Raw genomic sequence first — 117,395 nt, 5'->3', positions numbered from 1 at the left:
AGTGACAGAGCGCTAGAAGAGTACCGCCAGAGATTCCAGACTCGTAACTTGCCAAACCGTAGATACTTTTTAATTCTCTACAGAAAATTTAGAAGTAACGAAAACGTGTTTAAAAGAACTAGAAGAAGGAACCAATTTTAAGTAAGCGAGGATGTTGAAATTTCCATTTTGGCATATTTTGAAGCTTATATGGAAAACTCAACTAGAGATTTAGCAAGAGCTTACGGTGTGAGCTTAGTAACAATTTGGCGGGTCTTAAAGAAACACAAATTTGTGCCATATAAGTATCGACCAGTACAAACATTGTTGCCTGGCGATAACAAAAGAAGACTTGCTTTTTGCAACTGGTTACGTAATGCATATGAAGCTAATGATAATATTTTAAACCGTATAATTTGGAGCGACGAAGCTAATTTTTCAAACAAAGGTATGTTTAACCGTAAAAATGTACACTATTGGTCCCAAGAAAATCTTTTCCTTACTGATCCCAGAAATCCTCAAAATCAATTTAGTATAAACGTTTGGTGCGGCTTAATAGGAAGCCAAGTAATAGGACCTGTGTTTTATGATGGCACTTTGACTGGAAGGAGATATGTTGATCTCATATTATCTGGAGCGCTGGAAGATTATTTGGATAATGTTAACTTGGAGAGACGGCAACAAATCTATTTTCAACAGGATGGAGCACCTCCCCATCAACTAAATGATGTAAGAATATTACTTAATAGACTGTTTGACAATAAATGGATTGCGACACATGGCCCGATTCGTTGGCCACCTAGGTCACCAGACCTAACCCCCCTAGATTTTTATTTTTGGGGTTACATAAAAAGTGAAGTGTATAAAAAAAAATACAGAACGGTTGATGAACTTCAAACACATATTAGGCAAATAATTGGATCAATAGATAGAAGATCAATCTTAAAAGCTACAAGACGTGTGCTTAAGTGTGCTCAGAAATGTATTGAACAAGATAGCGATGTTTTTGCTCATTTATTGTAAATTAGTTGTTTTACTTAATGTTATTTATTTCAAAGCCAACTTGCCTAAATTTGACAAAATTATTAATATCGCTATAACTTTGTTATTTTTAGATTTAGGCTATTAGTGTAAATAAACTTTTTTATTAAGAAAATTATTATCTTTTAATTTATGTAAAAATATACAGGTGATTCCATTTAACAAAAGTACATTTTTCACATTTTCTCGAAAACGCGATGTTCAATTTTTTTTCTGTTTTCACCATTTTAATCAACAGAAAAAATCCTACTAGTTTGCTAATTTAACCGACCCTGTATCTTAAATATTAACAAAGATACCAATAGTGCCGACTTAATCGGAGGCACCCTGTATTTAAGCTGACACACTATAGTTTATAATCCAAATATCCTCGGAGGCATATGACTTCATCAAAATCATCCAGTTTCTCCAGCATATTATCCTAAATTGCACTTTTTCAAGTTTATTAGTCAAAAGTAGTAAATATAAACACTATTACCACACCTATGCAAGTCAAATGGAACTTTGTTTGCCACAATTTTTAATGAAAAACATGCTTCCACAAGATCAAAAACTTGCCCTTTCCCAAGTGATGGTACGTTTTTTTTGCCGTCAAATTCCTCTTCACTTCGCAATAAGTATAATGCAGGTATTTAAAGTTCTAAGAAGAAGATTCACAGGATAGGAGGCCAAGTAGTAAATTACACAAAGTTAGTTATAGTGTTTCTTAATCTGTATCAGGAAGTATCATCCCAGGTCCTTTGTAGTTATATTTTAAAGCTTCAAATATACTGAATAACTCACAACTCACAAATTAATAACTTTTGGCAAACTATCGATAAATATAAACTAATTATTGTAAGCACGACTCGAATGTAAACAAAATAATATACCTATACCTAACCCTATTTTGTGTTAGATGACAACACTACAGCTATTTCGATTAAAAATTGGCTGACGTGTAAAAGACCCATCCGATCATACTCGAACGTTTAAAATATTTCGCGGGTATTGTGTCGAATGTCCATTATGTCGAATGACGATTGTGTCGAATGCACCCGCCTCGAATCAGTCATATCGAGTAATCGTGTCGAATCGTGATTTTAGAATCCCAGCCCTGATAAAAGCCGAGAAGATGGGTCGTCGAGAGTAGTTTTTCGGCCAAATTATGGACGCGGATGTGAGCGCGCCCCACGACAAATAGAGGAAGATGGATGAGCTGTACCTTGCGCGAGACAGAGAGCGGTATACGTAGGATGCCAGGAGCACTTTGGTTGTTGATTTGAATATCGCATTATCTCCTATAGTACGGGCGCTTGTGTTATACGTTTAAACGCGGGTTGAAAAAAAATATAATTAATAATTACTGCACACGAGTTTGAAATTTAAAATAAGTAATCTTTAATGAAATTATTGGGGGGGCGCGCGCCCTTGCGCCCCTATTAGCAAGCTAAAGTTATAAGCATTTTAAGGATTAAATCTGATTTTAAACTTCTAAAATAAAGTTAAGAGAAAAACTTAATTACTTATAGAAGAAAAAAAAAATTACTTATAAAGGAAAGGGGTGTAGTTTTAATTTTTTTGCAGCATAAAAGATAAATGCTTGTAAAATAATAGATAATCAAAAAAATCACAGTAATTGTTAGAAATTTTGTTACGCCTTCAAACTTAATGTATAAATGAAAGATAACAAAATACATGATATGTTTCAGAGATGAGAGACACGTTTTTTGAAGGGGTGTAAGCCACCCTTAAATAACTTAAATAATCGTAATAATTAGTAATAATTTTGTTACACCTTCAAACTTGCTGCATAAATAAAAGATAATAAAAATTAAAATACACGATATATCTCAGAGACACACGTTTTTTTAGGGTGGTCAACACACCAAGTTTGAAGGTGTAACAAAATTATTACCAATTACTACGTTTTTTTAAGTTATTTGGGGGTGGCTTACACCCCTTCATCCCCTGAAAAAACGTGTGTCTCTGAGATATATCGTGTATACTATTATCTTTTATTTATACACCAAGTTTAAAGGTGTAACAGCATTTTTAACAATTACTGTTATTTTTTTAAAATTATTTATTACTTTACAAACATTTATCTTATAGGCTGCAAAATCAAATCAAATCTACACCCCTTTTGTCTATAAGTAATTATAGTTTTTCTCTTAACTATATTTTAGAAGTTTAAAATCAGATTTAATCCTTTAATATCGAAAAGAATATATTGCGTGCAGAACTTATCTGGTCGACTGTAAAAATTTTATTTTCGTTTCTGATTCTATTGCTAACTTCCATGACGTGTGAAAATTAATTAAAAAGTCAAATGTTAAAGAGATGAAAAAGACTCTTCCCAAAGGCTTTGGATAAAACTTTTGAAAAGCTTTATAAAAGATAACAAATATCTAAACCGATTTTAAATTGATGCAAACCTCTACAAACGAAAGTTTTTTACTTGTTAGACGTAAAAAAAATTAATGGCTATAACTCCCAAAATTTCCTAAGGATTTGGACAAATCGATTTGGTTTTTTGTAATAAACAAAAAATAATTAAACCCATTTCAGATAGTTGCAAATCTCTGCAAATGAAAGTTTTTTGATAAAAAAATATTGAATTATTAGATGTCCAAAAAAAGTTAATGGCTATAACTTTTAAAACTGCCAAAGAATTTAAATAAAAAAGAATTTTGTAATTAATAATGAATATCTAAAGCGATTTCAGATAGTTACAAACAAAAGTTTTTCTGTAAAAAATTATTGAATTGTTAGATGGTAAAAGATATACACGGCTATATCATCCAAAACTTTCAAAGGAGTTGGATAAAACTTTTTTATACAATTAATATTAAATATCTAAACTGATTTCGGATGGTTGCAAATCTCTAAAGGCGAAAGTTTTTTCGCAAAAAAATTATATTGATTTAGTTAGTAGAATCAGACGTACAAATAATTATTAATTAATATAAGTTACTATTGACGTTTTACTATATTGGAATAAAACTAGGTCAATCAAAAAATTTGAAAGCCATTATCTATCTGATAGAGTTTGAAAATTATTTACTAAATATTCGAATGGTTTCATCCCGGTATAGAATCCCACCACGTATTTTTCTATTGTTGAATTTTTTTAAACAATAGAAATAAACAAAGTAAATTACTATAATTTACATTTTTATAATTAAGCCATTAGAATAGGTGCCACTTTTTAACGTGACATTTTAAAGAAAATAGGTCTCTTGATTCTAATTTTTTTTCCACTTTTCCTGCTGCCATATGCCTAATTTTGCGAATTTAGAGGAGACCTAATTCCCCTGTCAAGTAGTTTTGCCTTCGCTTCCCCGCATCTGCACCACTGACTACAATGTTTTAATGAATTAAATATTCAAATTTTAATAAACTTTGATTGTTCTTTATTCATGGGATTTTTTAGGAATAAATAAGCAATATCGGTAAATATTATTTACGAAAAAAATATGAAATAAAAATGCGCCATGTCGCCATTTTCAAGTTTTGCAAAATGAGCCAGGAACCAAAAGTAGTATTTATGTTGCTAATGATGTGTGCCAAATTTCAAATTTTTATATCAACGCATTCAGATGATAAAAAAAGGAGGGGGGGACAATTAAGAGCCGCACTGTATGAATTTTATTAAATATATATTATGGTCATATAAATAGCACTCTTAATATATGCTTTAAAAATAATTTCTTTTATATTTAGGTTATATTTAGTTCAATTTTATTAAACTAAAACTAAACTCTCACGAGATGTGTACAATTAAGATCCGCACTGCATGAATTTTATTAAATGGTCATATAAATAGCACCCTTGTGAATATATGCTTTAAAAATAATTTCCTTTTATATTTAGGTTATATTTAGTTAGTTTAATTTTATTAAACTAAAACTAAAATGATATTTCTACATAATAAAAAAATATTTAAATAATAAAAAAAAATGCTGATCAACTAAATAACACATTTCAATTAAAAGTATAATCAATAAAAAATAATTAATAGTTTGTAGGAAAACCTTTAGTTTTTTTAAACAGCCATTAGTCTGGTTGGCAATAACATCACCAATTTTTCGCAATAAATTGCTGGAATTTTAAACCATGCTTCCCTTAATCCATTCCAAAGTTGATCCAGATTTTATGGGTTTAAACAAATTATAGCTAATTTTCTATATCTTAAAAGAGAATTAATTAATATAATTTCTCCTAATAAATTTAATCTAAAAAAAATTCGAAATTATCCTGAATCGGTCGCTATTTAGTCACGCAAAAGAACTCACCTCTGTAGACCAGCATGGATTTTTTAGCGGGCGATCTTGTGTTACTAACTTATCCTGTCTGTCTAGCCACATCTGTGAATCATTGATGTTAATACTCAAGTCGATGTTATTTATACCGACTTCCAAAAAGCCTTTGATCGGATAGATCACTATATTTTGCTGCATAAATTAATTCAGTATGGTTTTTCAGGGAGATTATTTAATTTATTTTATTCCTACTTGATTGGTAGATCTCAATATGTTGAATATGAGGTCTTTAAATCGAAACTTTTTAACGTAACGTCGGGTGTGCCACAGGGCTCGAACCTGGGTCCGCTTCTGTTTAGTTTTTTTTATAAATGACTTGATTGAGTCACTCACTTGTCATAGGCTGGCTTTTGCCGATGATTTGAAGCTATATTTAAATGTATATAGGATTGTGCTTTTCTTCAGAACTGTCTAAATACATTGGAGGTATGGTGCGCTGTTAACAGGTTAGGCTTGAATGCGGCTAAATGTAGTGTGGTCAGTTACTCTAGATCAAAAACACCCTTAAATATTAATTACTTTATTAATGATACTATTTTGAGTAGATTAGAGCAAATTACTGATCTTGGTATCACCTTTGACTCTGAATTTACATTCGTTCCACACTTCAACAACATAGTCAAGTCAGCCCTGAGAAGGCTTGGGTTCATAATTAGAAGTTCTCAGAGTTTTAATTGGTGGTTTTGGAATCTACATTAAGACTGCTTTTCTGTTGCTTTGTGAGATCAAAACTGGAGTTTGGCTGCATTATATGGAACCCGCTCTATCAGAATCATGTTGGTCTCCTTGAATCTGTTCAGCGTAGATTTGCTAAGTTTTTGGCCTTCAGGCAGGATGGCATATATCCGGCAAGAGGGTTTGATCATCGGCAACTATTGGAATGCTTCAATCTACATCCATTACATCTCAGAAGAATGATCTTCTCTGTAAAATTCCTGCATGGGTTACTGAATGGATTCATTAATAGTCCTATACTTCTTTCTGGTGTACGTTTCATGGTGCCTAGGCTTAATGCTAGACATCCCCTAACATTCTTTCTGCCAAGGCCTCATACTAACATCCTGTTGAAATCGCCACTATATACAATATGCGCTACATTTAATCGGATCTGTCACATGTGCGATATAAATTTCTCTCCGGTTCATGTGATTGTCGATATCTTGGTGGATCATTACTCTTGGGATTAAGACCCATGTGTTTAAGTTATAGTTAGTAGGTATATTGCAGTTAATTTATTTTAATTTAATTTTGTTGAATATGTGATTATCTTGTTAAACTTTTATAATTGGGTTTTTATATCATATTAATAGTTATTTGTTCTAATTTTGTGGATAACTTTTGAGATTGTGACTTTACTTTTTTTCTTTTCTTTTCATTCTTTTAGGTTTGTTTGTGTGTGTTCTTTTTAACTATATTTTTCATTGTTTTGTAACTGTTTCCTGTTATTGGGCAAGTTGCCTATTGGAAATAAAGGCTTATTATTATAAAGGCTTATTATTATTAATGAAGGGGGAGCAGCCATATTTGAAGATCCTTATTTTGGTTTTTTACATGTTCCCACTGATTCTCAGAGTGTTTAGGGTCATTAACCTGCGTAAATTTCCATGTAACCGGCATAAGCTCCTCAGCATAGCGTTCCATTACATTTTGCAGGATGCCTTTGTAAACATTGGTTCATTATACCACGACATAGCACCCCAGACTATGACTGATCCTCCAGCGTGCTTAAAGCCGCGTCCAGATCTGTACCACGTCGCGAACCAATTTGGACGTCAAAACGAACGCCGTCGCGAACTTAAAAAGAGTTGCAGCTCGGCGCTCGTCGCGATCCAGGGCGAGTCGGTTTTCTGAAAAAACATCAAAGGATTGGTACGCGACGACTCCAAGCAAGTCTGGACGGGAAACGAACGACGAGACGAGATCGTACGACACGATTTGTTTCTTTATTTTAGTTTTATTTTGGCTATCGGCAGGTGTCATGGAGTGGACTGACGAACTTATGTCTCTTTTAATTGCGTTCTATAGGCATCATGAATGTTTATGGAATCCGAAACATGCATTCTATTACAACAAAAATAAAAAATTTGATTCTTGGACTCAAATATCCTCTAAGTTAAATACAACGGTGGATGAAATTAAAAAGAAGATAACTAATTTGCTTTCCTCATTTCGAAGGGAGAGGGCAAAAATAAAAAAAGTGTAGGAACCGGAAAAGGTATGTTTTAATATAATAACTTTAATTTTGCAATATAATTTGGGTATGTTTTATTTTCATATAGGGACAGATGAAATTTATGAAAGCAACTGGCTTCATTTCAAGAGCATGGAGTTTCTTTTAGACAAACATACCCCTAGAGAAACATTAAGTACGGTAAGTAATCTTTATTACAAGCTTTTGTTTAACTTGCAATGTATGTATGTAAATATATATGTAAGTATGTATGTTCGGGTGGAATCTTGTAATCGATTTTAAAGTAACTTTCCGTTGAGCTGTCGAGTTCAAATTTGGTACACTTATGCAACTTCGACAATACAATTAGAGATTTTAAATTTTAAAAAGTGAAAAATTCGAAATGGCGGATCTAAGATAGCGGATTTTGCCCAGTGATAACTGAAAAGTAGAAAAGAAATAAAAATAAAAAAAACTTTTTTTAAAAACAAGCCTAAAAAGAGTAAAATAAATGAAAAGGTAATAAACTTTTTCCTTAAAACTTTTACTAACAACTAAATAACGTCATTACACAATTTATATGATATAAAAGCTTCTCGAGAGTATAAGAATAATACGAGTACTTAAAGCTCTCGACAAGCTTTTATATCATATAAATTGTGTAATGACGTTATTTAGTTGTTAGTAAAAGTTTTAAGGAAAAAGTTTATTACCTTTTAATTTATTTTACTCTTTTTAAGACATTCAAATAAAAGCTTGTTTTTAAAAAAAGTTTTTTTATTTCTATTTATTCGTTTAAATGTTACATAAATAAAATATGGCAAGTCGAGAATACACCGAAAAAATAGCAGAAACAAAATTTACTGTTTTATTATAAATATTATGTAGAATATCATACATACAGGGCACAGTATTTTGTACAATGGACAAAATTCAAAATTTACAGTACAGATTTTTTAAGTTTTATAGCGTTACGTTTAGGGAAATTCCTATAAAGGATGATAAAAGTATTTTTTATTTTTTTAATTTATATTCCACAAGAAAAAAATACGAAAAACAAAACACAGTGCTTCGTTGCCAAATTTAATTTTTTTTTTAATATATACAATAGTTTCCCAAAAAACAAGGTAATACCTTTTCAAATTAACACCCTGTATAACTATTTTTTACGAATAATCGTTTTGCCACTCAAGCGGATCATTGGTTTGAAAATATTCTGCCAATTCTTCCCGAATTTCTTGAGCATTTTTGCATGATCTACGAGGTACATTTCTCAACGGAAGCAATGAAGTCATTGTTTCATCTTTCTGAATTATTCGTCTCCAACTTCCTTCAACAAGACGGCCTTCTACTTCTGTATCGAATGAACCAGGAGGTGTATATACAATACGAGAATTACAACTTCTTCTCAAAAAATTATGCAAATGAACTGCTGTCATTACAATCAACTCAGCCTTTTCTGGTTCTAATAGTAGAGGCTTTCGTAACACTCTGAAAACTGACGAAGCAATACCAAAGACATTTTCCACTATTCGACGGGCCCTACAGTGGCGATAATTATTATAAACTCTTTTTGCAGACCCTTTATTATGTAAGCCTGAAAAAGGTTTCATAACATTGTCATCCAATGCGAAAGCTTCGTCTCCAAGAAAAAAATAAGGTATACATTTCTCTCTTCCATTTAAAGGTTTAAGTGGTGGAAGACTCAAATCGTTTTGCTCCAATTTCTTATAAAGCTGGGTGTTTTTAAAAACTCCGCCATCGGATATTCTGCCTTGGCAACCAATATTTACGTATAAAAAGTTATAATTCGCGTCCACCACGGCGAAAAGAACAATACTAAAAGTACTTTTATAGTTGAAGTACTCGCTTCCGCTATTTATAAGTGCTTGTAGAATGACATGTTTACTGTCTAATGTCCCGATGCAATGCGGAAAGTTCCATATTGATTCATACTCTTCACTCACAGTTAGCCATTCCTGTTGTGATTTCGGGATCTGCAAAAAAAAAACGTACATGTATACAGGGTGTCCCAATATCAACTGCACAATCGTTTTCTCAAGAAGTAGGCTTCAGAAAATTTTAAAAATTTTACAACGTTAATAAAGGGTTGAAGCCTGTAATTCAAATATATTTTCAGTAATGCAGTGTTGCCACTTCTGGCAAGTTCTTTGTTATTTTTAATAGAACACCCTATATTTTATTACATGTTTGGATTCTGCACAAAATTCCAGGAACTTTGATGTATCACAGTCTATACTTTATATATCTCAAAAAATAGATAATTGAAAGTTAAGATAGGAAAGTGAATTTAGTTTTTTTCTATTTTTAAAAAAGTTAGCTCTAGAGCCTCTAAAAGTTATTAAAAGTGAATTTTCAACCCTCTGTATCTTAAAACCTGTTAAGTAATAGTATAGAATGTGATACATCAAAGTTCTTAAAATTGTGTGTAGAATCCAAAAATAAATGTAGGATGTTCCATTGAAAATAACAAAGACGTTGCCTATTCTTAATTGAAGTGGCAACACTGCATTATTGAAAATATTTTTATATTATAGAGTTTTACCCTTTATTAACGTTGACAAATTTTTAAAATTTTCTGAAGCGCACATTTTGAGAAAGCGGTTGTGAAGTTGATCGTGGGACACCCTGTATACAAAAAAAGGCATTATTTTTTTTTGAGAAAAAACCAAACCACGGTTTAAATTAAATTTAATAGGCTACTTATAATGACAAAAAAGACAAGTGTTGTGAAAAATATACTACACATAACTTTTTATTTTTAGCTGACGGATGGAGAAGACTCACAATCCGAGCATTTTGATTACAATTCGACTCAGGAATCTCAGGATGGTCAGGAGCAGGTTGCATCACCCCGTGCAACTTCAACTAGTGCAACTGCAGGTCCGTCATTTGCCCCGACTCCCAAAAAGAGCAGGAAAAATAATGATTCGCAAAAAAAAATAGACACGGCATTCGAAATTCTTAAATCCTCTGCGGCTCAGAAACAAAAAGAAGACACAGAATCGGATCTTTTTGGAAAATTGCTAGCTAAAAAATTGGAGTCATATTCGAACGTAACAAAACTCGCTGTACCTACATATGAAGACCTTGTAAATGCAGTGATACGCAACTGATTTGTAGATTTGTTTAAAAATAAATAAATACAAAATATACTAACAAAATATGCTAGGAGTTAAAATTTTACCTGAATATTTCCCTTCAGTTCTTCAACTAGAGCTTTGCATACTTCTGGAACTATTTCGCTAATGGACTGCTTAGAGATTCTGAACAAATATTGTAAACTTGTGTACGAATCTCCTGTTGCCAGGAAACGTAGAGTTACAGCAAGTCTTTCTTGAACCGAAATTGCTTTTCGAAACTTGGTATCTTGCTTTCCTATTTTGGGCCCAATCGCATTCACAAAATACTCAAAATGTGTTGTTGACATTCGCGTAAAATTTTTGTATTGACCACTAATTTTTTGTATCTTTAAATCCGCAAGCAAATTATTCGCACCATATTTCAGTCTATTTCTATAAATTTCTGTTTGCCACCATCGCCTTTGTTTCCGTTTCGGTTTTTTACTTATAAGGTGACTCGTAAGGTGAACTTCAATAATAATGTTTGGTCGTCTTTTTTTTCGATAACTGTTGACTTTAGGTATAGGACATGATGCATGAAATATACGTAGAATTCCACGCGAAATTCAAAAATTAAATAAAAAAAAGGTGCTTTCATTTGAAAAAATTAAGTTGATGGTCGTAATTTATTTTTGAGCAACTCTGTATATACAAACTTCACGTACAAAAATGCGCAACTTGAAATAAAAATCGACGGGTCCGACCGTTTTTTTTTCCAACACACCCCTGAATTTTAAATGAATTTAGGCATAACTTTTGGGATGCACTGTATGTAAGAAATACCAGAAAATATTTGCTGCATTTTTTTACTTATAAAGAGATAAAAAGATTTAAATATTTTGTTACAATGATATATAATATACAAGGTATGCTTTTTATATGACCATGACTGTACATACAATTTGTCGGTATTATTCCTTTAAATTCGAATTATTAAAAGACAATCGTATCTCTTGCAGCTCAAATTAACTCGGAGGTAAACGATCGTTTCCTGTATCGGCGGCCGACCGAATCCGGTCCAGAATTAAGTTGCGGCAGGTTCCCGTCCAGCGTCGCCACATTCCAGACGTGCAGGAGCAGCCGGGATAAATCAAAAAATGTGGATCGCGATGATGCGAAGGAGTCGGGATCCGCTCCCCGAATCGATACAAGGAGCTGCGCCTCTTCTCCTCTCTCACTTTGACTTGCATCATCGTTTAACTGTGCGAGAGTGAGTGTGTGTTTGTGTGTGCAAAATCCGCGCACAACGGTCCATGGGCGGCTGTTCCCGAAAAAGTGTAATTTGCCAATTCGGTGACGGTCCAAATCAGAAAGTATTTGCTGTTTTGAAATACTGAAAAAACGTTTCGCGATTTGGTTTGTGGCGATTTCTTTTTTTTTTTGCGCGTGAGTGATACTTATTTTTGTGAGATTGTTTTGGCACAAAACCGACCTTTTTTCTTCAAAATAATGCTACGCTATTATCATCTGTTGTGAATTTATAAGAATAATATAAAACAGGTATATGATCTTCTTTTCCTATATTAGTTCAAAAAAACTGCTGATAATATATTTTAAACGTTTTGCTCATCATATTTTGAAGGTGTGATGCTAAAAGGGCAAAGGACGACAATATAGAGGGCCAACCCACAATACTTTCAAATTTCATTATTAATGAATTATTGTTTTAACATTTGTTTTTCAATTTAGCTATAATAAGCATTAAAATGTTTTTTCGATGTTCCTTACAAAAACTCTAATAACTTATATATCTCTATATGCAGGGTGTCTGCGAAAGGTTGGGAAAACTCAAAACTTGGCATATTATTTAATTATTATTATTATTATACGGGATTAATCCCATTAAAAAAAGATAAATATAAGATAATAGTTCATTTAAAACTTAACCACAATAATGAATTATTAACCTCTAACAGAATTATATTAACCATTTCATTTTCGTTAACACTGATTTAGCTCTGATAACTTAACTATAACCCATAAATGAATATAAAAAAAAACAATGACTAAAAGTTAATATCACAAATATTAAAAACTCAAATATCTTCCATAATCAAGAAAAAAAAATTAAAGAAAAGATTCAAAATAGTTCCCTAATTTGACGCCTAAACTGAGATAAAGTAATGCCCATAATGTGCACTTCACCTGAGTTTAATAATCTTAAAGTCCTCTCAATTGGAGAGTAAGATGCATACATAATTAGTGCCATGAAAAGGCAGGGAAAAAAACGATCATGTCTAAGGTTTCTAGTTGGCATATGAAAGAAAATGATCCTTAGAAGTTCAAAACAATTTATATGACCATTTAACATTTTGAATTTAAAAATGAGATCTGAATGTAAACATCTTTGTTTCACAAATTTTAGATTTAGCATCTCCAAAGCATAGTCATTCATATACTGTGAACGGCAAAAATATGGAACGAATTCAATAAAAAATGAATAAGGGCGTGTTCGAAAAAACGCTTTTTTTTCAACAAAAGTTTTGTATACGTATACGGGCGTCTCCTACATCACAGGTGTCTGGGAATGGAACACCCTGTATGTGATTACATTTTTGGATTCTACACAAAATTATAAACATTTTGATGTTTCACATGGAATACTTTTATTTAACTGTTTCCAAGATACGCGGTTTTAAAAATTGTAGTTTTTATGAATTTAAAAGCCTCAAAAACTTATTCTACTAAATATACAGGGTGTTCCGAAAGTAATAAGGCATAGAACAACAGTAGATTCCTTACGTCAAAATAATGTGATTGAGGTCAACTTGCCTTATCCTAACTTTAATAGTTACTGAAATACAGGGTGTCAAACTATTAGATTTATCGTTTTTTTCTCATAAGTCCTGAACCAATTGACATACTGACATGAAATTTAAAACATACGAGTCTTTTAAAAAGAAAAATAAAATTTCGTATACAGTTTTCGTTTTTGCGGTAGAGGGCGTTAGTTTTTACTTTTTTAGATCCCCTAACAATTTTCAGCTCCGTATGTGGGTTTAAAAAGTATCAAAATAAGTTCCTTTTTTAATTTTACATAAAAAATGTATATTTTATTAAAGTCGCTAGGAGCAACCATTTCCGACATAATCAGCATTTTTCAAAAAAATTTTTAAGATAATATTTATTTACTACTTTATTTAAATCGTATCTTTAGCAGTTAGCGTTGGAGACAAGTGTTATTTATGTCAAACTTTTTGAATGTCATAAAAAACTTTTAAAATGAGTAAAAAAGTTTTTCTTTTAAGTTTAATCATTTTAAGTAATGCCTAGGCATAATTTGTTTACCAATTTGGAGATGCGTGATTTTGTGTTTACCCGCAAGTAAATTTTAATGGACGGCATGCAAGATGCAGGTATCAGGAAATATTTACAGATAGACAGCAACCAAACCATAAATTATTCCAAAGAATTTATAGCCGACTAGGAGAAATTGGATCATTTCGGCCAAAAATGCCGGTTTTGCCGCCTAAAAAATATTTCCCAAGAACAGGAAGAAGAAATTTTAGTCCGCGTAGCAGAAAATCCCGGGTTAAGTACTTCGCGAATGAATTGAGTAGAAACAATAAAAACAGAAGATTTATTATTACTAAGGTGATATTTACCATCTTTTTGTTGACAAGGATTCATTATTTTAACAATTGTTAAACTTTAATTTAGACGTAATTATAACTATAACTGCTCTATATGACCACCACCATTATCAATACAGTTTATATAATCCTGCTCAATTTTGTGTATTGTATTCCTTATAAATTGTCTATGATTTTGATTGATATCATCTATCGCGGTAATAATATTTCTGCGGAGCTCCTCGACATTTTCAGTTCTCTGTTCGTAAACTTTATTTTGAAGGTAACCTCACAGAAATGAATCAAGAGGTGTCAGGTCTGGACTGTTTGGTGGCCAACGAATTGGCCCAGTTCGTCCAATCCACAGGTTATATCTTTCATTTAAAAATTTCAAAACAGGTAACACATTATGCGGTGGGGCACCATCTTGATGCCAAACTATTTGATCGTATTGCCTTATGGGTAGATCTTCAAGTTTAGCTTCAATTTGAAAAGTAAGCATCTCTAGGTATCTCTCTCCCGTCAAGTTGCCGTTATAAAAAATAGGTCCTATGACCTGGTCATTTAAAATTCCACACCATACATGTAGAGATTGCCGCCCTTGAAACTTAATTTCCCTTGTTATTCGGGGGTTTCGGCGAACATTTTTTCGATTGTAAATGCCCGCGGTTGTAAAGGTGCACTCAACATTTTTTTTAAAAAAGTTATTATCTTCTTCTTTTAGCACTAGCATCTCTTGACAAAATTCGACCCGTTTATTTCTTTGCTCTACACTTAAAAGTTGGAACAGGTAAAATTCGATAAGCAAAATATTTATACTTTTTTAAAGTTGAATAAATTTTTTTGGCCGATTGATCAAAGTAAATTCTGGCATCATCTATGGAATGATTTGGGTGTTCTAAAAAGAAATTCAACATTTTTGATGGGCAATTTGAGGGAGACAAAGGCCCGAACATGATAGCGTAGATCTAAATGTATTCAAAAATTAGTAAAAACTTACCTACCTTCGAAATATAGCAAAATATGTAATTCTTCTTCTGGATCGACAAGAACTGTCCGACCTTTTCTTCCTAGAGTTTTCCTGATGCAAAATGCTCGTTTTATATTTTTAAACGTATTTTTTGCCGGATTAGCACCTAAAGGAAAGATTCGACGATATTCCTCTCTGGCTGCATTTGCGTTATTATTATTTTTATAAAATATACGGACGATGTCACATTTTTCTTCATCACTGTACGGCATTTTTTAATATTTATGGGTCAATAAATAAGAAATGACAATGTCATCTGAATGATTTGTTTTTTAATAAATGTTAAACAATAACAATGCAGCGCCTACCAAGATCTTCAATATATTATTTTTTTAAAGTTTGGAGCCCGATATTTTCGAAACGGTTTAATAAAACATAGTTAAACTATATATATATTTGAAATTAGAAAATTCGGCTCTTTTTAACTATGAAGTCATATACAGGGTGTTCCATAAGAAAAAACTGATCATCTGTCAAAATTTGACGTTTCTAAACAAAAAAAAAAAATGTTGACATCGGATTCAAAAATTTTAAGTAAAACCCCAAAAGTTTTGTATAAAATTTTTTTTTTTACTTTTCGCATTATCCCTGTAGGAGGGGGGTCAATATATGGAGAAAGACCCTGTACAAGAATCAACGTGGTTTGCTGAAAAAAATAGAAAGTTAAGAGAAAGAGGTCAAAGTTACATGGGACGAAACAAAAAAAATGGAAAATTATAGGTTCATTTTCACAATCCAAAAAAACCTCGTACAATAAAGGAAAGGTGCAAATGTAAACTAAACCCTAAAGAAATGTTAAAATGCTCTGCAGTAAATGAAGGTCAAAGGCAACTTATTTTTAACAACTTTTGGAAAATGACTTGGGCGGAAAAAAAAGTTTAGTAAACACTCTTGTCTTTTCTATGCCACCTAAAAGACACAGAAACCGACAAAAAGAAAATGAAAGTAAAAGGGGACAAACCCTTCAATATTTTTTAAGAGTAGGAGAAGAAAACCTTAGAGTTTGTAGGACAATGTTCATTACCACTTTAGGAATAGGTTGCTGAACGATACTCCATTGGAAACAGTCTTTTCATTCCCGTTCGCCTAATGTTCAAAGAGAAACGTCAATGGAAGGTAAAAGAAGCTATTCGAATTGCGTCGTGAATGTTTACTGCAATTTTTAAAATCATTGCCAGTCATGGAGTCTCATTACTGCAGATCAACATCAGAAAAAAAAATTATTTTATTTTTTTTACATCAATAATTGGTGCGAATCAAAAAATGTGGAGCCGATTTCTATAGCAACATTTTCCAAGGCTTTTGAAGAAAAAATTATGCCATTTTTCACCCGAAAGAAGATCATTGCGACAAATGGGTTAGTTACAAGGTTGGCGACATCTCGGAAGATGAATACAAGAGTCACAAAAGAAAAATGCGGCAAGGGAGAAAAAGGAAAAGGATAAAAATACACAAAAATATTATGTATTTACGGTGGATTTGCAAGCTGTGCTAATGTGTCCCGTATCTAAAGTGTCTACTTTATATTATAAAACAAAACTTCAAGTGCACAATCTTTGTTTTTATAATTTAATGAATTCAGATGCTTATTGCTTTCTATGGAATGAATCTGAAGGTGAACTTAATGCTGAAGAATTTGCAAGCATATGGTTTTTTAGAAAAAAAAATATTGCCAAATATTACACCTCCAGAAGATCCTAATGAAAAAGTTATCCTTATTATATATTCTGATGGATGTAGATACCAAAATCGCAACTGCACTATGTCGAATGTTTTACTTAACATTGCTATTGCCCATAACATTATAATAGAGCAGAAATATCTTGAACCTGGACATACGCAGATGGAAGTTGATTCTGGTCATGCTAAAATTAAGCAAAAGCTTAAAGATAGAGTAATTAATATACCTGCTGATTATATTTTTGTTTGCCAACAGACAAGAAAAATTCCTGCGCCGTATAATGTAAACTATCTTACTTACGACTTTTTTAAAAGTTTTAATTGTGTGCAATATTATAAGAAAATCAGACCTGGTAATGTTAAAGAAGACCTGAAAGTTACTGATATTCGTGCTCTGAGATACATGCCGGAAGGAGATATTTTCTATAAAATTCATTTTTCGGACTCGTGGGAAATTCTTCCACAAAGGAAAAGCCGAATATCTAGAACATATTTATGGGAAGATTCAAGTCTACTTTACTTGGAGAGAATTAAAATAGCTTCCCGAAAATATGAAGATCTACAGGCTATAAAAAAAACTTTGCCCCGGGACTACCACACATTTTATGATGACTTGCCCCATAAAACAAAGTGATTTAGGATAAAATTATGTTAAGAATATAATATTATTTTTCACTTATTTTTTACTTTGTTAATTCAAATAATTTTAGTATTTTTTTGTAATAAAATATTAAACGATTACTTGTATTTTGGTTTTATTTAATATTAAGGTATTAATTATTATTATGGGGATAACCTGCCAAGTCCAGCCAAAATTTGAGTTCACAAAATGCAAACCTGCCTATTTTTATTTATTGACTTAAAACAGTTTGTTATACACAGTTTTATATTGTTTCTATTATATTATCATTTATTTAATAAAAACCAATAAAACAAGGCAAACATACAATAATTTAGATAAGATATAGTTGATTTAGGCAGTTTTTTGACTCTCCTGTAAAATAGGTAAAATGTGACTTGGCATCAGGTTTACACTTTAGGGCGACGATATGTGGAATACTGAAAAGCCCCATTCAATTGTCAGTTGTCATAGGGCATTTTGAACAGTTGTTATAGTAACGTTATTTGTATGTTTCTTTGTTTATTATTGTTTTTGATATATTTGTTTGATAATAAAACTTAAAAAAATAAATAAATATTTACTTTGGCTATTTTTTTTTATTTAGTGACTATTGTAATTTTACATAAATATCAATAATCTTGGGTATTAATTTGGAAATTAAATTATTTTATTTAGGATTGCATTGCTAAAAATCTAGTAAATTTAAGTCATTCACATATTATGAAAACCTAAAAGTGCGATTATTTCGAAAATGGTTGCTCCTAGCGACTTTATTAAGTTATAAATTTTTTATGTAATATTAAAAAAATAAATTATTTTTTTACTTTTCAAAGCAATATACGGAGCTGCAAAAAAGTTAGGGGATTTAAAAAAGTAAAAACTAATGCAACGAGCGTCCTCTACCGAAAACACGAAAACTGTATACGAAATTTTATTTTTCTTTTTAAAAGACTCGTATGTTCTAAATTTCATGTCAGTATGTCACTTGGTTCAGGACCTATGAGTAAAAAAGCGATAAATCAAATAATACTTTGATACCCTGTATTTCATTTACTATTAAAGTTAGGATGAGGCAAGTTGACCTCAATCACATTATTTTGACGCAAGGAATCTACTATTGTTCTATGTCTCATTACTTTCGGGACACTGTAGAAAAACTGTAGAAAAAAACGGATTTCACTTTTCTATTCCTACTTTTTAATTCCTTTTTTCTGACAACATGTATATTTTTTTAAAACATCAAAACGTTGCCGAATTTTCCTGGCAAGAATACACAATTTCCCCAATTGATATGCACATATTTGAAAAGCCCAGAGTTTTCTGATTAGGCGGTACCTTTAATTGAGAGCTTCCGGATAAATTTCATTAAAATTTAACGAAACTATAACACCCTTCCAAAAAAAAAAACATATCGAGGTCCCTGCTGTTGGCGGCCATATTGGATTATTTCCCATTGTGGTGACGTTTAACGACAAAAATGGACTTGTTGATTGAGAAAAACGCATTTTTTCCTTGTAATAGGGTGTCTCCTTTTTCATAGGGACAGTATTGCTATCTCGTATACTATAAAAGATACGAGGGCGGTTAAATTAGAAAAAAGTTGCGGCATTTTATTCTGATTAAAAAAGTGTATTTAGATTTTTTATGCGACGTTTCATTTTTTAGATATCATCATTAACTGTTTTTTTTAAATACGGACCTGGATTTTTTATTTTATCTTTAAAAAGAATTTTTATTTTTCTTTTCAACAATGTATAACTTAAATATCTGTCTCGACGCTTCGGTATAAAAATAGGAGTTTTCAAGCTTTTTTCTTTAATACGGACCTGATTAGTATTTACAAAATTAAAATACGGCAGATTTGGGTTGAGTTGGGTTAGCTGCTTATATTATTCACTAACATCAATTGCGGCTGATATTTTTTTATGTGGTTAGGAAAAAAATTACGATATGTGATTTGTTCGATATTAATATTCAATAACGAAAATCTATTTTCAAAGCTGCATGGAGAGCCACCTTTAATGAAAATGGAACCGTGCTTGCCGAATTGTTCAAACTTTATAACAATGTCAGATTTATTACGGCTGTGACTTATTTAGGTAGGCCATGAAAACAAAAATATGTCGTAGCTACGACAACAATTATTATTATTAATTGCCCCAAAATTATTAAAATATTACTTTCATATTTTAACGTTTTGCCGTAAGTTAGTTTCTTAAATTAGTTTAAAAGCTTTGGTTGTTTCCTTAGCAATTTCCTAGTTCAATATTAACAAAATAAATACAAGTTGTAAAATGGTACGGTATAGTGATAGTGAAAAAAAGGACATGTACGATGTTTTTATAAGATGTTATCGAAAGGTTGATGATGCAGTAAGGGAGTATGCTAGATTATATCCAAACAGAACTGCTCCAGCGCGAAAAACTTTTTATTTGGTTTAAAGAAACCTCACCGAATTTGGATGTGTATCAAAAAAACGTGGAAAATACCGTGCCAAGAATACATACAACGATGTTAATGTTTTAGCTCAAATTCATCTTTATCCGGAGTCTTCATTAAGAATTATAGGTTCTAAATGTGGGATACATCCTTCAGTGGTCGGAAAAATTTTAAAGAAACATAGGTATCATGACTACAAGTTCCAACCGGTTCAGAAACTGCATCCAGGTGATTCAGAACGCAGACTTGTTTTCTGCCGTTGGTATCAAGAGATGTAAAATGCTGACCCGATGTTCTCTACGACCATTTTATGGACCGACGAAACTACATTCACTAATAGTGGCATATTTAACCGAAAAAATAAGCATTTCTATGCGCAAAACAACCCACATTTAGTAGAAGAAACTAAGCCTCAAAATCGATTTAGTCTTAATATGTGGTGCGGAATCATCGGTAATAGGCTAATAGGTCCCAAAATTATTGATGGAAATTTAAATGGTGAAAGGTACGTTAACCTATTGACGGAAGTTATGGATGAAATTCCATTGGAAACATTAAGAAGTATTCGGTGGTTTATGCAGGATGGCTGTGCCACTCACAATTCCGCTGTTGCCCGAGATTTTCTCGACACAAATTTCCCTAATTGCTGGGTAGGAACAAACGGTCCTGTAAGGTGGCCTCCTCGTTCCCCACGCCTTAATCCTCTGGATTACTTCTTATGGGGATTTTTAAAAAATAAAGTCAATAACAGTGGAATAAATCATATGGAGGTGTTAACACATCGGGTCACTGCTGCATTTAGAGATTTAAAGCCCGAATAATTAACCCGCTCAATAGAGAATTTAGAATTAAGGACCGTAAAATGCATTGAACATAATGGGGGTCACTTCGAAAATGTTTTGTAAATAGTGTAAATGTTATTTGTAAAAAACTGCTTAATTTCTTCTCAGAACTAAAAAACTGCTTTATAAGCAAAAAAAACAGCAACTTTTGTTGCCTAATGTATGTAAAGAGAATGTTGTTTCTTTAGTTAAATTGTATTGTTTTGTTGTTTTTTTGGTTAATACACGTTTATCATTTGTTTGTAAAGTAAATAAAATATTTCTTTAAATTTTTAATAAAATTTCTTAAAATTCTATTTTATTTACACATTTATTGTTCCCCTTCTAAATCTAAAGCAAGTACTCGTAAATTAAAAGAACCATACCAAATTTTCGAATTTCTGTTTCTTACCCACAAAAAAAAGGGCACTGTAGTTTTAAAATTTTATGTTTGATATTGAAGATAAACAGGTAAATATGCATTTAAAAGGTATTTTAATTTTGTAAATACTAATCAGGTCCGTATTAACGAAAAAAGCTTGAAAACTGCTATTTTTATACCGAAACGTCGAGACAGACATTTAAGTTATACATTGTTGAAAAGAAAAATAAAAATTCTTTTTAAATATAAAATAAAAAATCCAGGTTCGTATTTAAAAAAGTTGATGATGATATCTAAAAAACGAAACGTCGCATAAAAAATCTAAATACTCTTTTTTAATCAAAATAAAATGCCGCAACTTTTTTCTAATTTAACCCTCATCGTATCTTTTATAGTATAGGAGATAGCAATACTGTCCCTATAAAAAAGGAGACACCCTATATAGCAAAAATTCTAAAATTTTAGTAGTATGTTAAACAAAATTTGAGATCTTACTGACGACGTTTCATTTTCCAATATTGTACAAGGACGCTGCAAATGAATAAAACGTGAAAATTTGGCGTCGGACCTTCATGGGAAAAGTTAATAATTATTGCTCGCCCTGAATAATTCACAAACAATTGATTTATCTGTCATTTGAAAGACAAATAATAAAACTTTATTTTCGTATTTTTTTCCGTAAAATAAGTACCATTTAGCGTAAAATTGCAAAAAACTAAAAATGCGACAACTCGTTCAAAAAAAAAGCTCCAAATATGTTATTTCTCCCATAACATTTTTTTATTCAAATTATAGTTTAGCCTCTGAAGCAGTTTTAATTTTTTTACCTACTTTTATTCGCTTATAAATACTCACCCTGTATACAGATCTAGTCCAAAAAGTATACAGCTCTTAAGCACCTTAAGTAATAACTCTTATGTCCTAAAAATTTATAGTTAAGTTATTTAAAGAATTTAAATATGAGTTCTCGTGAGCGAAAGGAATTAGAACACTTTTTTTACTAATTTTTTACTTTGAGGCAGTACCACTTCCTTCGGTGGTACCAGAAAAAAACTTGTTCCATCGTTCTAAATGTATTGAGAGGTAACGTGCAAAATTTCACCGTTTCGCTACCCATACAGGCAAATATATAAATTTTTAATAAATTTGCCAAAAAACACGAAGAATAGGGTCGAACATACGCTCATATACAGTGCTTTCATTTCAAAACGATCCACCCTTAATAAATTTCTTCTAAAAAAAAAAAAAAAAACACGTCAAATTAGATATACAGGGGGATGTTCAATTATGCATTTAGTGAAGTTCTGTCGATCACCTCCTCACCTCCAGCTGACCTCACTTTAATATGTCAAATGGGAACCCCCATCGTGTGATACATCATAGTAAGAAGCGTAAAATTCTCTATTCAACGGTACCAAAAAAAAATGAAATCGGTAAATGTGTAAGCAAATAGTTAGCGAAAATGTCCAGAAATAATGAATATTTTATCTACGCCAAACTTTGGTATGTCAAATAGCTACCCCATGGTGTGATACATTATTTTAAAGGGCATTCATTATGCTATCAATGGTTGTAAAAAAAAATAAAATTGATTGACCAAGAAGCAATTAAAGTGTAAATCGGTAGGGTAGAAAAACAAATTTAATTAGTTTAACAAATTTCTTTTATTAAATGTTCAAAATGCGCGCCGTTATTAGCAAGACAATAAAAAAGCCTATTTTTAAACTCCTTACGAACATTGGCAAGAGTCTGCTCGCTAATTTCTCTGCATTCTTCAAATATTCTATTTTTTAAATTCTCAATACTCCCAGGTGGGGTTTTATAAACTTTGCTTTTTAAGTAGCCCCAAAGAAAAAAGTCTAGTGGGGTTAGGTCCGGAGACCGCGCAGGCCATTCGATTGCACCACGTCTGCCAATCCACTTTTCTCGAAAATTTTCATCAAGCCACTCTCGAACTACCAAAGTGTAAATTATACCGAAGGGTATATTGCATTTTCTAAAAGGTTTAAATAAATTTCGTCAGTCAAATTTTCTTCCAAAAAAAATAGCCCGATTATTTCATTCCCATAAATTCCTGCCCAAACATTAATTTTTTGGGTATATTGGGTATGGCCTTCCCAAAAAACATGCGGATTTTCATTATCCCAGAATCTACAGTTATGTCTGTTCACCAGGCCATTTAAAAAAAAGGTCGATTCGTCACTGAAGCAAATGTTCTTCAATAAATGGGGATCATTGTCAATTCGCTGGCACATCACTTCACAAAATTGACAAATCTATTTTCATATTTTTTCTTATTGCAAATCGATCCCGTCTCTTCAAATTTTCGTATCAATTCTAATACGTATTTATGGCTCACGTTTTTATCTTGATACCTTTCATTAAATGCTCTCGCGGTTCTGCGAGCACACCGATCGAAGCGAGCACACCGAAGGAAAATTATTTCTATTCTTTCGGCTAGCGTAAACACCATTTTATTAACTCACTGTTTTAACTAAAATTGAAAAATTGCACACGTCAAACTGACAGTTTTAACAATAATAAATCGCCTGCTTTTTAAACACCTTAAAAATGTAAGGTATTGCAGTGTTTTTTTGTACCTATTGGGTAGGTTTGGCAAAAAATATAAGTGAAATAAATACACATACAAAGTTATAAGACTGCAAAGATTTTTGCAAAAAATTTGAAGACACTCTTTTTTCTCGCAAATAACGGTACACATTCTTTACTTAAAAAAATAAATAATTTGCTTGAACTAAATGTACTGTTTGTTACCACACATTTTAACTTCTAAATTGCTTGTATTTTTTTTTGATGACCTATTATAAAAAATGTAAGAATTTTAAAATGATGTAGGTACCACCCTAAAAGTATTCATTTAAAATACCAAAGTTTGGCGTAAATAAAATATTCATTATTTCTAGACATTTTCGCTAACTATTTGCTTAAACATTCACCGATTTCATTTTTTTGGTACTGTTGAATAGAGAATTTTACGCTGCTTACTATGATGTATCACACGATGGGGGTTCTCATTTGACATATTAAAGTGAGGTTAGCTGGAGGTGATTGACAGAACTTCAGTAAATGCATAATTAAACGTCCCCCTGTATATCTAATTTGACGTGTTTTTTTTTTTTTTTTTTTTTTTTAAGACAGTTATTAAGGGTGGATTGTTTTGAAATGAAAGCACTGTATAGTTACTGACGCTCCTATAAATAACAAACCGTTCCTTCTCACATTAGAAAACCTTCCTATACCGACTTTTAGGCCAAAATCTGAAATACTTCTTAAAACATTAAGAAAAAATAGAAAATAAAATTCTACCTTTGACACCCTGTATCTGGCAAACTATCAGTTTTTGAATCAATGTATGTTTGGGTCAATTCACATATTTTGATCTGTAGTATCTGCAGTTTCGAGATTTCCCGACATTCGCAGACACCCTGTATATCTTAATGGTTGATATTAACACTGTTTATTTATAGTATTACAACAATTCTGTTTTTTTTTTTAATAGTTTCATTATTATTTAAAATATCCAAACTACTACATTAACAGTTGTTCATTATTTGGATATTTTAAAATAAATACAACGCGGCAATAACTATTAACGTATTTGTTCACCGTCCAGTCAGTTAAATAAAGAAAATAGATCCGTAGGTGGTATTTATAAAATACCCGACGGAAATTACAGCGTAGGTTTTGCGTCATTTCATGCGCGTCTTCTATATGATTTTTTAAAAAATTTATATTAGAACCAGTTATCATCTATGTCTTTAATAAAAAGAAAGACACATGAAAATAAAAAACTAACTAAACACCCTGAAATCTATCTTTATTTTTTTTCCAGAGATTTTATTTAACGTAAACCATATATCCCCAAGAAAATGTACCAAAGAACTATAAAAGTGATGTGTGTTTAAAATTAGTCCCAAAAAGGAACAGTATACGAAAACACCATCATCTTCATACAATGACCGCTTTCAAGAATAAATTCTCGCCGCTCGTATTCCTACTGCTGTTATTTTTGCTGAATTCCTCTGTGTGCCAAAGAATAAATGATACCGGGACTGCGCAAAATTCAACAGATCTAGGATTTAGTAGCATCCATTTTGTTAAACCTGAGAGCCATTATGACGTAGAGAGTAACGCCAGTACTTACAGGTAAATGTCTTATTTAAATACAGTTATTGTATTTTTATGGTATGTCCCACGTTAGTGGTTTTGCTCGAACAAAACTATGTTTTAATATTTATATTAGATTGAAAAGAAGTCCAAACACGAGCAGGAAAATAGCTGATATTGCCGCTAGACTAAGCAAAGAAAAAGAAACAGAACCTAAAGGACAAAACGTTGTTCATATCGATGAGGCTACTAGAAAACTACGTTTATTGGGAAGAAATCAGTCAAATAGGGAATATAACGTCGATCAGGTAAAACAAAAGTTAAATTAAGTAAGACAGCTATTTGCATCTGTAGTATTAAATGAACTCTATCAGTATTTAGTAAAAAGACTATAATAAACTAAATAAACCTTATATTATATAAAGCATAGATTACTATTATTTATAATTGCTATGTTTTTTAGAGTTTTAATTTTCGATGAAACGCCTATTAATTATTTCCTTATTTTGTTGGACATTACGTCACTATTTTAGTAAATATCAATTTAGAAAATACCATTTCATATGTTCAATTATTGCAAGGAAGTAGAAAATATATTTATTCATGTCTTTAAAGGATATATACCTTTCCTATATTTAAGTCCAATAATTCTTAAATACAATAATTTAAATAATAAACACGCAGCACTAAATGCTAAGTATAATTTTAGAACTTTTAGCCCATTGTGTAAGAACTACTTATTTCTTTGTTCATGGATTCTCCCCTTTCGCCAATTTTAAAAAATATCTATATTTATGGAAAAATTTAAATCTAAAATTGTTAATACATTTGATAAAAAAAACCTTTAATATGGTGGCGATATATTTATGATATTTTTTCAATATATTGCCAGAACGAAATAGAGGTTAACAAATTTTTAAATTACATTAACTCCTAAGAATCTACGGTCAAATTTACTTTCTAGAAGGATGCTGATGGTCAGCTTACTCATATCTCAAGTAAATTTAATTTATTTTCCACGAGATTTTACCAATAAACGATAGCGACCCTATACATAGAATTACATTGTGGAGAAGATTGTGTCTATGCTATTGTAAACTCCGAGAAACCAGCTGATTCTCTATCATTCAGGAATAACACAAGTGACAATATTTCTAGTAGTCGTAAGTGATCGTGTTTTTGTAGTGAAGTGTATAAATAAATGAGTTGACTATTTTCGATTGTATTAATTCACACCTAACGAACGGGAAAAATGCTACAATATAAACCCAGTTAAGTGATTAATGAAGATACAGTCGTGTGTGCGGGTGTTTTCAATAAAAAAATAGCAATCAACAAACAACAATTTCGATTTCCTGATGTTTAGAGAGGTCTAGTATTCCATCCGCCAGTAAGGAATTTCCGCATAACATAACGTTATGGGACACAAAAAAAGACCGGAACCCAATTATTTGCCTTCATTGCGCTAAAAGCATATCAAAAATGTATTACAGCATCGGTTGTAATGGAGGATGTAGGAATGGAGAATCGCAGAGTCATTGCTCCATATGTCTTCAGAAACAATGATGGTCAGAATGTTACTGTCAATGGTGAACCATATTGGGACATGATTAGATATTTTTTCATACTTCAACGACACGTGGTCAACAGGACGGTGCCGCATACGACAAAGTGCGCGCTACAATTGATTTACTCAAAGAAACTTTCGATAAAAAAATAACTTTATGTAATGGTTTAATTAATTGGCCACCAAGATCGTGTGATTTTCCTCCATTGGATTATTTTTTCGGGATTATGTAAAGAGATTTGTAATCGTCGATAAACGAGAGACAATTGAATACCTGGAAATCAACATTCGAAGAATTATTGGCGAAATACGGCCGTAAATGCTGCGAAAAGTATGTGAAAATAGCCAGCCGTCATATTTAAACATGACATAAATCAACATCTATTTTTAAGGCGTGACAATCGAAAATCTGATCCAAGAGTAGGATTTTGGTGACTTCCACTAAAGTGCCAATATCTCGAAAACCATCGATTTTTTACTAAGGTCATTTTATGTTTTTCTGGGTGCTTATGAGTTGCTCCATCAGCCCCTTCAGTATTATCGTTGACTTTTCGGACACCCTGTATATACCAATAAATATTCCATAAAAATGTAGAGATTCATTTTTAACTTTAATTAATTAATCTTCTATTTTCAGGAATTTAATAAGAAAAATGACAGGATTAGAGTGCTCCATTCACGAAATATGCAGGATAGGCAATACTTTACCGATTACAATTGCAATTTTGAGAATGACTGTAAATGGACGTGGCGGAAAGATATTGCCAACGGGTTTTACATTACAACAGGTGGAAATCATCTCACGGAAAACGACACCGGACCGAAAGTTGATGCTAACAAACGACAATTTGGTAACTTATTGCTTTATCCAGAGACATGTTAATTTTTAATTACTGTAAGAATATCAATTGAAAATTAAGTCGTTCAAACACAATACATATTCATTTCATTAGTCACATTTAAAACTATCTCTCCACCTCAAATCTGCCTAAAGAGGTGTATTTTGGTCAATACTTATTAATATCGTTTTTTCAAATATTAGCAACCACATGTTTTTATAAGAAAACTATTTTGGAAACAGAAATTTTATGTCCGAAATAATTTTATCAAACTTGAATATTTATGTGATGACGACAAAGATCTTTATCGAATGTGAAAATTAATTTATATTTCTTTACACGGGATATCTGCATTTACAACGAAACTTTCTGTTAATTGATTGGGACTTGGAAAACATTTCTGTAAAACTATCGTGTGTGTGGAAATGATAATTTTATTTCAATTAAAACTCTATTATAAGGTCGACTAAGGTCGACTGATAATCTCTTTTGCGGACGAAACTTTTGAATAGTAAAATAATTTGAAAAATTAGGAGAGAGCGGGGAGCTTCTGGACATATCTGGCTAAATTGGGTTAAACAACATTTCATTGTGTTTATGAATTGATCTATCAATAAATTACCACACTATTAATGTCCAAATATAAGCATAAATTAATTCATAATAAAAATTATTGTGCCTTATTCAGTACTCATATACATAAGAATGGATAGCTGCACCACAATCGTACGAGTTGTATGACACATGCGTTGAGTCGCATGGGTTTTGGTTTTTAAAAATTCAACTTATATTCAACCTTAAAAGCATGCTTTTGTATATTTTTAAATAGTAATAAAACGCTTTTGATTTGATTATATGGAGCTAAACATATAGGCTCTCCAGAATATTTAAATTTATTGGGAGATCTACCTGCGTTTCTTCTTCACATTGTGTCCTCCATCAACTAATACTACTATCAGGGCTGCTTATTTCCAAAACCTAATATTGTTCAACGCCAGCAAGTTTTCCTCGATTGTGATTGGTCAATTCTAAATATATTTGAGTACAGCGCAAATCCGCTAAATCTAATCCGCAACTGCAACACCAAAGCTACATATACACTCATAACATAACCTTAAATTAAGCTGTTTATTAACGCTTAAAACTGCCGGGAAAAAAAGATGCTGACTCAACTTCCAATACTAAGTGTAATAAACGGATTAAAACCTTTTCGGCATTGACAAAAACACAGTGGGTAGTTAAACAAACTTTACCAAATTTACAAAAAAAGGCTTTTATTTCGAAAGAGGTATGCATATCATCACACCAATTTTAACAAAATTAACCAAGAAGAACAAAGACGGCAGTCTACTAAAACGAAGGGTAAAGAATGTGAGGCTTCCGTGTTTTTACCAAATGTTACACTTTTTTCAAATTTTTACTTGAAAAAAGTATAATAAAGGTAAATTAAATTATCTACTTATATTTTTTTCGGAAAATGTATAAATAAAATAATATAAATATAAATTGTTTCCCTATAAAAAAATGTTTTCTATGTTTCAGAGCTTTAAAAACTTTGGATAATATCAAATTATTTTAAAATGCATATTGACTTTCATTTATCCCATAATATATAATTGTTTTTATTAAGTATTTATTTAACATTTCGATTGAATAAAAAAAATACTAACTTCTAAATTATGTGTTAAGTCTATTAGATTTAGCGGCTTTGCAATGAATATATTTAGGAGTGTAATGGTAAAACTTCTTATACTATTGTTTTTTGTATTAGTTAATTTTGAGACCGTTGTAACCAACTAGATTTATAATTGAACAATCACAATCGAGGAAAACTTGTTGACGTTGTTCAATATTAGGTTTTGGAAATACGTATCCGAGCTGCGAATTGTCTAACAGACTTTTTGCCATAAGCTTTGCAAATTAGAAATGCCCAAAATGCTTAATGTTTATGGACTTTTCATCTATCTCTAGGTCAAACTCAGAGAAAGAATCTTAATAGTTCTTCGCCTCTTGACGAGGACGAATCGAAAACCATTTTTTACTTGCTTTGTCTTCTTTTATATAAATTTTAGGCTTTTTTACCTGCTCATTAATTTGCGCGATCCCGTCTGGTTTAGGTGTTTCTGAAGCAATATTAGTGTTTTTTAAACAGGACCTCTAGCCGAAGTAGATTTCTTTTCGGGTGCTTTCGGATATGGCAAGATTTTATTAGGTAAAACACAAATTGGGTCGTCCATTCCATTTTTCAGGTTCTAGAGCAGATATGACTCTATTAGTGACATAAAAATACAGAAAATCTTGTTTACTAAAAAAAACAGTCAAACTGATAATGAATTAACCAAAAATATATGAATATATCGGGCAAAAAGGTAAAATACAAAAAAGTGTCTGTAGGAGAAATGTAAAAAGTGGACTGTATTTCTTTGTTTAAATTAATAGAGGCATAAAATGTAAAATTTAAACTGGTAGCTAAGATAACCTTAAAATAAATTTAGGCCTACCTTGCTGTCGTTTCTGTTGTTTTTAGTTTAAGATTGTTCTTCCTTCAAAGGGTTATTGGGTTTGGTGCCGGCACTTATAATCTTAGGAATTGGCTCTTGTGTATTTATATTGAGAGCGACTTGTTTGGTCAGTGGTTACTAGTGGTTATTACTGTACTAGGGATGCGTGCGACTCTTCTCGCTCAAAAAATAAGGTTGTCTTATTGTGACGCGATAAGAAAGCCGCGAAGAATGATTTAGAGAAAAACTAAATAAATTGTAGAAATATCGATATAACTCTAACATTAACGATTCAGCAACCCCAACAAAGCAAAGATCATGTTAAATATAGGATATTTTTATGTAAATACTAACAAAACAAATAAAAAATAAATAAAAAAATGAATCTTCTCATTTGACGGAATAATTCCCTCTCAAAAAAAAAACACGGCTGTACCATCACACACTTAGTCGCGCTTACATAATAACTAATCCGATAAATGGCTCAGCCTCAGCCTAAATCCACATTGGTATGTAACTACGGATACGTGAGGCTGTCAAGCCTATCCGTAAAATTACGTATTCTTACTCGAGTTTTTGGTGTTTACAGTTTTGACCTCCCACAATTGCTTTCAAGTATTTCTATGTCTTGACTGTTAAGGGGTTCTGACTGTAAAAATTATGTGGTAACATATATATATATATATATATATCTATATATATATATATATATATATATATATATATATATATATAAACATATATATATATATATATATATATATCTATATATATATATATATATATATATATATATAATGGTAAAACTCAAAAATAACAAATAATGCAACGGACCAAAAAAGTTCGAATTAACCAACTTCTATCCTTATTTTCCTTTACGTAGGGACCATGTGAAACCTTTTGGATCTCTTATTGGCTGATAGCAATCACATGGTCCCTACGGATCCGTAATTATGTATCAATGTGGACTTCACTGGACAAGGCTCAGGGTGGTGGATATTTGAAACAAGTATGAGCAGGGCTGTCATCATGCCAAGGATTGACCAAGGTGGTAGGAATAATTTAAACTAAAAATTACTGAATGGCTTTAACACCATGTGTGGCCTTTTTAAACAGAAAATTTGGATCCGTCCATATCCTCCCGCTGTGGGGACTCTCCTCGGACTCCCCGACTAACCTAGAAGCAAAAAAATGCGTATTAAATTGTATTATTATTCATATTTTTAATCAGATGAGATCCTCGAGATTTTAGTGACCCGTCTGGGGTAAAGTTTCTGGGATTATATCTGGAACCAAAACTGACTTGGGATAGACAGATAATCTATCTGGAAAAGAAGATAGATTTATCTGAGAAGCAGTGTATTTTTGCTTAGAAACCTATATGACTATATATCTCAAAGTATGCTTAATGCTTACTATGGCATGTTTCACTTGGGATTTTAACTTTAGGTGGAACAGCTTCTGTAGCCAAAATATTTGGGTTCAAGCGTAAGGCTGTTAGAATTGTGGGGGGTTTGGGATATTGGGATGCAGGTCTGCATTCATAAAACTCAATATCGAACCTTGCCGTAAGTTTACATCATGGAATACGTTTTTTATAATAAGAGATCACAAAAGTCATTTGTAACTCATAGTGATATTCACAATTATGAACTAGTAGTAGGACTAAGGACGCTCGATAAGTAGGACTAAAAGTCTCTTTTAGCCAATCTCAGAATCACCCAGCCCTACGCCTCAATCCAGATCAGTTAAAATCTTTCCGTTGGAGTGTGGTAGTTCCAAAAAATTTTCTTCCCAATATGTGGTATGAAGTTTCCTCCCTTGTAAAGTAACAGATGCCTATTTCGGCAGTTATGCCCAGTTAGGATTCCCACAGTCTTTAATCCCTTGTCGGCTCTTTGCTAGGAATCGCCTTGCTTTAGAGGTCATGATCTGGTATCCAATTCTTCTCCAATTTTTCATTATTTTTTCCAGGCCAAATAATTATATTCCTGAAAAATGTGTTTTTTATTGAGGTGGAGAGACGGCTCGGGGCTTACGAAGAGGATAACGGAACCATGTCTTGCTAGTTGGCAACCCGTTTATTGCCCTCGACATCCTGGGACCCACCTTAGTCTCATTTCCTTATGTGCTGCCAGTCTTTTCAATAAGTCTCTGCACTCCTGGCGTAGCACTAAGCTGGCTTTAGGTTTTTGGATCGCTTTGAGGGCAGGTTGATTATCAGAGTATATACAAATTCCCTCGTTACCTTCCAATGGTTCCCATTTGTTTGCTACTTAAAGTATAAACACCTCTGCTTGGAAAACTGTGGTGTGTTTCCCTAGAGGAAACTACACTCCGGCCCTTGCTGACTTGGTGCTTTTGTCCATAACTTCTTGATATTTCTAAAATATTGTATTATATGTAAAAAGAGTCAATAGTTTGAAAACCGCTAGAGTAAAATCCTTTAAACTAGGTAAAGCCGTAAAGAGTATCGAAAGACTAAGTATTAAGTATAATAAATAAGTATATAAAACTAAGTATATAAGACTGGTAATCTAAATTAACGTGTCCGAGCGTTTTCTTTTTAAAATCTTTATGAGCCCGTTTTCGTTTAGCCACCCTGTTTTCTTATCATTTTATTAAAGATATATGTATGTATATTAGATTCTTTAGTGCTTTGCAAGCGACACTGGACAATAAAACGATTCACTAGAACGGTACAAAAATCAACAATCTTTCAGAACACACACTTTTCAAACACAAAGTATTGTATATAAAACTTGATTGATTTTGTTTCATTTCAGGCAGTTACCTTATCCTCCGGCTTCCTCCCAAATCTAAAGAATTTCACGTGATTAGTCCCTTATTTGGACCCACAACACCAACATGCAAGCTAACATTTGACGTTTATCAAGAAAACATGGAAAATGGAACAATCCGAGTTATAGGAGATAAAACCATCGATAACGTTCGTGGTCATCCTTTAAATAATCATACCCAATGGGTGGTACAGTCCTTTCGTGGAAATAATAATAAAGAGTAAATTACATTTTTATATCCATAATTTCAACTATTACAAAACTATTTATCTCCTACAGATGGAAAAAAGAAGAAATCCTGTTGGGAAAGATCACGACCAATTTCACTATTCTTGTTGAGGTGGTGGCGGCGGAACAAATGGTACCTGGTGCCACGGTGGCTTTCGATAATCTCCAACTATACGAGTGTTTCACTAAAACTGACGAAACCTGCTCGCAACAACAATACAAATGTAATCGCACTAAAGAATGTGTTAATTCAACAGCCATTTGCGATTTTAATCAAGATTGCCCGCATGGCGATGACGAAGCTTTAAATTGTCGTAAGCATATATCGTAAATTGAAAAAAACCCGTATGTACATCTGTATTTTGGCTTTTGTTTAGATATGATGCCCTATGGTTCAAGATGCACTTTTGAAGAAGACGATTGGTGTGGCTGGGCGAATGCGGACGACAAAAATGTCTTGAAATGGTCCAGACATAATGGATCGACACCAAACAATTTCACAGGACCCCATTATGATCACACATTTTTAAATTCTAGCGGCAATTATTTGTATGTTAATATGCTGAACGAAAAATCTTCCTTTGCCAGTCAAGCGGTCTTGAGGAGCGTTATTTTTAACCCTCCTCCTAAAGTGCATGGCAATTCTTCATCAAGATATTTTAATTCTTGCGCGGTTAGTAAAATCTATTCAATAGCAATATATAAGATTTGTTTATCTCTTTTTTTTTATTCCAGATACGTTTTTATTTGCATAAGACTGGTAAACACAAAAGCGCACTTTTAATACAAGTAAACGAAATAACCCCGACAGAAAATAAAACTACTAAAATTTATTGGAGTTACATGGAGGACCATGGAGATCAATGGATCAGAGAAGTCTATGTTTTACCAAATATTACCAATAGGTATAATTGCATTTATACAATCGTAAAAATTGCAAACTTAACGTGAGCTTATTTCCAGATACTTTATGCATTTCGAAGCTAAGAAGGGCTATCGATATAGCGATATTGCTATAGATGATGTCTCACTTAGCCCCGAATGTTTTGGCATTAATATCCCAGAAGAGGAGCTCCAGGGGTACAATTACTGGAACCCAAAGCTCGATGTTGCAGCGATTAAAGAAACTGTTGATGATTTTAAAAATAAAACTTGTATAATTATTTTGAGCTTTTCTTAACGAATCTATTTATTATAAATATATTTATTTCAGATTATAAAATCAGTACATGTAATAATACAGGAAGATATGGTCCAACCTCTGACAAATGCAGAAAAGCTTATAATGGATCTTCCACTAGTATTAGAGTATTGCATGATGCTGGGCTAAGTGGTGTGCAGAAATGGATCGTGCCTGAAGATAATCATTATACGTAAGCCATAAAAAATATCATTTGAAAAGCGGATAATATTATAAAAAAAGTACTTTACATAGAAAAGACTATTTCTTTTTAGATTTATACTTGCCGGTGCAAGTGGTGGTAAAGGTAGTTCTGGAATGGGTTCGTCTAGGGGCGCAGTGGTCCGAGCTGTGATGGAACTTTCTAGGGGTCAAGAAATATTTTTGATGGTGGGACAGGAGGGAAATAGCGCATGCCTTAAGGTAATACTTCTAAATAACACAATTTTTAAAAGGATTTCAATCTGATTTTCTTGATACATTTCTTGCTAAATTTTCGTTTTTTAGTTTATCGGACAAATCAATAATTGTTCTACTTCAGAAGATGCTAAACAAAAACCACAAACGGTCCTGATACGAGATCTTTTGAACCTGGATATAATTGACAATGGTGGAGGAGGGGGAGGTGGTACCTTCTTATTTTTGGTCAGCATCATTCATATAACATCGCACATCAATTGATTTACATTTACTTGATTTCTTTTATAGAGAAATCGTACAAAAAGTAGCATCCCTATTGCAGTAGCCGCCGGAGGTGGAGGATTAGGTCTTGGCCGGTATTTTGATAATGATAAGTTCCACGGTCAAGGACTGAAAAAGGTGGTGCCAGTATCTGGAAGTTCATTTGGCTTAAAGTACGTAGACACTTTAAATAAACATAAATATACTCACTGACTTAAGAATTGTTACTACCAGAAGGACTCGTAACGTAACAACGACAACGTTTTATATTTATTTTGGTTTATCGTTCTAAAAAAAAGTATCTCTTAGTCTTGGTGAAGAAAGCATTTTCTGAGAGCTGATTAGTACAAATATTTTTAATTATTACTCGTCCGTTTAATTGTGCTAAGCATAACAAAATACCTAGAGTTCCAAAATGTCAAAATTATGATCATGTTAGCGATTTTAACAGTGGTAGAATTATTGCCTAGGGAGCATTTAAGTAATATGTAACGAACTTTTTAAGGATTTTTGATCCCTTTACCCTCTTTGAATATTAACTTATGTGATTAAAATTCGATACTATAGGTGTCTTCTCTTTATTTTGATATAATATATCATGATAACAGATTTTATAATAAAATAGTTAAAACAAAAAATAACTTTCAAAATCTAATCCTTGTTTTTCACTAAAGTATCTATGTTGATCAGGACGATGCGTTGATATTTACAAATACACTTTGCGTGTAGTATTCCTTGTAGTTACTCATAAATGCCCTTTATTACTAATGTGTTAACACAAAGTAAAGGTTATTCCATTTTGTTTTAACCCCCACTTGGGCAGAAATCTTCTAAATTTCTTAAATTGGATGCTGTATTTATTCGATGTTTATCATTTTGGCTTATCGAGAAACTTAAATTCACTGAATTTTCTATAATTTTGTATATTTAGCACTTCCAAGTAATTTATTTAAAGTACAATGATGTTCATTTCCATTGTTTAAGAACTTTGAAAAACTACAAGTTACACGTTGATTTTTGGATATGTAATAGTTTCCGATCTAAAGTTTGATTGTTTCGTTTCAGTGGATACAAATATCTTTACACAAATAATGACCCTATTTATTTTATAAATTTACAGTTTTCGAACAAATTAATAAGGTTCTTAGAGAACTTGCTTAAAGCAACAATATGTAATTTTTGAAATCATATGAATACATAATATTTTAAAATAACTCTTTATTGAAGAATGAAAAATTAAGAAATATAACTCTAGATAGTCATAATCAATTTTCATCATTGTGATAGTCTGTGCATGTCAACCAATGCAATAGTCAACCATCCTGTTCACACCTGTGATCGAGTCAATTACATACAGAAAGTGATATTTCAAAATTACATAAAGCCTATTAGAGAGCCATGATTAGGAGACTAAGAGCGTTGATTGAATATTTGGGTATATTCTCAATCAACGCTATCATTGGTAGAGGCAATATTAAATACTATTCGTTTTCAAATTGTCACCCTGTATAAGTTGTCTTGAAATCGATTTTAATCGCTATTTGGATTTGAAAACACCATATAAACCGCTATTAAAATCTTGACCCATTTTCTGCCGTTTGTCAGTTACTTTTATATGTATTGTTTATAATTTTTGTCCATGTATACTGTAGCGTTTTCTTTTTTTTGGTTGCTTTTATAATGTAATAACTTAATATTACATTATAAACTCGACAAAATATTCTCAATCAACGCTAAGAGCTACAGACGATGAAGTTGTAGTAGTCACAACTGTTTGTTCAATATCGTCTTTTTCAAGCCATTCGGCATCCTCAAGATTTTCTTCATTGTTAACAATGCAAAATAGCTCATTTGGTCGTTAAGCGGCGATACGAATCAAAGAAAATTGTTTGTGCGTCATACGGATGTATTTTTAAGTGCTTTTTTGAGATGAGATATGTGCAATCTGGCAATTAAATAACGGGACCGCGAAATATCGAAAATCTTCTCAATGCATGTACCAAAACACATTTTCGTTACTATGATAGTATTTATGCAGTAGCGGTTTAAAACAAACCTGTTTTTTTCTCACATGCCGAAAACTATGTGTGACAAAGAACCCGAGCAACGTATCAATCTCAAATTTCTTATTAAATAGAAAACGACTTGAGAACGACCGAGTGCTATAAATTGTTGCCAGAGGCCTATAAGTTACCTACTACCCTACATCAATTCTCGTGCGCCCGTTTTTGCAAGAGTTTCTGTGAGGGCCAAGAAAGCATTAAAGATGGCCAGCATCTAGGAAGCTACGTCACTATTTCAACTCCGGAAAACGTGACCAAAACGAACTAAGTTGATCGTACAGATCCTCGAATGAGCATCCGGATGATTGCCGAGGCTGGAAACGCCGATAAAGGAATGGTTAGAATAATTTTACACGAGGAATTATACATCACCAGGTCTGTGCGACGTTAGTGCCGAAAAACTTGACTCGTGACCAAAAGCTCTTGCGTCAACAGGTCGGCTCAGATTCTCTTAAAGGTTTGAAGGTCCCGGACTGATGAAAAACATTTTTACTTGCGACGAAACTTGGATTTTTCAATACTATATTGAAACAAAGCGGCAAACGATGCGAGGATGTGGAAATCAAAATTCAAGACAATTTTCATGATTTTTTTCGATATTAACGGTATCCTTATGATTTAATTGGTTTCAGAGAGTCAGATTTTTAACTAAACTTACTATTTGTTAGTTTTGGCTGGAGTTGTAGAAGAACAACTCATGGATTTCGCACCAGGACATCGCACTTGTTCATATTGCTATCTGTAAAACACCATTGGCGAATAAATTCGCTACAGTGCTCGAACACGCACCGTACCCTCCAGTTTTGGTACCGTGTGACTTTTTTTATTTCCGAAGAAAAAATTTGCTTTGAAAGAATAGGTTTTATAATAAAACCATTTTTCGTAACCAGTCTCGTTATTTAACAGTCAGTCGTTTCTGAACACAAGTACCGTAGAAGTCATAAAGTATCCACAAGAAGTCTTTGAAATCGAATGACATATTGAGCGACAATCTGACTAACAGAATATCGAAAAAAGCATTCTGTTAGTCAGATAATTCAGTCTCATATCTCATGTTTTTCGGGCAACGTTTTTAAATCTTCACAAGTTTGCAACAAAGGACATGGAGTTGGCGGACATCCTTCACGAAGAACTTTTCTGAGTGCATTTCGTGGCCGGCTGCAGCAGGAATCATTCTCACATTTAACAAAAGAGTATATTTACGTCCGTGTCGGGAATTCTGTAAAAACAAACAATATATAATCATAATTATTATGATAGATGATAAAAAATTCGAATACTTTTTTAGAGTATCAAACTCGGTAATTGTTGAAAAATCCTTGTTATTAGATATTATTATGGTACCTTCATGAGATACATTACTTCTATTAAATCTACTGTTGTATAATTTTTTAACAGTTAATAGTCGCTTCGCTCCTATACTTTTGGTCCCTAGGAACTAGTTTAGAACATCTAGTCTTGTCTGCGAACTAAAGAAATTCTTAAAAAAAAGTCTTGCATGGCCTGCCGGCTCACCTGATTTGAAGCACCTTGATTTCTGTGTATGGGGATATCTAAAAGATAAAATGTATTACACTAATCATAATGCAGTGGAAGAAGTTGAAGCAGCCGTTCGACAAGCAATTCAAGAAATTCCACGAAAAATTGTCAAAAATGCTTGTTTGACTATAATTGAGAGGTATAATCGTGTACATTGTGTATTAACAACAATTGGGATCTTTTTGAGAACCTTATTAACTAATTTTATTTTGGTTAATTGTTGATGACAACGATAAATGATATTAGTTTAATATCATTTATCGTTGTAAGTTAGAAATAATTGTTGTTTTAATTTTTATAAATTTAATTTTCATATTAATGAAATGACTTGAAAAGGTCTTTTTACATGCTATTTAATCACGTATAAATCCAATATGGCGTGCAGAAGAACTTAAAAAGTTGACTATGGTTGCAAAAAATCGAAAATGCCTATAAAAATATCGTTAACGTTAATCGATCATTCATAGTAGATAACCCAACACTACTAAGTTTTATTAAAATCGGATTCAAGATAGCGAAGACATTGCAGGTTTTTGTAAAAACCTAATCATTAGATTTAGTCCGATATTTTGAAAACCCCTGTAGATATTATGAATCTTAATATCGCATCTGATTGGACTTGGAACAACACAACTTTTTCCCCATTTAACCGAAACTATATCTCTTACCGTTAACGAAATCCTCATTTATTCTGGGACACCCTGTATATGGTCGCTGACCCTCCTATATAAACAACTTGTAACAAATACTAAGATTCACAAATCTGATTATCGTACCAAACTTAATTTTTGAAAGGAGCATCTTTCTGATCCTGATATTCAGCAGTAAAATTGTAACCGTCTTGTTTCATCTCACTTAAAATCTTTGACAGTGTTTCGCCAATATGTTAAAAATTTTGCTGGTGCGAACTGAAGTCCGACGTCGTCATCTGCAGCACTTCCATGCATCTCGATGTTAACTATAATTTCCTTTCCTAGGTAAATCGGTGCTTGCCCTGCAGTATCTTGAAGCTTTGGAAAAGATGGATCTGCTTCAACATACTTCATTTCTTTATCTTTTCCGATATTCTCTTGAGCGTTCAGCACCGTCAATTTAACTTGTCAAGTTTATTTTCTCTTTTTGTAACTCCGTTGTTAATTTTGGGATTTTTTTCGTGTTCATATGATCATAAAGATCTTGCAGTATATTTTGTAATTCCTACTATAGTAGATCTATCTTTTTACGTGCAAAATCTTGAGCTAGTGTTGGTTGCACTTTTTTAGAATTAATTTCAAATTTCGAAAAAGTTTAACTTGAAAGAACTCGTCCATTATCTCAGATATTTCTTAACATTGGGTGGAATGCATAAAAAGTAGTATGTATATGCTAATGCTTCAAGTATGTACTACATTTCTAAAGTTTATACTACACTAATGAAGCATTTACTACTCTATGTAGCATATACTACTATGTACGCGATACATAGAAGAAGGTGCTATGCTTTGGAAGTATCTACTAGTTATAGTAGTATTTACTACAGTTTAAATGAAGTTGGTGTTTGACAACCAGCAATCAAAGTGTTTTAGTAAAAAATGGCAGTTTTTATGGATGTGCATCGTCAAAAAGTATACAAACAAAGAAGAGAATACAATAATAACGATTTATATCGAAAATTATTTAGGTAATTACCATAAAGATAAGAGATGCAGAAACGTATATACTAAAACAAAGTATGCGTGGAAAGGTTTATACCTTTGCGTTATGGAATACAGGGCTCGACCTCCCCTTGTGACACACCGTCATGTTGAACCTGAACTACCTCACCCCTTTGTGTGTTATGGTAATGCGTGTGTATCGGATATGGATAGAAGAAGGTAGAGGAATATGAAGAAGGCCAACTGGTCAACACTGGTCAACCGAGGCGCACCACAGAGCATCAAGGTAAACCCTATTTGAGCTTTGTGGTACTACGCGTCAGATCACAGACCAATAGTTTGGAGAAGAAGGTAGACCAGTTACTATGCGTACACTTTATCGCCGCATTCGAGCGTTTGGACTTTTTTCTCACTTTGGATCGTTAACGTTTGAACTGGAGCAGAGAATGGTAGAACATTGGGAGGCAGAATGACATAATCACTCATCGTCAGTGACGAATCACGATTTTGTCTAGTTACGTACGCACGCTGGCCGTAGAAGGGTAACCCCTAACGTGGAGAACGGCGTGTAATTAGATTTGCTGATAAGAGGTGCATGTACACAGGACTATTGGAGTAACGGTTTCAGGAACTACTGCTAGGCATTATATTAAAGATATCCCACAAACCACGTTACTGCCTTTTCTAGAGGGCCGTTTACACGTCCTTTTTCAGCAAAGCAACGCACGTCCCCATATTACTCATTTAACTACGGATTTTCTTCAAGAAGCAGGCGTTAATGTTTTGCCATGGCTACCCTATTCATTAGAGTTAAATCCCACTAAACATCTGTGGGCTATGATGGGCAGGAGACTAACCACTTTGCTCTAATTGCAACTAATCTGTAAAGTTCGAGTTCCTTGGAATGAGGTGCAACAATTCATCTGAATCAAATCAATCATCTCATTTTGTCGTTGTCTTCAGCTGGGAGGTGCTTAAACACATTGTTTTTTTTTCTTATTACTTGTCTATAAAAATTCTTGCAAATGTTATCGTTTTTTTTTTGATGAAGGTAAAGTATAAGCTTCCTGGTTGTACTTTCCTTCTGGATGTACCACTTTTAATGTCTATAGGTTTGATAGGTATATTACGTGATCTTTCACTTCATGTTTTAGAGGTGCAGGTGCAGGTGGCGGATGGAAAAATCCTCCTGGTGTGGTAAGTCATTATCCGATGACCGGCGGATCCCTTGTCATGGGAGGAATCGGTGGTAAGGCATGTTATACTTCCTACGATGGTAAAGGTGATGGAGGATATGGTGGCGGAGGAGGTGGATGCAGAAATGGTGGAGGTAATTAAAAATAATTGATATTAATACGTTTCATTTCATCATTAATTGTCTTGCTCTTAAGGGGGTGGTGGTTATGCCGGTGGAAATGCCAATTCAACTAACGGTGACGGAGGCGTTTCTTATGTGGACACATCTAAAACATTGCCCGGTTTTGCAAAGGCTGAAATGGGACAGAACGCTGGTCCAGGTTAGTGTAATAAAAGTCCATAAATTATTAAATCCAAATGTCATAATGATAAGAAAAATATTTTTTAGGATACGTAATTATTATACCAGCAATCGATGGCTGCGACTGCGATTATCATTGCGTAGCTTTGGATGAAAAACGTTCGGAAACTATGTGTATTTGTCCGCAGACATGGAAGCTTTCTGATAATAAAAAGTCGTGCATACGTAAGTTCAATGTATATGTACTCGTAATATAAATTGTAATGGAATTTTTTTTTGACTTTTGCAGCTGTTATGATTAACAGAGATCCACCATATCCACCTTGGTTGGTTGTCGTTTTAATAATAACAATTTTCTGCTTAACATTCCTATTTGGATTAATGTGTTTCATTTTATGTGAGTATTCTTTAAAATAATAATAATCATCGATTTGGAAATATTTATTACAACTAACAAGCGACTTATATCTTTTATTAATTTTATCAGACTAACATTGAGTATTTTATATCTGTCGGGAATAAATACCATTACAAATATTTCAATATTCAGTTCTTCCAGATAATCGTTATCAGCAGCAAGTATCCGGTTTACTAAGGAGAAAAGGTTGTCCAATTTCAGACGTCCAGCTCAGTAGACTGCGCCATGCCTCTGGTAGTGTCACCACCCAGTACAACCCCAATTATGAGTTTGGAGGAGTAGTTACTACCATTTCGGATTTGCAACACATACCAAGAGATCAGTTGAGATTAGTCAAGTATGTAAGGATTTAATAAATGTTCTGTTTGAATTAATAATTTGCTTTAGAGCATTGGGTCAAGGTGCCTTCGGCGAGGTTTATCAAGGGTTCTATAGACAGCGACCGTGTGACACTGTCGAGATGCCCGTAGCCGTAAAAACTCTCGGTGAAATGACAGTGAAGCAAAACGAAGACGACTTTTTGACAGAAGCCCTTATTATGTCGAAGTTTAACCACCCCAACATTGTTCATTTTATTGGGGTATGTTTTGACATAGCTCCGAAGTTCATCGTTTTGGAGCTCTTGACTGGCGGAGATTTAAAGAATTTTTTAAGGGAATCTAGACCCAAACCGGTAAAAGAATATAAGCCTCTGAAAATGTTACGTTTTTTTTTTACAAGAGCTGTTTTTTATAGGGTCGTCCTAGCCCAATCACGATGAAGGATTTAGTTTTTATAGCCATAGATATAGCGAGGGGCTGTAGGTATTTGGAAGAGAAACGATTTATTCACAGGGATATAGCTGCCAGAAATTGTCTTTTGACCACAAAAGGACCCGGAAGGGTGGCAAAGATTGCAGATTTTGGCATGTCCAGAGATATTTATAGGTATTTATATTCTTTTAGTTTTTGTGTTGAACGAAACAAGATTTATTTATTTCCAGAGCGGATTATTATAGAAAAGATGGCAAAGCGATGTTACCTGTGAAATGGATGCCTCCCGAGGCCTTTTTGGAGGGGATTTTTAGCTCTAAAACGGATGTCTGGTCATTCGGTATTCTCTTGTGGGAGATACAAAAAATGGGTTTCATGCCGTATACCGGCTGCACCAATAAAGAGGTTATGGATTTGGTGATGCAGGGGGGCCGATTAGAAAAGCCTGAAAATTGTCCGGGTCCAATTTATGGCATAATGGCCTCCTGTTGGCATCCGCAACCAGAAGACAGACCGAGCTTTGCAACTATTCTAGAAAGATTGGGTTACTGTTCTCAGGACCCCGATGTCGTCAACGCTCCTTTGCCTGTTTTTTATGGTACAAATCCCTCTAGCGAACGTGACGCAACTATTATAAGACCGAGCGATTCTAACGATAATTGTTTGCAGGTGAATATCACATTTCATGTTGGCATATTTTAAAAATGAGAAAACAAAAACGAATTTACAGGTTCTACCAAATAATCCATCAGATTACTTGGTGCCGAATTATACTCATCCTTCAACACCGGAAGTTGTAGAGTCGACATCGTCAGTGGAAAAGTTGATACCGGATAGCGGTCGTAGCTTGAACGAAACTTCATTTATGTTGCCGAATTCGCGTTCGACACAACCTTTACTTCAATGCTCAAATAGCGGAGAAGAAGATGGTACACATACAGTAAGTATCTAGTTATTATCGTAACACAATTTTATGTATTTTCAAATAATTTTTCTTCGTTGAATGGCTGCCTTTAATTCTTACTTTTCATCCAAGAAACTTCTACGCCTGCAAAAAATTAGGGAAAGCCACACTAATTACTATTCTAATAGTTCTCTAAATAGAAACAAACATTTTTAGTTATTATGACGCAACGAAAGGATTCAGCACCCTCTGTAAATTTAGACGAGAGCAAGCTTAGTTTACTTCTTATAAATATGAGGTTCTTAAGACACAAAACAGATGAATTATTTCTTCTTCTAGAAGAGCTTAATTTTCTAAACATCGTTGCTATTACTGAACATTAGTTAAATATTGATGAGTCTGTTTTTGTTAAAAAATTATACAACAATCACTAGATTTAATAGAAGTAATGTATCTCATGAAGGTACCATAATAATATCTAATGACAACGATTTTTCAACAATTACCAAGTTTGATACTCTGCTATCTGATAAGTATAAGTATTCGATTTTTTTATTATCTATCATAATAATTATGATCTTTATATTGTTTGTATTTACAGAATTCCCGACGCGGACGAAAATATTTTCTTTCAGACATTACTGAGCTGGCTTGAATCTCTACCTTTAAAAAGTAAATTTATGTGGCGATGTTAACATTGACTTCTCCAATCTGTGCTGCTCAAAAGTTTACAGTTGATTATATAGTTGATTCGTTAAATTTATGGTCCTGCATATTAACTCGTCGACTAGAATTTCTAAAACTAGCTTCAGCACCATAGATTATATAGTTTCATATTTTGATCTAGGACTCGTTGACAGTACTCTCTTAAGTTGAGGTTTCTCTGATCATAAAGCAGTATTAAAAAATGCAAAAATCTCACCCATTATTCCCTAAGAGACCAACATACAAAATTGACGAAAACAAAGAAAAACACAAAGTCACGGTCTCACAATACGTAATAACTGGGCTACACGTATTTCGCTCTAGTTAGAGCATCATCAGGCCTAAAATAAAAATATTACTTAAACAAAACTAAAAACTTACATAAAACAATAAAAAACCTTTAGAAGCCATCCACACACTTCACAGTACATAAATAAATAATAATTTTTAAGTTATAATTGTACAAAGCAAAAAATTAAAAATTAAAAAGTTCGCAACAACATAGACTTCATCGAGAATCGAACCACAACGGTACCGCAAGGTTAGAAGTATAAGTGTAAAACCTATCGACTATACGGACCTAATGCTAAAACAACTTAACACGTTAGCCAATGTAAGTTGAAGAAAGTGACTAAAAGGAAAATATTAAAAGATGCTTAGCTAAATTAAATTGTTAAAAATTAAATTAGGTTCAAAAGTAAACACGTCATTCACACACACGAGAACAGAACCCTTTTTAGCTTTTGTAATTTCCATTTTCTCCAGAAGGTCAAGCTTTTTACCTTTAGGGCATTCATGAAGCATTTCAGCTCCCACCCCCGGAGAAAAATGATGAGTTGAGGCCAGCAAATGGTAGCAAACGCGGATTTGGTATCACTGAGATTGCTATTTTTAAATTTTTCAAAAAGCGCTACGTATTCTTTAATGCGTGTAGAGATTTTTGTTCCAGATTGGCCAATGTATACTGCGTTGCAATCGTCACATTTCAAAGATTAAACCCCCGATTTAGAAAGAATGTTTGCTTTGTCCACTGTACTGACCAATTGGTTCTTTAAGTTATTGACTGCCTTAAACGCGATTTTTACATTTAGAGATTTAAAGAATCTTGCTAAATTTACGGAGACCAAAAAAAGGACAAGGATCTAAAGGAACTTTTTGAGCCGTTATTATGAACAATATTGTAGGTCAATTTATATTTATTTAAAAATTTGTAATAAATTTTGTCTATTAAATGAAGGAGAAATCCGTTGTTGAGAGCAATATGTTTTATAATATTCAATTTTTTAGCGAAAGCTTCTTGTGACAAGGGGATATTAAACAATCTGTAGAAAAATGAATTAAAGGAAGCAAATTTATATGAGTAGGGAGAATTTGAAGAGTACTGAATTACATTATTGGTAGTGGTGGGCTTACGATATATTTCAAAAATAAGTTTATTATTGCTTTTCTTAACTAGAAGGTCAAGAAAAGACAAACAAGCATCTTTTTCTTCTTCGAATTAAATGAAATGTTAGGGTGTAAAAATTTACGAAACTAAGAAAATTTGATAGGTCTTCCTCCCTGCCATTCCAGATTATAAAAATGTCATCCACATACCTCTTATATACCGTGAGATAATCTCTAAACCTACCCTCCACTATTTCTCTTTCTAGATGAGACATGAAAATCTCGCTTAGTAGAGGGGAAAGACAAGAACCCATAGCCAAACCTGAGACCTGCCTGAAAATTTTATTGTCAAACTGGAAAAAATTTTGGTTGATCACTATATCGAGTAAGTCTAAAAGACCCTCAGTGACTATACGACTAGGAGATGCTTTTATTAGGAGAATTCTCACTAACTTTAAACAGTCTTTGGGAGGGATGCTGGGAAAAAGATTTTTTTACATCCAAGGAAATAAGCTTAGATCTATGAGGGATAATAAGATTTTTCAAACTGTTGGTTAGATCAACAGAATTCTTAGTCGAATAAGAACTTTTAAAGTTGGTCACCTCCCTGAGAACGTTATTCAACCAAGAGGAAAGATTATAGCATGTGGAGTTAACAAAGGAAACGACTGGTCTTATGAGAAAATTGGATTTTGGGGAGACCATAAAGGATCGGAGTTCTAGGATTCATAGGATACAGTTTGTACCTCAAATTTTCTTAGTTTCGTAAATTCCTTACACCCTAACATTTCATTCACAATCGAAGAAGTCCTGTTCTTGTGTGTGTGAATGACGTGTTTATTTTTGAACCTAATTTAATTTTTAACAATTTAATTTAGCTAAGTATTTTTTAACATTTTCCTTCAACTTACATTGGCTAACGTGTTAAGTTGTTTAAGCATTAGGTTCGTATAGTCGATAGGTTTTACACTTATACTTCTAACCTTGTGGTACAGGGTTTGATTCTCGATGAGTCTATGTTGTTGCGTTCCACTTTTTAATTTTCTATTTTTTGCTTTGTACAATTATAACCTAAAAATTATTGTTTATTTATGTACTGTGAAGTGTGTGGATGGCTTCTAAAGGCTTTTTATTGTTTTATGTAAGTTTTTAGTTTTGTTTAAGTAATATTTTTATCTTAGGCCCGATGATGCTCTAACTAGAGCGAAACACGTGTAGCCCGTTTATTACATGTTGTGAGACCGTGACCTTGTGTTTTTCTTTGTTTTCGTCAATTCAGTATTAACAAACTTTGTGTTATCATCAAATACAAGAAAAAATTCCTCGCGCAAATTAAGCCGTATTTTTTTCTAACAAAAAGTTTCTACATTTCAAGAATCTCTATCTAACTGGAATTGACTGAAATGTTGGATCACAAATGGCCTACGTACATCAGCATGCACTCATTATCCCACCTAAAAAAATGTTCAGACAGCACTTTCTCTCTTAATTACGTAAAACTCTACAGAATAGTGCACCAAGACTATACCGGGGTGGTGCATCGCCGAGCGGAACATAGGAAAACCCATATAAATTTTAAGGGGGTCAATTATTGCCTTCCCTGTACATTTTACAAAAAAAATATAAGACAACTTTTTGAAGAGACTAATCTGGCAAACCCTCGTGCAAAGTTTCAAAAAATTTTAATAAGCGAATCTTGAATTATTTAATTAAATGTAATTGCAAAATTACCAAATTTTCGGTTCAGGTAAAACCAGACACCAGCCACCAGCAAACAATTTGTTATTAAGCTTTGTCAAATCTGACATATAGCCAAATACAAGAAATGTTTTTTTTTTTAATAAAACATTGAAATTATAAAACATTTCAGATTCTGCTCTAAAACTGTTTCCCGCATAATTCCACTTAATTATGGCTATTTTTTCGTCGATTGAATAATTCATACTTGTTTTCAAATATCGACTGTCACTGATTTATTGACACTTTTCCTCACGTCAGTGACAATATTCATTTTACTGGTGCCCGTTTGGTTTTACCTGAACCGAAAATTTGCTAATTTTGCAATTACATTAAATTGAATAATTCAAGATTCGCTTATTAAAATTTTTTGAAACTTTGCACAAGGGTTTGCCAGATTGGTCTCTTCAAAAAGTTATCTTAAATTTTTTTAATAAAATGTACAGGGAAGCCAATAATTGATCCCCTTAAAATTTACATGGGTTTTCCGCTCGGCGACGCACCACCCGGTATATAAAGGCCGCCATGGACATTTATTAGAATAGAAAGTTGGCTAAATCCGCTAATATTGCCAAAGAAACATGGTTGTACATATTGTTAATTATATAAGAAATAAGGCTCCCACATCTAGCAAAATCTCTACTTTACCGAACAGCCTAAAGGATTACTTTGTAAATGTGGCTAAAAATTTAATGAATACCATAACCTCCTCAATTGATCCACTGTCATATCTTTCACATTCTAATGTGAACTTGCATAGTTTCTTATTTGCACCTGTGGTAACAGCAAAGCTTAGCAGTACAATTAAAGACATTAAAAACAAATCTTCATCGGGAACTGATGGACTAACGCTAAAAATGTTTGCAAACCTGCCGATTTTACTACTCTTATTATCCTGTCATTTAAAATTAGATTTTTTTCCCGAGTCTTAAGACTGCGATAATTATTCCCCAGGAGATTTTATTTCCATTAAGGAAGCTTCGAACTATCACCCAATTGCACTTATCCCCACGCTGTCGAAAATCATTGAATGATTGGTTAAAAAAGGCTCCTATCGTTTCTGTCCAAATATAAAATCCTCACTTCTCATCAATTTGGATTTTTGAATAAAAAATGCACAAATGACGCTATGTTTTCTCTTTTGTATACTCCATAATAATGTAATAATGTATACTCCAGCCTGATTAACCATCCCTCAACAACGATAATCTTTTATGATTTTTTAGAAGCATTTGATTGTGTACATCACAACATCCTAATTAAAAAGTTACAGGATTAATGGCTTAAGTCGTATCTTAATAACAGAAGTCAGTTTGTAAGAGTTGATAATTCGACTATGTCTTTATGCAAGCCATTTAAATGTGAAGCACCTCAGGGATCTGTTTTAGGTCCTATTTCGTGTTTCTGCTGTAAATCAACTACATTACTAACCTGAATATTATCTAAAAAACTTATTTCTTCGCCGACGATGCCAATTTCACTTAGAGCAAGATGGACAACACAACACTCATATAAGCTTAATTTGTCCAGTACGCGTTACTCAGGTTGAGCGTGTTTTCAAGCTTCAAAAAAGAGTTGTTCATTACTCCCTTGGGCTAAACAGTAAACAGATTCAAAATTAACACTTCCGTCCCTATTTATATTTGAATCTGTTTGGTTATTACGTAATCACGTTACAGCTACTTTAAAAAGGTCGGTTCAAGTCCATACCTTCCTTTCCCCTATTTCGCCAAGCATTAAAATTATTGTACTTACTGAAGAGAGCCTTGTATTAGACCGTGAGGCCAGGGGACAAAAATGGTTCATGTTAGAATACCATGTGCCATTTGGATATATGAATATTATGTATGTACGAATTAATTTATTTTTAAAACTACACTCCCCCCCCTGAGCTTTTCTCAGAAAACCAAATGAAAAGTTGTATATAAATTTGTTGTTTTTTCACGGTAGTATACCATGTGCCTATGTTCGTAAAAGAAAGTTTACAATAAACAAATGCCGGAAAATCATCGGCACACGTGCAGGACTGCCCCTAAGGGGTCTAACGGATCCCTTAATATGTTAAAAAAATTACAATTTTTGCATGGCAGTATACCATGTGCCTTTACAAAATATTGAATAATTTTGACACAAAATGCACGTATACCAAATGGCACAGTGATCGGCCGAGCCAAAATATTTTTTAACCTTATAAACATTTGTTAAAAATTTAGGTTAAGTTTTCATGGTAGTATATCGTAAAAAAACTTGTTAAAATAAAACTTCAGACCGTGTATAAACTATGTATAAAAAGGCACAAGGTTCTCGTGGAGCATAATCTCAAAAATGAACACTAAAGTTGCCAAAAATTTAGGTTATGTTTTCATGGTAGTATACCTTATGCCATCTTGTTTGCTATTAGATAACGATAAAATAAAGTGGTTTTTAAAAAGTCACAAGGTTCTCGTTGAGCATTACACTAAAAATGAATTTAAATGACTTTATTAATAAGCAAAAAATGATTATAAACAAGATTTTCAAAACTTTTTATTCATACTTTATGTTTAGGGAATTAAATTAATTAAAACTAATTTATTACTGCCCTATAAATTAAACAAAAAATATTTCTCCATCATCAGCTTCATCATCTGCATCACTTTCTCTACTGTCCAGATCATCATCACTAATGTCATAATTAATTTCTTCCTGTTCCTCACCTCCTTCTCCTTCACTGTCAACACCTAAATCGTCATCATCTTCTTTCGATATTTCTAAAATTTTTTTATTTATTAGTGCTAGCATTAATTCAGTTTGCTTTTCAATGTATTGTATACGTTATTAACTGCTTAATTTTTTTAATTATATGTAATTCGTTATTCGTATATAGGTACTTTATAAAATTGTATTTACCTCCTTCGGCAGCAATTTCAGCAGCGATTGCAGCATCACGATGTTCGGGAGTTTCAAAGGCTGAAAGTATTTTTGTTTAATGTAATTTTTATTGCTATTTTTGCATGGCTACAATTTACACCAAAACGTTAACTTACTTTTTTCATTCGATGGCTCTAACAAGACGTCTTTATTTGTTTCTAAAAATTGAAAGGTGAATTTAAAATCAACGTTAACTTATAGTATGTATAAGTTCATTACCTTCTTCAACTAGTGCATTTAAAATATTAATAACGTTGTCTGGCATTTGGTCCCCTTTAAACCATTCAATACACCGTACTGTTGTTCGCTTTTCAATATCCATCCGTAATCAAGTGGATTTAATATGGTGGGTGCGTATTCGGTGGCTCTACACGACATGCTACTGATATACATTGTACGCAATAAATGTTGCTGCAGCTCACTCTGACATGGAGGTATCATACTTGGCTCGAAGTTGGTCACTGTTGATTTAAATAATTCGGTGTTGTGACTCATGGCAAAGTTCCACTGGAACAAAGACTTACGAGCGGCATTCACCGAGTTGCACTTAATCAAACAATTTTTTTTGTGGCGTACATCTCGCACACAAATTTTTCCATGATTTTTAAGCAGGACTCGTACGCTTTACTATTTATATCGCACGCGACATCGCTTATACTTGCCAATACATCAATGTATACTTCGTTACCTTGAAAAATTTTCCATGGCTTTGCTTTACCCATCCTGAAAAACGACGAAGTAAAATCACACACAGTAAATGCATGAAAAGCGGGTAAAGCTTTACACATCTTATCTCCGAGAATTTCGTGTATCTTATTTACATTGACGTATTGCCTGTTATTTCCAACCCCAAGCAAGATCAAAATTTGTAAGTCTTGTGCGAATCGTGTGAAATTACTTAGCAGAATAATAAGTATATCAATGTCGGAGCATTGAACAACAACGGTTTTGCAGTCTTGCAGTTTCTTTATAATAAAAGCAACTTTTATATCAGCTTCTTCGTGTTGATCACACTGTAGATCTTGCAAAATTTGAACGATGACCTTTCCATGTTGCACAGAGTATGAAAAGCATTTATTATAGCAAATTATAACGGTTTTGTCTCCAATTACGCTACATGCTTCTGTCGAAGACCAATGATCGATTAGGAACAATACCAAAGCACTTTTAAAGGCAGTATTCTTAAGTTCAGCTCTGAAATCATTGGGTCTGCTTTGTTCTGGACCTGTTAATATAATTTTTTAATTAGATACCTACTTCTAGGATAACATTTTATACCAATATGCTATATTTTTTAAATAAAAATTTAATGTACCTGTTATGCAAAAATCACGAACAAAGTTGTCCCGAAAGACATGTTCACAGTCCTTTATTGAAGGAGTCTTGTATTCGTCAAATGCGATGTATATCTTCTTTGCATCATACCTAACCAATGTTTTAAGGATTTTAAGAGATACGTCGCCGAACGTCTGAACGAACGGCACGGCACGATTCGACCTCTTGGGACCCTGACTTTTTCAAACTTTAGAATTCATTTTCAGGGTTATGCTTAATGCTTAAAGAGAGGTTATGCAAACAAGATGGCACAAGGTATACTACCATGAAAACCTAACTTAAATTTTTGGTAACTTTAATGTTCATTTTTGAGGTTATACTCCACGAGAACCTTGTGCTTTTTTAAAAACCACTTTATTTCATCATTATTTAATAGCTACCAAGATGGCATAAGGCATACTGCCATGAAAACATAACCTCAATTTTTGACCGGTTTGTTTAACTGTGCCACTACTTAAGAACAGTATGATCGATGTGCCAATACAGCATATGATTAATACATTCTTATTTTGTATGTTCTTAAAATGGCATATAGTATACTACTATGAAAACTTAACCTAAATTTTTAACAAATGTTTATAAGGTTAAAAAATATTTTGGCTCGGCCGATCACTGTGCCATTTGGTATACGTGCATTTTGTCTCAAAATTATTCAATATTTTGTAAAGGCACATGGTATACTGCCATGGAAAAATTGTAATTTTTTTAACAAGTTAAGGGATCCGTTAGACCCCTTAGGGGCAGTCCTGCACGTGTGCCGATGATTTTCCGGCATTTGTTTATTGTAAACTTTCTTTTACGAACATGGTATACTACCGTGAAAAAACAACAAACTTTTATACAACTTTTCATTTGGTTTTCCGAGAAAAGCTCAGAGGGGGGGAGTGTAGTTTTAAAAATAAATTAATTCGTACATACATAATATTCATATATCCAAATGGCACATGGTATTCTACCATGAACCATTTTTATCCCCTGGCCTCACGGCCGCAGTAAACCACTTTTTTATTGATTCTTAAATTTAAATTTCTCGTACACTTTCCAATTAAAACATCAATATTTTTTACATTTTTTATTGTACACGCTTGTGTGGCTATATACTCTTGATTTGGTTATCTTTGGACCTTATATACATTTTAGTGCATATTAATTTTTCTTTTTTATTTATTCACTAATTTTTATTTGTATTTTAACCCCATATAATTCTGTTAAATTGCATAAAGTATTGTATGCTTGTTTTCTCTCTATGTGTATTTTTTAATGTATGTTTTGTATTGTTTTATTTTTACTAAGGCTTTCTCTACGAATTGTAAATTTTCCGGACTATTATGATTAGTATTGCATCTATTACATTTAATAGAGAAAACTTCCGCTTATTCTTCTAAGATTTTAATTTTTCTTTAGGCCAGTGGGCATCACTCAAATAATCTATTGAAAATCGAGTCGACAGTAAAGTCGGGCGTTTCGCTGGATGCTTCTGCGCTCGCAAAATCTTTGATGACGCCCAATCATAAAAAGAGGTATGCGAATCTGGATGAAAATGGTGGCATCTTAGTGGCAAATGGAGGGCATTCGATAAGACTCGCCACAAAAGGAGATGATGAAATTATTCATTGTTAGAATTAATTGAATGTTAATAATAATACCTCTTTACGGTATTTTCATTATTTTTACCATATAGGATTAAGTAAATTTAGATTTAGGATTCTCAAGAACTGAAAGGCGAAACGAAATAATGATACTTATATAACAGTTACATATATGTGAATGTAAAAGTTTAGTAGGATATTTCATCCGTTTTAGAGATAAGAAAAATATAATACCATACATTTTTTTAAATAAATTCCTGACTGCACAAAAAGTAAAAATTTGGGTTTTTAAAGGTTCATAGGTATATAATACCAAAAATTAATTGACACTAAAAACAATTCTAGGAGGGTATTACATTTGTTTTAGGTTTCCGAGGGAAAATTACTTATTTTGCTCAATTTATGTGCTTGTAGTTATTCACGTTCTTTATTTAATGTTTTTGGGCAAACCTTTTAAAATATTACTTAATATACGTACCTATGCAACATTTTTACAAGCATGTATTCTTCCCCGCTTGACGTCCAATTTTGTATTGTAAAATAAGTAATAATAGAATATTATTATAATAAAAGAATAATATGTGTTAAATATATTTATAGTATTAATCAGGTGATTTCAAATTAGGAGTGATTCCAACACCATTTTTTTATTTATAAGTAGCCATATAAAAAAAATCTACTACTATAATACCATCCAGTTTACTTAAGAAATCGCAATTTTTCCAGAACATCATAAAAAGTAATTTATGTTTACATATATCAAAATAAGGTAATAATGTTCCAATGGCTCTATGAATGTTATACAGGGTTATTTAGATGTTAAAAGGTACGCAAATCTTTATCGTATGTGATAAAAAAGCTGTATTTTTTGCATAACAATTAAAATATACCTGCTTAATTTTATAGGTTTACTAAAAAAAAACCAAATATATTAAATCTAAGATTTATGTACTTCAAAAGACTTAAATAGGTTCCCTATATTTAAATTGGTTTGTTAAATGTATTAACTTAAAAGATAATATAAATGAAACGTATCACAAGTAAATATTTAACTTAATATCGAGGTTACTTAGTTCAGTCTCAAATAGCAAAGAAAGGGTTAAAGAAAACAGCCTACAATTATAATCTTTAACTAGTTTCCTTCATTTCATTAAATTTAAATAAATTCCAGGTAAAACGTTTAGCGTACCTTACTGTAGTAACGCATTTCAGTTCCTGCTATCAAAAAATAAACGATTTTGTAATTTTCTACAGGTATATACTTACTTCATAATTAGTGTCTATAATTTTGTACAAAGAGCTGAAAAAACGCTTTAAAATAGAACTTAAGATGTACATATTAGCAAATATTAAAAATCTACAAGAAATTTTATCACTTCCCGGTAGCATGGCGAATATACTCCAAATATTTTTTTTTTTTAACGTCTCCATTGAAGGCTTATTAATAAAGACCGACTTTGATCTTACATGCTTAAAATTCGCCTTGGTACCTGGTATTTTATGAAGCCGGTGAAAAATCTTTTTTTTAATTTATTTTTATAATTCTGTGTAATATGAAATACATACAGTTAGTGGTGCTCTCTATATATGTTGTACTTTTTTGTATAGATTTTATAAAAGTATAATTCTGTTTGAAAAATTATATGTATATTTATTTAATCAATCTGATAAAGACCTACAGAAATGTTTATATTTATTTCTGACTTTATAAAACTAAAATATAATATGATTAAATTGTATACACTTATTTAAGATTATTATATGACAAAATAAATATATAGGTGTTAATCAATAGTTTAATTTAATGTAGTTAAAGGATTCCTATTCGTAGATACCCGAAAAATAAAAAATCCTAAATTTTGAAGTAGCTCTCGAAAATATTTTTGTCTCATAACCTTGCACGAATTTGAAAAACCGCTGAAATAGGTGTCCAACTAAATATGATATGATATATCCTATTTTTTGGGCTCGAAAAATGACTTTTTACAAATTTTCAAATTGCTCTATTCCCTTAGTTCTGCTCGAATTCCATTAAAACCCGGGGTTTTTGTAATGTAGGTGATGGAAGCAAGCCGCTGGTTTAGTCCGATTTCGAAAAATTCAATTTTTGGTGAAAAAATTCAACACAGAGTGGTATACCCGAAAAATGAAAAGCTCCACATTTTGGAGGTCGATATCTCGGCTCCTATGGGCACTATTGATAAAGTTCCATGAGAGAACTGAGACAGGGATCAAGATCTTGGCTCTCCTAAGACTTATATCCTGAACGCAGTTTAAATATAACCGAAGAATTAGCATGAAATGAGTGTTTTCATACGGAATTGGATAAATCCTAATAGAAAAACATAATTTTAGAATGATGCAGACAAGGATATGGGTGTTTTTATACGTAATTGGATAAACCACAATAAAAAAAATAATTATAGAATGATATCGAGGATAATAAAAAAATTAGACAGGGATATGTCTGAAAATCCGGTTAAAAAGTCGAGAGTGAAATGAAGAATGAAAATAATTAAACAGCGATATAGAAAAAGGTGGAAAAATCGAATTGTCATTTATATATGCCCATCTCAATCTTAAAACACTTGTAAAATACTTTGTAACGTATGATGTAAAATACTTTAAATAAAATAAAATAGATTTTCGACTTTTCCTTACCAGATTATCTTCTGTAGAGCTTTGAACATTTGCAGCTAACATGAATTTTAAAGAATCAAAAATTCATTTTTACTTAGGAAATTTTACCGAAATTCTTAAAGAAGTACAAGAAAAATCACAGATAACGCAACTATCTTAAATTCTTAATTAAATGTAACTTGTTCTGTTCTATTGATGGCTCTGCTACGAGGCAATTTGCCAGCACGATTTGGAGATTCGGGAAAACCGTCGGGTATGTACCCTGTTCGCCGAATCGACTCTTTCACTATATTAAATAATCAATCATAATCGAAACTTTTCAATACACGATGTCGCCTCTCCCACGATGCATCCGGCCTAGTTACCGGCGTGAATAGGATCGGCTACCACCGGCAAGGAGTTGGGAAGGGTCTGGGAAAGGGATTTAAAGGATAGGAAGGACAAATAACCACGTGTTGATAGGATGAAGGATAACGCGGAAGTGGGATAGAAACTTTCACAAAGTTTAATTCTGAAATGCACGTTGTACTAACGGCAAGGGGTAGGAAAGTGTCAAGGAAAGGAATTCGTAGGATAGGAAAGGACGAGAACAACCACGTGTTGACTGGGTGAAGGATGACGTGGAAGTTCCCACAGAACACAAATATAAAGAAATGCGTGTTGCCTAATGAACAGACAGAAATTCTGTTGACAGCTTTATTGACGTTGTTGACAAAGACGGGGGCAACCATCTTAGGTGGCGTGTGTGGCGGGAAATTTAAGCCTGATCTATTGCCTGATATTTAGATTTGAAGTAATTTGCAGAATAAAAAAAGTTGATGCGTTAACTGACGAGTGATGAGATATATTTAAATAGAATTTTATTTTATTTAAAAAAAACAATATGCTTATCAGTTTAGAAATACCCACATTTAATTAAAATCGTTAATTTTAAATGTTGAGAAAAAATAAAAATATTGCATCTCAGACATCCCTCATCACTTTAATCAAGAATTAACACATCAACTAAAATATTATTTAATTTAAATTTGGTTCTCAAGACATTGCTTATTTAAGATATTTAGCTATAGATACTTACCAAGAATTATAAATTGGCACGATAGATATGGGACCAAATTTTAAATTAAAAAAAAAACAAAACTAAACTGTCTTTTAAATGTTTTATTTTAAGATGAATTGAAATATATTTAACAAAAGGTTTTAAAATGCATAAAAAAAGCTACAATATAAATTAAATACTCCAAACTATAAGTATGATATGAATAAGACCTTTTATGTAAAAAATAGAATTGTTGCAGGTATAAAGCATATTTTAACTGAAAATCCTAATTTCTGGAGTTTCAGAAAAAAAATCCCCTGCTTTTTTTTTGTTTCCATAAGTATATAAAACATTATCAACTGAATATCAAAAAACAAACTGAATCTCTTGAAATAAATCTGGCTTCTCATTGTAAATAAGTTAATTAATAATGACTAGATATAACACAAATACATATGTACAAGTTAATATGCATGTTTTTTCTTTTGATTAGTCACAATCGGGTAAAAATGTCACAAGTCAGTGGGGTTGTCTCCAGTAAGTATGGAACATGAAACATAAGAAAACAGATTAAGACAGTGTATTGTGTATACAATATTCTTCTAAAATAAAATACATAAGTTTTTATTATTAGTAACTATTGATTATCACATTTAGTTATGATTACAATTTAGGTTCTAAATATTACTTTAAATGATTCTAGTCTATAATTTTACTTTAAGCTAATAACTAATGATTTTAATTATGGGTCAGTAAATAAAATAGGACTGTAAAAACTACTATCAAAATGTCTCAGGTAATTTAGGTATTTTAAAAAATAAGATATTACATACTAAAATCTTAGTATCATTAGCTAAAAAGTTAAAAAACAAAATTATTCTGATTGTGTATCATGAGTATTAAATAAGGATATTCAAGATTTTTGTTTTTTTTCAAGGCATTTTAGATTGTCAAAACTTTTTCTGTTTTCTAGAATGACCAACACTTAAAGATTGTTGTTGTGGTTTTGAAGTTCCTTTTGATTTTATCTTTAAATATTTATAAACCAACCAAAACATTTTCTCTAAATTGACTAAAGGATCACAGTTATCCATAAATGTATATAACTTAAGGTGGATTAAGTTAATTAAGTAATTAGGGAAATCAGTTTTTGAGAAGAATATGTCATTATTTTCTTTAAATTAAACAAATAGGTGTTGTGTTTCTACTCCATGTGAATATCATTTCTACTCAAGAACCAGAAAAGTGTTTGGAGCAAACTCAATAATTGGTGACATTTTTAGTTGGACTTACATAACAGACAAGATTTTTGTAAGGATGGATTCAAAGAAAATTAAAAAAATCTATGATTTCTGTGACTGTCTGGGCAATTCCTAATATACAAACTAGTGAATAAAGGATATTTGCATGAATATCTTAATCTAGATGAAGACAAGGAAAAGAAAAAACTTGATATTTTCCCAGTGAAGGTTCAAGAATTAAAACTTAATTGTAAAAAAAAAGTTAAATTAAGAACAGTGACATAGATATGTAGGTATTTATCAATGTCTAGGGTTATGATAATAAAAGTTCCTGGTATCAATTAAATAAGGTTTAATAATAAAGTCAAAAGTTATGCGGATTTTACAAACAGCAGCACAAACAGTCTAACAAAGATTCGACACAGCGGTAACACAGCCAAACCAACATGAACAACGGATGATTATTTTAAATAAACATCTAAGAAAGAATACTTCTGTACTCACGTCTTGAGTAAAACCTCTTAAATTTATTCGTCTTACATCTTAAATAAATCATAACACCAAAACCCCGTCTAGATTATGATGTCAAGACAGATAAAAGCAGTCTCGATAATAAATCAAGCGTCTCTTGATTTTCCGTCTTTTCGGGAAAAACTTTTAATTATTAAACGTCGTTTCGTCGTTATCGTCGTAATATTTTTTAACGTCCCGCCGCGCAACTTTCGCTACTCAAATCTACACAGAGACACAGTATAAAGAACAAGAGTTAGTTCTATAAAGTTCATAAACTAGAACAAGTTCTAGTTTATGTTCGGTGACAGAGACTAAAAAACCCCCGATTTTGTTCTTACATCAACATTTCGGCTTCGAACTCGAATACCTGGAACTACCGCAAAGAAAGCCGTTTCTTAAAAACGCTTCGATTTCCATGTTATTGCCTTTGGCGGCTTGCCGCGACGATTATTATTAGAAATGCTTTGCCGTTTGTTTTTATTTGTTACTTTTGGCGGTCTCGCTAATTACGTGACCAGTAGCCCTTACCAAGCATGTTAACCGGACCTTAGCTAGTAACTTTTATGCTTATGTAGCCAACGCCTTTTTAAACTTATAAATATACCTTAAACTAATTTTGTAAACACTTCTCTTTCTTGTATCAACCTTTGTACATTAAAAAGTCGTCCTGTATATTAAAGTTGTTTTTTTAAAAGAAACCAGTCTTGATCAACCACAAAACTGGCGCAGTCGATAGTAGGATTTTTCCGAGAAACTGGCTAACCTTTTCCAAGTTTCTTTCGCGACGCGATTTACGGAAAAAACGAACAGTTTTTACAAAAAAGTACGGTCGTCTGATCTATCACCGGTCAATTGGGACAAGATACCTGTACAAGCTGTAGAAACTAAGCGATCGAGGCAGTTTCCTCAAGAAGAAGCAACAAATACAGTATCCTGGGAGTCAAAACCTATAGGAGCCCTAGACGTAAGCTAGATTAAGAAGAAACCTCAGAAAATGCAAATCGTCATGATAATGTGAGTAATATTGTTTATTTTCCAATTGAATTATCTATTTATTTTGAGTGATTTATATTTGTATTTTTTTTTATCGATATATTGAGAATTTTCAAACGTATATTGAAAAAAAAATATATTTAATTTTTTAATTTTAATAAAAATATTTTAAGTTTAAGTTGAAATTATTTCAAAAAAAAATGGCACAAGCAAATAATGCTGCAGCAGCCGCTGTTGAACCAGCCATTAACTATCAATTATTTAAATTATATCTTGATGCAATTCCGAATTATGAAGGTAATCCCTACACACTTGCTATCTTTATTGGTAATTGCGAAAGCCTAATTCAAAATTTTGCCCGTAGAAATGATGATCAGTTTAATAATTTCATTCTCAGAGCAATTTTAGGAAAACTTAGTGGAAGAGCTTTAATGATGATAGGTTCTAGAGTAGAAATTAGAGATTGGCAACAAGTAAAAGATTCTTTAAACCTTTGTTTTGGAGATCAGCGCGACATAGATTGCCTAGTCCAAGATTTAATTGCTTTAAGACCAACTAAAAACGAGAGTCCATATAATTTTGGTATGAAATGCCAAGATACACGTAGTCTTGTTATTTCTAAATTAAATACTCTTACTATACCTAATGCAGAAAAAATAATTAGACAACGTAGTTACGATGATTTAGCCCTAAAAACTTTCATTAAAGGTTTACCTCCTTCTATACAAACTACTATTCGATTAAGAACACCCGACACTTTAGAGCAAGCTATGACATTCGTCATAGAAGAAGAAAACTTTTTGTATAGCTCTAATAGATTAAATTCTCTAAATACACAAGGACAAAATACACTTACACCAAGACACACACCCATGAGAAATAATATGTATTCCCAACAAAACTTTCAAAGACCAATGTTACAACCCATAAGATATAATAATTTCCCTCCTATAAGACAACCTTATCAATCAAATTATAACCCCCATCAAAATTTTCAACCACAAAATCATTTCCATAGAGAAAACCAATCCCGACAATTCAGGTTATATCCCAACAATAATAATCAATTTTCACAACGACCACAAACTAATAATTTTGGTCCTTTCAATCATTCCAATCAACAAAACCGACAATACTTTTTGCAAAGACCTCAACAATTTCAAAATAATAATCAACCTCAAAGAGATAAACCAGAACCGATGGATACTCTGGCAATACACATTTAAAACCTAATCCAAATAAAAGACCTAGATACGAACTATATCACCAACATATTATTAATAACATGCAATTTGAAAACCCATATAGAAATAATGATTATTATTCTGATAATAATTATATGTATTCCAACCCACAATTACCATATGATAACGAAGAATTTGAATCTTACTATAATTATACTGAACCCCCAAATTATTCATACCCTGTATATGATAATCCTTATCCAAATATGCCTTATGCTGTGACGGAACAAAATAAAAATTTTGATACATTCCCAACAGACACTGACTCAGCAAATGTCAATGAACCCGTTATTTTACCCAGTAACCCAAATCAAAACGATTTAGACGATAAAGAAAATTTTTGCAACAATGTCTCTCAACCGAACCTGACCTAATAATAAATTTAAATGCAATCAAAGCAAATCTCCCGTATATTTTTATACCACAGATTAATGCAAATTTTTTAATTGACACAGGCAGCACAAAATCTTTAATAGACCCAGAAATAGCTCACAAATTTTATCGAAAATTTATATATAAAGAAAACTTTCATATTCAAACAGCACATAATATAACCTACCACAATGAAGTAGCCGAAATACCCATTTTTAAAATTTTCAATTTAAAAGAATATCACAAATTCTTTTTGTTTAAATTTAGCGAAAAATTCGATGGTTTAATAGGCATTGATTTATTAAAACAATTAAATGCTAATATTAACATGAAAACTAAAGAATTAGAGACACCATATTCAACAATAAAAATTATTTTTGAACCTGAAAATTCCGACCAACTAATTGAAAAAAGTGATAATAAAATAAATAGTTATTCGATAACTATTGAACCTAGAGTACAAAAGATCATAAAAATTCCTGTAACACAAAGAAATGGTATAGGAATCTTAAACTATTTTTCTTTTCAACAAGGTTTAGAAATGCCAAAAGCCTTAGTCAATATAAAAGATAATTTTCCTATAACCTCTCTAATAAATTCAAATGAAATTCCAATAAAAATAAATATTCAAGAACCTTTTGAAACAGAACCATTAAATTTAATTGACGTAAATTTTATTGAAAAAATGGAAGTAGATTTTAACCCAACTCTTGAACATGATAACTAACTAAAAGAAAATTTAAAGAACCTTAGATTAGACCATTGTAATAAAGAAGAGAAAGACGCATTAAGAAAATTGTGTTTCGAATATAGAGATATTTTCTATTGTGATAAAATCCCTCTTAGTTTTACAAACGAAATAAGACATCAGATACAACTTACCGACGAATCCCCGATATTTACAAAATCTTATAGATTACCTGAAGTCCATAGACAGGAAGTAAAAGATCAAATTAATAACATGTTAAAACAAGGTATCATCCAAGATAGTAACTCACCCTGGTTCAGCCCCATTTGGGTCGTGCCAAAAAAAATGGATGCCTCAAAAAACAAAAAATGGAGACTTGTAATTGATTTTAGGAAACTAAATGAAAAAACAATCGATAATAAATACCCCCTACGCAACATAACTGACATTTTAGATAAACTAGGTAAAGCTAACTATTTCACTACCCTTGATCTTGCGAGTGGATTCCACCAAATCGAAGTCAATAATTCAGATATCCCTAAGACAGCCTTTAGCACCGAAAGTGGACATTACGAGTTTAAACGCATGCCCTTTGGTTTAAAAAACGCCCCGGCAACCTTTCAACGCGTAATGGATAACATACTTCGAGGCCTTCAGCATGAAATATGTTTAGTTTATTTAGACGACATTATTATTTTTTCCACCTCTCTAGAAGAACACATTTCAAGACTAAAATCAATTTTTGATCGTTTAAGAAAAAGTAACTTTAAACTTCGATTGGATAAATCCGAATTTCTTCATACCACAGTTCAATACTTAGGCCATATTATCACACCCCAAGGAGTAAAACCAAACCCCGACAAAATCTCTGCCATTAAAAGATTTCCAATTCCCCAGTCACCGAAAGATATCAAAAGTTTTTTAGGTTTACTTGGATATTATCGTAGATTTATCCGAGATTTTGCTAAAATAGTCAAACCAATGACTAAATGTCTTAAAAAGGATGGTAAAGTCATTCATGATAAAGAATTTATTGATTGTTTTAATACCTGCAAGCAAATTTTAACTAATGATCCCATATTAATGTACCCCGATTTTTCCAAACCGTTTATTCTGACCACTGATGCTAGCGATTATGCTTTAGGAGCTATTCTTTCACAAGGTACTATTCCACACGATAAACCTATAGCTTATGCATCCAGAACACTTAATGAAACCGAATGTCGTTATTCTACTATAGAGAAAGAACTCTTAGCCATTGTTTGGTCTTGTAAACACTTCAGACCCTATCTCTTTGGTAGAAAATTTACAATTTATACAGATCATCGTCCTTTGACCTATCTTTTCAGTCTTAAAGAACCAAATTCAAAACTTGTTCGATGGAGATTAAAACTCGAGGAATTTGACTATAATATAGTTTATAAAAAAGGAAAATTTAATACAAACGCCGATTGTCTTTCTAGGATTAATTTAAACGCCTTAGAAACAGCATCTATCGAAAGTAATCCAGGTGACATAGATCAAGAAATATTAGATACTATTCGAAATGTTTCCCAAAACTTACAAACCTTACAAAACTATCAAAATCCTTTAATAGAATCGCAACAACAAACAAATCCTCCGAAACGTAATGAAAATATTAACATCCGAAAGAAAATAAACATAATATCTGATATCCAATTAAAACCACCAGACATAATAAACAAACCCGGAACTTCACACTCGTCTACTCAGCATTCTACCGGTAACTTTACGACAAATGACGGAATTAAAATATACGATGAAATTATTAATAATAAAGTGAATCAAATTATCGTTTTGCCTAATATTTACCCTCAAATACACATATCTCGTGATACTTATGAAAACCATAAAATAACAACAATAAAAAATCCTCCTACGGATAATGAAAAAATAATTTTTGATTTCTTAAAAGAAAATACTGACACGAAAAATGTATATTGCATTTATTTTCATACAGACCAATTATACATAGATTTTTGTAATGTTTATCTTAAATATTTTTCTGAAAAAGGTCCCAAGATAATTAGATGTACAAAACGTGTTAATACCATTAAAAACTTAGAGGAACAAATCATGTTAATTAAAAACCATCATGAAGGTAAAACTAACTATCGCGGCATTAACGAAACCCTTGAATATCTTAAGAGAAACTATTATTGGAAAAATATGAAAACATCTGTAAGTACATATATTAATTCTTGTGAAATATGTCAACGCTCAAAATACGCCCGTAAAAACGAAAATACGCCCGAAAAACACCGTACGTACCATTAATGCTGACGCAAACAGCTTCGCGACCATTTGAAATTGTACATATAGACACATTTACTTTTAATAATAAAAATTATCTAACTATTATAGATGCATTTACGAAATTTGCCCAAGCTTTATGTATAGATGGAAAATCAGCCATTCATATTGCTGATGCTTTAATAAAGTATTTTACATGCTTTGGCGTTCCACAACAAATAATATCCGACAATGGAACAGAATTTAATAATGACACAGTAAAAGAATTATTAAAATTACGCAAAATAAATGTGCACTTCACGACACCAAATCATCATGAGTCTAACGGTATTGTAGAAAGACTTCACTCTACCATTATCGAACACTTAAGAATATTACTAGAACTTTTTCCTAATGAACAAAAAAATATAATGGACTATGCTATAATAGGATATAATAGTTCCATTCATAGTGCCACCAATTATACTCCATTTGAATTAACTTTTGGTCATTCCCTATCAAGAAACCCTAATGAAATATTTTTGCCCCATACCTTTTATAGTGATAGACACAGAAACCCATAAAAACATAATGTCCCACGTTTATAACGAAGTTTCAAAAAAACTGCATTCCGGAAAAGAAAATATAATAGCTAAACATAATATATACGGTAATAATAACGAAATTTTTAAATTAGGACAAACAGTATTTAAAAAGAATCCCAAAGGTAGAAATAAAAAAGACAACAAATTTTTAGGTCCCTATAAAATTACTAGAATTTTAGATAAAAAATGTGGTGAAATATCTACTAATAATAAAAATGAAACGATTCATATAAAAGAACTTAAAAAGCCCCCTGTTGTTACAGATCAACCCTCTGCAGCATCGCAGCAGGAATAAAAACACCAATCATCCACAATTTAAATTCCAATCCTGGTATACTCCCTTTAAAATTGGGTAATGCTCAAAAAAAAATAAACTCATGGACTTTTATACAAATATACGACATTAATAACATAACTAAACAATTTAAGTCATTACAAGTTTACTACACACTCATAAAAGAAGTAATTACGAATAATACTCACGAACATAACTTAGGAACAGAATTTTATAACACTTACCACATTGTAGAAATTCTTATAAATAAAATACAATCTCAATTTTTTCAAATAAATCCACATTTTAATAGAAAGTCAAAAAGAGGATTAATAGATGGTCTTGGATCAATTATAAAATCAATAACAGGCAATTTAGATCAAAATGACGCTGAACGTTTTAATCAAGCCATTGAAGCTCTAAGAAATAATCAACAAAATATCAAAACTCTTGTAAAAGATGAAATAACTCTTTTTGAAAAATCAATACTAAACTTTCAAAATACTACAAGAACATTAGAACAAAATCAATTAATATTAGGTGATCAAATAAAAGAATTACAACGTTTTATTTTAGAAACTCATAATGAAAACCTAATAACTTATCATTTTCCACATTCTCAAACCATTATATCTCAATTAATATCTTCTCTTCAAATAATTTATGATATTCTAGAAAGAATTGAAGTAGGAATAACCTTCTCTAAAATAAATACCTTTCACAATGCAATTATTGATCCAAAAACATTACTGAATGAAATTAGAAGTGTAGAACAACATCTAGTCAATAAAAAATTCCCTTTTCCGAGTATTGTAGAGAATATTTTAATTTACGAAAAAATCATAGAAATCAAAAGCTACACAAAAGAAAATCAAGTTACGTTTATTTTAGAAATTCCAATTGTCGAAGAGAATAAGTACAATTATTATCACTTATATTCCCTTCCTACTCCTCTATCAAATACCTTTAAAACAATTATTCCGAGTTCCAAATACCTTCTTTTAAATGAGCAAAATTACGTACTTGTTAATGACACTTGCAAAGAGGTCTACAACCAAGAATACTTATGCCTGGACCTCCATACAACAAAAAATTAAAACCTAGCTCCATGCGAAGTAAAGCTGTTACAATACGATAAAAACACCTCCAGTTGCAGCCAGATTCCCATGAAGATTAAAGATATAGACATTCGCAGAACTGAACTAAATAAATACATTGTAGTAGTGCCAAGTGCAGTTGTTGCTATCCAGAATTGTGACGGAAATAAAGACAATATACCTTTAAATGGCACCTATCTAATCGAACTAAACAGTGATTGTGAAATCAATATTAAAAATACTATTTTACACCGCTTTAAATATGCAAAACCTAGTTTTAAAAACATAGAATTACCTAATTTAAGTTTTAATATTTCTGAAAATGCTGACTCTGAAATAAACTTTCAAGATTTAAAACTAGAAAATATAAGTAGTAATGAAATAAAAACAGTTTTAAATATCCTTAAAATACAAAAGCAAAAACTTAATGAATTTTCGGAAATTCCAGCTGTACGAATAAATAGTGTTAGTTTTTATACTATATTACTTTATATTATTATAATAATTTTAGCAATTTATGTATTATATAAAACATGCTGGATGAAGAGAAAATTCTTGAAGACAACCCCGGAAGAAAAGGTCCAGAACATTAAACTAACCGATTTTCCAGGAGAACTCTGACTACCCCTTAGTTCTCCAACTCAGAGGGGAGGAGTTGCGTGACCAGTAGCCCTTACCAAGCATGTTAACCGGACCTTAGCTAGTAACTTTTATGCTTATGTAGCCAACGCCTTTTTAAACTTATAAATATACCTTAAACTAATTTTGATATTTTGAATTTTGAATTTTGATAACTTCTCTTTCTTGTATCAACCTTTGTACATTAAAAAGTCGTCCTGTATATTAAAGTTGTTTTTTTAAAAGAAACCAGCCTTGATCAACCACAAAACTCGCTTGTAAATAATATAAGAGATATTTATTGCATTAAGGAGATAAGGTATGATAAAAAAAAATATTTACAAAATTAAAGGTTCCCACAGATATGTCCAAAATAGGATTAAATCTATAATTATATCCTGGAAAATGATAATACAACAAGATACATCTAAACATTATTAGAAAACACTTAGGTATGTCCTAATTGAAATTTACCTGTCTCCTGCTCTATGTAAAGTCGAAATTATACCCATTTGTAGTTACGTCATCCAGGTGAGAAAAAACGTATGGCGTAGATATTTTTGCCAATCAATATTAGGTTAGAAACTTTACCATCGCCTTCAGAAATTAATAGTCTGCTATGTATTTTTATACGTTCAGAAATTAACAAATGATTTATTTTAGCAGCATATTATTATATTTTTATATTCGTGTATATACTTTCATTCCCAAAAAATTTTTAAAAATCTTGTAGTATTTATTGTATTATTAACAAACTTAACAATTAACAAATATTATTATAATTAATCATAAATAATGGGACATAAACAACAAGAATAAACAACAACATAAACAACATACCATTTCAATTGCATTAAACTGGCAATAATATGGTGGCAGTCGCAAAATTTTGTGTCCTAAAGGTTTAACATATTCATCAACGAAGTACTTTTTTTCACTAGGGCAGTTTCTGCGTGCAGTACTCCATATTTTATCTTTCATGGCTTTTTCTGGAAAGCCAATATTCTTTTTCTTCAACCATTCGGTCAGTCTCTGCTTTGTCCAAAATTTTCTCGGGCTTTCTTCTAATAAACCAGAACGGTAACTTGCATCACAGTCTAACACAGTCAAGTCACTCGACCCTTTTCGACTAACCATCCGCACCGCCGACGCCGCCCCTCTCGCCTATCGGAGTTTATCGATCCCCCACATGCGGGGGATTTAAACCGGTTCGTCGACGAAATGTGGTTATAGGGTTGACTCGGTTCAGTTTATTTTCGACGTTTACCGAGTGTGCCAATATTTTTTGTTTTGTGAATTTAATATTCTGTCATTTAGTGCTAGTTTTACGGACTTTTACTTTAATATAATTTATATTAATAGTAGTTGTTTGGTAATGGCTTCTCACGGACAATACTAACTACAAAATTATACTCGTACATAGTTCCTCTAAATAAATATGTATTGTTTATAATTTAATATTTTTTACTGTGTAATAGAATAGTAAGTGTGCATTGTAATGCAATTACGATTTTTAAGAAATATATGCATATACCTACATATAAATCAAGTGTTTTTTTTTTTTAATTATTTTCCTTTTTGCAGTTGCCCACTAATTACATGTGTTTTGATCAGCCAACTGTGATTCAACAAATTAATATTCGATTTAATAATAAATTATACTCTATTTCAGAACTGTATAGAGCAATAAACTGGGGAATTCCGTTGTGTTTGGCTACATTTCGTGGTAGTTCATAGGCGCAGGTACTTATAATATTTATGAATTTAATTTTCACGAATTAAATGCCTTTATTTTGAAAGAGATTAAATACTAAATAAATACTTTTAATCTTTTAACGCTTTGTAACATGCAAAAATGGTCTCAGGTAATATATACAGACTATAAATACTTTTAAATCATATTTTAAACGTTAGTAGTCACTGCTACGCTGTAGTGTAATCACAATATTATTATCCCAATATTTAAAAAATGGAGGTATTCAGTCCAACGAAAAGATGTACTAAAAATTCTCAGCTATCGCTGAGTAAAAAAGTTATTATTTTAAATGTACATGATTGCATAAAACACGATTACCCTAGTTTTACTGTGCAAGAAATTGTTGAAAAATGTTCTCGAATGAGTGGAATTGGAAAGTCCACCATTTTCAAATTGTTGCGGGAAAGAAAAGTAGCAGGTCAAGTGGAATCTCCCAAGCAAAAGCCAGGACGACCTACAAAAGTCCTTGATGAAAATGCTAAATGTATAATTCGAAGAAAAGTTCACTCTTTTTATTTTAAAAAGGAAATACCCACCCTAGACAAAATTTTAATGGAGCTTGGCCGAGATGACAGTATTCCGTTGATAAGTAGAAAACTTTTATGGAAAACTTTAAAAAATATGGATTTTGCCTGGGAAAAGCATAACCGCAAAGCACTTTTACTGGAGAGCGACGAAATTGTTTGTTAGAGACGACAATACTTGAGAAGTATCAAGCAGTACCGCAGGGAGCAAAAGAAAGTTTTTTATCTTGATGAGACGTGGATTAACGAAGGTTATATAGTCCAAAAAATGTGGCAAGACAAAAATATAACCAGTGCTCGCCAAGCTTTCATAGAAGGCCTGTCTACGGGTATTAAAGTACCTTCGGGAAAAGGAAAAAGACTTATAATCACACATATTGGAAGCGAAGAGGGATTTTTAAAAGAAGGTCTGCTAACCTTTGAGTCGACTCGCACAGGAGATTACCATGAAGACATGAACTCAGACGTTTTCGAGGACTATTTTGGTGAAATGATAAAATTTCTTCCGGCTAATTCGGTGGTGGTTATGGATAACGCAAGCTATCATTCACGGCGAATAGAGAAGACGCCAACACGAATGTCAACAAGACAAAACACGACTTTTAAAATGAAAGATGTTAAGCTACTGTTTGATCAAGCCATTACGGAAGCGACAAGCAGTCCAGCATGTAATTAAGCAAGAGGACAAAATGTGGGATCTTGACAACCTCATCGATCAGACAGTCGATCCTTTAATTATAATGTCAAGAGGTGATGACAGTTCGTCAGATGACAAAGAAGACTACAATCTATTATAATTTAAAATTGTTATACGCTGTTCAAAAAGTGCCAGATCCAAAAGTGACATTTTCAACTGTTTTACTCTACATATTATGTTCAATAAATTTGTGAAAAAAATATATTATTCCATTTAAACAAAAGTAACTTTCTAAAATAAAATAGCAGTTAAGTACATTAATTATGAGGTAAAAAACAAGCCCCAGTTGCACGCCTTTGGGAACCGTTTTCAATGTTTATCAGTGGGTAACAATGGGCAAAACTCATAAATTGACCCAAAACCGGGTGGCACTACCTGCAATCAACGAAAAGAAAGAATTTTACATTGAAACTAATACCCAACTAAGGTAGTTGCATAAAATATTGGTGGATCACCAGCTACCACTTTTGCATACCTAATGAGGTTTTATTGCTCTACACACTTCTGAAATAGAGTATAGTAGTAATTTATTATTTATGCGTAGAAATAAACGTCCAGGTTTCTACATACCTACATAGTAGGTAAAGTGGATTTTTGGAAAATCCCCAAACAAGTAAAGGATTAAATAAAGGGTGTCTAAATTAAGTGTCTGAACCAAATGATTCCTCTTAAGTAACCAGGTCAATCAAAAAATTAAGATAATCGGTACAACCCTACGTTTTTATTATTGAGAATAATAATGCTGGATTGAATAAAATAAGAAATAAAATAAGAGTTCAATTTACACAAACCCCCATAAGGCATTTATACAGCAAAATAAAATAAGAAGTTGACCAAAATGCAACTAATATTTTATTTTTATTCGAAAACGAAAGTACGCACGGTGTTTTGGTCAGAAAACCCATTGAAAGACAAAGAGATAAAATTCACCTGATATGTAATTGGCCAATTTCTTGAAATATACCTGGCATGTGATTGGTAATTCCTTATTTCTTATTTTATTTTATTTTATTTTGCTGTTTAAATGCATAAATGTCAAATAAGGCCTTATTTTATTCTATTAGTCTGTATAAATTCAGCTTAACTAGTCGGCAATTAAGGTATACATTTAGGTTTACATCCTTTATATTAGGTACACATTTATTAAGATTAAAGGGTTTTTAGGGGATTCTAGTTTTCGTAACAACATTCCTAAGGTTTTGACTCAAATTTAAGCGTTTTATTAGTATTATAAAAAGAATTAAAAGCAAAGAAAAAATGGCGACTGGATGCATACATAAATATATTACCTATTTGTTGTTTATTTAATGTGTCACAAGGAATAAGCGTTAAAACTCATCAAAATATTTTAAAATAAAAAAACCTTGATTTTGCCCAATAATATTATTAAACTTAATACTTTCCTTATTGCCCCCCGTAAACGCATTTCTAATGTGAACTTTGTGGACGGACTTGTATCCTGTCATGCGAGGGGTGCCGGCGTAGTTTACAATTGATTTACGACCGCTTATAAAAAGGCGGCATTTTGAGGCGGTCAAAGAAGTGATTCTACTTGTTGAAATCTACATACTTTGCTTGTTTTGTCCATGATTAATTGAAAGGGAAGGGAATTAATTAAATTAGGGAGTATATCAAAAATTTTTATTTTTGATATACTCCCTTAAAAAATTGATTCTTTTATGAACAATATTTGGCAAGTCCATCAAATATTTTCTGTTATTTGATTTTTTCCACTTGAAGCCTATACTATTGATCCATCTTCTTAAGGAGTCAATGGAAAACTCAAAAAATATTCAATTTCTTCCCTGAACTTTTCTCTTATTGTTGCCAATATTACATATTCTTTTCTGGCGTACATAGAATAAATTGTGTCTCGAATTCTATGTTTCAAATATGTTGTAATTTTGGTTTTTGCTGTCTTTTGCTTGGAAGATATAGGGGCTGCGTAATCCTGATCTGATTTTATCCCATTCTTCTTTATATTTGGGATCGTTGTTGTGCTCAATTTTGTTGCATCTGCGGCTCGCTGTATCACATTCTCAATTTGAAGTGCAATTCCGTTTCAGACTTGTTCCTTTTCCAGTTGAAAAAAAGCCAATATATTTAAAATCATCAGCTGCGATTGTTCATTATACCTATCACAGAACACAAATATTACTACCTATATACTATTATACTACTATATACTACTATATACTACATACTATATACTACTATATACCTATTATATCTTTTTTTAGGCATTATCTAACACTTTTCGAAATAACTTTCAAGAACAAGTTGACATTTGACAAACCAATATTTTTGATTGACAGTGACGGATATTTCACATAACCTAAGCCATATTTTAGCGAGTACAGCACTGGGATTCTAAAATCACGACTCGACACGATTACTCGCTATGACTGATTCTAAATAAAATTTTCAGTCGTGAGTGTCTTGCGGATTGATTGCCTAGTTTTTAACGATTTGTCGACGACACGTTTGGATATATCGTATACACCAGACGATATAGCTTCTTCCTTTTTTAATACGTGCATAATGTAGCAGCATCCTTTTTTAAACATATTTGTTTCATTTATTGTTTACCAATAGTCATACCAGGCATTTTTAGTTATTATATATATTATCTATGATACCAGGTTTTCATAAGTATATCAAGAAGCTTTCGGAAACACAACAACTAATAGATTTAATTCGACCCTATTTTCCACAACCTTCTGCTAATAATAGAGGCAGAGGAAATAGAGTTACCATTGAATGGGCAGTTTTAGTACATATATCAAGATTTTATGCCACATATTATTACCAAAGAAGCATTGGACAAGATTTTAGATTTGAAATTAGCGAAACTACTACAAGTCATTGGATCCATAAAATTACTGAAATTATTGACAATCACCTTGCTGACCGATTCATTAATTTTTCAAATATAAGAGATTAGAGAAATTATTAAATTAACATTTATAGAGAGATCCAATTGCCCTGGTGTTCTAGGTCCTATTGATTGCACACATGTTGCCATATTAAAATGTTTAAACATACCAAAAGTCGATGAACACAACAAGTTTTTGTGATTTTCCATGAATTCAATTATGATTTTCCAATGGATAGTGATGGTTTTAAACGACAATTTTGTATTTTAAAGAAATAATATAGGCATATATTTAAATAAAAAATACGAAGGCGAAAAAAATTTACAAAATAAATAAAAACTCTTGTGTTTATCAATAGAAAAGACAATTGACGCTTCCATCTGTCAAATATTAGGGAAAATAACAAATATATCCCAAGAAACCTAAATCAAATCGAATAAAACGAGTTTAGCCGACGATTGAAATTTAGAATCACCCTTGTCGTCACGACTTGGTCGCGATCGAATTCGAAGTCGTGATCGTATCGGGATCGAGTCGTGATTTTAGAATCCCAGCCCAGTAAGCGTGTTACTCGGTTGCCTTACAATATCTTAAGCGTTACGTCATCATATGAACCCATTCCAAGCGATCTATCGGTTTTAACCGCGGTTAAGCCCTTGGTTCACCTTGAACAGTCCCTTTATAACATAACCAATCGTGTCCGCTTGGACGTGTTTGGTTGAAGTAACTTCGTAATTTGTCAGCTGTCACTATCATCATTTTGTTTGTTTTTAAATAATACCCCAGACGCCAGTAATATTATATGTAATTAGTTCTTAAACATAAATATCAAAAAAGAACACTTATTAGCCATAATAAATTTTGTGTCATTCTTAAAAAGGAAATAATTTGTTGTTTGTTTTTATTTTCTCCCGCACTTATTTCAATATCTTTGACATTTGACGTATAGAAAACAGCTCCGGACGTGGGTAATTACTGTTCCAAATTGATGACGTATAAAGGGCTAATTGGTGACGTCACGTGGTTATAACTATAACCGCTTGGACGTGTTTGGTTAATACCATTTAGGAACGATAATTACCGATAGACCGCTTGGAATCGGTTATGGTTGCGCTCGAATGACGTCATGTCTAACAGCTGTCAGAGTCTAAACTGTTGCTACGTTTTCGTTGGTATTGAATTTGTTTGAAAACAGAATTAAACCATGTAAACACTCGTTTGTCTCAGTTTTCAAAACATTTTAAGGTTAAATCCAACCTCATATCCATACATTTTTTAAGGTCGGATATAGATCCTAACGAGATTCAAATTAGTTTGCCTCATTCCGACTATTTTTCAAAATGCATAAATAATTGCAATAAAAACCTAGGAAAATTAGTCACTGATTTTTAAACCGAAATTACACAAAATATATCTTTTACCTACTTTCTTTAATTAATTAACTTTTAGTACTACTTTTACTAAGGGAAAAACAATAATCGCAGTAATTAATAATTACCCCAAATTTCTCATTCTCAATAAGCTTCTCAACGCAAATAAACTTTATAACACAGAGAAACTAAATAAACTAAAGAATGTAATGTTTTTTAACTCAAATAAATATTGAAAACATCAATTTATTGTTTATTTTTGTTTGTATAGCTTCCCTCTGACTTTGACATATCGAGTTTATTAGCGGTCTCAGGAGACCGCTAACAAACGCTTAAAGCGCCTTATACGGTGACGTCATGACTTGATCGCTCGAATGAGATGTCTAAAGTCGAATGAGATGTTAAAGACACTTATAGCCGCTTACTCGCTAAAATATGGCTCTAGTATATAAAAGATCGAGAGAGTATATAATAATCATCAGACACCAATTTTTTTCAAAAGTTTCCCTTTCTCCTTTTTTTCAGAAGTTCCTAAATGTAACTTTCTATTTTGTATTTGTAAACATAACCTCTCAAAAACTTATCGAATTGTTTTGTTTCCCTACAATTGTCACAACTGAAATTTGTCAGAGTGGCCAACATCGAAAGGACACAATCACGCAAAATGGCGGCCCCCTAGTAGTAGTTATTTACTTTTCCTTGAATTGGCAGTCCAGGTATATTTATTAACTTCGTGGCTCCTATACACTTCATTTATTTCCACTCTTGAATCAGTTGTGTAACTTGCGTTGAATTTCGTTTTCAAACCTTTCTATAAATAGTTCAGCTAATTTTTGTACAAATTTTTATTTTTTACTGTTTTTAGAGTCCTTGCAATGTACCGGGTGTACAACTACAACTAAGAGAGGTCGCCGGCCATATCTCAGTAACTAGTCAGCCCACAGCAAAGGGAAAAAAATATTTCTTATAAAAGCGGCAAAGAGAAATCGTTGGAAATTATTTACAAGTTCGTAGGATGACCGCTAGGGGGCGTAATACAACATTGAAATAGAAAAAATTGGTTTTACTGAAAATATTCAAAGTGAATCCTAGAGAATAATGATGCCAGTTTAAAGTATGATAAATTCTAAACATTTTTTGTTTCAAACTTTTTTTTTAATCTGTCAAATAATAGGTGAGGGAAGGGTTGAATATTTATATGTAAAATTTTTGATAACTTTTAATTGGCCTAACCAATTTTAACGAGCTTACTTTTGTTTTCAAGAATAATTATCAGGCTTTTATGTGGTATAATTACTTAGCCGACTTAGTTGTTTTGTTGAGCGCTAGAGGGCAATTTGTGTTATTTTCGACTTTTTCAGCGATTTTCTGGCAAATATTAAATACAACGATATAATTTTTTTTACTTAGACTAAAAGAGCATAAAAAAACATAAAAACTGGCGCAAACCGCAACTCGACATCTTATTTGATTCCGAAAATATTAATTAAAATGTTTTTAAATAATAAAAATAAAACTCCAGAACTTAAATATTTGTAAAAAATAAATTGTTTTATTTTTTTAATAGTGTCATAGATGCTCAAAGTGTTTTCCTTCATTTTCAATACACAGGTCGTTGCGTCGTTGACGGAACCGCTATCTGGATTTCTGCTGTGCGTAAGGAATTTATTGCATTGCGTATTTGGTCCTGCATGTCGTTCTGTGTTTTGGGTGGGGTGACAAAAACTAAATCTTTAACCCTTCCCCACAGATAAGAATTAAGAACAGTCAGATCTGGGGATCGAGCAGGTTAAGGAAAAATACTTCCTCTTCCTATCCACAAACGATACTGCCTGGTTAAGTATTGACGAACTTGAACTGTAAAATGTGCAGGGCAACCATCATGTTGGAATATTATTTGCCCTCTTGTTTCCAAATCAACATCTTCCAGTAACCCCGGGAGATCATTTTGCAAATAAATTAAATACACATTACCAGAAAGTTTTTGATTTAAAAAGGAAGGACCAATAATTTTTCCGCCACTAATTCCGCACCACACATTTATAGTCCATCTGCCTTGGTATTAAGTCTCACAAATCCAACAGGGATATCGTTCTGCCCAATAATGCAGATTGTTCAGGTTTACACCAGCATCACTGCTAAATGATGCCTCGTCTGTCCATAAAATCTTCGAGATAAATCGGGTATCTTCTCTAACCATGTTCAACAGCCAATAACAGAAATTGAATCTGTTATCAAAGTCTTTTTCGAGAAGCGCCTGGTGCAGAACCACGTGATATGGATGAAGTCTAAGTAAAAAACAATAAATATAAGATAATAGGATGCTTATTAGTGTTGTAACACATAAAAATAGGTACCTGTGCTCTTTCAGAATATTTTCTACTGTATCGAGGGACACTCCCAATTCCCTAGAAATATTTCGGATGCTTATGTGAGGGTTTATTTCAATATAGGCCAAAATATTTATAACGTTTGCCTCTATGCGCCCTCGCCTTCGTCTTCGATGAATATTGCCGCGAATAATTTCAGTATATCTTAGCCTGGTAGTTAAACCGGTAAAGACTCTATGATTATAGTGTCTTCTGTCAGGGTATCTTTGGGCATATATATGGGCTGCAATGCGTGCATTTTGCATTAACTCAAAATACACTGCTAGCATATCAAAAGCTATATCGTTTAGAATTATGTTTGGCATTTTTAAAAACTTTAATGATTTCAAAATCTGTCTTCGACGTTACATTTGATATCGATCATAAGCGTTTTATTATGGCCCCGAAAATATTTATGAAATTCATTTGTTTCCAAAGCTTACTATTGACTCTGTGACGCAATAATGCCAGCGCGGCGACAGATTTCATGGTTCAAAAACATTTTAATTTATAATTTCGAAATAAAATAAGATATCGAGTTGCGGTTTGCACCAGTTTCTATGTTTTTTTATTCTCTTTTAGCCTAAACGAAAAAAATTACATCGTTGTATTTAATATTTGCCAGAAAATTGCTGAAAAAGTACAAATTAAAATAAACTGCCCTCTAGCGCTCAACAAAATAACTAAAACGGCTAAGTAATTATACCACATAAAAGCCTAATAATTATCCTTTAAAATAAAAGTAAGCTCGTTAAAATTCGTTAGGCCAATCCAAAGTTATCAAGAATTTTAGATATAAATATTCGACCCTTCCCCCACCTATTATTTGCCAGATTAAAGAAACTATGTTTAGAATTTATAATACTTTTAAATGGCAGCATTCTATTCTAGGATTAACTTTGAATATTTTCAATAAAACCAATTTTTTCTATTTCAATGTTGGATTACGCCCCCTAGGGGTCATCGTACGAACTTGTAAATAATTTCCAGCAATTTCTCTTTGCCGCTTTTAACAGAAATTTTTTTTTCCTATGCTGTGCGATGAGTACTTACTCAGATATGGCCGGCGACCTCTCTAAAATGGCTCGTGTCCACTAGCAAATAAACTTGCTATAGTTACTCTCACAAGTCACTTGCAGCGCGTGTAAACAGCCACCGTAGAGTAATATTGCAGAAAGTTTACTTGCCGGGCAAGTACTTGCTGACTTGCTAGAGCTTGTAGTGTACACCGCGTGTTTCAGCAAGTTAATTTGCAATTATCAATACTATTGATTGTATATACTATCAATATTATTGATTGAAAATATTGAACTATACCCAGAATTATGGAATGTACATTGCAAAGACTTTAAAAACATAGTAAAAAAACAGGGTGCTTTTCAAAAATTAGCAGAACTATTTGAAACGTCTTAAAACGAAATTCAACGCAAGTTACACAACTTAAGAACACAACTGAATCAGGAGTGGAAAAAAATTCAAAAGAAAAAAGTGGACAAGGAGCAAATGAAGTGTATAAGAGCACATGGGAATTCTTTGATTCTTTAAAATTCATGTTAGCTGCAAATGTTCAAAGCTGTACAGAAGATAATCTGGTAAGTAAAAGTCGAAAATTAATTTTATTTTATTTAAAGTATTTTATATTAGGTGTTTAAAGTAATCAGTAGTCAAAACCTTAACCTATATATCATTTTAGATGTATTTGTACTGCCATGGAACCTCACCTTGAGAGGAAATAAAGTAGTTTTTGAAATCTTCTCGAACCATTTTAGCATTTTGGGAACAATTATGGAGATTTCTGGTATTAAGTGGGAATAAGTTTTGTTTTGGCATACCTTCCTGGTGCCACTGACCATTTATAAAACCTCCATTGCTTTCTGTATCGAAAATTCCTGTCGGTGCATAATTTGCTTTCGACGAATTTCTGGTTATTAAAAAGTTATGAAGAACGCATATTGACAAAACAATTTCTTTTACTTTTTGAGGGGAAAGTTGTATAAGTTTCCTTAATACCCGAAAACGATTTGCTAAGAAAGATTTGCAAAAGAGTCGGTAATTAAATACGCGGTTTGGCCCTGGCTGATTTTTGAATGGATATGGTTTAAGCAAGTTTGGTTTCATTGCAAATGCGTCGTCTGCTACAAAAACAAACGGTGAAAAGTTTTTCATTCCCGGCAGCTGTTGTGGAGGAGGCAAATTTACAGTATTATTTTCCAAAGCGGTAGACAGAGAACACATGTTATACACGCCACCATCCGAAATTCTTTCATTACAACCAACATCCACATAAATAAATTTATAATTTGCATCAGCCAATGCCATTAAAACTATGCTGTGCGTGCCTTTGTAGTTAAAATAATAACTTCCACTGCAAGGTGGGGCTTGCATAATGACATGTTTTCCATCCAGAGCTCCTAGGCAGTTTGGGAAATTCCAGATATTTTCAAAATCTTTTGCAATCCTAATCCATTCTTCTTGGGTATTTGAAACCTAAAATAAAAATATTTTTTTCAGACTCAAAAAGATGAGGATACACTGACACAAAATTCCACAATAGATGAGGGACAAAAGATTGAAACAGAAACAAAAAGTACACCGTCCAAAAAACCTAAAAAAATTAAAGTGACTGAAGAAGATGCGATGTTGGCAAATGCAGTAAAGGTGATGAATCGACCCTCAGATAACTGGCAAATATTTGGAGATTATGCAGCATCCGAGCTTAGATCCCTACGTTCAGAGCAGCTCCAATTAAGGTTGAAAAGAATGATACAAAGAGATATTCTTACAATTTCAAAATTAGCTGATAACTATGATTCTGGACATTCAACACCGGCCTCTGTCCCTCTTTTATCCCCTACATATGATTCAAGTGCCTCATCGTCAACTCAATATACTGTGCAGCCCTATACTGACAAGACAATTTACACAGGTACAACAGCAATTAAAATTATAGACATTTAAATACATACCTTTAAATATTCCTTTTTTAGAGCTTCCACAATTGCAGCACAGCACTCAGGAACAATCCTTGCGATCGTACATACAGGGATTCGATACAAATACATAAGAGAATGATAGGAATCAACTGCAATAATTAAAATTGTACTTTTTTCTTTGTGATTATAATTACTTTTCATGAAAATAAAAATACTTTATTGTAAAATATAATATTTATTTTAGTATATATATTTAGCTTTCTAAGTAATTACCTGTGGCTAAAAAGCGAAGTGTCAAAGATAGGCGTTCTTCTGGTCTAATGGCCTGTCGCATTTTTGTATCTTTCTTATATATCTTTTCCTTCACCAAACCAAGCAAAAAACCGAAGTCTTTTGCAGACATTCGTAGAAAGTTTTTCAACTGTTGTGGGTCTTCCATTCTTAACTCATTAAGTAACTTCTCATATAATCCTAAAGTAGCTCTACGCTGAATCCATTTTCTTACCCAAATTTTTCTTTTATTTTTTTCCTTTTTCTCTTTTCGTTTTTTTATTAAATATATCACAACCGCAGCAGCTATTTGCCGAGATGACATATTTACAAAACTAGTGTACACGTTTCACTTAAAGAAATACAGCAAGTAAAGCTTGCTGAGTAACTTGCCCAAATAAATTTGAAAATAATTGAAATAAAGTGTAGACACTCCAGCAAGTTACTTGGTAAAGAACTATCGCAAGTTAATTGCATGTGGACACGAGGCTTTAGTTGTACACCCGGTACATTCCATAATACTGGGTATGGTTCAACATTTTCAATTAATAAATTAGTGTCGCCCCTATTCCAAACACGCCGTTCCACCATTTTTTTTAAATACACGTTACTATTTCACTACTTGTTGAAAATATTTCGGAACTGTTTGGATATTGATAATTGCGAACTAACTTGCTGAAGCACGCCACTACAAGCTCTAGCAAGTCAGCAAGTACTTGCCCGGCAAGTAAGCTTTCTGCAATTAAATTAGTCTACGGTGGCTGTTTATACGCACTACAAGTGACTTGTGAGAGTAAATCTAGCAATTTTACTTGCAAGTAGACACGAGGCCTTAAAATAAAAAATATTGCGCAATAATATTGCTCGTCTGGAGACCGCTTTAAAATTATTCCACGTTGAAAATAGCCAGATATTTTAAATAGAGTTGTAAACTGTACAACTTGGCAATGTTGCATTTTAACGGTCGCCTCTCGTTTGTTTTGGAATTGAAATTTTAAATGTAATAGCTAACAGCTCCCAGCTGCTGGTACTTTGTATTCTCTGTCAACTATTGATAATTAATTATTTAAAATTCTTTTTTTTTGTCACTGTGAGGTATTTTATTATTTCATAAAGTAAAACGTTTTAAATAGCCGCTGTCTATTAAAAACATGGGCCTAATTAGTAGCAAGTTTGCCCAAAAACCACAGCATTGTGAGGAAGATGAGACAGGTAGCATTCCTTCCACACCAATTTTAACACCCAAAGGGACACTCACTTGTGAAAAAGTGGAGGAAAGTGGGGTCCTTGATCCCAGATCTCCCAGTAGGCATATCTCTAGGACCCCTATACAGGTAGGATTTATTCAATTTATTGGTAACAGGAGATCCTCTGTATAATTTGTTGCAGAGTTTTTTCTTGGCTTAGGTTAACTGTGATCCATTTATTTATATAAAAAATTAGTTTACAAAAGAGGAAAGTTTAGATAAAAGACTTAAGAAATTTAAAGTGATTAGATTAAAATTGTGGGTCTTTAATCTAATCACTTTAAATTTCATTTTATTTTTCTAGTTGCATGCAAAAATAAAATCAAATATACTATCGCCCATATGTAGATTTAATACCATAATATTTAGGTATTTAGACATAAATAAGATTTTGTATAAAAAAAGTTATCATTGGAATGTTTTTGTCAATTTTGTTAACCACATTCCTTGCTGATATTTTTTTTGATGTTCATATATTTCAAATCCAACTTGCCTAAATTTGATGAAATTATTAATATCTCTATAACTATGTTAATTTAATTTTTTTATATATTATACTTCACCTTGGATTTTAAAGCATCCCAAGAATTTGCTTCACAGAGAACAACATTATCAGCAGCAAAAGCAATGATTGATTATATGATTTTACTTATGAGGAATTTTTGTCCATACTCAATCTAAACACATTGGAACATAGGCGGGATATGCAGGACATGTGTTTTCTGCATGGTGTCCTTAATTCTCATATAGATTGTTCTGAGATTCTGGGCAACATAAACTATAATGTTGGGACCAGGCAAAATCATCACACTTACATCTTCAATATCCCCTTCCATTTAAGAAATTATGGGCAAAATGAGTCCCTTACAAGGATTTTGTATAAGGCAAATAATTTAATTTTAGAGAATTAGTGTTGCCTTTTTGATTCATCCCTTTGCCGTCTTAAGTGTATATTGAAAAATAACTTGTGTTGTTTTGCATACTGTGTGATATTTGACCTTTTCTTTTAATCTAGGTATTTTAATATTTTATTTAAAGTTTAAGAATGTATGTGATGTTTTAGGACTATAAATGTACTTGAGTTAAATTTGATGTGGAAGTTTTTAAATCAATTAAAACAAATAAACTTCAAAAAATTTAATTTTAAAAATGTGAAAATACAAGTATGTTTAGGAAACGACTTATTACATTCAAAAGCAGATCTAAAAAAATATTTTACAGTACAGATATGAAATAAGTTTGTGCATATGTGACGAATACATCTTACTAAGCATAATATAATTCGGGTACCTAAAACTAATAACAATAACTTAAAACTAAAATCCCATAACTGCCATCAAATTTCCGCGTCGTCTCCCGACTCGATGGCGTCATGCATAACACCTCCCTTCCTAAGAAGTCGACATAAGGGTGGAAAGGACCTTACGAGGTGTGTCCTTGTTTCTTCTTTTCACTGATTGCGGTTCTCCAGAACATACAAAAGAAATCTGCATTAGCGATGTTTCTTGGAATTCATTGCTCAGGGTGTGTAACAAGTTAAAAGTGAAACCAAATTATATAATACAGACCATAAGTCCTTTTTTTTATTATTTTATTATTATATTCTTTTTTTTCTTGCATTAACACAAAAAAAATATACATATATAAAAATTAAAATATTATTCATGAAATAATTTTACACTATTAAAATGGAATTTTCGTTTTACATTATTTTCTAGTAAAATTTCTAAAGTTTTTTTCTTGTTATTAACAGATAGTATTTCATAAGGTCCAGTGTTTAATACAGCTTTAGGAGTATTGGGGTTTCTTGGTCTTTTTAATAATATCTTTTGGCCTGTTTGATATAATATTTCAGAATTTTTGGTTTTTAATTTATCGAATCGATGTTTTTGAGCCATTTTTTTAAATTTGTTTATCTCTAATTTGTTTTATATCTGTATCGAAGGCTTTTATTTGATGACTTAATTCTAAATTATTACAATAGGGAAAAATGAGATCATGTGGTCTCATTGATGTAGAATTATGAGTACTAAAATTATATGAATTCAATGCAATTAACAAAGCCTCTTTTAAATCACATTTATTATGTTCTAACAAATAGCAACGTAATGAATCTGTAAGTGTAGCATGAAACCATTCAATTAACCCATTATAGAACAATGATATTCTGATGAGGTAAAATGCCATGTGATATTAAGGTTTCTAGCAAAATTTTGTATCTTTTTATTGTTGTATTCTTTTTGCATATTTTTCCATTTATAAAGCTGACGAATTTTATGAGTTGTTTCTTTGATTCCTTTATGGTAATTAGATGGATCATTATGATATTCAAAGATAATGTTTTCTCGGTCGTTTTTATCAGGGATAGTGGCAATATTTTTACATATGACAAATTGATTTTTAGGGTATAGGAAATTCAACATTTTATAATAATTATTTTCCTTAAAATAGTTTACGAAATAGGTTTTATTACTTTTTAGGTCTAAATCAGACAAGGTTTTAAAATTTTGTTCACAGTGATGCTATTTAATTTTAACTAAAATAATATTTCTATTTCTTGGCTCATTTTGCATTTGTAAAATATTTTCAAAATCGCTATAAATAATATTTGGAAATGAGTCATTAATTAACTTAAAATGATTTTCATTTTTATTTAAATCGTCATAAATATAAAGAATATTTTTGTTATTAATATCCAAAATTTGTTCGTTTGAATATTTGAAATTTTCAAACAGTAAATTAGATTTATAAAGTTGAAATGTTTCGAAAAATTTTGTAGTAAATTGATTTATATTTATACGAGAAAGAGCATCTGCTACATTATTTGTCTTTCCAGGAATATGTTTAATATTAAAATTGTACTCGCTTAGTTTTAAACGCCATCTTGTTAATTTAGAATTTGAATCTTTAATAATTTAATTGAATCAAATAAGTATGGTCTGTAGTGATTTATAGCCCAAATTATAGAAAGAAGCTCTTTTTCTGTCGTGGAATATTTAGTTTCCGTGTCGTTAAGTGTACGAGAAACAAATGATATTGGCCTTTCAAGATTAGTGTCGTCATCTATTTGAGATAATACAGCCCCAATGGCAAAATCTGAAGCATCTGTTGTCAATATAAATTTTTTATCAAAATCTGGATAAGCTAAGATAGTATTAGACGTTAACAAGCGTTTACATTCTTCAAAACATTTTTCAATTTCTGAGGATATATTGAATTTTATATTTTTCTTAAGTCCCAAAAATGATTTTATGTCTTTTTCATTCTTCGGCAAAGAAAATTCTGTGATTGCTCGGATTTTGTCAGGGTCTGGTTTTATTCCATTGGCGGTTATTAAATGACCCAAATAAACAACTTCGTCAGTAAGAAAATTGCATTTGTGTGGTTCAAGTTTTAAATTATTTTGACGTAATATTTCAAAAATTTTAGTAATATGGTATAAATGATCAGCAATTGTATCACTAAAAATTAAAATGTCATCAATATAAATGTAACTAAATTTTCCAATAATTTCTTTAAACATGTCATTTATGCAGCAATGAAATGTGGCGGGGGCATTTTTCAATCTAAAAGGCATCCTTGTAAACTCAAAATGTCCTTCTTCAGTTGAAAAACCTGTCTTTTCTATATCCTCGGAAGCCATTTGGATTTGATGAAATCCACTCGCCAAATCAATAAGTGAGAAAAATTTTGAATTTTTTAAAGAATCGAAAATGGTCTCAATATTTCTCAGTATTGGGTATTTATCGTCAATTGTTATTTTATTTTATTTATTTTTTTTTATTTGTTTTCTAGAAGAAACTTCTTCTAGAAAATATATTTATTTTCACAATATATCAGTTATTACAATAGAATGATATTATTTAATTATTTCAAAAATTAAACTATAGCTATATCTAATACAAGTCTTAGTACTCAACACCTAGATGTAAAAACATCTGTATGTGCGTAGTAAAGTTTTCTAATAATTTGTTACATTTATTTGTAATATTATTCTACACCATGAAAACCAAAACAAAAACAATTCTACTATAACAATTTGCATATACAATCAAAAGATTAGTAATGTTAACATCATAGATCTCCTAAATCTACCCAAATAGACATAAAATCACAAAAACTAGTTAAAAATCCTTACAAATTGATGGTGATTTTCAAAGATTACATTCTTTGTTAGTAATTTAAATCTTTTCATTCTAGAACATATTTTTACCTCTCTTGGTAATAAGTTATAAAGTTTTGGGCCAAAGTAGTTATACCTCAGATTAAGATTATTTAAACTTGTCGGAATTTTTATGTGCTCGTGATATCTAGCTCTTGTTTCATAGGAATGATCTATCAAAATCTTTAAGTTAGGTTGAGTGTGTATATAGGAACATGTTGTAAGTATATATAACGATCTAATATCTAGAATATCTTTATTAAAAAGCAAATGAGAAGGATATAAACGGTTTTTCTTAAGAATTATTTTTAAAATGTACTTCTGTATTATATTTAACTTATATAAGCTGTTATTATAAAGTCCTCCCCACACCAGTATTCCGTATTTTAAAATTGACTCTACAAATGCTTTATAAATGATAGTGAGTGTTTTTTTATTCAAAAATTCTCTTAGCAAGTAAAATTTATGAACAAGTTTTCGGACTTTGTTGGAGACATGATCAATATGTGTTTTCCACTTTAAATTTTTATCGATTATAATACCGAGATATTTTGTAGATGAGGTCTCCTTAATGCAATCATCATTAAATAAAATCGAGGTATACTCAGGTCTATTTACACTAGTCAAAGAAAAAGCTATGTAATTAGTTTTTGTTAAATTCAAATTTAGTTTAGAAGTTTCTAGCCAGTTTTTTATTTCTACCAATATGTTCATGGATTTGTCCCTTATGCTTTCCCAAGAATCTCCCGAAACAACAATTGCCGTGTCATCAGCATAAGATACTGTTAACCCATCAATCTGTAATTTTAAAAGGGAGTTTAAATATGTTATAAATAATATCGGGTCTAAGACCGTTCCTTGAGGAATGCCAATTTTTATTTTTCGTTTTTCACTCAACACATTATTTAGCCTTACCATCTGATACCGCTCCGACAGATAACTAGAGAAGAGCTGAAGGGCTCTTCCCCTTATTCCATATCTTTCAAGTACATTGAGAAGATGCCTATGCGGGACGGTATCAAATGCCTTGGCAAGATCCAAAAATACCGCTAAACACCTTTTATTTGAGTTTAAATTATTTACAACCTCAGTTATTAACCTATGCATCGCATCTTCTGTACTACATGCCTCAACAAATCCAAATTGGTTTGTGGATAAAACATTGTTTAGTTTAAAAAAGTTTATTATTCTAAAATGTTTTATGCATTTTTCACAAATTTTTGAAAAGTTACTAATGAGGCTGACAGGTCGATAATTATTTATTAAGGTTTTGATACCTTTTTTGTGAATGGGAGTTACAATTGTAATTTTAAATTGTGAAGGTATTTCACCTGTTTCTAAAATTAAATTTAGTATATGTAAAAGTGGGTTTATAATTTCTAAATGGGTCTTTTTTATAAGATCGGCCCTTATACCATCATGTCCAGGGGAGCTATTCGTTTTTAGTTCTGAGATGTATTTTATTAGTTCATTTTTTGTTATTGGGATTAGGTAAACGGAGTTTGTTATTGGAGGCTCCAATTGTTGAACATATTGTGGTGGTGGAATTGCTTTTTCCATGTCAACCCCTATATTAATGTAGTACTCATTACAATAATTAGATGCCTCAAGTGGACTACTGAAATTTGCATTATTTTTATTCTTTATATTTAGAAAAGTGTCTTTGTTATTACAATTTTCATAAGTGGCATCTTTGATTATTTCGTAAAGTTTTTTCATGTTATTTTTGTTAATTTCTATTTGATTTTTGTAATATTGATTTCTTTGTTTATGTATAAGTTTGTTTAAATTATTTCTGTAGTCTTTATATGTTTTTTCTAGAATGGGACAATAATTTTTTGATAATTTTTTCTTCATTTTATCCCTTGTTCTGATTGAGGTAATAATACCATTAGTAATCCATGCTTTAATTTTTTAAGTATTTTTTAAGTATTTTGGATTTTTTAGAATGTAAGTTTTTGTTGCATCTGCTAACAACTGTTGGTATTTTTCTAAAAAAATGTTTGTAGCAATTTCAGAGTTATTTTCATTTAATACAGTGTGTTAGACATATATCGGATATTAAGAAATTTAAAAGAGAATTAAAGTCGCTTTTATTGTCTAAGGCATATTATAACCTGGATGACTTTTTTAATGATAGGTTTTAACCTTGGACATGTTGGAAAGTTTTCTTTTTTTCCTTTTTTCTTCTCTAGTTTTGTCAACAAGTTTACCTTTATTTAGTAATTGATTGTTTTATTTAGTTATCTTTAATTTAAGTATGTTCAAAAAGTTTTGTCTTTTTGTGTTTAATTTTGTTCATTGTTTTGTCAATTTTTGAAATTGTATCTGTGTTTTGTTTTTTTAGCTTGTAGGATGCTTGTACACAAGATTATTCTTACGTAATATAGCACATTTTCTTTCTTTCTTCTTTCTTACAATTGACCAATCAAAATTCTGTAGAAGCTGTTTAAATTTAGAGATATCAATTTTACTTCTTTTTTTCTGTGTTGATGTTAAATTTTCCTTTGGTTCTTTTTAACTTATATGAAGCATTATTGGGCTATGATCTGTGATGTCCTCTTATAAGGTTAAGTTTTCTATAATCTATTACTATTCGATATTTTTGATTTCCACTATTATCTAATTTTTTTGTTATAATCCATATAGGAGAATTCCAACGAGATATAGAATGTCTTATAATTCCTTGTTTTAAAAGGTCATTGATCTGTCGATTTACTTCTTTTTTATAAACATGAGGATAACGGTAATTTTTAGAATAAATTGGATTTTTCTAAAAATTACCGGAGGTTGTTCGAATACGATGTTTGATTTTATTATTAAACGTCAGGGGTTCATCCGGTGTAAGAAATACGTCTAAGTAATTTTTACAAATATTTGTAATTTGTTTACTTAAGGTTGCAGATAAATGATTTAAATTAAGTTTATCAAGAGTCTCAGCAATTTTAAGTTTACTAATTAGTGTCTGATGTATTTCATTTTTCTTTGTTTTTTTTTGTTTTTTCTGTCTCAAAAGAATAAAGTGAACATGTTTCATTATTAATAGATATTTTTTGTGTTTCAAAATCAATTAAACACTTATTTTTAATTAAAAAATCTAAACCTAAAATTCCAGCAAACGGTGAATTGAAATCGGTAATATAAAATTTATGAAAATTGTTATACATTTTGAAGTTAATACTTTTTGTAATCTGGTTCATCATTTATTAAATTAAGTTTCGCATAAAAAATGTTCATTAATTTCAATTTCGACATCTTCGTTGTCACTTCTGATTTGCTCATCGGCCACATTATTGACAGAAATTTTAATTTTATTTTGAAAACACGTTTCAGCTTTGTGCCCATATTTATTACAAATTTGGCATTTCGAAATTGTAATTTTTATAGGAGGCTTCGAATTCGAAGCAGTAGAATCAGTATTAATAAATGGTGATTGAACGAAAGTTGTTTTTTTATCATTATTAATAGATAGTTTAGCAAATTCAGTATTTGTGTGTTTAAAAATCTGTTGGTTTTGATAATCAATAATTATTTGTTTTACTTTTGCCAGTGATGCTGGTTTCAATGATCTTAAAGTTTGTGACAGGGGTTCTTTAATTCCAGTAATAGCTGTGAGCAAAGCAGTTTTTTTATGAAATTCTTTTAAACATTTTTTATCAGAGGGAATTAAATTTTGATCATACTTAATAACTTTATTAATTCTTATTAACTGTCCTTCGACACGATCGATTGCAAATCAATATTTTCTTCAAACTGTTCCAAAAGAGCATTTTTTATTTCATCCCAACTACTTAATTCTCTTGAACTAATAAAATCTAAAGCTGCACCATCCAGCCTACTTTTTATTATAAAAGGAAAAATAGCAATTTCATTCGGATCAAATTTAGTCAAAACAAAATCTACAGAATCTATAAAGTTATGTAAACTAGATGGAGTACCGTCATAAATATTAATAAGTTTTATTGCTTTATCATAATTTATGTAAGTCACATTTGCTATTTGGGGAGTAGTCATAATTAAAAAAAATATTTATTTATTTATTTTTTTTTAATTACTAGTAAAAATGCAAGAAATAAAATTGAAATCGAAACAATATTAAAAAAAAATGAAAATATATAATTTGACTCACCCCAACTATTAAGACGATCCAGGGAGTGGTGAACTGACTGGAGTTCACATGGTCTTTCACCAGAATCTTGCTTCCTTGCTTGTTGCCCGATTGTCCTCTCCTGAGATTTCGTGGCCTTACACGAACTGCAGGTGTTCCAGGTCTTCACTCTTCTGAGAAGATTGTAATCCCAAATCCGGAACAGGTAGCTTCAATCGGAATTTGGTTGTCGTCTGAGGTATCGTGGCTTTACACGAACAGCAGAAGTTCCAAATACAGCTGGTATCGCTCCAAAACCAAAGTAATTTTCGATCTCCGGTAAATTGATTAAAATAAAAAAAAAAGAAAACCTTTTTCTTCTCCGGACTATGCTACCGACTGCGCCAGTTAAGTTTGATAAGGAAGTTTTTAAATGAATTAAAACAAATGAAACTTCAAAAAATTTAATTTTAAAAATGTGAAAATACGAGTATGTTTAGTGCAGGCCTCATGCCACCAATTTTCTTATACATAGCACTTTATCCAATCTTCAACTGGAGGCTCAGTTTATGGTTCCTCACAGCTGGAACAAAAAATATCAGATTTTTTTTGAGCCTCTTTAATAGGTTTTTTTCCAGTCTTTTTGAAAACATTTTGCTTTTTCTTCACACTTTCTTTTCTTAGCCTGAACTTTATCATTTTTTTCTCATTCTTTCTCTTCAAGGTCTTTTTTATTGGGAGTAGAAGTCAATATCGACGCCTTTTGCTTTTTTCTCTTCGTTTTCAGGACCGGTCGATTTATTTTAGGCAAAGGCCTAATCTCAACAAAATTAATTTGCTGATTGGGTTTCAAATTTTGAAGACCCGATAGACCTGCGACAGCCAAATCTTCCTGCACCGCATGCTCCCTTTTATTCTCTTCATCATCATTTTGTCAGCAAGTCCAACAACATCCGCTCTGTTGAGCTATACCTCCGGAATTAGGAGGACATCCATGTAACAGTTCAGAACGCATTCTCACTCTGGCAAAAACAAAAAAGGGTGGAACGTACAATCCTTGTGCATTCATGGCACAAACAACAGTCGTGTTCCGGCCACGCTCACCACTAGCCACTTTTGCCACTCTCTTGCATCCAGTTGGAGATAAATTTTTTTAGTAGGGTTTTTACCATACATTTTTAAATAGGGGTTTTACCACAGAAACTTTAAGCCTAGAAGGAATATCTCCTGTATCCAAAATTTTATCACATATAAATCTTAAAGGCTTGACAATGGAAGATGAAATTTCTTTTATCAATTCTCTTTTAATATTATTCTTTTCAGGCGATTTATAGTTTTTTAATTTTTAGACATATGACTCAATTTTACTTGTATGGACAGGATGTAAGAATATTGATTGAGGTATTTTTGTTTTTAAATAATTTTCTAAATTATTTGTATTTATGTTATTTACTAAGGTGTTTCCAATTGTAACAAAAAACACCATACAGATCATTTATGAAACAATTAAACAGAAATGGAGTACGCTGTGGGGAACACCAGAATGAACAATCATTTCTCTAGATCAGGCATTCTTCAGTTTTACTACTTGGGTCCGTCCTGTAATGTAACTGCCCAACCAATTGAGTAGAGCACTATCAACTCCCATTACTTCAAGTTTGTGAATTAAAATACAATGATTTACCTGGTTGAAGGCCTTCAAGAGGTCAGTGTATATTGTATCCATTAGATAATGACCCTCCAGGGCTCCCAGCACAATAGATTGGAATTCCAATAGGTTAGATGTTGACTTAAATATCTAATAAATCCATGTTGTTGCTGAATCAACATATGATTAAATTGGGATGTTAGTTTGGGAGAGCTTTAGTAATAAGAGATTCCAAAATTGTCGGTATATGAGACATTTTAGATATAGCTCTATAATTAACGACATCAGAACGATCACCATTTTTAAATATAGGTGTAATGTAGCTCTGTTTCCAGACAACAGGGCAAATACCCAAACTCAAAGATCTAGTAAAGAGCATATATGCTACCAACTATTAAATTAAATATTTATTTTAGAAAAATAAGTTTAGTTTAAATGGCTTTACTCTTGAGCCATACATTTTGCAAAATATTTTATTTTTAGGATAATAAAAATTCAAATTGGGTTCCCAATAATGTTGTCTTATTATTACATATTAAATTAGGCGACTTATTTTTGAAAAGAAATTAAAAAGTGATATTTTTCAAAATTTTGTAAATATATGGGCAGTAGTGTACATTGATGATTAGTTGGGTTCGGGAGATTCTCTACTAATTATTCAATTTTTTTTTCTGATTAGGGTATAATTTCTATGTTAAATGACACTAATTTATACTATTTAGATGGTGTCTTTGGTTGCTGAACAGCAATCGCCCACTCTACACATTAAAACTGATGGTGCTGCTGTAACAGAAACCCCTCTTAAGAACCATCTAGTGTTGGGTATAGATCCCAGGTCACCCAGTGTAGAACTGAATAGGACTCCAATAATAGTTGACAATACTTCTCCCGAGTTACCCCAAAAAATTAAAAATAAGACACTGGATAAAGTGCGCAATGGAGAAATAAGAAACATTAACCCTAAATATGAGCAGAAGGTTGGGGAGGTTCATGTTACCCCTAAAAATAAAAGAGGAGATTTTAATAAAAGGAAATCTTTGGTTCTTTTGGAGACTAATATTGACTACACCGAGACTAATTTGGATGATGTAATTAGAGAGAAATACCCAGGTAAGCTTAAATTTAGTGAAAACATCTTGTCGAACTTGCATTGTCTTATTTATTTAATGTAACACGACGTTTCGGTTGGTAAGTATCTCCAACCGTTATCAAGTGTAAACTGGATATCAAGTGTAAACTGGATAACGGTTGGAGATACTTACCAACCGAAACGTCGTGTTACATTAAATAAATAAGACAATGCAAGTTCGACAAGATGTTTTCACTGTACCATTGTCTACCACCTTCAAAAACAGACTTAAATTTAGTGTTTTAAAGTGCTCATTTACTTAGGAAGAAAGGAGAGTTAGAAAATGGGCTAGCAGTGTTTTATTAGGATATTTTGTGGGCATTGGTTAACAACAACTCAGAAAGTATCTAAGCTACCACAAATGTTCACATGTGAAATTATTGAAAAATCTTAGGTTTAGTAATTATTATCAAAACTATTTGTATACAGTGAAATGAACAAATTGATTTAAAATTCAGGTATTTTTTTGCTTTTTTTATTTTTTGAATACGTCGATTAGTATTGTCAGTTGAGCATTTTTTGAAATAAAAACTTTCTATACAGGGTGTCTTAAGTAGATGCTATGGCGTCGACATTTATTTTTTTAAATAGAACACTCTGTACATTATGACGTTTTACAATTTTATGATATATTCTGAATTCTTTTTGTATAGCAAACCATATGTCTGAAATAAATGTTTTGTCAAATATGACGTAACAGACCAACGAAACATATGAAATTAAAACATAAAAATTTATTCTAGATTTATAAAGTAATGTTTAATTTGTTGTCCATTTGATTTAATGCGTCCTTTGCAATTAAAATCTTGGTTACAGGGTGTCTCAAGTAGAAACTAGGACGCCAACATTAATTAATGTGATTTCTTAGAAAGTAAGTAGACCTTATTATTAACAGTTTCCAATTTTAGAACCTATTTCCAAAAGAAGTCCAAAATATGTGAATAGTTATAACATTGTTAATTTAAAGCAAAGAATTCAAACAACTAGATAATCGATCCGCAAGCGATTGAAAAAGTGCAATTGGAACTTATTCTTCGACTTCAAAAATGTATTGAAGTAAATGGACAACGAATTCAACACCCAACACAAACAACATTGATAACAAACAACATTTGTTGCAACAAATATTGTATAATTTTTTAGCTTCTAATGCCGTGTATTTCATTAATCTATTAAGTCAAATTTGACAAACCGCTGACTCTAGGCATATAGTATGCTATACAAAAAGTATTCAGAATATAATAATAATATAATAATAAATGTTTTTTTATTTGCAAAGATACAATACATAAAATAATTATAAATAAAATAAATTAAAAAAACTATATATGCAAATAAAAGTCCTACAAATTCAGATTTCTGCAGTGCAAATTCTAGTCTTAAACATTGTGACCCAAAAAAGGAGATATTTTATTAAAACAATTGAAATTATGTTTTCGAGTAATATTTAAAACTAAAGACCTAAGTACTAACATGCATGTATTAAACATACACAATCTAAAATATGTCACTCGATCTCCCCTGCGAATACCAATGATAAGACGTATATAAGAGTTCTAGAGTTTTTGTAATCTTTTTTTATCATTGTAATTTAAATACCAATCATAAACTGTATCACAATAGTTATACTGTGAAAGCACTAAGGTCTCGCGCAATAGTTTTTTAACATCTTGGTGTTGACAGTGCCTGTGTAGATATATTAATTTTAGAGCAAAATACGCTTTTTTAAGAATATCAGACACGTGGGACCTGCTCAGTATCAATCGACAGACCCAAACTTTTGCATTTATCCACAACAGGAATTTTACCATCCGCTATTTTAATATTTATATTATATTCTAAATTTCTCACATTATTTTTATTTCCGAAAAACTTGACACTTGACTTGAACGTTAAAAGATGTTCAGAAGAAATGTTATACAAAGCCAGCAAATCATTTTAAACTGCTCAGGTAAGAAGGAAAAATACAACTGGGTGTCATAATATATGCATGTAGATGATACGAGAAATGCTTTAATTTAAGATGAAATCTTGATGTGTACATGATAAACAATAATGGAGCCAATATACCCTGAGGTACCCCATTTTGGATTATTAACGAATCAGATATTTATCTATTTATTATTTATCTATTTTAACGCGCCGTGTACGATTATTTAAGGGAGCTAATTACATCAATGGCGTAAGGAAACCCGACAAACTGAAAAATTTACTTTAAAATTTTATGACTCACAAAATCCAAAGCCTTGGAGTAATCCAACAAGATCAATGCCGTAATCCTTGTTATAACGCGCTCTTAATATGTCATCAATTACATCAGATATTGCAGAGGCTCAACTATAATTCTTTCTAAACCCTGATTGTTTGGGTGAAAAAATATAATTTTTTATTAAGATATTCGCGTATTTGAGAGTCAAGAATACGTTCAAGAATTTTTGAAAAGTTGACGGAATACTAATAGATCTTAACTCACTAAAACTAGTTGGATTGTCCGCCTTAGGTAACGGCACCACGAACTGTAAAATGTCATGAAATAAGGGCCCTCCATTAAAAAAATTAATGTTGACGTCATAGTTTCTACTTGAGGTATCCTGTATAGAAAATTTTCATTGCAAAAAACGCGCAAGTGACAATGCTGAATCGACGTTCCGAAATCCGAAAAATTAAAGAAGAAAAAACATCTTGATTTTAAATAAATTTGCTCCTTTCATCGTGAATGCACTGTATATATGTATTTATAGATTAATTAACTTGAGTTGTTAAAAGTTAAAGTTGAATTTTTTCCTTACTTATATTTATAAAAACAGAATATTCAACTCTTTTATTGAACTCCTTAATGACGGTAGCTTGATAGGGCATTCTCAGTTCAATAGTGAGTGGTTGGTATCAATAATTTGAATTTTGTTCCTATTGCTTTTGTTTGCACAATTTACAAACTTAGATACTTCTGTTTGACATTTCTTTAAACGAATGCGACCCATCGCATTTTGAGTAGACCATTGTCCTGACCTTGCAGTCTTTAGCAAAGTAATTATATCAAATGCATTTAAAGCATTACAGGACTGAAATGTGGTTAAAAACATATGCTTTTGATCAGCCAATGTTTGCCCTCCTGCAATATTATGGCATCACATTCAATAATTAAGTCTAAATTAAAATACATATTTGTGGATTTTTTCAAAATTTTCAATGTTCATCTTCTGTAAGTCCATTGCACTTAATAACATCCTTGATTATCTCATCCTCTTCATCCTCTTCCATGCTCATATCTGAATTATTTAATTTATTAAAAGTAATAAAAAATAAGACACCTGTGGCCCAAAATTATCCTATAAACGACGTTGTTGGTTCCCTTCTTGCTACGTGGGTATTCATAATATTTCTTTAAAAAAATCTTAAATTTGTATTTTTATGAACCAATTTTCATTTTTTAGTTGAGCAATTGGAGAACCTCTCTGCTGCTTGTTGTGATGCACAACATAATTCGATCACAGAATGTACAGAATCACTAGTTGAATCATCGAAATCGACTGAAAACATTCAACCTGATCATCTACTTATTGGCACACCTAAAAAAATTGCTGATTTTATAGAAAAATGTGAAGGCAGCTCTGCAGAGATGCTAGAGGAGTGCTCTGATATTATTAAAGAAGCCATTGTGGTCAAAGATGAAATAGAAATTAGTCCAGGAGAAACAAAAACTGAAACAAACGACTCCCTAGTAGCCAAATCAGAACCAGATTTTGAAATAACTGAACCAGCTGTAGTGGAAGATACTGCTCAGACTACTGAAGCAACCGGTGACATACCTGAAACCAAAGAAATTCCTAGTGAGAAACTTGAAAAACCATTCCAAAGCATCTCAGAACCTATTCTTAAAATTAATCTGATAGCAGACGTGAAGGAACTGGATAAAAAACTGACCAACTTAATCTACGAAGATGACGACTTAGTGGTTTGCCCCAAAATAGTCAAAGATACAGGGAAAATGATGCAAACAAGAACGCCATTGGGAGAACGGCAATCCGTAAGTGAAAACTCGAAACCCGGCAAGCTGAAGGTTTCGGATAAGCCGAGGAGATCCCAAATTCCACTGTTTAAAGACAAAAAGGTGAAGGTTCAGTGCGAAAATACTCCGCCAAGATCTATGAGAAGACAACAGGGGGCGAAAGCGAAAAAGTCCCAATGGGACCTTAAGAATGACACTCTCGTCATTTGATTGGCCATTAAGAGGACAGAACCTGATTCGTACAAAAGTTTGTTTTCTATTTCATGATTATTATTAATGTTAGGCTAGTTTTTGTATTTAGTTTATTCTTGCCTTTTACTTTACGCCTTATTGGTAGGATTTTATAGAAACATTTGCACCTTACATATATTTAATTTAACTCAATAATAATTTTGACTGTATTATAAATTTATTGTTTTTACTTGTAAATGTTGTTAGTTAAGTTTTGTATATGTGATATACCCTAACACGTAAGTAACTAATTTTCAGTCATATTTAATGTTTTAATGGTAATAAAAGGACGTTTTTATCTAATTTTTTTATCTGTTTGGCCTCGCTAAAACATCAAACAACAAATTTTGTTCTGTTAAAACCCAAACAGCATCATATATGTGCTAGGTACATACGTAATTTTTATGTTATATTATGTTCTTTGTTATAAAATTAAAGTATTTAATACATATTTTTGGGTACGTAGTTAATACGTATATTATACAGAGGGTCCCAAAATTACATAATATTTTACTAGCTTTTACGGCTGGTAAAATATTACGTAATTTTTATTACGTAATATTTTACCAGCCGCATCTTTGACTAAAAATAAATTACCCCATAAATAGTAATCTACTGAAGTTAGATCTGGAGATTGAGGAGACCAATTAATAGGACCACCTCGACCAATCCAACTTTCAGCAAATGGATATCCATCCACTGACGAACATTACGTCCAAAATGAGCAGGCGCTCCGTCGTGCTTAAATATTAAATTCTGTGGTATGTTAAGAGGATCGTCTTCCAAAAGCTGCCCAAGATTACTTTCCGGCATATTTAAATAGTTTTCAGAAGTAAGACGGGAAACTCTATCGGGGTAATAAGTTGGTCCCCGATTAATCCCGCCCACAAATTTGTTGAAAACTTCCTCTGAAAGTTGGCACGCCGTGCGTATTTACATACTATACTATAGCACAGAGCACCATAGAACTCGGCGGCTCTGCACCGCAGTATAATCTGTAGTTAAGAAATGCGCTTATTTATTACTACATACTATACTACGCTACAGAGCATTAGAAAGAAAAATGTTTTTATGTGATTTTTTGGTACTGTAAAATTGGTAGTAAAGTCCAGTGCAACGATATATTAGAATGGTGACCCGTCAAAACACCAGCATTCCACCTGCCAAACAATGTCATCCACCTTCTATTTACATTGTTTGACAAGTAAAATGCTGGTGTTTTGACGGGTGACCATTCTAATATATCGTTGCACTGGACTTTAACAGTGAATAAATGGGTAATTATTTACGTTATTATTATTGGTTTTTGTTTCATTTTTGTTGGTGATTTTAATTTAGAAGATGAGCCGTGTTAAAATAATTAATGAATAGATTAATGCTACTTTAAAATTTAAAAACAATGTTGTGAAGGTGTGTTGTATTTTGGGTTTTAGAATTTCTTTATTTCTAAGTTAGGTTTTTTATTTTTATGTATATGAATACAAAGTATGTATCTAAATGAGTACATATAAATTGGTAGATTTTAATAAGGTGCTACCTATTTATTTTAGATTTGAAATTTAGGGCCTATTGAATAAAAAGAAAGGAATTACTTTTGCTTAAAATATGAAAGCAAAACCTGAGGACTTTGCGGATTAGAAATGGTAGAATTAGATGCATATTCTTATGTGTTAATGAGACAGAATTTATAGGAATATACAGGTTATTATTTATTTTCTTTTTGTTTTACTCATCTACCTAATATTGTCTACCATAGATTGGACATATTACCTATCTATAGACAATATTACTAAACTTAACGAGTTACGAACACCACTGTTAATCAGTAAGAAAAAGCTGTAAGAAATCATTTAATATTTTATTAGATCTATTTTATAAAAAAAATTAAAGAGATGATATCTAGTATTCATAACAAAAAGATTCAATTCAATAGCACCTATCTTAAAAAAAAATGAAATATTTAGTGATATATTGCGTTTTGACGATTGTAGGGCAGAAGTTAATTTAGTGACCTTGGAGCCTTAACGGATGGATATTTCTAACATAGAAGTGATGTTAGAAATATCCATCACACACGAATGAAAATAACAGTGAAGAAAAAGATGATACACTTTTTTCAACAAGATATGGTTCAAAATTTGCCTTCATATCTGGATTACATCCAGACGATCTATTTAAGAGAAAAGAAGTTGCGGTGGAACAATTAAGTCAAAATTTTTCAAATCTCGTACAAAAGGTTAAAAGAGACTCGATTCCTGAAGCAACAAATATGTGAAACTGAACAAAACATTAGAAAAAATAAAAACCTCATCGGAGCTGCTAAATGTATTTAGTAGAATGAAGAATATTCGTCATGGAAAAATAATTAAAGTACAGCCTACGTCCATAAGTAGATCGAATACAGGCAGGAAGGCCAGCAAAAAATGAAAAAATCATCCGAAGACGTAAGGTTCCAAGGTCACTTAACCAAGCTGTGGACTGCAATCGCCAAAACACCAAATCTCATTAAAAAGTTTGTTTTAGGCTAACTAAGTATAATAAAATTACTTATTTAGATACTAATACAACTAATTAGATAATAAGGTTAAGATATTAACATAAAGTTTGATAGACTGAGATATTCTTTTGCGCTATTACTATTTTGTGGTTCAACGTGTGGCTACGTTGAAAATTTTTACCATAGGCATTTTTTCTCTATTTCAGAAAAGTGTATTCCCTTGTATTATCCACGGAAGCAGATTAATGATACAAAATATAAATCTGTACATTCTGAAGCAAAACCTATATTTTAAAATTAAACCAAATTTAGGAATGAACTAAAGAAATTACGTTTTACGCGTACGTATTTGAAAGTTGTATTTACGTACCTTTAAAAGCCGAGAAGCCACTATTCAAATTTTTAAAATACAACACACCTTCACAACATTAGGTATTTGTTTTCAAATTTTCCAGTCGCATCATATTCACTAAATATTTATACATCCTTTATCTTATATATCGAAATCGCCAGCAAAAAAAACAAAATTGAATAATAATAACAACATAAATAATTACACAATAATTAAATGTGTTACTACCTATTTTACAGCACCAAACAAATCACAAAAACATTTTTCTTTCTAATGCTCTGTAGCGTAGTATAGTATGTAGTGATAAATAAGCGCATTTCTGAACTACATATTAAACTGCAGTGCAGAGCCGCCGAGTTCTATGGTGCTCTGTGCTGTAGTATAGTATGTAAATACGCGTACGCCGTATCGCTCTTGGATTATCATGTGCAAAAAACTCGGAATTATAAAACACCCTGTAACATGAAAACGATTCACTTTTCAAGATTCCTTTATATGAAGTTTTTGTCTTATTTTTAGACAAAGATGCGGCTGGCAAAATATTGCGATGTAATTTCGGGACACCCTGTATTCGTTCCCTGGACATATATAAATGTATATGTATATAAATTATTAGAAAATGTTTTAGCTCTTATGGATTATAAAAAAATTAAAACAAAAACGAATTTTTGTTAATAGGCCAAACTATGTGCCATGAAAGAATTTTTTTCACTCTTGTTCTCACTCTTTTTAATAGCTTGTTTGTTTTTCAGAAGAGTTCGCTATTTGTGTAAGGGGTAAGGTGTGCTAGTGACTCGTGTCGTCCTTTATTTGTTAAAAGTGAAATTTTACCTTTGTGCTGCGTCTTTATTTTGGAAATGGTAACATTTATTTATAGGAAATGTAAAGAGGAGCTTCAGCTCGAGCGACACCATACGACCAGTCAAGTCTGTTTACTTAAGTTGCCTATTCCGCACTCTAGGCTTGTTAAGAATTCATTTATATTTGAAGGTAGAAAATGTTTTAACAGTTTATCCTTAGACTTAACACAACTGAAGTGCACAAAAAAATTTAAGAAAACAGCAAAGGCACATTTGGTAAATAAAGGATTTTAAAACTTGGAGGAATTTTATGCGGATAATTTGAGCTGATGCTTGCAGCTTTGCTGAGCTGATTTTAATGTTTTTTCAAGATTTTTTCATAGAATTAATTGACCGCTTCATTTATGACAGAATATATATAGGGTGTCAATTTGAACCCCTATATATTTGAAAACTTTTAATGCAAATTTCTCTGAAATTGGAAAAATTAAAAAAACGCAATTTGGTACAAATGTTATACTGATAGGAGGAACTATAAGGTAAGTCACCCCTTAGGCCTGATGCACCATAACCCCAACATTTTAAATGGCAGCACCCCTTTTGTAATTTCTTAAATTAAAGGTCTTTTGGAGTAATATGCATAAGTAACTTGCATAAGAATTTTTCCTAAATTTTCAATTTCTACAGGGTCAAAGACAGGCATAAGTTAAATATAATAAACTCGTGTTTCATAAAGTGCTATTTTCTAATGCTGTGCATTTTGGGGTAAACAAATGTAAGTCAAGTGTGTCACAATCGAAGAAGTAACAATAATCCGATAAAAACGTACCGTATGTTGGGTTGCAGGTTTTAGGTCGTACCAGAAAGTAGCTGTTTGGACCAAGTATTAAGGAGTATTTTACATTGTATATCGTTTTGTAACTTTTCACTGATTCACCCACATAATTCCCACAAAGGTTTAGAATGCAAAGAATTTAAATAATTTGGCCGAAGAATACAAATTGCGAGGGAATGACAGAAAAATTACGTATATTATACTCCTGAAATGCTAAAAAATGTTTTTTTAGCGACTAATGCACGCTTTGTTTTTAAATGGTGTCAATAAACACAACTTTTGATACTGGAGTGATGAAAATTCGCAGGTTTTCGGGGAAGAACACTCCCTATCCAGAAAAAAATCAATGTGGGCGGAAATAGTGGCTGATACTATTGTCGGTCCTAAATTTATTAATGATAACCTGCTTAATGGCGAAACTTGATTGAAAATGTTAGTCAACCTTAAATTATTGAAGAAATAGAAAATCAGCTAAATATTCATGAGTTATGAACCTAAACGGAGATTTATAACATTTTTAACAGTATGGAGCGCAACTTCACTATGTTCTTCCCGTGAGGCAATATTTGCATGATCCGTTTCCAGATCAGTGGATTGGGAAAAGAGGTCCAATCGAATGGCCGGCGAGATAACCAGATCTAACACCCCTCGACTTCTTTCCTAGGTCACTTAAAAACTGTTGGGTTTAAAACGCAATAAGCTTCACTTCTCGTTTTTTTGATGTTACTTTTTTTTGCAATTTCGGTTCATCTTTCTAAAACTCTATACTTTTTCCTACAAAAAAGGCACTTTTGTTCCACATCCCCCAGAGCGACGGTTTTCGAGAAAATTGAAGGCAACGTGTCAAAATTGATTAAGTAGTTATTAAATAATTATTGATGTCCATTGAATCTCATTTGGATCATTTTTGGACGTCCATAGGATAGAGAGTATATCCAAAAGGGGACAGCCATTGGTTATCCAATGGCTTAACGGGTGCTGTCTGACATTTAAAACCCATTTGAACGTCCATAATATAAATACCAGAAATAAATTAAACAAAAAGTGTTTCACTTATGATGCCATAAACACAAGTTTAAGTCAAAATTTAGGTTGTATTTATTTAGAGAACAATTGAACTCCAATTTTTTGACTTATTAGTTATACAGCGTGCTCTAGAGGGAACAGGATGTGGTTATACTATTTTTTGTATGTGTGCAGACCCGTTTTGGTACAGACTTATTTTTTCCTCGTGTTGGGTATAATTTTTTCTAGTGTGAACATTTTTTTTTGTTTCCAAGATGTCATCTTTACATTTCTTATTCTATGCAAAATTATCAAAATTCATTCGTTAAGGTTAAATTGGCATAGTTGTGGATTATGTTCTATGAAGCTGCTCTTAACATACGAATGCGCACATTGATAGAACGTTTTAAATATGTGACTGAATGAAATGTGGCCAGAAATTATTTTTTACGGAAAACTTTCTTATCATCGACAGAAGTTTAGCCGCATGATGCCTTTGTCTTATGATATCAAAATAAAAACAAAAAATAATGGGAAAAAACTCTTGTGTAGTTTGCATGTAAGTTTCGCATGTGTTCGTCGAATGCAAGTTTTTCATGTTTTTGCTTGTAAATTAAAAAAAAAATAGAAAAATATTAAGTTTTAAGTTACTGGTTTTAAAACCAAAAACAACTTGGCAAAAAATTTAGTAAACACTAAAGATAAAATACCGATAACACACCGATCTGGAGTTTACAAGTTAGCTTATTCCCACTTCCCACCCATTATGTGATATCCGTTATGTCGGCCAAAGCGGAAGGAAAATTGAAGTCAGAGTCAACGAACATTTAAGACTTATCACGCGAAATAAAAATGCTTTTATTAACAATACCAATTCTCCTTTTGCAAACCACATATTAGAGTCTGGGCATAATTTTGATCCGGGACCTAACACTGAGGTTCTGCATGTTTGTGAGAAAGGGTTAAAATTGGACTTGTTGGAAGCATTCGAAATAAATAGGGCCATAAACTCCCCAGACTGCACATGCATTAATGAGCAAACTAAGCTTGACAGTTTACGCTTTTTTGATTCAATTAGCCCTAGAAAATAACTTTTACCTTTATTGTCTTTAACTCTTTCATCTTATAACATTGGTATTAGTCAGAATTTAAAATCTTTTCTTTAACGCAACGCAAATATACAATAGTTCCTTCTTTTAATATGTAGAAATCTGTATCGTCCCAAGTATAAATTTTATAGTTTAAATCGTAGATGTCCTTATTGTACTGTTTTTAATTTTAATTCTTTTATTTATTGTTGTTTTTTTCCCAATAACGGGTAATTTTTGTTTTATTTGGTGAACGTATATGTTTTTTGTAATGTTCTGGTAAGTTCTAAATCTATATTGTTATAGTGAATAAGCTCTTTTTAAAATTGTCTTGAATTACCTGTATTTTATTTTAGTATCTGATGGCTGTTTACACAGCCGAAATGCATAATACATTTACCTAAGTGACCTACATGCATTTTTCTTGGAGATAAAGACATCCCCTATTTATAATCTTGTCCTGTAAGAAAAAAATTTTTTATGAAACCTATACGAAGTAAATGTAAATGAATTTTATTTTCCATACAGTGGGACGAAATTAGCAAAAACGTCTGACTAGAAATAGGGTACTTTCTCAAAATGTATGGGATATTAATTTTTTAGAATGAATGCCCGTTTCAAGAATAAATTGAGAAGTATTTTCCGGAATTAACAAGGAGGTTATTGGGAATTTTTGGTTAATAACTGAGAAAATTTAAAAAATTCAATTTTTTTTGAAGGGTGTATTGAGTCTGAAAAGTGAACAAAAACTATCTTATGTTAATAATCGCTATTTCCAATAGCAAAGCCGAGAAAAAGGTCAAAAACATAAAAAGGATGGTTAAGAAAATTGGGCTTATTTAAGGTCCAACAAAAATGGAAATTTCATGAAAATTTTTTTTTAATTCTCGGATAGAGCCAAAAAGTGTTCAAATAAAAAAATTTGGTCTCACAGTGTATTAAAAGTCCATTCACCATGCCAAAAGAAATTATATTTTAATTTATTTTTTTTTGATACGAAAGTCTTGTTGATCTTTCTCATGTTGCTATAAAAAAAATCTTGCCCAAAAACCGAAGCTCATTTTTGAATACTTTAGTTCCATCTACTTTACTTTTTCGTCAAAACGGCATATTTTTGTGACACATTTTCTACACTATAAATAAAACTTAAGTTTTTTATTCACCTCATTTTAAAACCTCACCAGTTTCCTAATACCTACTCTAAGAAAATCAACGCAATCCACTCAACTGTAAATAATAAACTTTACTCCAAATTAGCCACTTTTTTATTATGTTTATTTTTTTTTCTCCCTATATAAAAATTATATAATAAAACCGTTTAAATGATAAAAAGTTTTCATTTCTTTTTACAAATTTCAACTTAACAAGAAGTAGTTTTTGAACCGTCAGTCTTAATATTCTTTTGTTCTCAATTCGATTTCTCCTTTTGCAATGCTTTCTTTCTCTGTCCGAACATGTACATATACAACTGGGGGAACACTGAAAACAAGGAAAAACTTAAAAAAATATACTTCTTGAGTCCCAATATATAACACTTACGAGGAACGTAAAGTATCATCAGGAACCACAACAAATGTTGATAATTAAAGGTGAAATTGTACTTGTTGGGCATATCGATAGAGTAGAGCTGTCCTTCACCCACTTCACATTGAGCTTTGTAGATGCAGGTCAGTTCTCCGGTGATTCCTATCGGGTAGAGTATTATAAATAGGGTGTACCTACAAAATTAAAGTTATAATATGAAAGTTACATACAGGTAATAATTTCCAATAAAAACAATGTTCTACAAATATTCTCTGAACATGCTTGAGAGATATTACAATGCACGTGTTTAGATCATGTATAGGGTTATATGATTTAATCTTGGATAAATTTTGTATTTTGGGAAATATCCTCGGACGCGTCGATTTTATTTATGCCTATTTTGACATAAATTTCTTATCCAAAAACTCGCCTTTTTCGGTAATCTAAATTAAGTGGATTCAGTTATTTTGGCATTCGCAAGCAGTGTGTGAGAGTTTTTTTTTTCGAGGTATAACCAGATAAGTCCTATACTAAATTATTGGAAATATTACCGGGCATCTGAAACCGAGTTCTACGACATCGCGTGTCCCGATTTTTTATATATTGAAAAAACTTCAAGAATCGCGATAATTTAGAAACTCAACTTTTTGACACATAACTCGCTCTATCTCAAAAACCGCTCTAGCTACTAAAATGATTTTTTTTTCAATTTTTAAACGCATTTCTTTGCGCACATATTGCAATAGAAAAAATTGAGGTAGTGTTTTTTTTTTGTTATTCAAAAAATTTAAAAAATGTGTTGGTTATCGTTTATGGAGATACTTTTTTCAGAAATCGAAAAACTTTTTTATTTAAAGGAATTTTACCATATAGTCTGCGAAGAAAATGTAGCAGACACATTAAAAAAGTTTTTAAAAGAAACTGCAACCATTTATATCTAATAGATTTTGAGTTATCGATTTTTAAATTCGGAGCTCAAATCGCAAGTGATCGCGCGCCAACTGAAAAGGGATTTATTCCACTCACCGCGGGTTGTAGTCACAGACAATTTCTTCTTTTTACTAACTGTACTTTATTGTACTGTACTTAATTTAACTGCACTTTTTACTACTGTAACAGTCTGTTCAGTTTACTGTAGTACGTTTCTGTCTGACGTGCCGGTTAGTGATTTCGATGTAATACGATTTTAATTAGGACTTGGATTAAATAAAAGGCAGAAAATAGGGTTGACAAGGGAAACAAATTCTAAAAAAAATTAAAAAAAATAGTCGGAGTGGCGTTCTGAGGATAAATCGAAATGAGGGTAGTTCTTATGAACGGTTTGCTCCTATGCACTTGCTGCATGTAAAACTTTTCTGCATAAATAAAAGGCACTCGTTACATTAGTTTTTTACTTTCCAAAATTTAGTACATTTCCGAATCAGATATTTCATTTCCAACATTCATTTTATTGCTGCACGATTTGCATTTGCATTGGCAGCAACATTTTAAGCCATGTGTTACACAAACACATCGGGTGGTGCAGTTTGTGGTCTCTGTCGGAACAGCAAATTGACAGAGCACTTCGAAGATTTTCCGGTACAGCTTCTTTCGTGGTTAGTATAGGAGTCCAATATTTGGGGTACTTGTATAGATTTTTCTACAGGCAACATGAAATTTAAGTTTAATCCTACCATCCAAAATCTCCTTTTTCATTTCCAATAATTTTTTCCCGCAAGTGTCCTTTCTTTTTTCTGCTGCCTGAAGTATTGTCTCCAGGCCGGTTTTGGTAGGATTCTGAACTACCAAACTATCGCCTTGGTCTACAGATTTGCCACAAAAATCTCAACGAAACGAAGTGCGCAGGATTGCCGGGATGCCGCGCAGGTTTATTTGTATACTAGACGCATTTAAAAATATTGTGCATGCCAATTTTTCGAATTTCAAATTTTGCGGTTTTAACTGTTCAAATAAATAGGTATTTCAAATTAAAAATTTCAATATAATAAACACCTAGTAAAGCGTACTTGCAGTGCGCGCAGTTCGAAGTAGAAAGTTGCCGCGGGACAACCTCGAAAGTGTTCCTGCGATTGGAACCCCGAATTGAAAAATCGATAACTCAAGACCTATCAAGAGATAAATGGTTGCAGTTTTTTTTTTAACTTTCTTAATGTGTCTGCTATATTTTCTTCGCAGACTGTATGTTAAAATTCCTTCAAATAAAAAAGTTTTTCGATTGCTGAAAAAAGTCTCTCAATAAACGGTGACCAGCACATTTTTTTAATTTTTTGATAAACAAAAAAAAACACTACTTGAGTTTTTTCTATTGCAATATGTGCGCAAAGAGATGCGTTTCAAAATTTAAAAAAAAATCATTTTAGTAGGTAGAGCGGTTTTTGAGATAGAGCGAGTTATGTATCAAAAAGTTGAGTTTCAAAATTACCGCGATTTTTGAGGTTTTTTGAATATGAAAAAAATTGGGTCACCCTAGCAATGTCGTAAAACTCGATTTCAGATGCCAATAAATATGCTTAACAAGATAGTATAGATTTGATCTGGTTATACCTTCAAAAAAAAAATCGATAAATAAGCGTCTTTCGACCGCGTTTTTACTGCACTATAATGTTCTGTCACCTTAAGGATTCAGTGAATGAATATCTATTATATGCGGATGCTGTCTAACTATATGTTCGGGTAAAAATAAAAGACGACTGTCTAGCACTTCAATCTTACTTTTATTCTCTACAGTTTAGAAATTAGCGTTGTTAAATGTCAAATTATATACTTTATAATATTTAAAGAATCTATTTTATGTGACTGTTTAATTGAAAATCTTTAGAGAAGGTTGATAGTTTTAATGACTTAGGCGTTATTTTTAGTGGTGATTTGAGGTTTAAAAACATATTGATCTGATTATTTTAAAGTCATCCAGAATATTGGGCGTGTTGTTACATCTGATACTCGAGCGATTAAGTCACTGTACAAAGTCTTATCAGAGGTGTTTTAGAATATTGTTCTGTGATATGATGTCCATTGTATACATGTTATGTTAACCATTTGGAGCATTTCATATTGTATAAACTAAAACTTCCGAAAGTTTCAAGGTCCGACGAGAAGAATCTCTAGTTATTTTTCTTTATAAACTGTTACACACCTACAACAACTATTTTACCATGAGCATAATCGAAACAAATAGGGATAACAAGACGTCTGCCACAATTTGACAAAAACTTATGATAAATTTTACTCTTAGTATTGAAATTTGTATGTATAACTTAATGATTTTCAAAAAAACCATGCTAAAAATTTTAAAAACTTCAATTTCAATTCTGTACTGATTTCTTTATAGCATTCTACTCTCCTACTACCAATTAGGCATGGTAAGCTTGATTTTCAATAGAAATCGATGCCAGACTATAATACTCTTAGGCGATCATAGAAGATGGTTTTACGATTAAAATTTGTTGTAATCTATTTTAATTATCTTAGTCGTCAGAGCGAATTTCTTTTAACACCTGTCAAAGAAGCATCAACTCTCCTATGTTTCGTTTACCCTTTCATTCGGCAAAACTATTTGTTTTTTTCTCCACTGACTAGGACTTTGCATTTGTTTAATGAAAATAGTTTGGATCCATTTTCCAGCGGCTTACGGTCATTCAAATAAAAAATAAATAATCTTAGACTTTACCTACGTTCATTGGATAGTGTTAAGTTTTAAGCCTTGTTGAAGATTATTTTTTCAGAGGTTTTACCCTGGTATATTTTTTTTGTAATTCTAACATTATATTTATATTTGTATTGTTATATTATCTAGTATTTTGCATTATCTATTATTGTTTTTGTAAACTGGCTCAGCCGTATATTGAAATAAATATATAAATAATTTTTAATTTTAAGTGTAAAGTCAATTTTTCGTCCTATATATAATACATCTAATTTATCTTGGTTTGACAATAAAATTTTTAGGCAAAACTGAATATCGGGACAGGACATATAAAGGTTCAAAAATTTCAAGTGACTCAAAAAAAAAAATTAAATGCCAAAGTTTCAAGTCACACAGGGATGTGTAAATATTCTTTTAAGGTTAAAAAAGGAAAGGCATTACTATGAGAAGGGAAAACCCTACAGAAATGTGGATAACATTGAAGGGTGTGAGTCTGGTAATTACAATAATAAAGTATAATAGTATGCTGTTGACCAATCTTATTTTCGCCGGGGTCACTCATGTACATCTGTCCTTCAGCTCTCTTCGTAAAATTAAAAATGCTCTTGATGACAATGAGTGTGGCTGGTGTGTTCTTGGATTTAAAGAGAGAATTTGACTATAAACAGGGGTATTTTATTGTATTTTTAAGGTCTTAAGAGGTATTGTTAGAGACCAAGTTATGTTAACAAATGAATAGACTAAAACTAAGTGTATAATACCTTTGCATCATATAAATCTAGGTATCTGAGAGATGTTATGAGAATTAAACTGTGTTACAGCTAATTAGTTTGTGATATGTATTAAATATTTAGGGTTGCAGCTTAATGAAAAACATAGTCCTTTTTCAGCAAAATTTCAGTTTGCTGAAAAAGGCTTTCGAGTTTGCCTTACGAATCCAAGTTCATGGTTTATAATGCAATTGACTCATTTTGTCTTTTGTGCCACAATTTTATATTTATTTAACTTACACACATTGCCCTTAATTGGTTTTGGTTGAAAACAACAACTATGGTATTCATATATGAAATAATAAATAATTTAGCTCCACCTCATTTTAAGTAGTTTATACATTTTAGTAGAAATGCCCATGATTAACCAACAAGAAATAATGACATTCTATATATTTCAAGAACAAATTTTAAAAGTGCTATATATTCACTATTATTTGGGTGTTTTCAAACACTATAATAGACTTCCCCGTTAAATCAAAGATTTAGTATGACTTGATAGACTTAAAAATGTATTAAAAGCATATATTATGCATAATAGGAACTAGTTTGGTTAAATAGGAGATTAAGGTTATTGTCATTATTAGAACAATAAATGGTATATTTTCAATTTAGTTCATGTATATTATCTTTTTATGAGTTTGGAAAAATGTACTGGTTTTTCTTTTGTTTTATTTATATAACTTGGAACACATTGTTTTTTTTCTTTATGTATATATTAGGTGCATCTACTTAATAAAAATTTAATTAATATACATACATAAATAGATCACACATATTATACCAACTCATGGCATACTATATAACAATAACATACTAAATTCCGCCAAAATACCGTATTTTGTATAATCGACTTAAGGCCTAAAAATAATTTTAAATATACACATTGTAGGTAAATTATGCAAATAAAAGGTCAAATATCCGGTCGAAGTTAATTATATTAATGTATGTGCACCTTTTTATGTTGACTTCGCGTGTTAATGGTTTATTTTTTAATATTTAATTCATAATTACCATAATTTTTTGCTTATGTTGACTTTGCACTTTTCGACTTTATTCATATATAGTATAATACGATTCTTACCTTAAATATTTTAAGAAATATGGTGTAGAACCAAAGAGAGCACAAGCATAATTAGAATATCGGATAATTTCCGTGAGGGACCAAGCTAAGACTGCCATGGGCAGCCCTAAACCTAACCTCGCCTCGTTTGTGGCCAAGAGAACTCCACAAACTACTGCAACCCTGGAACCAACCTAAAATCAATTTAATTAACATTTAAATATCAGTTAAATACATTATTATTTATATGGTTCAAAGGGTCACATTTTTATGAATATTTTATCTTATATACTCTTACATTACATTATACATTAAATTTTAAAACAATGATTGTGTTCAGTTAAATCATTTATTTTTATTAATTTTAATAATTATCTAAGTTACCTTGATAGCATCAAGGACATACGCTCAAGGTTTGAATGTTCTGAACCTTAAGGGAATGTGCCTATATAAAAAAAATTAACCAAGAGAATACCAAGTAATTGCAATTAATTCTTAATTAAATTTAACAGGAACTTTTATCATGATTAGGAGTTTCCTAATTAGATTTCCATAATGTATAAAATGCTACTAGGTAGGACATGTTTTCAACAAGTGTATCAGATGACGTCTAATTTAAAATTTATTATAATTATATGCTGCGGTTAAAATTACATTAGTGCTACTGGTTTTAATAGTGGTAACTATGAATTATTCCATCAATGATTTTACTGAGTTACAGAACAAAATACTTTGACTTAAAATGTAGTTTTTCCACTGTCACTTTCAAAAGGGGAATTTTATTAATTACATTACACCACACACATTTACCTGTAACAACAAGATCCCAATTTAAATATAATAATAACCAGTTATAAAACAATTTATGTGGTCTAATTTTTATAATATTAGATAAATCTAGTTTTTAAAACTTACTTGGAAAGCTGTCATAATGGCACTGGACTTTACCATTCCGGTGGCAGCATGGAAAACTTCTAAAACAGCCGCATTTTGGAACCACATCAATGAAAAACTGAGAACATCATACAGTGATTTCCCATTGTTTGGAACTAAGTAATAAGAGATCAGTTTATATAAAATCATGGTCCATCTGAAAGAAAATTGATAAAAGTTAACAAATGGAAAATTCTGAAGTTGCAGTGCTTTTCCTTTACATGGCATTAACAAATATGTTAATGTACATTGGTTTTTTCCTTAAGTTGTTACAATAATAGTTGACACATTAAATTGGTTAATGAAGTTGTTTTCTTATGCTAAACATATATTTTGCATTCTTTATATACAGGGCAGTTCAGAATAAGACATTACCTAGTGCTTAAGGAGGAATCAAATCCTTAGGTGATTTTAAGAAAGTCAGTTTAAAAGTTTTTTTCTGTCTAGTGTGTAATAAATTACCTAGAATTAAAGATTTAATAATGTAAAGTCAATTCTTTTCTTAAGGGTCATATAGTTATAATATATACTATCCCTAATCACTATCTACAAACACTACAGAAATGCATTCTTGAAGAGATTTTGGAGTTATTTTCAGTAATGATCTGAATTTTAATCTTCATATTAAATATACAAACAAAAACAGAAAGCTTTTATATCATGATTAATAAATTCAGTTAATCAATCGAAGAGAATTAAGCATTCCAAGGCTAATAAAAAAACTCCACTTTTGGCTTACAAAAGGGTTAATTACCAAATTAAAGGGATCACCTAAAAAGACAACCAACCCTACCCAAGTGCTTGAAACAGAATTTAAATCCTACTGCAATACCCTCAATAAATTAATTACAAAAACAAAGCATGATTACTACAAAAAAGAGATAGCCCCAGAGAAAAAACTGAAAATTACCAATAAATGATGAAAAGCAAACAGTGCCCCAGGAAAAGTAAAATTAATAAAATCATTTCATTTACAGCTGGTTGCTGGAATAGTGCCACCTCATTTTAAAGAAACTATAATTACACCAATTTATAAATGATGAATAAATTAAACTAGTGATATAAACCTGACAAAAGTCCTTAATCAGTTCAAATAAAATTAGTTATTAATGGAAACGCCAATAATGTTCCTAGTATATAGATATCTAAAAACCAGCATTTAAAATACATAAAAGTCTACAAGATTATCACATGTAAAAATCTGATAATGTTTCTGCGATATACAGAATGTTACTGAACAAATCTATATATATTATCTATTTAGTACTGTAGGATGTAGGTACAGTGTATTTTTCTTACAGTAACCCTCAATATATTTGCTTATGTAAACACTTTAGTACAAAACATCAACTTACCCGATGGTTTGTGTAATATTGTATGCAAGTAAGTAAAACCTAGTTAGTGCTCCACGACTTGACTTTTTCTTGTCATCCACATGACCATTAGTTTTCTTGTTCTCGCCCATTGGCCCCACAGCTTTATTTGCCATTATAAAATCAAACTAAATCAGTATTACTAATAAAAAAAACCGACAGAATGACCTATTTTCCTTAAAACTTAATAACCATTATAGTAACTTGAGGAAACTTAAAAAATTCTCGCTTTTTGGAACAGACTTTCACTCGACAATAGACTAAAATTTAATGACAAAACCGATCGGCCAACTATAGACGCGAGAAAATGTAAGTTCAATGGTCCGGGGCTACGAAATCTGACATTGCGCAGAGTCCCGCGGCATCGTATAACCGGATTTTCAATTAACTAATTACGAATTCTGTCTTTCTTTTTTTAATTCAATTTTGTTTAGATTTCGACTGACCCCGAAACTAACAATTCAAGGTTAAGGTTTAAAAACGTTTTATTTATGTCACTTGAAACGTCAAACATATGGCTTTTGACAGTGACAGTAAATAAGTTTGGTTTTATTGGCTATGTTCACGAACATAGCTAAAGCCGCGTACAGACCGAATTCCAAGCACATGTGACGTTGGCGTTGGTCGTTGGAACCGATTGGAATGCGCTCATCCACATTAAAATTTAGATTTGAGTTGGACTTGGTCGGACTGTGTTGGTAAAGGTTCGGAGACTGACTAGTGCTGGATGCTAGTCTGACACACTATGTCAAGCGACGAGGACAATTTACTGCTTGCGAGCGCGGGGTTTTTAATAATTAATTCTTTAATTATTTCAAATAAAAAGAAGAAGAAACGGCCTAGACGTTGGTTGGTTGGTAACAACATCATTTCAGAATAGAAGTTTGAATAGTGGCAGCCATTTACTAAATGAACTACAAAATGAAGATGGTGGACATTTTAAAAATTTTTGCAGAAGGACCCCAGAAATTTTTAATACATTATTGCTTCTTGAGAAACCAAAAATTGAGCGGAAGAATACAAATTATAGAAGTGCTATTCCAGCTAAAGAGAGGCTTGCTTTTACACTGCATTTTTTGGCAACTGGAAATTCTTATTCTAGTTTAGCGTTTACATTCAAAATGTTAAAACAGTCTATATCAAGTATTATTCCTGAACTATGTGCCGCTAATATTGAAAGTCTACAAGAATATATAAAGGTAAGTTTCATTATTTTAATTATTATCTACAAACATATTAGAAATTGAGGATTGCTGCTTGGGAGTACTTAACGTTTCATTCTCATTTGGTGCGTTAATAAGATATTCTGCGGATGATGGAGCCATCGATGATCTAGGAGTAAACCAATTAGTATTTGTATATTGCTGCTGATTCTGATGGCCACCATAGTAAGTTCCTGGTGATGGCAATGGTGATGGCACGTAACTGGAGGTTGAAGTATTACTCCATTGAAACGTTGATTGCATTTTGTATCTTTCCATCTCAGCTTGAAAAAGGATATTAAGGAATTCGTGCTTTACAACAGCACGCGTATGATTGTCAAATTTTTCTAGCTGACTGTCGATATATTCTTCATATAATACGCATTCATTTTTTTCATTTTTCCTTGCTCTTTTGTCACTAAGATTTTGTATGACAGCAAATTAGACTTAGACTTGTTTTCAGTCGATAGATTACGATTCGAAATTACTGATGTGGAACTACACGAACTATTTTCTTTATCTGGAACTGCTGGTGTAGAGCTAACCGGGGAGCTAACCTGCTGAATAGTAACCTTGTCATCCTCGTTGTCTTGTGGTTCTGTGGACGCGTTTAATTCGTCGTCATCCTGAGATCCCTGAGTATTGGCGTACGAGATGCTGACTATAATTTTTTATGCGAACGTTGGATGTCAGAGAAGACTTTCGGACGGAGGTGTATTTAGAAATACATCTCTATGCAAACAACTTGAGCAAAATGCTTTGAACTTACCAGAACCACATAATTTACTAGGAAGAAATAAGCCAGTTCCGTATGTTTTTGTTGCGGATGAGGTATTCCCTTTAAAAAATAATATTATGAAACCTTATCCAGGATCACATGAAAAAGGATCAGTTAAACGCCTTTCCAATTTTGAATTATCCAGGGTAAAAAGGATAGTTGAGAATGTATTTGGAATTCTATCCGCAGTTTTAAGAGTAATAAGAAAACCATTGCTTTAAGAGGCAGAAAAAGCTAATAAAATTGTAATGGCGTGCATTTATTTGCATAATTTTCTCAGAAAGAACCAGTCTACCAAACATGTTTACACACCGAATGGAACTTTTGACACTGAAGTAAACGGGCAGCTAATAGAAGGATCGTGGAGGCGCCAATTGGGTGAGAGCATGAGGGTAAGGTGCATAATACCTAAAGTGGCTAGAAAATCTGCTTCAAGTGCAGAAGAAATTCGAAAGGAATATGCAGAGTATTTCGCACTTCAAGGACGTGTACCCTGGCAAGATGACTATGCATAATGTTTTCCATTTTAGTTTGTATTAATAATTATAAACTCGGAAGCAAAATAAACGCACCACCCTAAAATTATAAAAAAAAATTAATACTGTGCCAAAAATCATAGAGCTAATGCTGGATTTGCAAACTTCAATCTATTTCTCAGCTATCGTGTTATGGCGATTTTTTTAATAAAATTTTTATAGTGCCAATTTGACACTTTTAAAAAACGCTTAAAAAAAAACTTTTTTCCTAACTTTAGGTGAAATTGACTAGTCCCTTTCCAAAGGGCGGTAAAAATTATACATTTTTTAAAAATTTCATTAAAATTGAACAATCGATAGTCCAAATATAAAATTTTAAAAGTGCCAAAAATTGCCAATTTTCCGCTATTTTTGTAGAAATCCTAAAAAACGCGCTATTTTTGCGCACTTTTAAAATTTCATATCTAAACCATCCATTTCTTCAAGTTTATGGCATTTTCAGGATGTGTATAATTTTCACCGCTCTTTCAAATGGGACTAGCCAATTTCACCTAAAGTTACACAGAAAAAGTTTTTTTTAAAAGTGTCAAAAAGGCACTATAAAAATTTTATTAAAAAAATCGCCAAAACAGGTCAGCTGAGAAATGGATTGAAGTTTGCAAATCCAGTATTTGATTTTTGGCACAGTATTCATTTTTTATTTCATTTCATAATTTTAGGGTGGTGCGTTTATTTTGCTTCCGAGTGTAGTTAATTCTATGTACCTATGCTATTAAAATGTACTTACTTTTTCTGTGTTTTGTGCTGTTCTTAGACGAAACTTATGATGTAAAGGCAAACCATTTTGAGTGATACGTGTCTTCTGTACCCATTCCCGAACCCACCGACCCTTCACGTTTCATTTCACGGCGATACGAAGTTAACAAGCTCTTCATTTTCTTTTTTACTTCACTTTCTTCACATTTAAATTCTGCTCCAATAGTTTTTCATATATCTGGTTCCTTCTTTGACATTTTATATTGCTTATGAGTAGAGTCCCACAATATTGGATGTTGTCTATAGCACTCAATTAACTTAAAGCTTAATTCTTCAGTCCACTCCATTTTTCCCGTCCACCAGAAAATTAAAAACAAACGCAAATCTTCTCTCATCGAAGGCAGACAAACGACTAAAAACGTAAAAACACTAAAATCGCGACAAATTCTGTCCAAACCAAATCATATTCCCCTTTGATGTACCGCTCAAAGACCGAACGCCAACGGCGCCGTTGAAAGCGGTTGGAAACCGTTGGCTCGCACCGTACACACCAATCCGAACACCTCCAAATCTGTAACCACATGTGCCTTGGCCTGCGTGGGTTTAGGTTGGAAATCCGGTCTGCACGCGGCTTAAGAAATATACCTAAGCTAGGATTCTAAAATCACGATTCGATGTCAATACTATCACGACTTCGAATTCGATCGCGACTCAGTCGTGACGAGAAAGGTGATTCTAAATTTCAATCGTCGCGTCGGCTAAACTCGTTTTATTCGATTTGATTTAGGTTTCTTGTATATATTTGTTATTTTCCCTAATATTTGACAGATGGAAACGCCAATTGTCTTTTCTATTGGTAAACACTAAGAATTTATATTTATTTTGTTAATTTTTTTCGCCTCCGTGTGTTTTTATTTAAATATAGGTCCATATTATTTCTTTAAAATAAAAAAAAAATTGTTTAAAACCACCGCTACCCATAGGAAAATAATAATTGAATTCATGGAAAATCACAAAAACTTGTTGTATTCATCCACTTTTGGTTTTATTATGGCAACATTGGTGCAATCAATAGGACCTATAACACAAGAGAAATTGCATCTCTCTATAAATGTTAATTTATTCATTTGTTTCTCATCTCTTATATTTAAAAATTAATGATGAATGAATAATTGGTCAGCAAGGTGATTGTCAATAATTTCAGTAATTTTATGGATCCAACGACTTGTAGTAGTTTCGCTAATTCCAAATTTAAAATCTTGTCGAATGCTTCTTTGGTAACAATCTGTGGCATAAAATCTTAAAACATACTAAAACTGCCCATTCAATGGTAACTCTACTTCCTCTGCCTCTATTATTAACAGAAGGTTGTGGAAAATAGGGTCGAATTAAATCTATTAGTTGTTGTGTTTAAGAAAGCTTCTTGATATACTAATGAAAACATGGTATGACTATTGGTAAACAATAAATGAAACAAATACGTTTAAAAAAGGATGCTGTCACATTATGCACGTATTAAAAAAGGAAGAATATATCGTCTGGTGTATACGATATACCTAAGCGTGTCGTCGACAAATCGTTAAAAACTAGGCAATCCGCAAGACACTCACGACTGAAAATTTTATTTAGAATCAGTCATATCGAGTAATCGTGTCGAATCGTGATTTTAGAATCCCAGCCAGTCCAGTCGCAGCCACTGCGACTGCATCGGAATCGCCGCCGCTTGAAACGCTTCATAGAGACCGCTTGCATTAAAAGGTATAGTACCTACGCAGTAGACAGCGGCTGATCGCCCATCGCAGTCGCGGCAGCCAGACGCGCCACTGAAACCATACCT

The 117,395-nt window shown here is 32.0% G+C and overlaps 3 protein-coding genes and 2 long non-coding RNA genes across 6 annotated transcripts; 4 read left to right on the top strand and 1 right to left on the bottom strand.

Annotated features, from left to right (window-relative positions):
- Positions 1–11,608: 11,608 nt before the first annotated feature.
- LOC126736608 (tyrosine-protein kinase receptor) lies at positions 11,609–55,366 on the top strand. 2 transcript variants are annotated; one of them, XM_050441055.1, is made up of 23 exons: positions 11,609–12,137; positions 25,037–25,350; positions 25,448–25,619; positions 27,516–27,729; positions 33,005–33,239; positions 33,299–33,561; positions 33,625–33,920; positions 33,983–34,152; positions 34,211–34,401; positions 34,461–34,620; positions 34,703–34,850; positions 34,935–35,072; positions 35,136–35,281; positions 41,499–41,674; positions 41,736–41,861; positions 41,930–42,067; positions 42,132–42,239; positions 42,402–42,597; positions 42,648–42,933; positions 42,996–43,186; positions 43,243–43,681; positions 43,743–43,952; positions 53,394–55,366. In XM_050441055.1, the coding sequence occupies exons 2-23, from the start codon at positions 25,160–25,162 to the stop codon at positions 53,607–53,609; spliced, it is 4,410 nt and encodes a 1,469-aa protein (XP_050297012.1). In that variant the 5' UTR covers positions 11,609–12,137; positions 25,037–25,159; the 3' UTR covers positions 53,610–55,366. The 2 variants fall into 2 exon arrangements, with proteins under 2 accessions (XP_050297012.1, XP_050297007.1); XM_050441050.1 differs by having other exon boundaries at positions 42,393–42,597.
- A 22,719-nt stretch (positions 55,367–78,085) lies between these two features.
- LOC126736722 (uncharacterized) lies at positions 78,086–79,818 on the top strand. The gene is made up of 3 exons (XR_007660744.1): positions 78,086–78,339; positions 79,259–79,673; positions 79,735–79,818. It is a non-coding gene; the product is annotated as an uncharacterized LOC126736722 (long non-coding RNA).
- A 1,093-nt stretch (positions 79,819–80,911) lies between these two features.
- Positions 80,912–96,766, top strand: LOC126736691 (uncharacterized). Its single transcript, XM_050441194.1, has 3 exons — positions 80,912–81,284; positions 91,817–92,204; positions 95,658–96,766. Exons 1-3 carry the CDS (start codon positions 81,102–81,104, stop codon positions 96,440–96,442), a joined length of 1,356 nt encoding a protein of 451 aa, XP_050297151.1. The 5' UTR covers positions 80,912–81,101; the 3' UTR covers positions 96,443–96,766.
- Positions 92,932–93,483, top strand: LOC126736732 (uncharacterized). Its single transcript, XR_007660747.1, has 2 exons — positions 92,932–93,079; positions 93,132–93,483. It is a non-coding gene; the product is annotated as an uncharacterized LOC126736732 (long non-coding RNA).
- Positions 96,767–104,282: 7,516 nt separating the features above from the next.
- LOC126736714 (very-long-chain (3R)-3-hydroxyacyl-CoA dehydratase hpo-8) lies at positions 104,283–112,808 on the bottom strand. Its single transcript, XM_050441230.1, has 5 exons — positions 112,329–112,808; positions 110,956–111,130; positions 110,062–110,234; positions 104,580–104,758; positions 104,283–104,519 (listed from the first exon to the last, which is right to left on the bottom strand). Exons 1-5 carry the CDS (start codon positions 112,460–112,462, stop codon positions 104,449–104,451), a joined length of 732 nt encoding a protein of 243 aa, XP_050297187.1. The 5' UTR covers positions 112,463–112,808; the 3' UTR covers positions 104,283–104,448.
- Between the last annotated feature and the right edge of the window lie 4,587 nt (positions 112,809–117,395).

Source organism: Anthonomus grandis, chromosome 1 (genome assembly GCF_022605725.1).
Source record: "Anthonomus grandis grandis chromosome 1, icAntGran1.3, whole genome shotgun sequence".
NCBI lineage: Eukaryota > Metazoa > Arthropoda > Insecta > Coleoptera > Curculionidae > Anthonomus > Anthonomus grandis.
The sequence above is the reverse complement of the archived record's forward strand: the minus strand, read 5'-3'. Positions and strand labels throughout refer to the sequence as shown.

Coding starts and splice junctions, on each gene's coding strand:
- LOC126736608 (XM_050441050.1), top strand. CDS start 25,160: ATGACCGCTTTCAAGAATAAATTCTCGCCGCTCGTATTCCTACTGCTG. Junction 35,282..41,498: donor GGAAGTTCATTTGGCTTAAA/GTACGTAGACAC, acceptor TTCATGTTTTAG/AGGTGCAGGTGCAGGTGGCG. Junction 42,934..42,995: donor GGGAATCTAGACCCAAACCG/GTAAAAGAATAT, acceptor TGTTTTTTATAG/GGTCGTCCTAGCCCAATCAC.
- LOC126736691 (XM_050441194.1), top strand. CDS start 81,102: ATGGGCCTAATTAGTAGCAAGTTTGCCCAAAAACCACAGCATTGTGAG. Junction 81,285..91,816: donor TCTCTAGGACCCCTATACAG/GTAGGATTTATT, acceptor TATACTATTTAG/ATGGTGTCTTTGGTTGCTGA. Junction 92,205..95,657: donor AATTAGAGAGAAATACCCAG/GTAAGCTTAAAT, acceptor TTCATTTTTTAG/TTGAGCAATTGGAGAACCTC.
- LOC126736714 (XM_050441230.1), bottom strand. CDS start 112,462: ATGGCAAATAAAGCTGTGGGGCCAATGGGCGAGAACAAGAAAACTAAT. Junction 110,235..110,955: donor CCATTATGACAGCTTTCCAA/GTAAGTTTTAAA, acceptor AATTGATTTTAG/GTTGGTTCCAGGGTTGCAGT. Junction 104,759..110,061: donor TATTTCTTAAAATATTTAAG/GTAAGAATCGTA, acceptor TTAATTTTGTAG/GTACACCCTATTTATAATAC.